Below are 132,863 nucleotides of genomic sequence, written 5' to 3' on the forward strand. Positions count from 1 at the left end.
ACAAAAAGAGAATAATAGTAATTCACATTTATCCAGCTCTTACTCTATGTCAAGCCGTTTCGTAACAACTCCTAGGCAGGAATTATAATCCTCACGGGAAACAGAGAGGGGGAGCCATTTGGCCAAAGTCACAGAGCTGGGAAGCGCTGCGCCTCGGGGTCAAGGTCCCGGGACAGAGGCCGGGGACAAAGGACAGGGACGCCGCCAGCCCGCGCGCATCCCGCCAGGCCCCGCCCACAAAGCCAGCGCGCGCGGGGGGCGGGCCTGCGGGGAAGGTTTGGACCCGAGAGCCGATTGGCTGGCTGAGGACCAGACTCTGCAACTGATTGGATGCGCGAGGTTCAGGGGTCCCTGATGATTGGCTCCTCTAGGGGGACGGGTCCAGTTTACCCGGAAGTAGCATTTTAACGCTGATTGGCTGGAGGGATTCCGGCGGCTGCTGCCTATTGGCTGGAGGTGAAACAGCCCTCGTATAATTGGTTGGCGGGCTCTGCTCTGCGCCAATCCTGGAATCGGCCGAGAGGGTGAAATTTAACCCTTTAGAGACCGCGCCCGGCTCGGGTGCTTTAGACCCGCGGGCGGGGGCTGCTTCCCCATCCGGGTCCCCGGGCGCTGTGGCTCGTTCTCCCAGGCCTCAGTTTCTCCCCTGGTCCCAACGGCCGAGGCCTCTGGGTCCCTCAAGAGCGGTGGCCGCGGACCTCAGTATCCCCGCCTGCCCAAGCCCCCGGCGCCCCGCAGCCCCAGTGGTGGTGGGCTCGGGCGGGGCCACGAGTCCCCGGAAAGCACAAGTCCCGGGCCTCAGTTTCCCCACTTGTGCCCATGCGCTCTCGGTTCCCACCCCCCTCCCCTGGAGGGTGGCCCCAGGCCTCAGTTTCCCGAACGGTCGCGGAGGGCTGAGTGCCCCGACTCCCAGCCCCGAGTGCGCAGGCCCGGAGCCTCAGTTTCCCCGCCCGCCCCAGCGGGCCGAGCCCCCCGCCCGCCCCCCGGCGGCGGCCAATGGCCGGGGCGGCCCGGTCGGGGCGGAGCCGTGTCACGTGCCGGGAAGCGGGAGGCGGCGCGCTCGGGCGCACGGGGCGGCGCGGCCATGGCAGGTACCGGGGCGCCGGGGCCGGGCGGGGGGCGGTGGCGCGCGGGCCGGGGGCGCGGCCCCCCCTGCAGCCTGTCGCTGCCCGCAGCTCCGGAGCCGCTGTCCCCGGCGGGCGGCGCGGGCGAGGAGGCGCCGGAGGAGGACGAGGACGAGGCGGAGGCCGAGGACCCCGAGCGGCCGGCGGGAGCGGGCGGCGCGCGCGGCGGGGGCGGCGGCGGGGCCGGGCCGGGGGGCGGCGGCGGCGGCCCGGGGGGCGCGCTCACCAGGCGCGCGGTGACGCTGCGGGTGCTCCTCAAGGACGCGCTGCTGGAGCCCGGCGCCGGGTTGCTGTCCATCTACTACCTGGTGAGCGCCCCCCGCCCCGCAGCCCGTCCCGGCCGGGGCGCGAAGGGGAAACTGAGGCCCGGAGCTCCTGGGCTGCAGGCCGGGCCCGGGTGTGGGGAGGGGAAACTGAGGCCCGGAGCATCCAGACTCAGCACGAGTTCTTCTGGGCGGGAGGACGTCGTCGTTCACCAAACTCCCCATTCCACAAAGGAGAAACTGAGGCTCGGGGAGGACACCCCGGCTCCCTTGGCCGTGTGACCTCGCTCCCCGTCTCGGGACCCTGGTGTCCTCATCTGTGGAATGGGATTTTCCCCTCCCGTGGGGCCGTGTGGGGATTAAATGAATAAAGCGCTCCGCAGGGGGCCTGGCATACAGTAAGTGCTTTATAAGTGCTCGCTATTATTACTGTTATTGGTACTTTGTTATTGTTTGATGTGTGAATGGGAGCAATTTGTGACTTGAGCACCCGCCGCGTGCCACACTGTGTGTTGGGTGTCACAGACACAGCAGTGATCAAGACAGACGCTGTCCCAGCCCTTTGGGGGCTCCCGGTCCAGAGAGGGGAGAGGGGGACAGACACGTGACTGGGCAGTTTCGATCCAGGCTGATCAGGATGGTGAGGGTGGACATCTGTGAACTGGGAGGCACCCAAGCTGGAGGCTTCTGGGAAGGGGTGCTGTAGTGGGAAGTGGGTGCCAAGCCCTGGGGAGCAGCGTGGGGTCAGGGAGGGCTTCCTGGAGGAGGGGCCTTGCTGGGTAGCAGGTCCTGCGTGCTGTCGTGGCAGGGGAAGAAGTTCCTGGGGGACCTGCAGCCGGACGGGAGGATCGTGTGGCAGGAGACGGGGCAGGTGTTCAACTCACCCAGCGCCTGGGCCACCCACTGCAAGAAGCTGGTGAACCCGGCCAAGAAGTCCGGCTGCGGCTGGGCCTCCGTCAAGTACAAAGGCCAGAAGCTGGACAAGTACAAGGCTGCCTGGCTCCGGCGACACCAGCTCCACGTGCCCACAGCCACTGCCGATGAGGTGCGTCCTTAGTTCCCAGAGAGGGGGGATGTTGGAACTGGGGCTTTGAAGGATGAGTAGGAGTTTTCAGAGCAAGATGAAGGGAGGAGCTTTCCAGAGGGAGGGAATGGCATAGCAAAGCCATGTTGGCAGGAAGCAACACATGCTGCTTAGGGAACCATGATTAGGGGATGCGGCAGGAGGTTCACATGTCTTGGGTAGCTGAGGGGGCTGGAGATCTGTGAGGGTCTCGAATGCCATGACAAGAATAGATCTTCTGTGAAGATTCGGCAGCTGAGTGAACTTCCGGCTGGCAACTCTGATGTCTATAGGGCAGCTGGTGGGCTGGAAACTCAGGTGGGAGTTGCTGCTGCTGTCTTGAGGCTGAATTCCTCGTTTTCCGGGAAACCTCAGTTTTTGTTCTTAAGGCCCTTCAACTGATTCCATGAGGCCCACCCCCATTATCCAGAGTAATCTTTATTGGAAGTCAGTTGATTGTGGATGTGAGCACGTCTACCGGGTGCCTTCACAGCGACACCGAGAGCAGCGTTTGATTCCATAACTGGGCACTGTGGCCTAGCCTAGCTGACATATAAATCTGCCCTTGACCCCACGTCCTAGGGTTGGCCGTTCAGCAAGGAGTTAGTAAGTGCCTACTGTGTGCCAGGCCCTGTTCTCGGCGCTGGAGATAAAGCAGAGAGCAAAAGAGGAAAGTCCCTGCCCTGGTGGAGAGAGAAACAAAGAAACAAAATAAATGAGTCCATCTTAGCGTGTGTTGGAAGAAGCGAGCAGAGGGGAGCCCGGAGGATGGGAAGGGGGCTAGGGCGGTCAGGGAAGGGCTCACTGAGAAGGTGACATTTGAGCGGAGAACTGAAGGCGGGGAGGGAGGGAGCTGGGAGGATATCTGGGAAACAGTTGTGCAAAGGCCCTGGGGCAGGAATGGAACTGGTGATTGGAGGAACAGCGAGGGGGCCCATGTGGCTGGAGCAGAGGGAGGAGGGAGGGCAGGGAGGGGACGGGGTAGGTCGTGCGGGGCCTGGGGGGCCGCGAGGAGGACTGGCTTCTCCCCCGAGGGAGGGGGGAGCCTGGAGGGGCTGTGGGAGGAGGAGGGCGGGACCAACTCAGGGCTCCCGGGCGCCCTCTGGTGGCGGCTGCGGGGAGGACAGACTGTTGCAGGGGCAGGAACCGGAGACCCAGCTGGTCCAGGGGGCGACGCCGGGGGGGCCCAGGTGGGCCATCGGGGGACTCTGGGTACTTCTGGCCGGGTTGCTGCTGGATCCGACGCGGCGTTCCGAGATGCTTTGTTCTGAGCAGGCGGGCGGATGGGGTCGCCCCCTCGGACACGGGGGAATTCGGGAGGAACAGGTCTGGGGGGCCTTCGGGGGCAGCGTGGCCGGGCTGAGCGGGAGCCCCCCGCGTGGGGCCGTCGAGGGGCCGCTGGACCCCGCGTCTGGGGCTCAGGGGAGTCAGGACTGTGGGCGTCGCCGGGTGTAGACGGGGTTCGAGCCCCGAGGGTGGACGGCGCCCGCCCAGGAGGGGTGGGGAGGGAGGAGCCTGAGCCCTGGGCCCGCGAGGGAGATGGGAGGGAAGCTGGACAAGTGCGGGGCCCTGAGGAGTGCCCGGGACCCCCGGGGTCAGACGCTGCCCCGAGGGGGTGGGGACGGAGACTGAGATGGACACAGAGCGGTCCCCTCCGCAGGGGCAGTTTGGGAGAGGGGGAGGAGAGGGTAGTGACAGAAGTGAGTGAAATAATCCGTGCCAAACGCGGGCTTCATTAATGAATGGAGCAACGGGGGCGGCGGGGGGGGGGGTGCTGCTAAATGCTTCGCCCGCATTCTCTCATTTCCCCCTGGCGCCACCCCTATGCGGCTGGAGGTCACGATGCCCTTTTATAGACGAGGCGAATAGAGCTCAGAGAGGTTAGGGCGCTTGCCTGAAGTCACACAGCTTGTAAGAGGCAGAGGCGGGATCCGAACTTTCCACGCTGACCGGCTCTGCTCTCTCTCTCCCTCTAGTGGGCACCTGGGGCAACGGCAGGCCAGCCAGGGGTCTGGGTGGGACTTGGTGGGGAAGGTGGGGGGCACCCGGGTAAGGGTCCTGCCGCTGTCCCCCAACCCACCCCGCCAGAGCCCGGCCAGCGAAGGGGAGGAGGAGGAGCTGCTGATGGAGGAAGACGAGGAGGAGGTCCTGGCAGGGGTCTCAGCGGAGGACAAGAGTCGGAGACCCCCGGCGGCGAAGGGCCCCTCTGAGCCTGCGCACTCCGGTGAGAGGCCCGGGCAAGGGGAGGAGGCAGGGCGGGTGGCGAGTGGGCAGAACTCGAGTTGGGGAGGAGGCTGGGGACACCAGTGGCCTTGCTTTTCTTCAGCGCCCCCAAGATGCCCGGCTGACAACCCGCAGCCTGATTTCCCGGCCCCGTCGCCTGATTTCCTAGTCCCGCCGCCTGATTTTTAAGGCTGCCTCTGGAGTTTTTGCTTTCCTGGGCTGCCAGGTCTTGCTTTTCCCGGGCTGCATCCGTCCCAGGCTGGGGAGGGACTGACACTGCGCTTTTTCCCGGACCCCCCAACCCCGCAGAGGCCGCGCCCCCCGGGAAGCGGGCGGAAAACAAGACCCGGGTACCCGTTCGCTACTGCATGCTGGGCAGCCGCGACTCCGCCAGGTCAGTTACGCCCCATGTGTCCCCCCATTGCCCCCCAGCAGGGTTGGGGCAAGGGGCCTCCGATTCTCAGAGCTGGCTGTGGGGGGCTGGGGAGCCAGCGTGGGGCGTCCTGAAGCTGTGGGACCCCCTGGCTCCTGCAGAAACCCCCACACCCTGGTGGAAGTGACATCCTTCGCGGCCATCAACAAGTTCCAGCCGTTCAACGTGGCCGTCTCCAGCAACGTGCTGTTCCTGTTGGTGTGTGCGCCGCTCCCACCTTGTCCCTTGGGGGCCAGGGCCTCCCAGGCGCGGGCAGGGGGCTGGGGCGCCCCGGACGGTGGGGGTCCCTGGGCTGCTAGCTCCTTGAGAGCGAGGCCTGTACCTGCTTTGTTCCCCGCTGACACTCACTGTTGGGATGAAGAGGAAGCTGTGCGGGCTGGCGTTTGGGGCCGGGCTGCAGGCTGACCGCGTGGCCTCCGCTGTCCCTCCCCTCCCCAGGACTTCCACAGCCACTTGACTCGCAGCGAGGTCGTGGGGTACCTCGGGGGCCGCTGGGACATCAACAGCCAGAGTGGGTATTTGGGGCCTGGTGGGCAGGGGGCTGTTTGGGGCCGGGGTCGATGTCCACGCCTTGTCCCCGCCTCCGTCCGCGCAGTGCTCACGGTGCTGAGAGCCTTCCCCTGTCGCAGCCGCCTGGGGGACGCGGATACGGCGGCCACCATCGAAGAGGAGGTGAGCGGGCGCGCGGGGACGGGCATTCTGGGGAGGCCTGGCACGGACACAGGTGTCCCGGCCTCCGTATCCCGGCGGCTGGCACAGTGTCGACGCTCGGCAAGTGTGCAAATGAGCGTGTGTGAGCCTGTGACCCCACGGTCGCACCTCAAACACGTCCAGCCCCTTCCCTTCTGAGCCTCGGTTTCCCCGCCGGGCCTGGCACCTGGGAAAGGCTCCCTAGATGTTAGCTGCCGTCCTTCCTCATGTTTTCATCGCGGGGCTTAGGTTGCGCCTGGAGCTGCGCTCATGCACCCGCCCCCACCTTCTCGGGCCCCCCCCCCCAGTGACCCTTGGGGACAGGTGTGGAACAGGTGTTCATTCCGCGCAGGTGTCTCCGCCCGCCTCTTCCTTTCTCTTTACGCATGCGCTTTCCTCCGGCATCCGGGAATGCTTTTTGCTGCTCCCTCGCGCGCTCATCCGCTTGTCCCCATAGCTAACTACTGAGTGCCTACTGTGTGCTAGGCGTTGCGCCCTGGTAACCTTGTGCCTTTGCGTTATGACAGGTGCATCTTTTTTATATGTGTATTTGTTGACTGTCCCCTCACTGGACTTGGTGAGGTTGGGGGCAGCGTCTGTCTTGGTCGCTGCGGTGTCCCCCAGCCTGGTACACAGCAGGCGCTCATGACATGTTGGGCGTGCATAGGGCTGGATGGGTGTCAGGAGCGCCGGCGGCAGGGGGTGGCGTGGACGCACAGGGCTGGGAGAGCCCCCCGGGCCCGCCCGTGCCAGCCTCGCCTCTGCCCCCAGATCTACCAGAGCCTGCTCCTGCGGGGCCTGTCCCTGGTGGGCTGGTACCACAGCCACCCGCACAGCCCGGCGCTGCCGTCGCTGCAGGACATCGACGCGCAGATGGACTACCAGCTGCGGCTGCAGGGCTCCAGCAACGGCTTCCAGCCCTGCCTCGCCCTGCTCTGCTGTGAGGCCCGGGCCGGGGGCGGGTGTGCGCGTGCGGCCCCCCTGGGCCCCCGAGCTCCTCGGGCCCAGCCCCCTCTCTCACTCTCGCCCCCCAGCCCCGTACTACTCGGGCAACCCGGGCCCGGAGTCCAAGATCTCGCCCTTCTGGGTGATGCCGCCCCCTGAGGTAGGCGGGGCCGGGCGGTGTGGGCGGGGCCCGGTGATGTGGGCGGGGCCGGTAGTGTGGACGGGGGCGGGGCCGGGCCGGGCTTGTTCGCGATCCAGGGCCGACACTCTGGTTCCGGGCCCATTTCGGGAGCTGGGGCCTCAGGGTCTCCCGTCTGTGAAATGGGCACATGGTCGTTGCCCTGCCTGAGGCTTCGGCGAGGGCCTGGGTGTGAGAGATGTAGAGGTGGGGGGTCCACCTGTGGCATGCTGCTCTTGTTACCAAGATGGCCTCCTCACCGGACCTCGCCTGGTTTCATTCCCTGAGTCCATCTTGGGGTCACAAATCAGCTTTGGAAAGAAATTCCGGGACCCTGGCTCTCTCTTTGCCTCTCCTGTCTGGGAGATGCCACCTGCCTGCCCAGTCGCACTGCCAGGTTCCACTAACGTCCCTCGTGGCTCTGAACCTCTGAACCTCTGATCCCGGTGTGGAGCCGGGCCTGGAGGGTCCATTCTCCCATTCCCGGCCCAGGGCACTTCCCGCTGTCCCCTGCCGTCATGGGCTGGGGGCTGGGGGTGACCGGCTCGTGTCCCCGCCAGCAAAGGCCTAGTGACTACGGCATCCCCATGGACGTGGAGATGGCCTACGTCCAGGACAGCTTCCTGACTAATGACATCCTCCATGAGATGGTGAGCTCATCCCGGGCGGGGTGGCGGGGGCCCCAGGGAGGGGCGGGTGGGGGCTGAAGGCACCCAGCTGCATGGACCTGACTGGGTCAGACTCAGGAGGCCGTGGCTGCAGCAGCCATGGCAGGTCAGGCTCCTCCTCTGCTGCGGAAGACCACCTGTGGCTCTTAGGCTCCGACCCAGCTCCTTGCCATGGCCCCACCCTTGCCCGCCTGCTCCCCTGCCTGGCCTCGCTGCTGGTTCTCGAACATGCCAGGCACGCTGCCCCAGCCCCGGATTCTCCAAGGGGAGACACGTGGGAAGACACACGGTTTTAAATGCCTGCGGTTCAAGAGAGGCTTAAGAAAACGGAACTTGTTCAGCACCCCTGTGATTTCAGCCCCAGACTTGGGATGAGGCCAGCCCGGGGAGGGATGTCGGGCCCGCGTGGCTATGAAGAATCAGAATATGACCTAGGGGGGTTCAGTCGCACCCTCCTCCTAAGCTCCCTGTTTCTCCCGGGTGGCACTTGTTGGTGACGGTAACGTCTACGTGCCGCGTTAGGCTGGAGGGCCCGTCAGGGGTGGCAGTGGTGTCCGGCCCGCTCGCTGCTGCATCCCCGGCGCCTGGCATGCGGTGCGCAGGGAGGGCGGGAGCGAGGGGGTCCCATCCTCCCCTCGTCGCGCAGATGCTGCTGGTGGAGTTTTACAAGGGCGCCCCCGACCTCGTGAGGTTCCAGGAGCCCTGGACCCAGGAGCACACCTACCTCGACAAGCTCAAGGTGAGACCGCCCCCCGCCCCGAGTCCTGTGCAAACCCCTGCTTTAGGAAGACGGTTCTAGGGGGGCTCCCAAGAACACACCCACCGGCAGCCTGAGGGACTGTGGCTCCCGAACTCGTGCACAAAAGGGTTTCAGCCGGAAATTCACTCTGCCAGAGAAAAGTCTTATCACAGGGGGGATGGTGGCGAAAATCACCATCAGAAACGCAGATGAGAACGTGAAGGCCCCAGGGACATCCCGGCTGGCCAGGCTGCTCCGGCCCCGTTTCCCCACGGCCGCCCGCGGGGAGCGCACAGAGGGTTGTGAGTGGCTTCGGAAGCAACGCTGAGCAAAACAGAGAGCAGCTGGTGTCGTGGCAGCTTTCTCCAGCTCATGGGCCCCACGGTCGGGGACATTTACATCAGGCTTGGCCTCTGGAGTGTGTCTGATTTATTTCCTGCTTCAGAGTCATTCTCAGAAGACGCTCGCAACCCCCTTCGCGGACTCACTCAGTTTCACACATTCGCTCGTTTTCAAATTTTTTAAAAAACAGTGGCCGGGGCTTCAGGCTGCCAGCACTTCGGAGGCTCTGGAGCTGGGTGGTCCGGGCCGTGAGACCCGGGCAGGGAGGCAGCTGGGGTGACAGGAGGCGCTGGAATGCAGCGGACAGGACACGTTCCACGTTCCCCGCTGGGCAGCCGGGCCGGGTTATGCAACGCTCCTCGGTGAAAAGCGAGCCTGCCTCTAGGGACGCGGCCGCACCTTGGTTAGAGAGCTCCTGGGCCCAGCTGTAGCACTGAAGGCCTTGAGGGACAGGAATGGTGGGGGGGCCGGGCCGGGACCACCGGGCGCAGCCCTGAGGCGCCAGCCCTGCTTGTTTCAGATGTCCCTGGCCAGCAGGACGCCCAAGGACCAGGGCCTGTGCCACGTGCTGGAGCAGGTCTGCAGCGTCCTCAAGCAAGGGAGCTGAGGGCACCGGCCTCCCACGACCCGGGGGCCAGACTCTGGGCCTCCCGCCCCCTCCTGGCACCCGGTGGCTCTGGGCAAGGGGATCGGGTCTGGGGGCTTTGTGTGGCTCTAAGCTGCCCTCCCGCGTGCCTGTGTGATGGCAGGGGCTCGGACAATAAAGGCAAGAAGCAAACAGCCCAGGCGTGTGTCTCCCCCGGGGGGGCGTCCCAGCCGCTGTCTGAGTGGCGGAACACCCCGGCCACACGGGGTGCAGGAGAGGGTGCAGTTGGTGCAGCCCTGTGTGGGGACATACTGGCACGCTGGCGCAGAGGACAGATGACGGCCCCCTCCCACCCTGGGCTCCCTGAGGGGCGGATGCCCACACCGGGGGCAGGCTGGGGTCAGGCCTGCCCTGACCAGAGACCCTCGGGAGGGCCTGCCCTGTACCACAACCAGGCAAGCGGCTGTAGAAAGAGACATTTAATACATTTTTTAAAAAATCGGGATTACATTTCAATCCGCCCTAGACTGTGACGGAGGCCACGTTGCTCGTCTCAGCCAGGACATCCATGCTTCCCCACGTAATAGCCACGAGGGGGCCCTGGGGACAAGCACAGCCTGATGTCCTGGGGGCTCTGCTGGGTCCCCCGAGGGGAATGTGAACCAGGCCTGAGGGCCCCGTTTAGCCAATTTTTGGATTAGGCAAGAGGGAAAGCGGGTGTGGGCCAGGCCCTGCTGGTCTGGAGGAGACGGCCAGGGCCGCTGCTGACGGGGGTGGGCACCCAGGTCCCTCCCCCAGCGCGGCCCCAGCAGCCGGGGGTGTGGGGACGTTGGCTCCTCAGAGCCTTTGTGCTTGGCCTTCGCAGAGCAGAGGCTGGGGCCCCGTGGTCCCGTGTGGGGCGTCGGTGTGGGGGCAGCTCGTGCCCGAGAGAAACGCTCCGTGTGCTTGGGAGGGGGGGGCACCCTGTGGGCGGGGCACCCTGTGGGCGGGAGCCGGGGGGCGGTGGCTCTGGTGTGGGGTTGAGGGAAGGGGTGAGGCCTCCCAGAGGCGGCCTGGGAGGGGGTGTGGTGGGGAATGAGAGACAGGGTGCCCGCCCCAGGCAGACATCCGATCCCGGGCGGGCCGGGAAGAGAGGACGGCGGATGGGTGAGGGAAGGGCCCAGCCGAGTGCCCAGGCCCTGGAGGGGCGGGGGGAGGTTAGTGTTTCTGAGAGCACCGTAGTGTCAGCCCCTCCCGGGGCGGCTGGCGGGGTAGCGGGAGGACGAACGCTGCCCAGCCGGCCCCCACCCCTGTGGGAGGGCGCTAGTGTAAACAGGGCGCCCGCCTCCCGGCGGCCCTCCGGCCCTGCTACCCCGCGGCCGGCCGGGCGCCCCTCGGGGCGAGAGGAAGGCAGACGGCGGGGCGGCGCGTCACTGCGGCAGGGGCACCAGCACCTCCACGTAGCTGAGCGGGAAGAAGCCCGACTGGCCGTGCAGCAGCCCCTCGTACCAGTTCTCGTCGATCTGGTTGGTCAGCGTGATGATGTCGCCCTCGCGGAAGCCCAGCTCCCCGTCGTTCTCGGGCTCGAAGTCGTACAGGGCCTTACAGCTCGGCTGGTCCAGGGGCGCTGGGGGCGGGCGGAGGGTCCGGGCTTCCACCTGCCCTGCGGCTGGCGGGGCGCTGGCCGCCCCCCAACCCTGCTCCCCGCTCCCTCCAAGGAGAGCTGCTCCTTCCGCCATGCTCCCTAGGGTTGTCAGCAAGAGGAGGCAGGTGACAAGAGGGATGTGGTCACCCAAACGCTCCTAGGAGGAGCTGGGGATGCCCCGGTGCAGCAGGATGACAGAATGACCAGAAGCCCACAGCCCTCGGGGGGCCACTCAGAGCCTAGAGCCGGCTGGGCGCCCCTGGTTCAGGGAGGCCGAGGCCCAGGCCGAGAGAGGCGCTGCCCCCTGGAGAGCCCAGCACAGCGAGGGTTCACTGTGACCAGAAAAGGGGAGAAGGAAGACCCTTCTGGAACAGACTAGAAGGGGAGATTATAGACTGAGGCCAGGAGCGGGCAGGGGACACTGAGAGGACACTCACGCATGCTCCTGCTGGGGGTCCGGATGGGCTTGTCGGAAGATCGGAACGACGATGAGCCTGCTCGCAGAGAAAGCAGAGGTGGGCAGGGGGCTCAGGGCTGGGGATGCGAGGTGGGGGACTCGGGACAGGGGGCCGTGGGGCCCCTCTCGCAGAGGGTGCGGCTCCCAGGCCCGGGACAGTCAGCCTGCCCGCCGGCCCGTACCTGTGACCTTGGGGGCCGTGGCGCAGGGGAAGCCGCCGTTGGGCTGCTCCGGCTCCCCGAGCTCGAAGGCCTCCCGCGGCTTGGGCTTGTACTCCCGCCTGGGGCGCGAGGAGCCTTCTCGCATCCTGCACGAGGAAGGGACAGCCCTGGGCATCCTGACCCTCAAGAGTCAAGGTCAGGGAATGCCCCCCACGCCCCCGGCTGTTTATGCTGCTGCCCCAGGACTCGGGGGGCCCGTGGGAGGAGGGCCTGGGAGGGCCCTGGGGAAGCATGGAGGCCCGACAGCTCCACCCTGGCCAGCCTCCCAACCCAGCGCTTCTCAGAGGCTGCCGACCAGAGCCCTGCAGCCCCCTCGGTGGCACGACCACCCCACCCCGGGCCCCCGCCACCTGAGGCTTCCCGTCCCAGGCCCTGGGCGCCGACTGCTTGCCAGGCGGCTCAGGGAGAGGAGCCCCGGGTGCCCCTGCGGGAGATGGGCAGTGAAAGGAGGGGACCGCAGGGTCAGCCCTGGGTAGCCCCCAACTCAGGCTCGGTGGCAGCTCTGAAACGCCTTGTCTGTCCCACCTCTGGTCCCTTAGGCCCCCAACCCTCTCCCTTGGGTACCAGGACGAGCGCCCTGAGGCCCTGCTCCGTCCCGGGACCCCGCCCCCAGGTGCAGCCCAGGGCCTGTGAGCAGCAGCCAGCGCACGGCTCTGGAAGGTGGGGCCCCGAGGAGCAGGCCCAGGAGCGCAGGGGGGTGACCAGGCTTCGGGGCAGCCTGGCGCCTGGGCCTTTCCGAGCCGGCAGAGAGCGGGATGGGGCTCCCATGGGGAGGGCCAGGGGGCCGGGCTCACCTTCGCTTGAGCTTGTCGGCCAGCTCGTCCAGGATCTGCACGGCCTGCCGGTGGTAGTCCAGCTGGGCGTCCACCAGCGCAGAGAGCTGGCTCACCTGCTCGATCTGCAAGGCACCAGCCAGGGCTGAGAGGGCTGCCCTCGCTCTGACCCTCATTTCGGGGCCGCCTCCTGCAGGGAGCCTTCCGGGACTGCTCTAGCCCCAGGGGCCGGCCCCTCCCGTGCACCGGACCCTCAAGCTGCCGCTGGAGGAGTTCAGGTGAAGGGCCTCAGCGGCTGCCACCCACTCTGCTCCTGCAGGTCCCCCTCCATGGCCTTCACTCCCTGAGCAGGCCCTGAGCCCACCACGCCTCCGGCCCCCTCGTGCACCGGCTCCCCGGGGCACGGGGACGTACGTCGGTCTCCAGGAGGTTGTGCATGCTGGTCTCGGCCACCTCCTTGGACTCCTCGAACTTCTCCATGGCCTGGCGCAGCTCCTCGTCGGGGATCCTGCCCTGCCGCTTCTTCTTGTAGTCGAAGTCCAGGCGGCGGCCCTCCAGCTTCTTCAGATGGTGCTGGGGGACAGGCGGGGGCGAGGGTCACACTGGCAGCGCCCGGGACCTCTGGGAAGCTGTGCCAATGCCCTGCAGCCCCTCCCGCGGGAAGCCCGGCCCAGGCTCGGCTGTGAGTGCACAGAGGGGGCTGAGGGGTCCAGCAGGAGGGGGCGCGCCGTCTGAGAGAGGGGGCCCAGGGCTGTTCTGGGCTGGGCGTGAGGGTCAGGCCCCTGCCCGTCCTGCAAGGGGTCTGAAGCACGGCCCACGCACCTGGATCTCCTTCAGGTCCTTGTCGCACAGGTTCTGCAGGGGGTCAATGAAGTTCTGCTTGACCTCTATGTCCAGGGAGTCCTTCACCTCCGCCAGGCGCTTCATGGACTCGCCCGCGTCCAGCAGGGCGTCGCCTGCGCCAGAGGAGGGGGTGGGGAGGAGGCCGTCACACGAGGCCGGGGCTGAGGGGGCCAGACCCCCCCAACTGCTAAACGGCCCCCACACCCCATGCCCAGGGACCTGGAGGCCAGAATTCAGAACAAAACAAGGGCCCCAAAGTCTGAATCTGAGCCCCACGGGCAGCAGCTGGCGAGGATGGGGTCAAACCAGCCGCTCCCTGCCACGCTCGGAGAAGGGGCCCGGTCCGCCCTGACCCGCAGGGGTGAGGGCAGCCTTCCGGGGACTCGGTGCCGCTCGGATCCTCCCTTGCCCGGGCCACTAGCCGGCCCTGGGGAAGCTTCTGCAGCGGCAGGAGGGCAGTGCCGTCCTGCCCGCCTGTGCTGGAACGCCCCGGCCCGCCCGCCGCCACCCTGCCCGGCCTCCCGCGGCCTCACCGAAGTTGGACTCGCCGCCCAGCTCCTTCCCGTGGCGGATCATGCACTCGCCCAGCAGCCCCTCTGACTGTGGGTAGCCGGGGTTCTTGACCTGCCCGCGGATCTTGGACACTGTGTTGAGCATTGTCAGCTTGGCCCGCGAGGCTGGAACAGGACAGGCCGGGTGGGTGCGTGGTGGCCTCTTGGGGAGCCGCCAGGCCTGTGTGTGGCCAGTGCTGCCAGCTGCCCCCTCTGCCCCGGGCACCCCCTTTCCCCTGACACTCATTTACTTCTAAAGCGCTCCCTGGGATAAGGAACCTTGCTAGGGTCTGGTGCCCGCTGATGGCCATGCTACAAGGAGACCCTCCCGAGCAGACTTACCCTCTGCTCTCAGGGGCCGCGAAGGAGCCCAGGCAGCGGGCAGGAGAAGTGACCGGCTCCCCAGGATCCCCAGGGCCTCCTCGTCTGGGGCAGGGCTCTGACCGGGACCCTCCCCTCCCTGGCCTGGGAGGAGCGCCTCAGAGAAGCAGTGGCGGGCAGGGACAGGTACCCCAGCATGAGCTCTGCCCTGGCACAGGCCTCGAGTGGACACAGCTGGTTCTGCTGCCTGTCCTGCGGTCACTGCCTCCCGCTATGGGAACCAGCATTTGGATTTTCCCCAGGGAGAGGTCCTGGCTCCCTCTCAGCCGAGGAGACCCCACCTCATGATCCAAAGGTGGGCGAGTGGCCAGGGCCTGGCAAACCGAGGATGGACACCCAGTTTAAAGTGGTCCAATGGGTCAGGTGGGGGAAAGATGCTCTTTCTCACTGGGATTATTAGCTATAAGGGTGATTTAAGGCTAAGATTGCCACGAGAACCAAAAACAGCCAGATGAAGCAGAAAGGAAACGCACCACCCTGAGGACATCCTTTGGACCCCTGGATCCAGCTATGCCTGAAACCCACCTACCCCTGGACATTTCAGTTCTGTGAGCCCATACATTCCCTCTTCATGCTCTGGTAACCAGAAGATTCCTGACTGGCACAGCAATCTGAGAGGTTAGGGGCAGACCCCTCACAGCTGGTTGCTCCCCTACCTGGGTTGGGCTGCAGGTACTCAATGGTTCTGGCCAGCACTTCCACCACAGCTTTGCTGGTGACATCCACTTTCTGTAAAAGAGGCAGCGTGTAGGGTTTCCAAACCCTGGGGCGCCCAAGGCCAAACCAGAGCTGGGCATGGGGGCTCAGGACGCAGTGCCAGGCGACAGGCGGGGCACCACCTCTCCCGTTACCTTCTCCATCTCTTTGAAGTCATCATCAAGCTTGGTCCCTTCAGCCCCTCCGACCTTCTCACTGACCAGCTGGGGGACAGAAGGAGGGAGAGTGTGAGGCTCAGAGGAGAGGTGGCCCCGCACATCCTGCTGGCTCCAGGATGCTGACCGGGGCAGCCAGCGGCCCGACGGCTGGCCGAGTGAGGACCCGGCTCCAGACCCACACACTCCTGCAAACCCAGGACAGGGTGTCGTGCACACCTCAGGGACCTGCTGGGCCAGCCGCGCCCAGATGGAGGCACCACGGTCCAGCGCCGGGCGAGGTGCTAAGGTGCCCCGAAGCCCCTTCCCCACTGACTTCCTGCCTCTCCAGACGGGATCTGAGAGACCCTGGGCCTTCACTCTCCCAAAACACATCCTCCAGGGCGCCTCTGAGAGGCGAGGCAGCCCTGCAGCGGCATGAACAGGGACCTGGCCCGTGCCGCCTGGAGTTGCTCCTCAGCCCTTGTGGTGCCGGCACACGCATCGGAGCAGCCGTCTGCACACACAATTTCTCACGTTCAGTCACGTGGACACGCGTGCGCCCCGGCGCAGCACGTGGCACGTGTAATTTCTCATGCACAACCACAGGCACACGCTCCATTTCCCGAGGGCCAGCGGCCACTTCTGCCCACCCGCCAGGACGCCTCCTGGGTTCCGAGTGGCTGCCAGCCTGCAGGAGCGGTCAGACCACCACCTTCTCCCCGTGCAGTCTTGGGCCGTTGGCTTCCCTGGGCCTCAGTTTACCTGTCTGTATGATGGAGTGGCAGGCGTGGACTCACAGGGCTGCTGCGTGTGAGCGCGTGCTCAGGGGTGTGCCTGGCACACAGTAATCACTGGCTACCCACGCCTCCGACCACTGTCCCTTTCTCCGCGCATCCTAAACCTCCATGGGGACTGCACAGACTCCAGGGTTGGCCTCGCCTGCCTGCCTCTATCCTCTGTCCCCAGCAGGGGTCAAGAGGGGACGGGGTTGCGTGCCCCTGAAAGTCAGTGGTTCTCAACTTGGCTGCACCCGGGGCATCCAGGGGGGGACTGGGGCACAGGTGAAAGGCCCGCCGCAGTGGGGGGACAGGAAGGAAGCAGCGCTGGTGCGAGGCGCGGTGACTGTCACCACCCAGAGCTGCTTGGGCTGCAGCTGGCCCGGCGCCATCCTCTGGGGCCCTGGCGGGAGAGGCAGGGGCTGCCCTCCGGTTCTGCCAGTGACTCGGGAGGCAAGCCCCGGTCTCTCCCGAGGTGGCCTTGGGCGTTCCACTTTATTTCACGGGACGGTTTCACTTCTTTTGATTCTGGCAAAACAGGACGTTCTCAAATTTGGCGGTCGCCAGAGAGCTAAATGAGTGAGCTACCTGACTCGAGCGGGGACTTCCGGGGAACTGGGACGGGAGCTAAAGTGCCGATGCTCAAAACCACACCTTCCGGGCCGAGGCCCTGGGCTGGATGGCCTGCTCCGGGCACGAGGACACGGCACCCAGCGAGAGGGAGCAGCGCCCGGGGAGGAGGCCCTGCTGGCGGGGCCCACAGCCGCTCCTTCCTCTGAGGAAGGGGGCACGGGCGGACCCTGCAGCCTCTCCCAGGCCCCGTGGGAAGCTGGGACTCAGTCTTCCTGAGCCCTCTGGACGGCTCCTCGGGCCCCCACACGAGGCCCGATGTCCCTGGCCATCCTTGTGTCTTGGCACTGAGAGGCTGCACTGGAAACACCCGGGTCCCCACGAGTCCCCCTGTTCCACTCCCGCCTGGGAGCTCTGAGCTCAAGTCCTCTATGTCCCTTCTCTCCAAGGCTCATAGGCTTGCAACCGGCACAAGTGCAAGAAAGGGCGATGAGGCCAAATGGAAAAAGGGGGGCAAAGAAGCCGCCCGTCAGCCACAGTAACAGAAGGGCCGTGGCACTGAACTCGGGGTCCCCAGGGGGCGTGGACGCTGCTCCAGCCGAGGGGACCCCAGTGGCCCACGAGTAGCCCGTCCAGTGGGGAGGCCACGACCCTGACCTGCCGTCCTGCTCAGGGAAGCTGCACAGGTGTTTGTGGGCCCGACAAGAGCAGCATATGCCGCCATGGAAATAGTACCTCCACGCGTCGAGTCTGCACCCCAAGTTAACAGAGCCCGCCTCCTGCACTCCCTTAACCGGTGCTCACTACAACCTCATTGTTCTCACGCTGCATGAGGGGAAACTGAGGCACAGCGCCCTCCGGGGCCCAGCCGACTGAGGACTGAAGCCCGCTCTTCCCCTCAGCATCTAAGGGGTAGCCGGGGCCCCACATGGACTCACGGTGTGGCCACAGCCCCCAAGGGCCAGCAGGGCGGTGGGTGACCGCCAGCCACTCTCCCGCAGGGCCACGACCGTGATGGCGGGCCTCTGGAGAGCACAGCTTCCTGGGCTCCCCTGGCTGGGCGGGAGCCTGAGTCACGGGCAGCAGGCCCGATGGTGGCTGTCATGCGGCCCCGCTGGGTGAGACCTGGCTGGGGAGTCCCTGCGGGAGACTCAGTGGGACCCAGCAGCGGCCTCTGGAGATGACGCGCTGTTGCCCACGGGATGCTCCTCTGGTCTTTGTGAGACTGGCTCCCGACATCTCAGATGCCAGCCCTGGCTCTCGCTCCCCTGTGCCCACAGGCCCGGCGCTGCCCGCACCCCTCACTGTGCCTTCCTGCTGGCAGTGTCACTTCTTCCCGTTTGTCCAGCACCCAGGTATAAGCCCAGGAGGAGAGGCCGCGCCTGGCTGCTGGCTGTACTCCTCCCGCGCTGGCACAGCATGGGCCTCGGGCAAGCGCTCAGTGACCGTGCGCCCCACGAAGGGCCTAGCGTGGGCCCCTCCTGGGGGAGGCCGGGCAGCTACATGTTAAGGAAGGTCCCGGCGGGGGTCCTGAGACAGGCCATGGGTGAGGGCACCGGCCCAGGCCCCCAGGTGACACAGCTGAGCACTCGCCTGCCTGTGTCTGACTGTCTGTCTGTTGTAACGGCTGTATGGAGGTATCACTGGCCTTTCACACACCCCACGTGCTGTGAGTGGACACCCGGACGCGTTTTGGCGACCGCACCTGGACCCAGCTTCAGAGCCCCTGCAGCCCCGTGGCCTGCTGTGCCGGCTCGCTCTGGTGGTACTCTCCTGGCACCTGCACAGACGGACTCACACCTGTGTCTGGCCTGACTGCTACTTCCTCCGTATTATCTTCAACCTTTGGGAGAGCATGCCCTGCCCCGACCGCAGGCTGCAGGTGCCTCCAGGGCGGATGGGGCCCAGGGCCCTGGGGCCCCAAGGCCAAACTGCAGCTCAGACCACAGAGATGGTTCTCACCAGCGAGAGGGTCCGAGAGGCCCCAGTCCCGGTCACTTCCCTCATACCTGACCCCCGGGCCCTATCCCACTGGGACGCTGAACGGCCATATTTACGATGACACGCCTGCAAGCAACTGCGGGGTCCAGGCGGGGGCCTGTTCGGGCTCCCGCATTTATTAGTGGTGGAGCCGTGTGGCCTGACGATGCCACTGTGACCGGGCGCCTGGGAAGGGAGCGAGCCTGGAACGGAGAGGGGTCTCCATGCCAGAGCTCCTCCACGACTTCAGCCGCACATGTGGGCCGCGGGTGCTGCCGGCGAAGACCCACCGGGGAAGGGGCTGTCCTTCCAAAGACACGCTCTGCAGCCTTCGCGACCTCCGGCTATCCATGGAGAGGAGCACGGAACGCGCTATGCGGGAGAGAGCGCGTCGTGGGACAGTCCACGAAAGGAGCCGAGGGGACGCTGTGCGCCCAGAGCCGGCCAAGCAGCAGCGAGGGCGGGAGCAGCGCTTGTTCTGGGGGTGCTGGGCAGGCACCTCTGTGGCAGCCGCGGGGCAGCGGAGCAGCACGAGGCCCCGAGCCGGGCGGCACCCACAGCAGGCCTGGTAATTGAGTCGTCCCAGCAGGGAAACCTGATCGATCCACCAGAAAGTCAATGGGCGATCTGTGGCTCGCTGGCGGGCACACAGTTCGCTTTGATGAATGGAGACATTAAGGAGCAGGGGGAAGAGCAGAGGGAGGAGCAGGGGGAGGGGGGAGGAGCATGGGAGGAGCGGGGGAGGGAGGGAGGAGGAGGGGGAGGAGCAGGGGAGGGGGGAGGAGCAGGGGAGGAGCAGGGGGAGGGAGGGAGGAGCAGGGGGAGGAGCAGGGCTGCTCGGGGCCTTGCTGGCCGGGATGGGTGCTCCGTGTGCTCCTGCTCCAGCCCCGTCCAGCCATCACGCTTGGGCGGCCACCGCAGCGCTGCAGGAGCACCTCCCAGGCTACCAGCGGAGGCCTCCCCTCCCAGGCCGGCGAGGGTCTGGGGGCAGGCCTCCCTTCTCCCTGGCTGTCTGTTAGTCCCAGGATGACAGGTCCCATGTCCCCACAGAGCAGCCCCTCTCTCCTCAGCTGTGAGGGCTGAGCCCAGGGCCAGGCAGAGGAGAGAAGCCGCCCGAGGGCACCAGCCAGAGAGCTGGAGAGATTGGCATGGAAAAGGGCGATGGATGATGGCCAAGGGTCCAAGCCCTGCCGTGACCGTGTGGCCCTGGACAGGCCGTGCTTGGGGTCTGGCCGGGGAACGGCCCTCCCGGCTGAGGCGCTGTGACCCGAGACTCTGCTGTGAGCACCTGTGGCTCCCCTTGGCGACGTCAGGAGGGCTCCACAGGCCGGCGCTGGCTGACGCATGTTATGCGATGAGCCGGGTCTGAAGCAGGAGGGGTGTGGAAGGGGCGTGAGCCTGCCCTGTGGGAGGGAGCCACCCAGAGAGGAACGTGACGGCAGTGCGAACTCCCCGAAATGGCAGCGGTTATGGCTCCTGGCGGGCGAGCCGCAGAGCCCAGCTGTCTGAGCTGGACCTCGAAGGAAGGGCCAGGTCCCCAAAGGCAGAGCCAGGCCAGACGCAGAGGTTGTTCTGGGGGAGGCGCAGGTTTGGGGCACAAGGGCCGCTGTTCCTGGCCCACCGCGTACCAGGTACCGCACCGGTGTCACGTTATGGAGGTGTCATGTCGCTGACTGTCACATGCTCCCAACAAGGCGAAGACTGGGCACCCATTTTACAGAAAAGGAAACCACGGGGTGGGAGGCGGGGAACTTAAAGGCCGTGGAGCTGTAAGGAGGGGCTGGGAGCCGCCCACCCATGCCGCGCCCCGTGCTGGAGGACTCGTCAGTGATGGAACGGGGTGAGGCTGGGGCATGGCAGGGCCCAGCCGGAAGGGCATGGGTCCTCTGAGGGCCACGGGGAGGCGTCGGCTTGACCCATGTGCAGAATGCTGGACACGGGAGGCCCCGAAAGGCCACTGGTGATCCCAGGGAGGGCTGGGCAATTCCCAAACGAGGATGATGGCTGCGGGTGCAGAGGGAGGGAGGGAAGAACACAAGGATGGACATGTTCGCCTCTAGGTCCCTTCCAACTGCCACTCTGCTCCTGCTGCCTCCTAAGGTCTGGAGCGCCGAGCGCCCCACACCTAGAGCAACCCCCTCTATAGTTTCCCTTCCGGTCGGTCTCTGTCCTGTGACTCAGAGTCCACAACACGGGCAGAGCCCAGGCCAGTCTGTGACCCGGCTGAGACGGGAAGCCGCTGGCCATCTTGGGGCTTCTTTCTCCGCCCGGGCCCCTGGGGAGGCAGCGTGCCGGGTGCCCCAGCCACCCTGACGCCTCCTGCTCTCCCTGTGTCTGTTCTGGGCTGGAAACCTTCAGCGGCCCGTGTCACCAGGATACCTGGGACGACGTCCAAAGCCTGGGCCCCCCTGAGCCGCTCGGTCATGAAACGCTGGCTGGCGGGGCTGGGGCTCCGGTTCCAGGCTGCTCCAAGCGCCCACGCGGCTCTGAGAGGAAAGGCCAGGGTCGTGGGGCTGGGCTGCCACCTGAGGGGCTCGGGAGAGGGGCCGCCGGAACAGCAGCTGTGCCCCATGACCCTTCGTCCCCGACGTAGAGGAATCAGAGGGCAGAAATCCACTCCTCGCCCGAGGGGATGGGTCAGCGGGCACGGGGACAGAAGGCTCTGGCAGCCAGGGGACAGACCAGACCCCTCACAGCTCTTTACACCCAGTTGTGAGCTGACTGGGAATCCGTCAAGGAAGGAAGTGTCCTGACAAGTCAGGCCTGCCTTGGGCAGCCGGGGAATTCCGAGATTTCCCTGGATTTGCTGGCACATGCCTCTGGGCACACATTTGCTCTCCTCGCAGCAATCAAGGCTGCACGCTCCTTAAGGGGCAGTCTGTGAGCGTGGCGGCAGAAGGGCCAATCAGGGAAAGGCCGCGGAAGCGACTTCTCATGTGCGCCGTGTGTCAGGGGTTTACGGGGCACTGAGTGCTGGCAGCAAAAGGAGGGCGGCCTTGGATGGCCAGGGATCTCTCAGTGGGAGGGAGGCCTGGGGCTGGTGGCTGGGATACCGGCTCGGGAGCAGAACCTCTCAGGTCCCCAGGCTGTGGGGACAAGCCAGCTACGGGGTTTCCCAGCCAGAGGAGAGGAGCCTGGTGAGAGGCCTTGGTCAGACCTGGCCTCTCGCAGTCTACACCCCGTGGTTTTATGCCTCCTGCATGGCTGGCCGTTTCCGTCCCCTCGCAGGCTGGCACAGCCACCCGCGTCCCGGCACCGGTGCCTCTCAGGACTGCCTGGTGCCTCGAGCTTGGGAATGGGCTCCCGGGCTGGCGCGGGGAGACAAATGCTACCTGGAAAGGCGCGAGCTGAAGGCCCCGGGCAGCCCCGGCCGCCCCTCCACTGCCTGGCCACGCCGTCCAAACGAGGGGGCCATCCTCTCGAAGCACGTGGCTTCACCCGAGAGTTGGAGCTGGATGCCGCACGGGTGCTGGGACAAAGTGGGAACGGGCCATCAGAAGGAAGGGACTGGAGAGGAAGTGGCACCGGCAGAGGGAAGACAATCACTCATGAGCCTGATGACGAAGCTCCCCGAGATGTACCGGGGTCCTAAGGCCTGACCCCGCTCCGCAGGCGGTGAGGCCCCAGCGCCAGCACCTGAGCCTCCTCCAGGGCTGACATGAGAGTGGCTCCTTCGGCACCAGGAGGGGAAGACTTTTTCTTTGGGGACAGTGACACTGCCAGACCCCTGAAAGTGCCTGGCCCACCCTCCCGCCGCTGCCACACCTCAGACTGTGCTGTGGGCTCTACGCACCCTGGAGCCCTTCACAAGGGCCCCTGTGCCCCCCGGAAGCCCCTCCACCCTGCTGGCCCAGGCTTGTCCCCGCCCCGGCTCTGACTCTCCTCGTTTCTCCCCAGGACCCCTGGGCGGCCTCCCATCCAGAACCCTCCACGAGCGGGGCCTGCACCCTCTCCAGGCCCCCAGGCTGCTGCCCACCACCCGCCATCAGTCCTGCTCACGCCTGACTCCTACGTGGACGTGCGAGGCCGCAGCCTCGGCGTGACCTCCTGTTAGAGTCCCCATGCCTCTGGAGCGCTTGTGCCCTCTAATGCCGTGTGCCGTGCGACCACGGTGTCCCCGGAGCCATGGGAAGCTCCCAGGGTGCACGGAGCCCGCAGGTCTTGCTTTTGGCCCCTGCCCAGCGCATTGCGGGGGTTTGGTGGGCACCATCTGACCCATGGCCCCACCCGGAGTCACCCTGAAGGGCCCCGCCCACAAAGGGCATGCTCCTGGAAGGGTCGGAGCGGAGTGCTGGCAGTGCCCGGCCCCTTCCTCACCTCCCAGGGGAGCGGCTAACAAAACGCAGGCACGGCAAGGCTGCAGAGGCTGGGGGAGCTGTGACCACAGGGCCTCGGAGGGCAATCGAGGGGCAGGGCAGTCATGGTGCTTGCGGGGTGCCTTCGCCTGCTGCTCTGGGCCCAGCTACGACGAAATAGGAGCACGGCCCCACCTTTCTGCTTGAGCCAAGTGCCTTCCCCCAGCTGCCCGCCAGGTGACTCAGCAGCCCTGGGGACAGGGTGACAGGGAACTCACACCCTGCCTCACCCCAGCTGCACGCGGCCCGTGCGGAGGGTGGGGGACAGGGCAGGCCGAGTGTCAGCCCATGTGGTGCCCAGACTGGCCAGCACTGGCCATGGGTGGGGGTTCCCCTTGCAGCCCGTCCAGCCAGAAGCCACAGACCTGAGCCCCTTCCTGACACCCCGTGGGGGGGGCGGTGGCCTGGGGTCAGGGTGCCACCGCTCCTGGTCCAGGCTCCTCTGGGGACTTTCCCGGTTTCCTTGCATATGACAACAGAGCGCTGGCCCAGGTTCAACCCCAAGAATCCATCGGTGGTCCTGGGGTTTCCATCAAGACATTGGGTTTCCCCAAAAGGGAGCAGAAACACTTAACGAAAAGTGCGCCCTGCTGTCACTCATGGTTAACCAGTTCCCATTAACCGGCAGAGTCTGGGGAGGAAGTGGGCCCCGCTGGGTGCCGAGGACGGCTGGCTCCTGGCTGTGGCACCGACGGGCAGGCAAGTCTGCTGGAGCTGAGAAGGGGTCAGCGAATTCCCACCTTTCGTGTTCTGTGAGACGCAGCAGAGACCACACTGTTCTGTGGACCTGCCGGCCCTCTGTCACCCTTGAAAAGCCAAGAGGAATGGACGGAGGCAGCCAGGACCTCCCGCACCACCTGGCCCAAGGGCAGCCTCTGGGCAGGCGCCTCCACCTTATAAACGGGACAACTAAGGCCCCAGGAGGGGCCATGCTTTGCCCAAGGCGAGGCAGCGTACCGTGTGTGCCACCAAGCCAGACAGGAGGGGTAACCGGGTCCCCAGTGCCTCCGATCGCCCCGCTCCACAGGCTGCCCCTGCACGGTGCTGGTGAGCTTCCTCAATCCAGGACCGGCCAGGCCTGCAGGGGGCTGGGGAGCCGGGGGAGCTGCCTAAGAGCAGGCCGGGGCTGCGGGAGCCCGAGGGCGGCGCTCAGGACTTGGCCGCAACCTGCTCTCTGCCCAGGGTGGGGCCACACCCCAGGCCCCTGGGAGCAGGCCTGAGCCTGGCCGGCTGTGCCAAGGGTCTTTACCAATGACTGGGAACAAATCGCCATCGGGAACTCTGGCCAGAGTGAAAATGCCTCGGTGTAAATGAGCCTTGTGTGTTTTAATGTCTCATCTTGGGGACCAGGCAGGAGGAGTGCGTGCCACACAACCGGGAAAATCAATTTCAGATGAAAACATAAAAAGAAACGCCCAACCCACAAACAAATAAGGCGATAAATCCCCCAAGGCCTCTGTGCCGGGTGCATGGTGGGGGAGGCGCCCGGCCTACAGTCAGCGTGTCACACATGTGTGCAGAAATGATAAGGCCTTTCTGCACACTCATCTTCTCAGTGGTAGGGCTGACGCAAGAGCGGCCCTTCAGGAAGAGCTGGGGAAATGGGGCTTGGCAATCCCTTGAGGCACAGAGCTGCTCAGCCTGCAGGAGGCACCAGGACCACCTCTGCTTCAGAAACGAAGAGGCTGTGGGCACCTGGGCACAAGTCTCATCAACGAGGGGCCACAGGTACCCCAGCTGAGGTGACCGACCAGTCTAAAGGCCTGGAGCCCCCGCCTCTCGGAAGACAGCTGCGTCTCCCCCGTCTCCAGACCCCCCTTCCGTTTGTAAAGGCCTAATGAGGGAGAAGCCACCTCTGCCAGGAAGCCCTCCTGGTTCTCCATCGCCCGCCTCCCTCGCCAGGCGACAGTGACTGGGCTGCCTCTGCCATCACACTACGGGCACCTCCTCTCTCATGCCCCTGTCCCTCTAGGACCTCACCCGGGACCAGGCTCTCCCGGGCTGTGTCTTCTGTTCCACATGGCACTCGCCTCCGTCCCACCTCAGAGCCCCTGCCCCACTCGCCCCTCTCACAGCCTCCCACCCATGGCCCCTGCAAGGCTTTCGGATTGTTTGTCCGTCTGCTTACGGCCCTCCTGCCACCAGACTGTGAACGCCAGGGGAGCACCCCGTCCCTGCCGGACCCACACTCGGAACAGCAGCTCAGGCGCAGGAAGCGCCCATGGAAGGAACCACCTCACGGGGCTCTGACCTCCTCCCACCCCTCCACGGGGGCTAATCTGGGAGGGCAGCAGACTGGGGAGCCGGCTGGACGACAGCGGCCCCGTAGCCCCGTCTTTGCCTTCTGTCACTATGGGCAGTTCAGGTCAGGCCGGCACTGGCTGGAGGCTGTAGTCCAGCCCTCTGCTCTCGGCCCGGCCTGCCCGCAGCTCCCTCCCCAGAGAGCAGAGCATCAGGGCCTCAAATCTGACAAATCTGACAAATTTGCACAAGACAACAAATCTGACAAATCTGAGCCGGCCAGGCCGGGGCTGGCTCGCAGCCAGAGGACCCTGCTCCCGGGCGGGCCGTTTCTTATCGACAGGAACTCCATAAAAGCGACGGGTCTGCGGTTTGGAGGACAGGACACAAGAAAGGAAGGCTGACGGGCAAACAGGCTTTGAAGACCAAACGGAAGTGACCAGAAAACAGGCTGGGCTGGAGCTGGGGAGGGGGAGGGGCGGGCGCCCGGGTCCTCCAGGATGGCCAGCTGGGGCAGACACGGCTGGGGCAGGAGCTCCGAGCCCGCACACAGGAATGCACCTCGCCGGGCTCCCCTGCTCGCCTGCCATACCAGGGCGGCAACGACAGGCTGCAGTGACAGCTGACTCAGGCCACCGAGACCAGTTCCTTCAGGTGTGGCTACCAGAAGCCCCTGAGCAGGTCACAATCCTGGGACGGTACGCGGCAAGTCAGGGAGAGGTGATGTTGACACTGTCACCCTGCACAGCCGCCCTTAGTCTGCGCCCCGCCCCGTCCAGGGTGCCTGCCCTTCTGAACGGCCAGGTGGGTCTTGGAGCCCCGGGCTGGAAGGATCTCAGCTCAGATGAGGAAATCGACGGGCCTACGAGGAGGGAGCTGCTGGGGTCAGGGCGGCAGTTCTGGAGGGTCAGCGGCGCTAGCCGCTCCTGTCCCTCAGCTGCCATCACCCTGCAGCCAATGGAGCAGTGGGCCTTTCCCTCCTCAGGATGTGCACACACACTCACCGATGTCACCACTTGTGACCCAGGGATGGGCGAGCCCCGGGGCCTGGCAGGCTCCCTGGGACCGAGCTCAGGCCACCGACCAGGAAGAGCCGTCCTCAGGGGCCCTTTCTCCTCCCCGGTGGCTCCTCTTCATTCCAGCAATGCCACTCGGGATGGCCGCGCCTCCCCACCCCAAACATGCCCCATCCGCAGACACCACCTCCCCGGCGGTGGGGCCGGGCGAGCAGAGCAGTGCAGGGCCCGGCCCAGGGGGCGCGGCGGGCAGTATCGGCTGAGATACGAAACAGTCCGTGTGGGTGGGCACAGGCCCCGCCGGGAGCCAGGGGAGAGCACTGGTCCTTCAGGAACAAGCCAGGACAGCGCCCCATGGACGGAGTGAGGCTGGGTGGGCCAGGCAGGCAGCTTGAGGCAGGGTCTGGGCCCGGCCAGGGTCAGAAGCAGGGGCCTGCGGTGGCCGGGACAACAGGGCAGGATGGCAGCGGTGTTTCTGGAGTGGAGGCGTCGTGGAGACCCCTCTTGAAGAGGGAACAGAACTCTACTGGGGGGAGGGGAGGAACAAGGTGGCAAGAGGTAAAAGGACTCGGTTTGAAGGCAGGTGGGGAGGAGCCCCTGTGCCCATCGAGAACAGCACCCGGTGGACAGCTGCCACCCTGTCACCACCTGGGCCACCAAGATGGTGCCCCGGCTGCCCCTCGTCCTCCTGCTTCTATCCAGACAACCGACCGGCCCCCAGCCGTCCCTGAACACCCACAGCTTTCTGCGCTCCAGCCCGGCTAACTCGAGTCCGCCCCGCCATACCCCCTCTCCGCCTCGAGTACTCACCCCCCACCCTTCCAGATGGTGCCAGGGTGCACACCTCCTCCAGGAAGCCACGCTCACGCTCTGTGCGTGAGGGACTTACGGGGGGTCTTGCTGCATCTGTGTTTCAGTGACTGCACCGAATAGGTCAGCCCCGCTCTCCCGGGTCTGCGCCACATCAGCTGCCATCAGGACAGGATGCGCTAAGCGTTTCATTACACTCCAAAGGCCCTCCAGGTCTGACGACGGTTCCCCACTCCTTTCAAGGCAGGTGACGAAGACCCCGCGGGCCTCAGAGTGGCTTTGATGGCCACAGACAGCTGCGCACTGCTGAGTCAAGGCACTCTCAGCAAGGCCTTTTAGTATTTATTCTTATTTTTGCAGGAGGCAAGCAGCCCCGCTCCCTGGCCTGGCCGCCCTCCTCCCAGGTCTCGTTTCTCTGTTGTCACCGTGTGATACACGTCTGGTGTGGCCACTTTCGGAGCCAGGAGCCCTAAGAATATCCAAATCCCTCTCCAGCCGAGGATGGCAGTCTAGGAGCCAGGGCGGCTCCCGGGCCCCTGGAAGGACTGACCCCAGACAGACGGTGTCTGGGCCCCTGGACGGGGGTTGGGAACACAGCAGGGCGGGCCGGCAACCCGGAGGCCTCGCCACGGCTGCCTGCCTAGGAAACCCTGCGTCGTCTTTTCCTTTCTCCTTCCTCCGTCCAAATTCACGGCCAACGTCCAGGTCACCTCCTTGTGAATCATCCCGGGGTTCTCCCTACAGGGCGAACCTCATGGGACCCTGCGTTGGCACATGGGCCCCATTTCGATCACTCGGCCACTGTGCGTGTTTGGGACGTTCTCCTGCCCTGAGCCGATCCGCTCTCTCGGGATGGGGCCAAACGTTTGGGGTGAAAGTCAGATGGCCAGATCCCCCCTTTCAAGATCATTGCCCTTATTCATTCAACAAATATTTATTATTCCTGTGCGCCAAGTACAGCAGAGGGAAAAAAGCATGAATAATATAAGCCCACAAAGAAATGATACAAGGTCCTATGACAAGGGACCAATGGGGAGAAGCTACTGTCTCCACAAGCAGACGACCCTGGACATGGCTCTGAAGGATGGGCTGAATCTAGACGCAGGAAGGAGACAGGGACACGACATGAGGACAGGCAGAGCAAGGGGACACAGGGGTCTGCACAACGCAGAGCACAGAGGAACCGAAGGCCGGCTTGGAAACAGATGCCCGGGACGGGGTGGTGACGTGTCTGTGAGAAGACATGGGGCCGCCAGCAGAGGGCAGGATGGAAGGAACAGCTGCCAGACCAGAGAGCTGCCCACCTTCCCACCCAGTGGGTGAGACCAACGCCGGTCGGGGCCCGGCTGTGGGCTTCCCGAGGCTCAGACGGGCAACGCTGTTTTCTCTGCGTAAAACCCGAACCCAGAGCCGGTTTCCAAATTCACGGTCAACAGCGGCAGTGGAGTATCAGTCACCAGCTCTGAGGTCACCAAGGTGGGGTCCAGGAAGCAGGGGACGGCTCCCTCGGAGTTCCCGATTGCTCCACAGGGCACGGTGACTGAAGGGGACGGGCGGGAGGCCTGCTCCCAGCACAGCGACCTACAGGCCAACTTGGCACCGCGCGCCGGCCCTATTCTCCCGTTGACGTCCCTGTTAACGCGAGTCGAGAGCTAATGGAGGGTGAGGCGCACGTGTGCGTGAGCACCCGCCCCACAGCCTGAGCCGAAAACCTGCATCCGATGGGAGAGGCTTTAAGGGGCGGACCCCACACGTTGCCTACAACTGTTGTAACAAATTACCACAAACCCAGTGACTTAGAACAACGCAAATTTCCTAACACAAAACAGCAGACAGCACGACTTTAGAACAACACGAAGGTCTCGAAGGGGTCAGGAGTCCGACTCGGTCTCGCCGGGCTAAGGGCAAGGTGCTGGCAGGGCCGCGTTCCTTTCTGGGAGTTCCAAAGGCCTTCAGGGGCTTTCCTGCCTTTTCCGGCTTCCAGAGGCCGCCCACATTCCTGGGCTCGTGGCCCCTCCCTCCGTCTTCAAAGCCAGCAAAGTCAGGCCCAGCCTGCTGCCTTCTCTCCGGGTCCCTCCACAGTGCCATCTCCCACTGACCACAGCAGGGAGAGGATCGCACCTGGACGGGCCCTTCTGATTAGACTGGGCCCACCCGGATCATCCGGGATGGTCTCTCCATCTCCAGTCCCTGTTCTTTTATTTCTTTGAGGAGGATTAGCCCTGAGCTAACTGCCGCCAATCCTCCTCTTTTTGCCGACGAAGACTGGCCCTGAGCTAACATCCATGCCCATCTTCCTCTACTTTATACATGGGACGCCTACCACAGCATGGCTTGACAAGCAGTGCCATGTCCGCACCCGGGATCCGAACCAGCGAACCCCGGGCCACCGAAGCGGAACGTGTGCACCTAACCGCTGCGCCCCCAGGCCGGCCCCTCCAGTCCATGCTCTTAATCCCTTTTGCCAAGTAAGGTAACACGGTCACAGGTTCCACCAGATCTGCGTCCAGGACTTCGGGTCTCGCATATCAAACAGGCTGTTTTTTCCAGGCTGGCACCACTGCAAACCTATACGGTTACATCAAACAAGGGATGGCTCTAGAGAAACTCCCAGACACGCCCCCGGGGACATCGACAGGACGGCGCACTGCCACACTGTTTGAAAGAGCGAGAACTTGGAAACCTCCCGAATGTCCACCAGCGGGGGACGGAAATGCACCGTCCGCGGTATAATTGCTCAAAAGGCGGCTACAGAGCTGTGCAAAGCAGCTAGGGCCACACGTGTGAGCGTGAACTAACGCACAGCGCTGCGCAAAGCAGCAGGTGACACACACAAACACCATGTGATCCCGTTCACGTGAGCGGGCACCTTGCACAACCCTGCTGTCGTTTCTCAGTGACAAACTCGCGTGTGGGGAGGGGTACGGGAGGCGGCCCCCACTCCAACCGCGCTGCCCGCCTTTAAGTTCTTGTGGGCCCCTGGCTACCAGCTGGCCATTCTTGAAGTCTCTTTCTATGTCTGAGACACTAACACAAACTTCAGAGGCCTGAAAAGGGACGTGCCCCTTCATGACCAACTGGCGGGCAGGCCCAGCGAGCGCGTGGTGCCCAGCTAAGGGGAGACTCCTCCTGGAGAAAGGCCGCCCCTCCTGCAGGCCTGGCCACGCCGCGTGGGCTCCTGGACACAGAGGGGCAGGAGGGCCTTCTCCCCGAGCTGCTCAACTAGCGGACTTCTCATCCATGAGGTCCACGGGCCCGCGCCGGGGGAGGCCACCCATCACCCACTGGCCACCAGCGGGGAGCTGTGGCTCAAAGACTCCTCGAGGGCAAAACTGACTCACGGGGCAGCAAGAAACAAGACTGCCACATAGCAAGGATTCTCGGCCTCTGGCCCCGGGAGAGAGATAAAGGCAGGGTCAGGGGATGGAGGAATCCTGGCGCTCCCTCGCTGCCCCTCTGAACCACAAAGGCCGGCCTTGATGGGCCGCAGCCGCCCGCCGCCTTCAGACAATCACAGCTCTGATGGGCTGAGGCTGCCGGGCGGATGGACGCCTGCCCGTCTGCCCGAGGCAGCCATGGGGCCTCAGGCTGCAAGGCGGGTGGCAGGGGGTGACGGGATGCCTTGGGGGCCAAAAGGGCCGGAAGGTGCCAGTTTCCTTTCTGGGGGCTTCCTAAGGATGCGAGCCTCCGCTCCCTCCGGGGCTGAGGCCCAGGTCCTTGGTCAGCTGTCCGCTTCAGCCAGGGTGGGGCTGGCCGGGGGTGCCGGCAGCAGAGCTCGGAACTACGGGCCAAGGCGCTGTCTGGGGACTAAGAAATCGGCTCAGCGGTGCCTGTCCCTGTCCTGCCTCTCCCCAGACACCCAGGAAACCCACCCACCACCAAGGCTCTGTCTTCCGTGCCTTAATGCACGTCCACAGGACTTCCCGCTTCTGTGTGGCAGCGGGGAGGGGCATGGCAGGGGGCGCCGCGTCCCCCAGCGCAGGGAGGTGACACAGCGCAGGGCAGGACATGACTCCTGCTGCGATGCTCTTTCGACGCTCCTTATCGGGGCTGGAGAAGCTTCCGGGGGGGGGCACTGTGACAGTCGCCACAACTCTTTAAGGAGAAGGAACAGGGGCGAGGTTTCCAGTGAGAACCAATTACACTGCTTCGCTCCTGCCGCATCTGGCGGTCCAGTGACTACACTCCAGAGCAAAGAGCGGCATCCAGATCCCTTTAAATAAACCTTAAAAGCCAATTTAAAAGGGAAAAAGGCAAGTTAATTCACTGATTCCAGCCAAAGGACAGGAGGAGCCTGGTCGCGGTATTCATACACGGTGGGGAAGGTGGGGGAGGGAGCCGGGCCCGGTGCGGAGCTCCCCGGGCCTGCAGGGAGGACGGGAAGGTGGTTGGCAGGTGAGCAGGAGCTTGCTGCATTTCAATACCAGCGGGGCACCTGGGGACCACCATCTAGGGGGGCTGGGAGGGGCATGTCCCGGTGCCGTGACCGGGATCAGGGATGCAGGTCTGGAGGACAGGGGCACAAGGGGGGTAGGGGCTGGGGAGGTAAGTGAGGTCCTGGAGGGAGAAGGCCCAGAGGCAGAATGGGAGGCCCAGAACCGGGACAAGCAGGAGGAGGAGGGGGAGAGAGAGCTGGCAGGCCGTGGAGGGAAGGAGAGAGGAGGGAAAGGGGTAGCCAGGCACGCAGGCAGCCGGGGCAGGGAGCAGGGCCACCACTGCTCACGTCTCAGAAGTCCCCCGGGCCTGGGGAGGCCGGGGAGGGGGCCGGCTTGGGGAGGCGGAGTCGAGGGCAGGCCGGGCACCTCTGGGTCAGTTTCAGCCTGGCCGCAGCGTCCAGGTGACCTCTGACACGGGTCAGGCCCCTCTGGCCCAGCCAAGTGCAGGTCCGTCTGGGACACAGCCCCTGGAGTTCTCGAGGCAGAGCCGAAGGCGGAGGGTACAAGCTCTGAGCTCTGAGTTACTGTTTCAACCAGTTGGGCCTGTTCCGACCGATCCCTCCGAGGCCTTGTCAGCCGCCCCATTTCCCTGGTTCCGCCAGGGCCTGAGCAGAAGCCAGGCAGGGGCTGGTGCCAAGCCAACCCGAGGGACACTGCAGGACGCCCTGTCCCCGGACAGCCCACTCCCACTCTGAGAAAGAGCCCACCATTTCTGATGCCACAGTCAGCAAGCCCTGACCCAGGGGGCCCCGGGCCTGTCACCCCCTCAGGAGCTTGCATCTGAAGAGAAGAAAAGCACGTTCCATGAGAAGACGAGCTTGGCATGCGGCCCGTGGGCGGGAAGCCGCTGGGCCAGATGCTCCAAGGGTGGAGACGTCCTTCAGTGGGTGGTCAGGGGAGATGGCCAGGATAAAGGGAGGTACACACGGGGCATCAGAGGACCAGCAGGAAGGGGACGGAGGGACCGGGCTGGGCGGGGAGGAGATCGGAGGAGGCAGGAAGGTACCCGGCCAGGCGGGCCGAGCAGACCGGTCAGACTCGAGCGTGCTGCCCGCGAAGGGGGAAGCTGGGTATTAAAGCCAGGCCCAGGGCGGGGGCCCCAGAAGGTGCTGGACGCCAGGGTGGGGCTCCAACGGCACCCCAGGTCAGCCAGGGCCGGTCACAGCGCGTGTCCCGGGCCCTGCTCCCTGTGGGCGTGCTTACGAAACTGCTCCACTCTTACACTCACAGCCCACGACGCCGAGATTTGCTCACTCGCGTGCAGGGGCACACGTCCCTCCGTCCGTCCAATATGTACTGAGTTCCTGGGCCAGGCCTGGGCGAGGCTCCACACTGGGCACATAGCACTGGGCAGAAAACACGGGCCCTGCCCGCAAGGAGCTTCTAATCCAGCAACAAAGACAACACCATTGTCACCCAGGTCCATCTCAGTCCTCCCCGGGGAAGGCGCCTCCTCTGTGAACGTGGGGACTGAGGGACGGGGGCCAGAAGACCATGTGGAAGGGCAGAAGGGACACGGGGAGGGGGACACGTGCTCACCGAGCCAAGGGCAGAAAGGGGTGCCCAGCACGGGGAGAGCGACCCGCCTGCCCCTCCCCCACCAGGTGGGCATCTCAGATGGTTTGGCTACGACAGCATCTCCTGCCTGGCGAGGGCCACGGAGCTCGCTGGAGGCCTCGGCGCCCAGGTGTGGAAGCCGGGCAGCCAGGCAGGCTTCCCGACGCGGGCTGGGCTGCGGGCGGATGCTGAGTCAGGCCCTTCGGAGGAAATCGCGCATCTGTCTTCCTGCTGTGGCCGGAGCTCCGCGTGACCCCGCTCCCGAGGCCCAGTCAGCAGGTTTTTCTAGGAGCTGAGTGGAAAAGGGGGACGAGGCCCCTGGGAGCCTTCGTCCCCAGAGCCCTGGTTACTGCCTAACAGGAAACGGGCAGAAAGGCCCCAAACTGCAGTGCTCAGAAGAGCCTGCGAAATCCAGCCCTGGGAAGGGGGGGAGGGCAGGGAGGGGCAGGAGGGGGGGAAGAGAGCAACCAGCTGGGGCTACAGCCTGACACATCCTTCCACCCAGCTTTCCAAGGACAGCTTTGAAAAAGAACCGGAAAAGCCGCCCCCAACACTTCACCAGGCACGTAGACGCCATCAGGGTTTGAGCGCGGGGTGAAGCCCCCTCAAGGCGCGTTCCTAACCCCCTCGGGCAAAAGAGCCCTGTGGTCTGGAAGCTTCCACGTCAAGCCCTCCCGAAGGCTCAGAAAGCTCACCTGCCTGGGAAATCAGACAGCGAAGACAATTTGCCTCTCCTCCCCCCACTCCCCAGCCGGCCCCCCATAGCACCCAAAACGCAGTGGCCTCCAAAATCCTATGGAGAAGTTGGCTGCACCCCCCAAATTAAAAAACCAGGTTTCCCCAGATTGGATCACTTCAAACTATTGGTAACAATTGAGGAGAAGGGCTGTGACAGGGGCCAGGGCAGGACCAACCAGCCTATGTCCCAGGGTCAAAGGGCATGGGCACCTGTGCCAGAGGCAACCGGCCGCAAGCGGGAAGTCCTTCCTCCAGGGAAGAAAGCGAGCAGATGAAGCGAGCAGATGCGCGTACAGACAACTGAAGGACAAACCAGCTCGGGCCCCCAAGGGTAGCAGTGCCCAGATGCGGCTCCCCGAAGGGAAGGCTGGGTGGGTGGGGGGTGGGTGGCGGCACCCTCTCTCTGTTCATTTGCTAAGTCTTCGAGAGTCCTGGGCCTCCCAAGTAGGACAGGCCCCAATTTCTGAAACTGAGCAGGGAGCCAAGGGGAAACTCCTAACCTCACGAGCTGTTATTAAGTGGCCCACGGAATATAATTAAGTATCCTACGGCTTTGCATTAGGACACACCCAGATGAACAGGACGATTAGCTCGCACGGCTCGACTGGTCTTCAATAAACACAGGACTCTGAGTCAGAGGTGAACTTTCGGCTTAATTTACGGCTGTCACGGGGTGGCACAATCAGAACACGGTGACCCCTTAGTCCTGGTTTGTTAATAACAAGAAGACGCAGGATGCTGCTTGGCGACGGAGCGCCCTGGGCATGGCACACAGGGGGTCCTTCATGGGAGGTGGGGTTAGCCTGGTTCCCAGACAGCCCTGGGAGCGGCGGGGTTTAAGGAGGCCCCCGGTTCCTTGGGGAAGGGCAGGCTCAAGGCTTCTTGTAGCTCCAGAGTCCAGACGGGTTACCCCACCCAACAAGCTGGTGAGGGAAAGCTAAGGCAGGAGAGCGACCCAGCCTGTCCACTGACGGAGCGGGATGGGAACACCTCTGCCCGGGGGCCCGCAGGGACGCTGCTAGTTCAAGGATCTTCTAGAACGAGACAGCAGAGTGGCTTCCTGTAAGTGGAGATTTAACCCGGTTCCCATCATGCATGGACATCACGACGGCCCCTCCACTGCCCCAAGGCAGATGGTCTTCTGGAGGTCAGGCTGCAGCTGCCGAGCTCAAGGGCCTGGGGCCGGCAACCCTCTCTCCACACCTCACCCGTCGCCTATCCTTCCCAGCGCACGGGTTCCACACTTGTTTTCATGCTGAGGCAGAGGGCTTACGGATTTTTGTATCTTAAGATCATTCTGTGTTTATTACTTAACAGGCACTTTGCTAGGCGATCAAAGGCACAATTCCACAGAACGAGGTTTAAAAAATAGGTCAGAGCAAGCAGAATCTGGGGACGTTCCAGAACGCGAGCCACCGCCCCCAGTTACTGCTTACTCTAACAGGTCGGGGTCCTGGGTCCCCCCCCTCCCCACCCCACCCTCCGCCTCTCACAGGAAGTTTGAGCCTGCCTCCTCGGCACACACCCAGGGCCTAGCGAGCATCCAGCCAACTTCAAAGCTATGGGATATGGCGGGCGTGAATTCCCCTCCTAGCTCAGAGGGAATCAATCTTTCAGTGCAAACTCTCTCCCTCCTTTCAGGCAAAAAAAAAAAAAAAAAAAAGGTCAGGCGAGCATTCCAGGCGGCTGCCAGCTCCATCCTTAGTTACACTCTCCAATCTCCACCGGGCGGCTGCAAGAATTATCAGGAAATCATCTAGCAGTTCAGGTCTAGAAATTAAAGTCACCCAAACACACACCACAATGGGAAGTGAACTTTGCAGCCTGGGTCTCACCAGCGGGTTCCTTCTACCCTCCTCAGTTCCCCAGAAATACTCTCAAAAGCCCCCTCCCCCAAATTCTAGACATGCCTAAATACCAGATGGCTACTGAGGGTGTGGGCGCCACACCGGCAGGACGGAGGGGACGGAACGATGGGCCCGAGACAGACGCCCATTTCTTTTACTGTTTTCCTCTATAGATTCTTCCACTTTCCTCAGCCCAGGCCCTCAGCCAGTCACTGGCCAGTTCAGAATAGGAAATAAAACGTCACCAACCTCCCACTCACACCCAAACTGATTTTAAACAAGACCTGAAAGTTTCCTCGAGACGAAGGGGGGTAGAATTTGCCAGCACACGCCGGATACTGGTACTTGGCTGGTTACTCGCATCATGGGGGAGACGAGAACCGTTCTGTTAATAGGTTAATATCGCGGGCTCACCTGCTAGAAACCAGGCATCTCTATTCCCGGTTCGCTCTCGCCCCTCCACCTGGCCTCGATTTCTCAATTTAGAAACGACACTGATAGAAGTCTTTGAAATCAAGAAACTGATTCAAAGCCGGGTGTCTCGGCCTGGGTGCTCCTGCTATTTGGGACCGGGTAATTGTTCGTTGTGGGGAAGCTGCTCTGTGTGCTGTGGGATGTTTAGCAACCGCCCCTGGCCTCTAACCACCTGAAGCCAGTAGCATCCTCTCCCCAAGTTATGACAACCCAAAACCGTCTCAGACATTGCCAAATGTCCTGGGGCGGGGCGGGGCGCGGGGGTGCGGTGGAGAGAGGAGAGGGAAGGGTTAGTAACCCCTGACTGAGAAGCCCTGGTAAAAGATTACACCTTCTTAAAAATACCAGATGCTACAAGACACTCTGGGGATCTCCCAAAGGCCTGGGAGGGGTCTTGGGGTGTGGATGCTGAGTTTCACGTATGTGGCCCTCTGTGTATCTCTGGTTATGTGTGTTTTGAAAACTAGCAGAAGCAGGCAGCTACCACAAGAATGGCCCAGGAGGGATTTTTGTTCTGTTTTGTTTCGGTATAATTGTCTTCACTTTCCTCAAACCTTAAAGCAGCGTTTCCCAACCTCGGTGCTACCGGCCTTCGGGGCCAGGTAATTTGCGGTTGTGGGGGGCTGCCTGGCATGCTCCAGGATGCTGAGCTGCCCCTGGCCTCCACCAGCAACATCCTAGTCGCAATCCACCAAGCTGTGACAAGCAGAAATGTCTCCAGATATTGCCAACGTCCCCTGGAGAGGTGGAACCGGCCTTGAGAATCACTGTTTTATAGGAAGATAAATGCCCCCCAACCGTTTTGTGTAAAAAGGGGAGTGCGTTTACGCTTAGGCCAGAGAAGAGGCCAGTTGAGACCGACCGGTGTCAGGCACACTGCCTGTTCACATGGTGGAAACTGAGTAAATACTAATTATTAGTACACAAGACACAGTTCTCTTGAACAGATGACCATGCTCCGAGGGCACAGCAGAGGATGTAAGCGGTCTTCCTATGGACGAGAAGAGAAACGCACACAGAGATGGACACGTCCAGATAAACAAGGGAGCTGCTGGAGGCCTGTGGAAACTAGTGCAGAAGAGAAGGGAGCACAGCCAGGGCGACTCCTGAGAGCACAACTCAACACAGAGCTGAGACGGCGGCCAAGACGCCCGCTCTCCGATAGGATGTGGCCACCGCAGCAATGCTTTGGGGCTAGGCCTCGGAACGTGCTGATAAGAAATTAAGCTGAACCACCAGCTCACGCTGCACGGCGCTTTCCAGGTTTCCAGGCGCTTTTCATGGATCTGAACGCAGGCCATTCTGCTTCCCAGAGAGAAAATGCCCCGGTGGCCCACCCAAGGGTGCCAGCTGCTTCCTTCAGCGGGGCGTGTCCGCTGGGGATGGTACGAGCCACCAGCATGGGCCCTCATAGGTGGGGTGTGGAGGGGAGGGCTTCCAGAGATCTGTCTAGGTGAGGGTACAAAGTGGCTCAGGAGCCTGGTGGCAGAGCAGTTAAGTTCACACGCTCCGCTTTCGAGGCCCTGGGTTTGCCGGTTCAGATCCCAGGCGCAGACCTATGCACCACTTATCAAGCTATGCTCTGGCAGGCGTCCCACATATAAAAAATAGAGATGGGCATAGATGTTAGCTCAGGGCCTATCTTCTTCAGCAAAAAAATAAATAAATAAAAAGGAGGATTGGCAGCAGACGTTAGCTCATGGTTAATCTTCCTCAAAAAAAAAAAAAAAAAAGTGGCCCAGGAATTCTTCCAAGACCTACAGAGACATCGTTCCTGCAGGCCGGACCACACAGGGTCCAAGTTACTGGGCAGCACTTCAAGGTGCTCCGTCAAGCACGTGGGGGTCCGGGCCTGCTGGGCAGGGTCTAACCCAGGGCCAGGTCACTCAAGTGCATCCTCCTGAGGCAAAGAGCTGTAGTGTCAGCAATGATCCTAAGTCCCTCTGGATTACGTCTCTCTTCCTCCAGGGTTTAACCATCGTCTGGAGTCTAGACATAGACCCCAAATATCTTTAGCACCAGACAACCAGGAAGGTCATTACTTTTTCCCTTAAAGCGTAAAAGGTCCCAGCTGTGTGCTACCGGGGACTTACCTCTCTTCCCTCCCACTGGCCCTCTCCAAACTGTGGGGACAGCTTGGCTGGCCAGCACGGCCCAAACAACTTCTAGGATCACCGCTCATTCCTCCGTGAATCTATCCACACAAACTCCACACCCATGGTTCTTAACCTGGGATGCGGGGACCGACAGGATTCAAGAAATCTGGGGCTTCTCGGATCTAAAATTATAAACCGAATTCTGCACCTGCCCAGTTTTCTGCAGGGTGGACCCACAGCTTTCACCAGATTCATGAGGAACAGGGCCTGAGCTGTCGGAAACACAGGGAAAATGCAGATATTCTTAGATTCAGCGTTCCGCTTCTGAGAATTTATCCTGTAAAACCAATCCCACTGGTGAGCAAAGATACTCACTGGCTATCTGTGGTAGTGGTGTTTGCAGCAGGAAACTGCTGGAAACCAACATCCATCATGAGACGGACTGGTTAAATAAATCTGGGGACACTTCGTGAAATCTAAGACCACATACTCATAAAAACATCTAAGAAGCTCTGGGAGCATGCTCTAGTGCAGGAGCCCTGGGGGTAGGGGAAGGGAGAGGGTTCCCCCCAGGGACATTTGGCAGCCACCGGACATCTGTGGTTGTCACGACCGCGACAGGGGGGGGGGGCCTTCCGGAATGCAGCAGGTGGGGGCCAAGGATGCCACTCAACAGGCGCCCCCCCCCACCCCCGAGAATGACCCGAGGGGTCGAATTCCAGCTCCAGTGTGATCTCCGAGACACGTTTAACAACAAACACAAAGCACCCAGGACCGTGTGGGCTATGTCACCACTAGGAGTGTTTTTAAAGGAAAGGTGTACCGGATCTTTGCAGAGAGACCCAAGTCGTCGGTGACCGTCCTTGTCTGTGGGGAGACGGACTGGATGCTTGCGGGACTGGAGTGGGACACTTGAGTTTTCACGCTAACCTTTCAACTTTGTACTGGGTCCATCGACAGCTTTCTTTTTCGCTTTAAAGAACTGCTCCGGACACGAATGCTCCCTTCCTCTAAGCTCTCAGGCAAGAGTCCTGTGTCGACAGCCTCGGGACTGTTTCTTCCCCTTCTCTCCCTCCGCTCCCCCCCCCCCCCGCGGCCCTGTTAGAGGGGAGCAAAGGCGGAGAGGGGTCCCCGTCCCGGGTCCCCCCCCAGGGGCATCTCTGCCCCTCCCAGGGGTCTGCCCACCCTTCCCGAGGAGACTGGAGCCCACAGGGCGGGCAGGGCCCGGGCCACCTCGCACGCAGCCCCCGTCCCTCCTGGGCTCTCCCCACTCCGCGGGGGACACGTGCCAACGCCGCCCCCTCGGCGCCCTCGGCCCCCTCCGGAGCCAGAGCCGGGTCGGGCCTGGCCCCCAGCTGCGGGCCGCCCGGGGTCCCCGCCTCGGCCTCCGCTCACCTGGCTCGCCTTGTAGAACTGCTTCTTCAGCCCCGCCACCGACATGCTGCCTGCCGCCGTCGGGCCTCCCGCCCGGACCCCGCGAAGCGGAGCGACCGCGCAAGCGCCGCCGACCCCCCGCGCGCCGCCTCGGCCGCCCTGTCGCTCGCTCCGCGCCCGCCCCGGCGCCGCCTCTGCCCCTCGCGCGCCCGCGCGGCCAGGATATTACATGGCAACTGCACACTTCCGGGGCCGGCCCGCGCGCGCGCCCCCTGGCCCCGTCTGCGCACGCGCGCCCCCTGCCGGCCGGAGCGCGCACGCGCACTTCCCCTGCCGGCGGGGGGCGGTGCCTCCGCCAGCGAGTGGACCGGGCGAGCCTAGAGAGGCCGTGGCGGCCGCAGCGACCCCTGGAGTCCCGGAGGTGGTCCTAACGTCTTACGAAGGGCGCTTAAACGTTTCTGGACAGGTGGGAGGCTGGGTTGACAAGTCTGCAGACACCTGTCTGCTGATCTCAGCTATGCCCAATTCCTCGGTGCGTTTAGTCCCTCCCACCGCCCCGCAACCCTGTCCCGTGTTCATCTATTCAGTTGCCCAAGTCACAAATCAAGGTGTGGCTTCTACCTCCTTTCACCCGCTGTCCTCCCTGCCCCGCGCAGATCATTCCAGCAGCCTCCTCGCTGGTGTGCCCACCTTCAGGTTCTCCCCTCCAATCCCCCCGCTACAAGGCAGCCAGAGAGATGCTTCTATAACACAGTTCAGATCACATTAGTCTCCTGTTTTTAAAGTCCACCTGCTGCCCTCAGAAACACTCCCAACTTCCTAACATGGCCTACAAAGCTTGCATCTGTCAACCCTTCTGACTTCGGCTCTCTTCCTCTTCTGTAATCTGTGATCCCTGAGCCTATGGGCCTGTGCTCACGTTGTTCCTCTCTTGCACATCCTTCCCCAATCCTTGCCCCCCTCCCATCCTTTGCACATAAAAGAGGACGCTGCTTGGCATGTCACTTCTTCCAGGAAGCTTTCCCGGATTAACATTGATGTTTCTTGATCTTGATTTTTTTAATCAGTTGCTATTATATTGGGATGAATTGGAAATTAATAATGAATCGGAATGAGTAAACGAACCCCAAAAGAGGAACAAGAAAGTGACTAGAGCTAAAAGGCTTGCAACTTCAGTGCTGAAATCTCTGACAGATTTGGGTGATTGTCTGAAGCGGAAGTTTGCTGGAACTTTCCAAATGCCTCAACAGAAGGTACTAGACTAGATCAGAGGATTGTTTCAGAATACGCATGCCCCATCCTCCCTCCCAAACATCCTGATGGGGCTACTACTAACAGTTTGGAAAAACTCTCCGAGTGATTCTGATGGGCACTGGTCTAAACCATTGCAGAATGCCAGAATGTCAGAGAAGGGAGACAACACATCCTCACGGTTCATACATGACTCACCCAGTGTCCCCAAATTCCCTATTTCTTCACATTGCTTCCAACCAATTCTCATTTAGTTATCTGCCCTATAGAATCAATAGAATTTCAAACCTGGGCTAAATTTCAGCCTTCTCTCCTCACTTCTGCTCTGCTTGAGAGATTAAATTGGCGCTGGAGAAAACTTACTCTGAAGGTCTCTGTTCCGTGTCAGCCTTTTAAGCTACGTGATCACAAAGTCCAGTCAAATGATACTTATGCAATCACTCAAATATTTATGGAGCATCTACTAATGTATCAGTCACGAATAGGTCCTAGACATATACTGATGAATGACTCCTCCCTTCATGGAGCTAATGGCAAAAACAGTAATTAATTCATGAATCAAATAATACGGTAGTAAATAAACCTAAGTTGTAACTGCTTCAAGAAAAAGAACAGCGTTGTAGGAACTTCATTTTGTTGGGGGTAGGGGAGGAAAGGCTTCTCTGAGATGTCGATCTAAGATCTGAAAGTTAGGTAGAAATTAGCCAGGAAAAGAGCTGCGGAGAGTTTTCCAGGCACGGAAACAGCGTGTGCAAAAATCCTAAGGACTAGATCAGAAACATCCATTTCATTCATTCCCCCTGATTCTATTTACTGTGTATGTAACGCTTCTGAAGCGCTGCCCAGAGTTTATTTGTATTGCCATATAAAAAGCAATTTGTAATTTTAATTGCTGTTGCTGTATTCAGCCGATGTCCAATTCGGATAAACTCACAACTTCAGGCTTCCTCGAAATCGCAGCTTCAGGTTGTCACCCGTCGCCCTACGTAAAACGCCTCATTGTGACGTAAGAGCCTGGTCCTCCCTCCTCCTACCGACCTATCCCACGCGCTCAGCCAATCACAGTGTCGAGCTCTCAGCTTGACACCTCCCACCCCCAATCGCAGGGCGCCTCCTCTCGGCCAATGACAGGCCGCCGAGAGGAAGCCCCCTCCCTCCGCGGGAATATCAATAGGGGAGCCATGGGAGGAATGGAAGCCTCGGCTCTCGCGAGGATGCTCCCGGCGCTGGCCTGTTCCCGAGGCGGGCCGTCACGTGACGCGGCCTCGCCCAATCAGCGCACGGGCTGCGGGGGTCGCCGCGGTTCCCGCCAAATACGAGCGCGGCGGCCGCGGCAGCAGCGGCGCGGGCGGGAGGGCGAGCAGCAGCGGCCGCCGGAGCGGAGCCCGCGCCTCCGCCGCCTGAGGGGAGCTCGAGCCGCCGCCGGAGCGATGCTGGAGGAGCCGGAGTGCGCGGCGCCGGGCGCCAGGGCAGCGGCGGCAGGTCGGTTCGGGCCCGCGGCCGGGGGAATGGGGCGCGCGGCCTGTGCGGGCCGAGGCGGAGGTCGGGGGCGGACGGGCCTCCGGGCCCCGGGCCCGCTCCTCGGCGCCGGGCGTTCGGTCCGTGGGGCCGTCCAATCCCGAGGAAGGGCCTTGCGGCGCGGAGGGCGCGCTCCTTGACGTTATTGTTGCGGCCGCGACCATTTCTTTCCGGCGCTTTTGCGTCAGTTCGTCCTTCCAGGGCCCTGTGCCGTGACGGGTCGGAGCGGCCGGGAGGGGAAACTGAGGCCCGTGGAGGCGAAGGGGCCGGCTCGACAGGTTACTGGGTGCGTTTGGGGCTCCTGAGCGAGTTGGACCCTGCAGCGGCCCTTTGGCCGAGTGGGGAAACTGAGGCCCGGGGTCACACGGGCTTGGGAACTCGAGCGGCTGCATCTGCGGGTCCGGGCAGGCCCAAGGAAGAGGCCGGACGGGGGGATGGTCAGGGAGCCGGGTCTCCCGGGGTCTTGGTCCTGCCGGGTATGCAGGGTGACCTGTCCTCTCCCTGTGGCTTGGTGGGGGGGGGCTTGCTAGCACCCCGCCGGTCCCCGAAACGTGGGAGGCAAATCAAGGAAGACCCGATTGCCCCCCTCCCCTGCCCGACTCCCATTTTCTCCCCGCCCTTGCACGGTGCTTGGCACATAGTAGGTGGCCGAGAAATAAGTGTTGGTTGAATGAATAAGGGTTGGCCGGGACATCCGTTAGTCTAGTACAGGGTTTCTCAACCTTAGCACTATTGGCATTTGGGGCCGTCCTGTGCCCTGGCCTCTACCCCTTGGAGCCCCATAGCACCCCCTCTTCCCCAGTTGTGACAGCCCCAATATCCAGGCATTGCCAAGGGACCCCTGGGGGCCAGAATCTCCCCCCCCGCCCCCCAGTTGAGAGCCGCTGCTCTAATTGTTTCCAGACTTTGGGATTTCACAGAGGCATAAAACTCATATAAATGAAGTTGGGACTGATGGTCAGGGACAGTCCTTTGGCCCAATAAAGATGTTTGAAAAGCACCTCTTGCTGCGACGGTGCTGTCATAAAAGGAACGAATGTTTTCATGCCAAATAACACGGGGAGGGGTGTATCTCAGCACTCAGAGCATGGCGAGTTTATACACGATGCGTGTCCGTTGTGTGTGCGCCTTCCAACCGTCGGGATCCCTGCATGGAGCCCCTTTTTATGTCCACCTGAGGTTGCTTCCCGGCCTAGGTCACTTCTGTCCCACTTGCATCAAAGCTGGTGACTCAGGGCCATGCCAATGGATCCTTGTGGTTGTCCTAAAAATAAATTTAAGTGGCTAAAGATTATGTATCCTTCAGTTAAGGTGGGGCAGGAAATCCATGTTTTTGATAACTGAAAACTTGAGACCTATATTCTTTTGAAATGGGTAGAAAGGAAATGCGAGTCTTCTGGGTACCTTTCTTATATTCCAAGCTGGGAAGCGGGGGAGGGCAGTTTCATTTATGCACAATTGAATTTTGGGGTGGTTTTTTTTTTTTTTTAAGATTTTATTTTTTCCTTTTTCTCCCCAAAGCCCCCCGGTACATAGTTGTATATTCTCCATTGTGGGTCCTTCTAGTTGTGGCATGTGGGATGCTGCCTCAGTGTGGTTTGATGAGCACCCAGGATTCGAACCAATGAAACACTGGGCCGCCTGCAGCAGAGCGCACAAACTTAACCACTCTGCCACGGGGCCAGCCCCTGGCGTGGGTTTTTGTTTTGTTTTGTTTTATTTGGCGAGGAAGATTGGCCCTGAGCTAACATGTGTTGCCAATCTTCCTCTTTTTGCTTGAGGAAGATTGGCACTGACCTAACATCTGTGTCGGTCTTTCTCTATTTTGTGTGTGGGATGCTGCCACATCGTGGCTTGATGAGTAGTGTTTAGGTCCGTGCCCAGGATCCGAACCTGTGAACCCCCAGCTGCTGCCGAAGCAGAGCATGAAAACTTAACCACTACGCCACTGGGCCAGCCCCCAGTTTTTTAGAAAGCCTCGATCTGCTTTTAAAAAATACTTGTGTGTATCTTTTTAAAAAAATACGCAGATTGCCCAAAATAACTAAACTAGATTTTCTTCAAGCCAGAAGTAGCAGGTGTGAGCTTCTAAATTTATTCTAGCCGTTTAAAAATATTTATCCAAAGGCTCGGTTCTATTTATGGTCATTTCTGCATCGGCTTTGATGTTATTAGATGCTTTTCTTGAGATTTGTTCGTGCAGGAAAAACATTCTCCCTGCTCATTTCCTTTTTTTTTTTTTTTTTTTTGAGGAAGATTAGCCCTGAGCTAACTAACTACTGCCAATCCTCCTCCTTTTGCTGAGGAAGACTGGCCCTGAGCTCACATCTGTGCCCATCTTCCTCTACTTTATATGTGGGACGCCTACCACAGCATGGCTTGCCAAGCGGTGCCATGTCCGCACCCGGGATCCAAACCGGCAAAGCCCGGGCCGCCAAGAAGCGGAACGTGCACACTTAACCGCTGCACCACCGGGCCGGCCCCCCGTTCTCATTTCTTGACGACAACACTTCAGCTCCAGCCTGGCAAGCTCAAAATGCTACCTTCATAAACTCTATTTTAAAAGAAAATAAACCCTATTGGAATTGTACGGATTTGGTGGCGGGAGGGGTTGCATTGGAGGAGGAAGCGTTGGGGTCGTGGTCATGGTGAAGTCGGTAAGACGCGGCTTTCTCTCGCCTCTAGCTTTGCTCATTCCTCTTTTCGTTGCTCCCGTTCTTGTGGTCACTCACTTCCCGCGATGTGCCAGCCCCGGGCGAGGTGCTCCGGGACAGCGTGGAGCCAGTCTCCCTGCTGTCACAGAGCTGGCGTTCTGTTGGAGAGGAGACGTAATAAACAGCATGAGTCTCAGAGTGATCAGTGCTCGAGGAAAATAAGATGAGAAGAAGTGACAGTGTCCAGGGCAGAATTTCTCAACCTCTTAACGTTTGGGGCCAGAGGCTTCTCTGTCGTGGGGGCCGTCCTGTGCCTCGCAGGATGTGTAGCAGTAACCCTGTCCTCTACCCACTAGATGCCAGCAGCACCCTCCCCCCAGTCGTCACAACCCAGAAAGTCCCTAGACATTGCCAAATGTGCCTCGGGGAGGCGGGGGGGGGGGTGGGGGCGGCGGCAGGTGAAAGAATCCCCCCCGCTGGACAACCGCTTTGTACAGGATCGGGGCTGCGTATGTATTTGCCGCTTCGTTATTGCCAATATTGAGTAACTTATCCTCGACTCCTGTTCACAGCCATGGATTCCAAAGACAGACCAGCTTTTCCAGTGAAGAAGTTAATACAAGGTAACTTTCTGGGAATGAGTTCAATATTGGTTCCTAAGTTATATCCTTCATCGTGCCCTCAATTATATATATATATATATATATATGTATATATATATATTTTCTTTTTTGAGGAAGATTAGCCCTGAGCTAACATCTGCCGCCAATCCTCCTCTTTTTGCTGAGGAAGACTGGCCCTGAGCTCACATCCATGCCCATCTTCCTCTACTTTATATGTGGGACGCCTACCACAGCATGGCGTGCCAAGCGGTGCCATGTCTGCACCCGGGATCCGAACCAGCGAACCCCGGGCCACCGAAGCAGAATGTGCGAACTTAACCACTGTGCCACTGGGCCAGCCCCTCAATTATATTTTTAATTCCCCTTGAGCAGAGGCCATCTGTCGGGGTCCTCAGCAGAAGCGTCCGGGGGCTGGAGGGGAGCGAGACAGTTGCACCTCCCAGTCGGAAGCTGGGAAGCCCGTTTCATTACACTCCTGTTCCCAGGAGCAAATCCAGAGGGGGCTGCCTTTGCATAGAGTTTCTCTACGTCAGCACTGCTGACACTCGGTAATTTTTCATCCGGGGGCGCTGTCCTGTATGTTGCAGAGAGTTTAACAGCACCCCCAGCCTCCCCTCCCAAGTTATGACAGTAATGTCTCCAGACGTTGCTGGATGTCCCCTGACGGGCACCGGGTTGAGCCACTGTTGTACAGGAAGATAAGTGGCCCCCAATCTTTTTGTGTAAAACGGGGACTGCATTTACCCTTAGGCCAGGTTAGTGGCTGGATTGTATAAAAGACAGTGGCTTCCGGTTTGTAAAACTTGGTCCTCTGTCCCCTGTAGCAGTTTGCCTTCTCCTGTGACAACTCATAGCAGGCTTGGTGTTGGTGGGAAACATGTCAAGGACAGGAATCTTCTGAGGTTAAAGGGCTCGGGCAAACTGTAGAACCAAGGGCATGATTGGTTTATAAACTGATTCAGGCCGGGTTTATTTGTTTGGTCTATTACATCGTGAAAAGTTCACCCGATGTTTTGGCTTTTAAGTAAAAATGGGCTCCTTAGCAAGTTCCCCATCTGACTTGGCTCACTCTCCTGAGGGCTTACCATGTGTCTCCTAGCCGGCGGCAGCCCAGCCAGCAAGGGGGGGACGCTTGTTTGATTGACAAGAAAAGCTAACAGCCTGGGATGCTGGGGGCAGAGAGAGGATCTTTCCACAAGTGGGCCTGTGTCTCTTGCTCTTGAGAACCTGTTGCAGTATCTTCAAACAGGATTTCCACCCATTGTAAATAAATAGGGAATTTGAACTGGATCCTGAACAGATCAGAAAACGTCTTTTTCAGAATTCTGGCTATGAAATATCTCCCTGCTATGAAAGCTTGTCAGTTTGTTTTTAATTAGCATGTTGAAAAGGTACAGATTGAAAAGATAACCCGTCTTTAGGCCTTAAAATCGCCCCCTCCAAGCCCTCAGGGTCGATCATTTTCAAGTGTATGGAGTATTAAAGCATCGATTGTCGCTCGTCACACTTTCACTAAAGAGACGGCCTCCTTCTCTCTTCCTTTCAGCTCGCCTGCCATTCAAGCGCCTGAATCTTGTCCCAAAGGAGAAAACCGATGAGGGCTCAGATGACGCGAGAAGCTGTCGGACTGCGCCTGCGCCAGGTCGTGTCCCCGAGTTAGAAACCTCTTTGGACATCTTGGAGAGTGACTGTCACATGGGTTCTGATGCAGATTTTAGGCCAAAACTTGTCAATGGGAAGGGTCCCTTAGATTACTTTTTAAGTAGAGACAAAGCCAGTATTGAGCAGACCACGGTCATCATTGATTTGACGGAGGACTCGAATGACCAAACAGACAGTACTGTGGCCCACAGTGAACTAAGTGCTGCCGCCTCTCCCTCTGGGGCGCCTGTCGATGCGGTCAGAGAAGAAGCCGGACAGGCGAGGGGGCTGGCCAAGGCCCGTCCGAAGGATGAGCTGGCGTTTCCCGAGACTCTGGCAGACACTCCGTGCGAAACAGAGGAGGAGCATGCTGGCTCAGGGGGCGCAGAGAGCAGGGTGGACGCGCAGAAAGGCTCACCCCAAAGCTGCCCCAAGCTGCCAGGCGGCCCGAGAACGTGCCCCAAGAAGGACCAGGACGGTTGGAGCGAAGCCGGGGGCATCCTGTTCAGAGGGAAGGTGCCCGTGGTGGTCTTGCAGGATATCCTGGCTGCGAAAGCGCCTGGTGCCCAGTCTCCTCCTCGCACACCCCCCAGCCAGGCCGCGCCCTCCGAGGGCGAGGTGCTGGAGTCCAGCCCCGAAGAAGACTCCGTCCTCAGCCATTCCTCTCTGAGCTCTTGCTCTGCCACCAGCTCCCCCGAGGGGCAGTCCGCTCCCGAAAAGCAGCGCGGCCGTGCCAGCCCCTTCCCCGCCTCCACGCCGATCCACAGAGTGAGTATGTCCAATTCAGAGCCCTTCTAGTTCCGTCCCCTCACTCTTCACCCGGGGACCCGTGTCAACCACAGGGCTGGTGGCCGACGGGGTGGGGCCACAAACGAGGTCTTGTGACTTCCGATGCAGGATTCTCTCCCAAATCAAACACCACCGGGGGGTGTTCAGTGGGTGTCACTGCGACGTGCCAGGGGCCCGGGCACTCACCAGCGTCTGGACGCCATTCTGGGAGCCTGAGGCGTTTGAGTGAACGACGAGTGTGAGCAGGCAGCCGTAACCCCTCGTGTCGGGCTGTAGCTTCAGGCCCCTGCCTGCCTTCTGCCTGTTCCAACACAGACTAGGGGTGTTGGTGGTAAAAAGGCAGTAAGCGTCGGCGGAGAGACCCCGAGACAACAGGAAGAATAAAATGGGAAATTCTGTAGCGTCAGCTCTGGTCAGCGTGGCCACCCATCTTAAAAAGCTCACCCAGAGCGACAAGAACGAAAGGAGAAAGCTGGCACCATTTTTAGGGATCCCAGAAGGTTGACTTTGGAGATGTGTGTTTCTGTTGCTGGTTTCCGATCAGCAGTGACGAACGTCTCTGTTCTCACCCATCCTTAAGCCCTTGTGGGTACCACTGAGAGACATCAGTCAAGAATCCCGCCGCATATTTAATGGTGTTCTTTAGTTTGGATCCTGGGGTGGCTCCTCCAGTCTGCTGTACCTGCTTAATTTGACCATAAACCACCAACCTTGATCGCTTTCTGAAATTCCATCACTAAGCAACCAGTTACTTTTCTAGATGATTCCATGTCTTTTACCTCCCGAGATTAGACAACAGAAAAAATGGCTTTCTCTTTAGGTTCACAAAGTGCCAATCAAGAGGAGAGTTACCTTTTTTAAGTTAGTGTTTTATGCCCGTCGGCCCCCCTGAGAAGTGGGGAGCCCCATAGTTGGGCGTTGTCATGAGAAGTTGTACTTCTGTCCACTGGCCCGGGGGGCCGGAAAACCGCCGAGCACGGAACCAAATGCTGCATCTGAGAAGCCAGGTCTTACTCTGAACACGGGCTCCGAGTTTTGAAATGCTCTCGAAGGCAGTGTTGTCACACAGCTTTGCAAAGAATTCATGCTGCAAGGGGCGAGGGCTTCAGACCAGCCCAGAGCGTGCGGCAGAAATTTGCCCCCGTCACCCACCGCGGGGAACGAGAGCCGCCTGCAGTCGGGCGACCCCACAGGCCTGGGTGAAATGATCCTCCGAGGGCCTGGCTGGACACAGGCCACCTCCGGCCACATGCGCACGGCCTTCTAGTTTATGTCCTCGCCCCTCGGGAGCCTGGACTCCCTGGCTTGTTCTTGGCCTGTTAGTTTCACGGTTGGTACCTAGTGCCTCTCCCTGCCGTGGGCCCAGTTTCTCCTGACCCTGTGCCTGGGGGCGGTGCCTTTGTGTCTCCATTTTCCCTCTCCACCTCTTCCTCTCCAGAGTCTAGGCAGGAGCTCGTCGCAAGCTTACAGGTGGTTTCATGTTACCATGTAATGTGCGGTTTCTGTTGGGTTCTGTTGGTACCATGCACTCGCTGCATTTGGAACCCCTAGGCGCTCACTCGGCCTCTGTTTTGTGTGTTTGTTTTTTTGGGGGGGGGGTTTTCCTTCCAGGGAGCTTGTTAAAGCGCAGCTCTTGCTGTCCCGTCCCAAGGAGTCCGATGTAGTCCCCTGAGAGAGCTTTGTTTCTGTTGTTTTTTGTTTTTTGGTGAGGAAGATTGATATGGATGTTAGCTCAGAGCCAATCTTCCTCTGTTCCATGTGGGATGCCGCTGAGCGGGGCTTGACAAGCGGTGCTAGGTCCACGCCTAGGATCCAAACCTGCCAACCCCGGGCCGCCAAAGCGGAGAGCGTGAGTTTAACCACTGCGCCCCCGGGCTGGCCCCTGTTTGTTTGTTTTCAAGTGTTCCCAGGGATAATTTAGGAACACCTCTTTTAGATGATCCAGGGTCTTTTCACTGGCCAAGGAGTTGCTATTCAGCATTAGAGCTTTCTCCCATTTGGGCTGGAACCGTTTCTCCCGTTTGTTCGCACTTAGATGAGTCATTTCCCCTGCTTTATCGATGATTCCAAATTATCATTCCATAGATGATACTTTTTTTTTTTTTTGAGGAAGATTGGCCCTGAGCTAACATCCACTGCCAATGCTCCTCTTTTTGCTGAGGAAGATTGTCCCTGAGCTAACATGGGTGCCCAGCTTCCTCTATTTGATATGTGGGACACCGCCTCAGCATGGCTCAATGAGCAATGTGTATGTCCACACCGGGATCCAAACTGGCATACCCCGGGCCTCAAAGCAGACCGCACAAACTTAACTGCTGCGCCACTGGGCTGGCCCCAGTAGATGATAACGTTGATACAGCTGTGTCCCTGGCATCTTTGTCCTGCCTCTGTACAAACGAGCCCAGGTTGCTGGAACTTTTTCCCGTACAATCTAATTTATACAAATCTTAAATGCTCCGTGTTTTAAAAAAAAAAAAAGCATTGCAACATTGCAGCCCCCTTTGGCTCTTTTCTCTCCCCCAGATTGTCATTACTGTCATCTTAGATTTCCCCGTGTGGCATGGATGTGAGAGAGCCCTTAGGAACACCGTCTCGTTTTCTGTACAGCCATACGCTGTGAATACGTTTCTTTTCCTTGGCCGGGTGTCAGATATTTTGTACTTTGGCGTGGGAAGGTGGGTGTCTTTAACTTCTGTGTACACGCCTGTGCTGTGGGTCTGTGCAGTGTTTCTGTTGTCTCTGATTCTCGGCCTTGACCCACGATAGTTGTAACGAGCGTCCCCCTGCCGTGTCCAGGCCGTGGTCTCGCAGACTCGAGGGCCCATGGGAAGGCGCGTTGAGCTGTGCCCGCTGGCGCTGCAGTGTGGCCCGGCCGCTGGATTTCTGTCTCTTCCCTCTGCCTTCTCCCCTCTGCTGTCGGGTCTTGGGCTGCTGCCGGCCTGCGCATAGCCTCGTCTCCTCACCTTTCACTGCTGCTTCTCTGCGTCGTGCTTGCAAATCACGTGCCTTGTGGAGGAAATCAGATAAGCGGGCTCCGGGATTCCCGAACAGCGTGCGGGAGTTTCAGTGCCGGGCGTCCTTCCATCCGCCTTGACGGCGGGGCGGTTGGTGGCACGCTTCCGCTGCCTTCTGGGATCCCGGGTCTGCTTTTCGGCAGCTGAGTTCCAGATAGGTAACAGGTATGGCCTGTATTTTGCGAGAGAGTTCCATAAGAACTTGGGCCAAATGTCAAGAGTTACAATTATTGGAGACCAGTAAGGTCCACCTGAATCTCCAGTGAAGGAATCGAGAAACTGGTTTGAAATTGTCACAATTGCTCTTGTCGTTGGATGCCATTAAGCTGGCTCCTGGTAGTTGTGTCACCCCCTTTATTCCTGGACTCGCAGCAAAGGGCAGGCGTTGTAAAAGGCACTGATTCTGCAGCTGAGTTTCCACAAGTGCAGGAGAGACTAAGTAAATGCGTTTGCCGCAGTCTGGGGTCACGTTCAGCACTAGGATCTTTGAACACAAAGGACAGTGACAGTGAGGCGCCTTATGAATTCTGTGAGATCCTCTCCTGTGGGGGTGGAGCCGCTGGCGTGGCAGGGGGAGCGGACCCTGGAGAGCCACGTGCTCTTGCTTACGCGCTTGGGGAGACTGCCCTCGGAGCTGGCAGCGCTGTTGGCGCTGCTCCGTGGAGACGGGGAGCCCCAGCGTGCTCTCGGGGGCCTTTGAGCTCCTCCCAGCACGTGGCTTCTTATGCCTGTGCTCGGCCCTCTCCTTTCCTACAGGAAGGCTTAGTCCAGAAAGGCGTGCCAAGCAGGATTGCTGTCCTGAGTTCTTTCATCTGTCGCTTTTATTCGTGAGAAGTCTTAGGGCCGAGGTTTCCCCGGGTGGAGAAATAGCTGCTACAGTTTTGTCGAGACAGCAGACCGTTCCAAGAGCAATGGGCCTTCGCGTCTTCAGCTCGACTTCAGTCTCAGCTTTGGCTGCCTCTCCTGGCGCTTCTTTCTTCGGGCCCGAACTCTCTCCGTGGTTCTCCAGTCTTCTGGTGGTGGGCTATGAGGACTCCCTGCTCCGGAGAGAGCTCAGGCCCGCCGTCTGCGCTCCTGGCTCGTAGTCCTGCCTGGGACCATCAGCCAGTGTGGGAGCGAGTCCAGCCATGTGTCTGGTGGGCCCTGCGAGCCCACGCTCCGTGTGAAGCAGGGCGCTGGAGCGTGCTGTGCTCTAGAATCTAGGGCTGTGGACCAGACCGCTCCGCTAGTCTGGTTGACCTCTGCGTCGTGGAAAGCAGAGCTGTGCCAGGCAGAGAGTGCAAATTGTGGCCCCCGGAATCCAGTCTGTAGACGTGTCTTATTTGATCCACATGGTGTTGCCTTTTAAACGTTACCTACAAAATTCATGTAAAAATCCCTCTAGCGGGTTCTTGGGAAAATCGGCCGTGCTGGGCTGCATGCCTGCAAGAGTTCCGTCCCCTTTGGCAGGGCGGGTCCTCTCTAGTTGGCCACCGATCCCACCACGCAGTGTCGTCTGCCTCCCCCGTCTGCCCGCTATCCCCAGATGCTCGCCTGCCCTCGTTCACTGGGGTTGCGGGACTGCGACATTTTGGTTCTGTGGGTGGAAACTGGTGTCCTGGACAGCTTTCCATTCTCATTGTGCAAAACGGTTTTTGAAGTGTGGGTCCCTGTTCCCTCCTCCCTTTTCCCCTGGACTGTGCGGGACAGTAAACGGGTTAAAGTGGTTAAAAACCGCGCATGTTTAAAGATGACGTCTTTCATTTCAGGTAACTAAGAAATTGGTCAAAGTTTCTGCCGAGAAGAACAGGATGAGACTGCAAAGAGTAAGAGATTTCCCCTGAAACAGACACTCACCCACTGTGCCCTGTGCACTGAATAGTGAGCAGAGCCCCTCGCATGCGCTCTGGCCGGGGCACACCTCTCCCCTCTGGTTCTCACCACTGTTGGCTTCGTTTTACATAACTGGGCTTTGCGGATTGCATCGCTTTAGCTTTGCTCAGTCCTAAGGTTTGGCACGTAGCCTTTCTAAGCCATTGTTATTATTATTATCTTAATAGTTGGCCACCTGTTGTGGCTTAAAATTGCCCTCGCCCTGGTCCCGGTCTCCTGGCGGGGGTGGAAGCCCCTCCCCCGCGCTGTAACCTGCTGGCGGCCCTCACACCCCATGGCTGACGATTGCTCAGTGCTTCTCTGCTAAGCCTTTGACTCTGTTTTCTAGAGTTTCTCTCTTTCTTCGTTGGAACTTCAGAGCTGGGCACAGGCCGGTGAGGGTGGGGAGGGGACTGAGAAGGAAGAGGTGTGGTTTCCCATGGTTCCCAGCCCCCACGGGCAGAGAGACTCCCCTCCCACCCCACGTTTCGCTGCTGCTGGGCTCGGCGCTCGCCCAGACCAGGCACCTCTGTAAGTGTCCTGGTGTCAGAGGCGGGTGCGGAGGACACTTGGCAAGACGCGAATGTTAGACCTGTCTGAGGGCATGCCACCGGGGCTTTTGTGCCATCGACCAAGGGTTCCTGAGGGCGAGGGGGGAGTATTCTCTGGGGACGGGGGCACAGTCACACGCCCTCAGAAAGCTGAGCTGTCGGGCTCTTGACAGGTGGGAAGCCCATCCTTGGTGGGAACAGCCCTTGACAATGACCCTGAGCCGTGTCAGAAGCTGGCCAGCCCTTCCGTTGGGCAGGTGAACTGTTTAACATGAACTCACCGTGACAGAATGACTCAGGGTCCCAGGCCGCGTGCCACTGCTCTGGAATGAGGAACCGATGTAATAAAGGGATGTTCCCTCCTCAAAGACTAGAAAAGGAGCTAGCTGTTTCTTCCTGCGGTAACGACAAGATGCTCCCATCGGAATAGAGCCTCTGTGTCCTTTCTGACTGTCGCACCTTCTTTTCCCATCCTGAGAAATGGCTTAAAGATGTTTTTCTTTTTGCTCTTTCTTATGTGTTCTCATCTGTCCCCTCCTGCTTTAAGCCTCGCTCATCAGGGTCCCTGTCCTTGCCTCATCCCAGGCTTCTATTTCAAAAGAAATAAAGTAAAGCCTGTCATCGGGTTTGGTCCTGGGGGGCCGGAAGAGAAGTGCCTCTGGTCTAAAGGTAGCGAGGGAAAACCTGCAGGGGCTTCTGTCTTTATTTTGCCACGGCTTTCTGAGTAGATAAATGCAGCTCAGACGCCACTGCGGGCCCCCTGCCTAGGCAGCCTAGAGGGACTTATGTAATCGTTTTTTATTCAGTAAAAAATAAACTTCACCCCACGTCGAAAGGCGGTATTTTAAATGAACCTTATTTTGAATTGCCCACGAGGCCCAGAGAAGGAGCTGATTGTCCTTTGCACACGACAGAAGGCAGTGTGATGGCTGGGAGGATGCGGACGGGCGCGCAGGCCGCCCTCCCCGCAGCTCCGCGGCCGCAGCTGTGCGCTGTCTCGGTGCAGGATCAGGAGCGGCTGGGCAAGCAGCTGAAGCTGCGGGCCGAGAGAGAGAAGAAGGAGAAGCTGAGAGAGGAGGCCAAGCGGGCCAAGGAAGAAGCCAGGAAGAGGAGAGAGGAGGAGAGGGAGCTGAAGGAGAAGGAGCGGCGCGAGAGGAGGGAGAAGGACGAGAAGCAGAAGGCGGAGAAGCAGCGGCTCAAGGAGGAGCGGCGCAAGGAGCGGCAGGAGGCGCTGGAGTGAGTGCCCCACCCTCCTCCTGCGTCCCCTGCGTGGGGCAGCCGGCTCCCCTTCCACGCCTCCTGTGTCCTCCGCGAGGGGCGTACACTGAGCCCCTGCTGGAAGGGAGGAGAGGAAGCCTCTGTTCTGTTGTGCTCCCCACTCCCCGCCCCCACCCTCCCGGCCCGTGTGTCTCCGGGGACACTTCTTCAGCCCCCAGCGTGCGGGTCTCACCAGGAACGCAGGCTTGGTCCTTGCGCATCGAGGGCTGGTCGGCTGACATGGAGTTGTGTGTCTCGCAGGGCGAAGCTGGAGGAGAAGAGGAAAAAGGAAGAGGAGAAACGGTTGAGAGAAGAAGAGAAGGTAGAGCGCTGTCCCCGAGCCTCCACGTTCCGGCCTGTTCGACAGCGGCCCTAGAGACGGCGGAAAGGGGATTTTTGCTTAATTGCTGCCCGGTGTTCCCCAGGTCGTGGGAAGCCGTGTGGCCCCACAGGGACTGGCGTGCGTGTGTAAATAGGTTCTTGTCCTTGTTCTTGTGCTGGCCTGTCACGTGCCTTTTGGTTCTTCTGCCCACAAGAGCATCTGGCACTTTGCAATTGGCTGGTGCCCGGTTGCAGGTCGATGGGTTTTGAGAGCTAAGATCAAAATAATGCTTTCCCCTGAAAAATTTTTGGGCTTCACTTGGGGGCCTTTGCACGCTTTAAACCCACGTGGTCTCTCTCCATTCCTGCGTCCTCCTCATCTTCTCTTCACTTGCAGCGCATTAAAGCAGAGAAGGCCGAAATCACGAGGTTCTTCCAGAAACCAAAGACTCCACAGGCCCCCAAGGTGAGCGGCTGGCTTCCCCTGGCTTCACTTCTGCTGCTGGTTGGCCCTTCCTTCTGAGGAGCAGAGGGCTGGCTTCCAACCAGCTGGCTGCCCGTTCGTCAAGGGGCCTCCGCCTGCACAGCAGCTTCTGTTTCCGGAGGCTCCATATTTTGTCATTGTCGCTGTCCCTGAAGAAGCGGAAAGTGGCACATTTGCTAAAACTGCCAGGTGTTGAGAGGTGGCCTCACGAGCAGTTCTGTGTTAGGAGGTGTGTGGGAAAGGGAGGGACGGAGACTGGGGCCTTCCCCCCAGGGAGCCTCCGCTCCGGGTGGCAGCCTCCCTGAGTCAGAAAGCCACGGGGTGGCACTCTGCAGAATTCCCTTCCCCGCCGGCCTCCGTCACCCGCTGAACCAGCCTCTGCTCCTCGAGACCCCACACCTCCTTCCCCTCCCTCCCGGCTCCAGAGGTCACCTGTCTCCTCCGACGCAGGGTGTCCTTCCAGATCTTTCTCTGTGTGCTTACAGCCCCGTGTATATTTATGTATTGGTACACATATGAATCAGGAGTGTTCTGGATCGACGTTACTGCTCGGTGTACTTGCTGTATCTTGGATTCTTGCCATGTCGTTCCACTTCGATCTCCCTCATTGTTTTCCATTGCTGCGGGACATTTTGTGACGGGGATGGTGTCACTTCATACATCCATTCCCTGTTGACCCCCTCAGCAGGGCGCACGCCCTTCCTCCAGGGGGCCACCTGCCAGGGGGCTTGCTGCTGGTCAAGGACACGCACATCCTCAAAATCGTAGCGGTTACTGTCCCGGGGCCCTCCCAGGGGAAACTCGGGGGCACCGTCCCCGCCACTCGTGCAGATGTGCTCTCCCGCCAGCTGCCAGCTCTGCGTGTGACGAGTTCTCTTTCCGATTTGCCAACCTGATGGGTAAAAAAAGTGATGTCCTTGTCCTACTGAACGTCTGTCCTTGGCCTCTGGTACAGTTCACCAGCTTTCCAAGTGTGTTTGCCATCTTCTTTCTCCTTCCGTGACTTGCCAATTCCTGTTTTTCACCCAGTTTTCCACAGGATTGGCTCTCCCCTCCCCCCAGATCTCTAGGACTTCTTTATGTCGCCTGGACTTGCATTCTTGGTGATAGACACTACAAATATTTCTTCTCAGCCTGTTCCCCACCTTTTAACTTTGTTTATGGGGTCTTTTGTTGCCCAGAAATTTTTTGTTTTAACGTCAACCTTTTTATTCTTTCACGGCAATTGGCTTTTGGTTGGAAAGCCTTGCATATCCTATGGTTGTAGATACATTCTGATTTTTTTCCAGTTTTTGTGGGGTGTTTTTTAGCTTAAGTCTTATTTTTCATGTTGTGTTCCTTTGCTGGGACGCTTTGGGCTCATGGTATGGGGCATGCCCTCACTTTTTCCTCCTGTGGATCCCAATGTCCCCAGCACCCCTTTCTTAGGCAGGAGAACTCTGCTGCTTCTTGGCCTTGGCTCCATGTTGGAATCACCCGGGAGCTTTAAAGAACACTGGAGCCTCGATCTTATCCCCAGAAATCCCACAGGCCTGGTCTGGGCATCGGGATTTCCAGCAGTTCCGCGGACGACCTCGTACAGCCAGTGATGAGGCCAGTGACGTTGGCTTTCACATGCAGATTTCATAGATGTGGCTTCTCCCCCTGCCTCCCATGTCGCGCTCACGTGCTCCAGGTTTCGGACCCCTAGACACAGACGTTAAAGCTGGTGGAGGAGCTCCGGGAAGAGAAATCCCATCCATTCTGTAAACCAGAATTTGCAGTGGGTGGTTCTTAGGAAATAGACAGTGATGTTCCGGGTTCCTGTCTGGCTTCGGTGTTGGAGTCGGCCGTGTCGTAATGTTGCATTGTCATGGGGTGGCTCCGGGTAAGCAGGTCACTCTCCTGGGTCTCTGTTTCCTTCCCTGGATCTCAGGCCTTATCGTCTTTTTATCTAGGAAAAAAAAAAAGCCAGGTTTATGGAGGTATAATTTTACAGTAAAATTCACTATTTTCAGGAATACCATTCAATGAGTTTTGACAATACACAGGGCCCCACGACCGCCATTGTGATCAGATCTAGAGTCTTTTCATCATCCCAGTGGGCTCTCTTGTAGTTGTCCCCTCCTTCCACGCCCAGCCTCTGGCAGCTGCTGTTGTCATCTCTGGCCCCCTAGCTTTGCCTTTTCCTGAAACCTGGGTAAATGGCATCATACAGCTGTTTGTGTGTCTCCTCTGACGCACCAACCCAGACGAATCTGAAAGCGGCTGCCACGTCCCTCGGCCTCCCCGCCCCGCTGGCTGGCGTGCCATCTCTCTCCTCCGTTCCAGACCCTGGCCGGCTCCTGCGGCAAGTTTGCCCCTTTTGAAATTAAAGAGCACATGGTCCTCGCCCCTCGGTGTCGGACCGCCTTTGACCAAGACCTCTGTGAGCAGCTGGACCAGCTCCTCCAGCGGCAGAGCAGCGAGTTCTCCTTCCTGAAAGATCTGAAAGGCCGGCGGCCCCTCAGGTCGGGGCCCACTGTGGTTTCCACCCGCAGCACGGGCATCGTTAACAGGTGAGTGCCGTGGGGGAGGCCAGGGCAGCTCGAGCCCTGGGGGCTCGCTCCTTGGGGCCTTGGGCCAGCGCCTCCTTCCCTGGGCCCGGACTCCAGTGCTCCACTGGAACTCTGCTGGCTTCCCGGGGCCTCCGGAGTGTCTCGGCGCGGCCTTGCCGAAGGGCGCTGCTCTGGAGGGCAGCCCGGCCAGCGGCCTCCTGCTCTCTCCCTGCGGGGATCTTCCTGCTGGCCCCTCCTGGAAGGGCATCTCCCGGTTCTTGCTGCTGTGCTCGCTCCCCTCATGCCCTGGGGCACCTGTCTCCCTCCTCCTCGCTCCATCCCGGGAGTAAAGGCTCCTTAGCTTCTTCCGGAGCAGGTGCTGCTGAATGTCGCCCGTCTTTGTCACACGCTGTGGCCGGGTCCTCGGGAAGGCTGGGCGTGGGGGAGCGCGTCGCGGGCGCGTTCGGACTGTGCATCCTCCCCTCTCAGTGACGTGGTGATCGTGGAGAGCGGCAAAGTGGACGGCGTGCCTGACAGGAAGCAGTTCGGCAGGATGAAGCTCCTGCAGTTCTCCGAGAACCACCGGCCAGCGTACTGGGGGACGTGGAACAAGAAGACGGCGGTCATCCATCCAAGGGACCCCTGGGCCCAGGACAGGGTGAGCGTGTGGGCAGACGCGCCGATGGGCCCGGCGCCTGCCCTTCCGGGTTCCCTTCTCGTTTGCCTTCTTTTACGCTGGTCTCGGACTCCGTAAGTATTCCAGCTCCTCTGCCCCGCCTTTTCTTGCCAACGCTGGGAAGCGACCATGACGCCCCGCACGTGTATTTCCCCAGAAGCTCCTGGACTACGAGGTGGACAGCGATGACGAGTGGGAGGAGGAGGAGCCGGGCGAATCCCTCTCCCACAGTGAAGGGGTGAGCACGGGCGGGGACCACTCCGGTGTCGGCCAAAGGCCCCAGCGTGCCCTGGGCGGGGCTCAGCACGGGCAGCCTGGGTCTGACCTGCGGTGCTGTCCGGACGCTGCAGCCCGCGTTTACCATCTGGGTTTCCTGTTGCTCTTGGAGAACCTCATCTGGTGTCACTGGCAGTGGTGGGTGATCCTTTTAGATGGGGCGCCCACGCCTGGTTCTCCTCAGTCCCCACCGCTCCCTCTTGCCTTCCACCTGGGCGGCTTCACTTCCTCGTTTTCTGTCTGCCCTCCACCCCCAACTGTAATCTAGTGGGGTTAACGAATGGGGATTCTCCTGGTCCTCACGGTGTCCACAGGAACCACACTCAAAGCTGTAGATGGCTTTTTCTCCCTTAGATGACCACAGATGAAAATTTTAAATGAAGCGTATATTGTTTCCACATATTATGAACATCCTTCTTTTCCCCTTTCTGAGGATGATGATGATGAAGTGGGAGAGGATGAAGATGAAGACGATGGTTTTTTTGTGCCCCATGGGTACCTGTCCGAGGACGAAGGAGTAACCGAGGTGAGGGGTGGGCGAGGGGGTGACCGGGTCAGAAAAGAGCTCAGTTGGGGGCCGGACGCGGTGGCTGCTGACCTGGGACAGTGATGGTGGGTCCTCTGCCCGCAGCCGATGCCACACGTGCCTTGCTCCTCATGCAGTCATCGTCATTGGTGGGGCTGCTTGAACCTGGGCTGGAATTTTGCCTGTGCGGGAAGGGGGTACGAGAAAATTCCAAGTGAGGGGAGAGGGGGAGAAGAAACCCTGCTCAGAGGGTGGCTGTGGTTTGTGGGTCAGGACACGAACTTTCTTTTCACATCTTTTAGCTCAAGTATAATTAACATACAACGAAACACACAGATCTTAATTACCGAGTGTGATGACTTTGGACAATTGACTACATTTGCAAAACTGCCACTCAAAATGCAGTCTAGAACTTTACCACCTCTCCGGCAGGTTCCCCTACGCCCCTCTGAGTTAACCCCCCGCCGCCAGCTTTCTAAATTCTTCTAGATGGGGGAACTTTGGGATGAGCCGTTTCTGGGGTCCCGGAGGCCTGTCGGGTTGCAGTGTTTGGGTGGCAGAGGAACAGAGAAAAACACGCCACGCCCGGGGAACGGGCGTGTCTCAGCCAGAGCTGCGGGGCGTGGGTGCCTTGCACGTTTCCCACCAACGGGGCAGGCATGTCTCGTCGCACCGCAGCAGCCCTGTCACTGAGCGGGATCGGGTTCAGTGTGGAGGCGGCCCGGCCCTGTGCGAAACTGGGCGTGCAATTGGGGGCTGGTGACTTGACAGCCCGTGACGAGAGGCGGGATGGCCTGGACGTGGCGGGGACCCTGCAGGCGTGGTTTCCACACTGGCCCCACTGGAATAGTTCGGTCCCTTCCTCACCGTCCTGGGGTGGGGACCGGGGCACCCGGGCAGAGGGGAGCGGGGACCCCGAGTAAGCGTCTGCTCCCTGTCCTGCAAGGAGTGTGCCGACCCTGAGAACCACAAGGTCCGGCAGAAGCTGAAGGCCAAGGAGTGGGACGAGTTCCTGGCCAAGGGGAAGCGCTTCCGCGTGCTCCAGCCCGTGAAGGTCGGCTGCGTCTGGGCCAGCGAGCAGGACGGCGGCGCCGACCTGAAGCTGCTGCGGCAGTTCACGGCGTGCCTGCTGGAGGCCGCGCCCTCCGAGGAGGAGCAGGCGCCCAAGGCCTCCAGGAGGGAGAAGAGAGACCAGCAGAGTGAGTGCGGACGGGCAGGGCTGGAGGGGCGCCGGGGCCCGGGGAGCAGGGTAGGCGACCGGCTCGAAAATTTAGTTCTTTCGACAAAGAGCAAAAGCCAACGCTTGCCAAGCACATCTGTTCGCTCTCTGATGCTCACGAGAGCCGTGCGAGGCAGCTGCTTCACTCTACCTGTCTCCCCGCGGGGACCCGAGTCACACGCCGTGACTGCTGTGCCGCCCTGCTCTCCAAGCCCGGGAGGACCCGTGACTCTGCGCGAGCACCATGCCCGTTACTCAGGAAAAGTAGGCCCATAGAGTGAGGCGCGGCAGTTAATCCACACGAATCCCGCCATGTGAGGCTTGGGCTTCTCAGAATCTTCTGGAGCTGGTTCTTGTGTCTTAAATCTGCCCTGTAAAGGCCACCCCAGGGGCCAGCCTGGTGGCATAGTGGTTAAGTTCATGTGCTCCTCTTCAGTGGCCCGGGTTCCCCAGTTTGGATCCTGGGTGTGGACCTGCACACCGCTTGTCAAGCCATGCTGTGGCAGCGTCCCACATGTAAAATAGAGGAAGATGGGCACGGATGTGAGCTCAGGGCCAGTCTTCCTCAGCAAGAAAAAAAAAGGTCACCCCAAAGCCAGCTGTGTCTGTCAACCTTGGAGACAGACTGGGAGACCATGTGCCATGTTTGCTCCGTGTCTCACACGCGCCCTGTCCCCTTCTCCCCAGTCTTGGCGCAGCTGCTGCCGTTGCTGCATGGGAACGTGAACGGGAGCAAAGTGATCATCCGAGAGTTCCAGGAGTGTTGCCGCCGCGGGCTGCTCAGCAAGGACGCTGGCAGCCCCGAGAGCAGCTCCGCCAGCCCCCCGAGCCCCGGCTCCTCCCGCCCGCAGACCCCCACCGCCGGCGAGGATGCCACCGTCCCCTCCAAGGCCAGGCTCAAGCGGCTTATTTCTGAGAACTCGGTGTACGAGAAGAGGCCTGATTTCAGGATGTGCTGGTACGTCCACCCGCAGGTCCTCAAGAGCTTTGACCAGGAGCACCTGCCCGTCCCGTGCCAGTGGAGTTACGTCACCATGGTGCCCTCGGCCACCAGGGAGGACAGTGGCAGCGTCCCGCCCACGGGGCCCGTGCAGGGGACGTCCGTGTCGCTGAAGCGGAAGTCGGCGGGCAGCATGTGCATCACCCAGTTCATGAAGAAGCGCAGGCACGACGGGCAGGTGAGCGGCGCGGCCGGGAGCACCCGCGGCGGCCTCCCGGTGCTCCACGGAGCGCGTGCTCTAGAGCAGTGTTAGATTCACAGCGGAACCGGGGCCAGAAACTGGTCCAAAGTTGAGGGGGCGATGCGGAGATTTCCCAGGTGCCCCGTCGTCCCAACACACACAGCCTCCCTACTCCCAGCATCCCCAGCAGAGGGCGCATCTGGCACAGCCAAGGAACCTACACGGACCCGTCGCGCTCCCCTCAAGGCTGGGTAGGGGTCCCTCGGTGTGGTACCTTCTGTGGGTTCGGATAGAGGTAGAGCGACATCGGCCGTCAATGTCACAGGCTAGTTCCACTGCCCTCAACGTGCTCTGGGCTCCGCCCTCCGCCCGCCTTCCCCGTCACCCCTGGCAGCCACCATCTATTTACTGTCTCCATAGCTTCGCCTTTTCCAGAACGTCCTGTGGTGGGAATCACACAGATCGGCTTCTTTCACGGAGCAACATGCATTTAAGGTTCCCCATGTCTTTCCATGGCCTCCTGGCGGCTCGTTTCTTTTTAGCACCGAATGACGTTCCAGGCACTGAGTTTTTACTTCTTATTTATTTGTTTGTTTCTGCATTCATTCAACACAGCCATTAAGCACGTATTCTACCCCAGGGACCCTGCTAGGCCTTGTGACGCGGTCACGAGCAGAACTCTACCTAATGGGAGACACGGGCAGGAGTGCGTCAGGCCGAGTGCTGCGTGATTGCAAACCAACCGGAGCGGAGGGGAGCGGGCGGGAGCTGAGGGCGTGTGCACGGGTGAGCAGGCTCCTGGGGCCACTGTGCTCCGTGGGCCCCAGCGCGGTGTCGTGCTCGGGGCGGCCCAGCCGCAGGGGCGTCTGCCAGTGCGTGAGCCATGCGGTTCACCGTGCTGGAGTGTGAACGTCGGGGGGCTGCTGTTCCTGCGCCGCCTCTTACTGCAAACGTGCGGGCTGGGTGAGCACGCGGCCCCGCTTTGAGCGGGCCCCCCACGGAGCTACAGACTTTGAGAGACTCGGTTTGCGAGGAGGATGAGCTGAAGCGGAGGATGAGCTGAAGCGTCGGAAGAGCTGGGCCTCCCGCTCACGTCCGGTGGCTCTTCAGGAGGGCGCTGTGGCTAGGGGGATGGAGATGGTGACAGAGGGAGGGAGAGCAGGCGTTCGGCCCCCAGCCCCCAGCCCCTGCCCACCGCTTCTGACATCCGTCCTGTGCAGCTGAGAAACGAAGTGGCCGTCAGGGTGGGGGCCCTCAGTTGCTCCTGGAGGGGTGCCTGGTCTCCCTGCCTCCCTCAGGCGGATGAGGCCTTGGCTGCGTTGCAGACTTCCTTCTCACACTGCCACGGCAGAGGAGACAGCAGAGTGGCCCAGTGTTGTCACATCGACTGTCCCCAGTCCCTTGCAGAGCCTGTGTCTGCGCCAGGCTGTGTGGCCAGCTCCGCCTGGCCTGGGGTGACAACCTGGCACGGAGGGGAGCCCATGGGGTTGGGAGTCAGGGCCCCAAACCCACCGACACCCCCTCCCTGGGCCTCGGCGAGCATGAGGGGCTCCGCTAGCTGTGTGTGCTCAAGCAGCAGAGCCCTTTCGTGGCCGACAGCGTTACCGAATGGGGTGGGGCGCCCCGGGTCAGGCTGCTCCGGTGGAGACCAGTGTGAGGCCCAGTTTGAAAATGGCTCAGGCCGGAAGACACCCCGATTTGTTTCCTTGTCCAGGCAGCGTTCGCGGCCTCTCCCCCCTCAGCCCCCCGGGGCCCCTCTCACCCTCTGAGCCCGGGGGGCTTTCGTTGGGGTGAATGTGGGGTCCTACACAGTCTCGTGGGAGGGGCGCAGCTGTGTCCCTGAGCTCTGCGGTGCTCTTGCCCTCAGGGTGGCCGTCTTCGTTCGTGTTCACAGCCGTGTCCGTCCACGGGTTCTAGCCCAGTGCAGGTGTCCTCACATGCGAGGCCCTGTGCTGGGCGCTTCACGGGGCTCCCTATGCTTCCGTGGTGGTAAGATGCTTCCTCATCTTCCGAGCCACCAGGAAAGTGAGGGCTCCCGGGAGAAGGTGTGTGCCCGGGGCTCAGTGAACAGGCTTCCCCATGACACACGCATGGACAGCCCGAGTGGCCTCTGCTCCCCGTCCACAGGCGGGCGCCTTATAGAGGCTCAGTGTGTGGGGGACTCAGCGATGGCCACCCTATGAGCGAGCTGCACCCTGGGCCCAGCTCACGACTTAGCCACTGTATCTGCAAGTCTAAAACTGCTCTGGGCAGAAGCATCACCCCGGGGGCGGGACAGACCGTCCAGGTTGTGGGCGTGCTGGACCTCGTCTGCATTTTAAAAGTCCCTCTCAGGATCCCAGGTGAGGGGCCGGGACACAGCCTGGGCCACGTCACAGGAAGGGAAGCCTGAGCACCTGGTTCTGGGGCAGCTCAGTGGGCTTCGGCCTTGCTGCTGCTCCTGCGAGGGCTCGTGGGGGCACCTGCTTGACCGCACTTGGTGCCCTAGGATTGTGTTGGGCCACAGGTCACAGCCCCAGTCACAGGGTAAACCACAGGCTTTGTCTCCAGCAATAAGTAGTCCTGAGCCCCTGTAATGACACCGTCGTCCAAGGGCCAGGCTCCTCCCATCTCCCACTCCCTCCTTCCTTAGTGTGTGGCCTTTGTCTTCATGGTCGCAAAACGGCTGCTGCCCCTCCAGCCAGCAGGACCAGCAGCTGAAGCTGCCCATTTGGCTGGAAAGGGAAGCCCTGCCCAGCAGACCCCGTCTGTTTCTTTCCAGCTGGAATGCTTGGGCGCAAAGCTGCAAGAGAGGCTGCGGAAATGAGTCCTTGGCCAGCACCCCTGCCCCACAAAATTGCGGTTCTGTTTTGGGAGGGAGGTGGGAGAGTCGCTTTGGGGTGTGCATCGAGCGGGCCTGCTGCTGCACAGCACCTGCACGGAGTGGGGGACCCGGGACGGCTTTCTGGAAGGGAGGCCAGAGGCCGGGGAGCAGTGGCGTGCTTCCCTGCGTCTTGGCAAGGCCGCAGGCTGAGCCCCCGACCCCGGGATGCTTGTGGCCAACGCCACGGGTGGACCCGTGTCTTCAATTGGGTTGGGCTGCCTTACTTTGTGAGAAGTTTACAGTCTTTTCAAGTTCGAACCAGTCATAATACTCGTGGGTTTACAAGGTGTCAGGAGCTCATGGGACGAACAGGCTGAGTTCAGGTGCCACTTCTGCCACCACGTATCTGTGTGGCCCAGGGCAACTCAACTGTGGGCCTCGGGGTAATTTTAAAGCGGGGAGGGGCTCCATTTGCACTCAGTCCAGGGTATCCTGTGATGGAGACAAGGGTCACAGAAGCACGATGTGACAGCCTCCCCCCCACGTCATTGCCGAGTGTCCTCCCGCTCTGCGTCCACCCCCTGCGGAGGAACAGCAGGGTGACGAGCTTGAGCTTGCCCGTTAGGATGCGCTGCCGGCTCAGCTTGCACCTGGGAGGCATCAAGGCCTGTGCGAGCCTGGAGGGCTGTGGATGGTGACCCCTGAGCGCTGGCGGCTCCAGAGGGGACCTCGTTTGTCTGCACTTGCCTCTCCTGTCTTGGGGCGCGGGACTTGGAGGGGCTCTAAAGGTCCTTCCGCTTAACAGACCACACCACCCCGAATCAGGGTGACTCAGAGCTGGGCTGTTCTGCCGGCCAGTTGGGGGTTGCCCTCCGCGTCCCCTCCACCCCGTGGTAGTGGCGCGCCTGGGCGTGGAGCCCGGGCACCAGGAACTGCTGGGCTGTGCTGGGGACCCGGCTGCCAGGCCAGGAGCCAGCGTGCACGGCCGCCTTGTCACGCTGCTGCCCTCTTGCAGGCGGCAGAGGAATTCCGGAAGCCTTTGGGGAAATGGCCTCCCTGTGGAAACGAGCTGGCTCCGCCGCCTCCGCTGCCTCTGTGGCTGCGGACAGGGCGCCTGCGCGCTCGCGGGGGTGGCGATGGGTACAGCCAGTCCTACCTCCCGCCTTCCGTCTTCCCCTCCGGGGAGACCAATGAAGACGGCCCGGGAAGCTCGCTGGAAGCTGTCCTCGGTCTGGACCTTCCAGCCCCACCAGCCTGGCCTCTGCGGCCGCGGCGACACCCCCGCGGGCAGAGGGTCTGAGCCGCTGGGCCCCATCCTCAGCCACTGCTGTCGAACAGTGAGCAGGGGCAGGGCGTGCTCTGTCAGTTCCCCTTCACACCCAGAGCGAACCCGGAATCTTTCTAGTGCACGAACAGTACACCAACTATTTTTGGAATAAGGTGAGTAACCGTGGAGGCAGGTTTCAGAGATCAAAATTTAATTCGTTCACTGGAGAGAAGCCCCAAGCTTTCCTTTGGTCACAGGCTGTCAAAGGCCTCAGATTTGTTGTGCGAACAGGTAGAGGGGCCGCCCCAGGGCCGAGTGGCTAAGCTCCGCTTCGGCGGCCCAGGGCTCGGCCGGTTTGGATCCTGGGTGTGGACATGGCACCGCTCATCAGGCCACGCTGAGGCAGAGTGCCACATGCCACAGCTAGGAGGACTACGACTAGAATATACAACTGTGTACTGGGGCTTCTGGGGAGAAAGAACAAAAAAGATGTTAGTTCAGGACCAATCTTTAAAAAAACGAAAAGCAACAGGTAGAGGCGGTCAGCAGGAGGAGTGGTGGCAGCGGGGTCACACTGTCCCGTGTCCCCATCTGCTGCCGCTCACGCCGGCCATGCTCCCTTGTCTGTTCAGGTCGGAGCTGGGGACCTGGACGGCTTCCAGGCGGACACGGAGGAGGAGGAGGAAGAGGACGGCGACTGTGTGATGATGGACATCTCGGCCATTGGGGGTGAGAAGGGCCCCAGCCCCCCCCTTTTCGTTCCACTGGCAGAAGGGACGAGCACCCCCCTCCCCCGCTCGCCTGCTCTGTAAAGAACGGGGGTCGAGGCGGAAGCCCGGAAGGGCGCTGGGCAGCCTGGCCTCAGGGGTGGCAGGGCGCAGTCCGGGCCCTGGACGGCCTGGCTCGGTCTGAAGGCTACGTTTAGGAAACCAGAGAACAGGCACTGGTGGCGGCCGCCGAGGTGGAGGGTGGACGGGCTGTGTCAGAGAGGGAGGTCCCAGGTTGGGGGGACTCAGGCACTGGTGAGGGGCAGCCTGAGGCCCGGCAGTCCTCGACGGCATGTGCCCTGGCCAGCCCCTGGGCCTCGGTGCCCCAAATTCTCTTGTTTGCTGTGGGGCCCCTCCCTCCCTGGGGGCTCAAGGGTCAGTCTCACTGAGAAGTGTCACTGAAAGCACACAGGTGCGAGAAGGACACAGCCCACACGTGAGCAAGCATCAGGGCTGCCCCTCCAGGTTCCCGGGTGTGGCCAGCGCCCTCTGTGGCGGCACGCATGCTCGCCCCGGGGCAGCCACGGCGAGGGCTGGCGGCGGGCGGGCTGAAGGTTCTGCCGTGTGGATGTCAGCACCAGACCTGCGGTAGCCCTCGCAGTAACAGTTACAAGAGACTGGCCGTGGGGGGCTGACCACGTCCTGGCACTGTTCCAGAAGCTTCCTACAAAAGCTGCACCCCAGGGGCGCGGACCCGGGGCGGGAGGGGGCTCGGGGAAGCCCTCACTGCGGGGCAGGGGCCTGAAGGAGGAGAAAGGGGCGCCCAGGGGATTCCAGGGGTCAGAAGGACGGGCTCAGGCAGTGAGGCCCTGTGCAAGGCATGTGTGTCAAGCAGGGACCAAGGGAGGTGAGGGAAGCCGGGGCTTGACGCTCGCTCCGCATCAGGCTCTGAGGGCGACCGGGGGTGGGGAGCGCGCCCGCCTGGGCCGGGGCTGCAGCCGGCTAAGTGCCCCCCCTTGCCTTGCAGAGGTCCAGGCCCCGTGCGGAACCACTTCGGGAGCCGGGGGCCCCGTGGGGCTGGACGGCAGCCCGAGCCCTGTGCCCGCCAGCGCGCTCAGCCCCTCCTGAGCAGCCGCCTGGCCGTGCGCAGGCTGGTTAGGGTTCCTCCGACGCCCCTCCGATACTTGAAAGCCCTGGTTCCCGTGTAAAGAGCACTTTGTCCCGCGTCACAGACCTCCGCGGAGGTTTGGAAAGTTTTATATAGGATGCTTGATTAGTTCTCTATCTCTGTAAAAATCCCCCAGAGCTACATATCAACCCGCCCTCTAATAAAGCATTATTGCCCCGCGGGGACCTGCTCGGGGACGGCCAGCCTGGCCTGCGGACCAGAGCGGATGCCGGACGAGATGCTTGTGGATGAATTGTCCCGCGTGCTTCGGTGTGGCGCCGGGCCGGACGTGGATGTGTATAAACCTGCTGTCTCCCCCAATCCGCGTGTCTGTCGTCCTTCACACGCGTCGCTTCTGCGAGTGCGCTCCAGCCGCACTCGGTGCTGCGCTGTCGCTGTCCGGGGTCCGCTCCCCCGCCCCCTGGGGCGCCCTGGCGTCCGTATGAAGGGTTACACTGTGGTGCTCTCCCCTCTCTTTGCTGTGGAGTCCTTGGCCTCCCGCCCACCCGGTTCAAGATGCGGGTGGTGACGCTGGGCAGCGCCCCCTGCCCCTTGGGGAGGCGAGGACCTGAGTCCTGGCTTCCAGAGCCAACTGGCCCAGCCCACACCTGAGGAGGAGCGGAACCCGCCAAGGATGCTGGAGCAGCCCTGCACTGGGGCTGGGAGCCCCCCGAGGCGTCTGAGCGCGTGCTAACACCCAGGGGAGCCGAGACTCGGGGAGAGTTCAGACGCCATTCCACCTGGACCCCGGTCCTCGTTTCGTCCCCGCTGCCCCCGGGAGATGAGCCAGCTGACGCGTCAGCACACAGAGCACTTCAGCGGTGAGCCAGACCCCGCCAGGCCTGTGTCCTGCCAACCCTGATCCTTCAGGGGCCCCCAGCCCCCAGGCCCCATCTGGGCGGGGCTGACAAAGGCCCCCTGCAGGCTGAGGGCCCGGCCCGGGGCCCTGCCCCACCAAGCATGCCGCTGGCGGTGGCTACAGCTGTGTCTAAGGGCAGGCCCGTGGACCACACCTGGGGCCGCGACCGCCGAACCAGGCAAGGCCCCTTAACCCGCTGCAGGTGGCCACCTGACAACCTGCAGGTGGGGACAGGGGGGCGATGTGGGCGCTGAGCACCAGGCCCAGGTCCTGCTCCCGTAGGAGAACCCAGCTGTGAAGCACAGCCACGTGTGGAGGCTGCTCACCGGCGGGGGGTTGGCAAGACTGTTGGTTTTGGAGTCACATTTGGGGCCTTGCAGCATCGAGTCTGTCCATCACCCAGCTGGCGGTGGCCACAGGACCAGCCACCTCAGGTCTCCGTGCAGCAAAGGGTGGAGAAGGGCCCAGAGCCGGGGGCCAGCGGGGGGAGGAGGAGGGGACAGTCTGGGCGAGTGCCTGTGGCGCTCCAGGCCTTGGCTCCCCGTTTGTGGGCTTCCTGTGGCCGCTAGAACAAGTCACCGCAGACTCGGTGACTTCACATGAGCGTGTTCTTTCAGTCCTGGAGATGAGAAAGAAGTCTGATATGGGCCCCACTGGGTTAAACTCCAGGTGTGGGCAGGGCTGGGGCCTTCTGGAACCTCCGGCGGGAAGTCCGTCTCCACCCCTTGGCCAGCTTTCGGAGGCGCCCGCTCTCCTTGGCTCGAGGCCCCTGCCTCCTTTGAAACCTGCAGTGCAGCGTCTTCCATCACTTCCTCCTCCTTCCACGTGTGACGACCCGTGATGGCATGGCCCTCCGGGACAGCCACCCGGGACGGCCTCCCTGTCTCAAGGTCCTGCATCACATGCAAAGTCCCTTCTGTCACAGGCTCCAGGGCTGAGGACACGGACAACCGAGGGGAACCCGCTCTGCTGAGCCTGGAGGCCCCGGGACGCCCACCCTCAGCTGGGCGGTGGGGACAAGGTCGTGGGTTCCCCTCAGGAAAGCAGCGAAGTGGAGGGCTCGCCCGGGCTGTGCGGGGCCCTGGGCGCCCAGCCACCCACCACTGGCCCAACTCACTACCCAGAAGCTGGTCGACGTTCTGTTTATTCGGGTTCATAATTTAGTGCTTACAGAACTGCGTCCTGGCAGCCCCGCATGTCATGCCCTGGGGCTGGCGAAGCTGAGACCAGCACTACGAGCAGGACGGCACGGCGGGCCCCCGAGAGCCCTCCCCGGGCAGCGGCCACAGGCACGTGGCCCCGACCAGCCAGCACCCTCCGTGTGCCTGCGGGCTCTGCGGGCCCAGCCTCCGGAGCGGGGGACACAGGGGAGCATGAGACAGAGCCCGGCTGGAGCCAACCCTGCTTTTATTTCACGAGAGCTTCTCGATGGCCGCCAGGAGCTCGGGCTTCAGGATGGATGAGTCCAGCTCGGCGCCCGCGGCCCGGATGTCCTCCAGCACAGCCGCGTCCCACGAGAAGGTCAGGAGGGCTGAGGGCACCTGCGGCGGGGCGAGAAGCTGCAGCCTGGCCCTGGCCTTCCCGCGACAGCTCACATCTCCACGGGCGGTGGCCCCTGTCCCGGCCAGGCTGCGCCCCGCCCGGCCGGCACAGTGGCACAGTGAGCCCATTGTCGCAGGGGGCCCCTCTGACAACGACCGGGGCTTGGGGACGCCCCCCGGCCCGGCTGCAGCCGTGCCAGCGTCCAGACCTCCTTCCTGCCCGGTCTCCCGGTGTCAGGGTCTGCCCGCCCCCCGCCCCATCTTGCTTCTGCTCCTCAAAGGACTCCAACTAACACTCGCCACGTGCCCGTTCGCCAAGTGGGAAACAGGCACAGAGAAGTTACTCACTGGCTCAAGGTCACCCTGTGAGCAAGTGGAAGGGCAGGACTTCAACCCGGGGGGCCTGGCCGCAGGCACCCGCTCCTAGCACGCCGGCACCAGAGAGCGCCGCCCTGGTGGGGAGCTTGTGCCCCGTCACCCACTCACCAGCCCGCACTCGTTGAAGGCCAGGTTCTCGTCCTCCGACAGCTTCTGCCCGCCTGAGGCCAGCAGCTCGAACGGCAGCCAGTCGCTCTGCAAGGCCTCCCGGACGAACCCGTACAGCGCCGCCACCCGCTCACGGGCGTAGAAGGTCCCTGCAGGCCGGACAGGCAGAGCGGGCTGGAGCTCGTGGCGGCCCCGGGCCCGCCAGCGCCGAGCCATCAGCGTCTAAACATGGAGCTGAGGGCCTCCTCCTAGGACGAGCTCAGAACAGAGAGGCCTCGGGCCCCTGCCAGGGGGCACAGCAACAGGCAGCAGGAGCTAGCACCCCGCCCAGCGCAGCTCCGTCAGCACAGATGTGGCTCCTGGGCCTCAGCTCGCACCCTTCCACACAGCCCTGCCCTGCCGGCGCCCGCCCTGGAGGGGACACCGCCCTGGAGGGGACACCCACCCTGGAGGAGGCAGCCGTCGGGGAAGCGCACGCGCAGCAGCGTGTAGGTGTATCTGCGCATCTCCCTCTGCTCCTCCTTCTCCCGCATGGCCTTGGTCCGCAGCACGCTCAGCCGCTCCACGGCCTCGGCCCGCAGCCTCTGCTCCCGCCGCAGCTCGTCGGCCGTGAGGTTGAAGAAGTCCCCGGGCAGGTCGAACTGCGAGGCCATGGGCGAGGGCCGGAAGACCCGGCGCTGGCGGGCCAGCGTGGCGCGCACCGGCTCGGCGCGCAGCAGCTGCTCCTTGTGGCGCTCCAGGCTCTGCGGCTGGGCCAGGGCGGCCACGCTCAGCACGTAGAACTCTTCCGGGCCCTCTGGGGCAGCAGGACGTCACTGCGGCGCAGGCAGACCCTGGAGCCGGCCCTCCCACCCCACTCTCCACTCCGCTTACCCTGATCAGGAACCGGGAGCAGCGCCTTCTGGAAGCCGATGGCCTCGAAAAACTCGTGGGTCCCTTCCAGGCAGTTAATGCGCTCCTGGGAGTGGAGTCAGGGGTCAGGGGGGCCCTGGGGCCCCCTCAAGCCCCACCCATCTGGTCCAGTCCCCGCTCTCGGAGCGCCCGCTGACCCCTGGATGGACTGGACCCCAGGAGCGGGCCACAGAGCTGAGCAGTAACACACTTGTCTAAGCAGAGGCTGCAGGGTCCCAAAGGCGGGGGGCTGTGTGTGATGGCGGGCACGGGGGCACCCGCAGGCGCCCTGCCGGCTGCACGGGTAACATGGGCCATGATGGCAGGACCCTATGATTTCTCCACAGAAACCAGAAATCTGGGTTTGTGTGAAAAATTTCCCCAATGCTGATACGTTCCCAACTAATTCAAATTAAAGTCAAAACACGCCAGAGGAGGCAGCCCTGATGGCCTAGTGGTTAAAGTCGGGCGCACTCCGCTTCGGCCGCCTGGGTCTGGTTCCCGGGTGGGGAACCACACCACCCGTCCGTCCACAGCCATGCTGTGACAGGGGCTCACAGACAAGAACCAGAAGAACCTACAACCACACACGACTCTGGACTGGGGCTTTGAGGGGAGGAAAAAAGAGGGAGGAAGATTGGCAGCAAATGTTAACTTAGGGCGAATCTTCCCCTGCAAAAAGGAAAAGGCACCAGGGGCGGGCGAGCAGACAACACACACATGTTGTGCACGACCTGTGTTCACAAAGCCGCCCCTCACCACCTGCCAGCACTCTCTGCTGCCTCAGCCCACACCCGTGCAGGAGGCCTCCTGCTGCCTGCAGCCCAGCTACCCCACCGCCCTCGGGTCCCGTGTGACTGCGCAGCTGCGGTGGCCGTGCCAGGCAGAGGTCCCGCGGCCGCAGCCTCACCTGGAACACCTTGTTCTGCAGCTTGATCTTCCGGTACTTCTCCTCCTCAGGGTGCAGGTGGATGTTGTCCAGGTACCTGGGGCAGAGTCGGGGGCAGAGGACAGGCCCGGGTTGGCTGCCTGACTCCTCTGTACCTCCCGCCCCCGGGGAACAGCGGCTCAGAGCCACACCCGGCCCTGGGGTAGAGGGGAGAAGAGGCGTGGTGATGACGGGGCTGCCACCACACCCCCGATGCCCCACAGAGCCCGAGCCCTGGTGACAACAGCCTGGGCCAGCGCAGGGCGCCACTGCCCACCAGGGGCCCGTCACGGTGCCGCCTCCTTGGTCCTGCCTCCCTTTGAGGCACCAACGAACCACAGAGGGGGTGGAATGGACGGAGCCAGAACAACGGGCCGCCAGAGCCAATGCTGGCTCGGGCTCACGAGCAACACGGATTTCTGGGGCCTCCTGGACGTGCCGGACCAGGAGCGTGATCCCAGGGACCCTGCCTCCTTCACGTGTCCCTGATCGTCCCCAACGGAAGCCAGGGTGGGGAACCCCTGATCCAGGAAACCCCTTCATTTTACAGACAGGTAAACTGAGGCACAGGGAGGCCAAGCCCCTTCCCCGCAGGCTCGGGGGGAATGAAGGTGGGGCCCGGCCTCATGCCCAGTGCCCTGCTCGTTCCGGCCCCTCAGCAGGTCCTGATGGAGGCCCTCGGGGCTGGGCCCCCATGCGAGAGGGGCGCCCACTCACTTGGCGATGGTGTCCACGCCCAGCTTCACCTTGTCGCGGTCCTTGTTGAACGTGTGGATCTTCATGATGGAGGCAGCCACGGGGTCGGTGGAGAAGTGCTGGGAGGAGGGAGGAAAGCAGGTCGAACAGGCGCCCCTGGGGCCTGGGGGCCACACCAGCGCGGACGGCCTGGCCCAGCTCCCAGGCGGCAGCAGTGGTAACAGGGGCGACCGTCCAGGGCAGGCCGGCAGCGTTTGGCCGGAGCAAACGCGACTGTGTGCCCGTCAGCCGACAGGCCTCTGCCGCCCCAGGTGCAGGTGGGTGCTGCGCTGGCCCGGGAAGGGCATGCACACGGAAGGGCAGGGTGCACAGGTCTGCAGAGGAGCAGCAGCGGGATGGGCCATCCTCAGGACACGGCCGAGCCATGCTGGCCTGGACCACGCCAGGCTCCTCGGGACCGCAACCACCCCCCGGGAAGAGCGGCTGCTCACAGATGCTCCCAGGCGACCCACGGCCACGTTCACATCAGGCCCAGGGCGCAGGAGCAGACGAGGGACCAGGGGACAGAATGTCCGGAAAGGAGCCAAGTCCCCACAGGGATTTACTCTCTCCGACGGGGAGATGCCACAGCTGGGGCCAAAAGTCAGGTGTTCTCAATAAAAGGCAATAAAAGGGAAAAAGTGAGTAACAATCTTGAAACAAAAAAATACCAATCCATGTCTCATACTCTAGACAGCAATAATTTCTATTTGGATCAAAGCTTTTCACGTTAAAACAAATGACAAAGGACAAAAAAGAAAAGCGCTGGAAAAACTGTGGCAGAATCTTTTTTTTTTTTACTTGAGAAAGATTAGTCCTGAGCTAACTGCCACCAATCCTTCTCTTTTTGCTGAGGAAGCCTGGCCCTGAGCTGGAAAAATCATTTTAAGACCAACATGGGGAAGGCCTTTCTAAGTATGACACAAAACCCACAAGCCAGAAAACAAGACCAACACATTTAATTATACAGAGATGAGAAATTTCTACATGGCACAGTACCCACGAGCAGAGTCAAAAAACAAACAACTACGGGAGAAATATTTGCAACTCTTATCATTGGCAAACGCTAATTTCCCTAATATGTAAAGAGTGCTGACAAATCAATAAGAAAAAGACCAACTACCAGGTAGAAAAATGGGAAAAGGATGTATTCTATAAAAACATGGCCAACCTAACCCAAAATAATAAAAGTGGAAATTAAAGCTATCCTGAGATGTGATTTTCACCTTCAGTTTGGGTAAAGTTCGTTAACCCGCAGCAATGGTGAAGGAACGGCAAAAGGGGGGCTGTCCCACACACAGCCAGTAGGAGTGTGACCGAGACGACCCTGTGGAGGTTCACCTGGTGACAACTATCCAAAGCCCTATGCACACGGCCTCCGTCCCACAACTCCACTTCTGGGTCCGAGCCCACAGCGTGCAGTGATGCACAGATGAGGTTCCTCATCACGAGACTATTCTCCCCAGCAGAGGACTGGAACTGCCCGCGTGCTCGTCACAAGGGGCTGGCTAAGCAGTCACGGAACAATTTATGGCGGAGCATTACGCAGTCGCCCACGAAAAAGCAGAACTTTCAAATGGTTCAGAAGAAAACGGGTGACAGAGCAAATGGGGCAAAAGCGTTAACAGCCGACAAACTTTGGGTCAGGTGTTAGAGTAACAAAGACAGCTGCGTCCCAACCCCGGAGGCTGCGCAGGCGCTGAGAGGGAGGAAGTGGCAGCGGGCAGGCAGGCTGCGCGCCAGCAGCCATAACACGGGAGGGGGCCCAGAGGATCCCCGAGGCCAGGGTCGCACGAGGGCCCTTACAAGGGACAGGCCCAGAGAGACTGCAGCCTGAGAACCACACGGCCGGGCCGTGAAGGGGGAGGCAGGGGCCACGGGCTCACCGAGAGAATGGCTTCTCTGATGCGGGCGTCGCGCTGGTCCTTGCGCAGGGTGGCCCCCGTAAGCGGGCAGGTGAAGTACACCCCAGGCACCGCCAGGTGCGCCGAGCCTTCCTCTCTGGGCTCTGGCGCCTGCGGGATGGGGTGAAGGGTCTGAGCTGGGGCTGTGCACACAGGCCACCAAAGGCCACAGCCCTGAGCGCGTGGCCCTGGCAGCCCGACGTCCCCGGTCCCAGCGCTGTCCCCTCGACCTGTCTGCTTGTCCACCCAGCCCCTCGCGCCTGGTTTCCGCCTGCAGAACCACGCGGAAGTCAGTAAGGCACGGAGGGGGCGCCCAGTCAGCGGCCGGCGGGGCTGAGGAAGGACAGTCCCGGCTCCCTCGGGGCCGCAGTCCTAGGCAACATCTAGCGTCTCGTCTGTCCAAAGACTCGGTGAGACCTAGACAATGGAGCTGCTCGGAACACCCTTTTGCCCAGCCCTCCTGTGAGGCCCGCCTCCTCCAGGAAGGCCTCCCTGATGACCTCAGTCTCCCAGGAGCCCTCCTGCGTCCCAGGAAGGCAGCAGAGGGCAGTGCTAAGGGCACGGGGTTTCGAGGTAGACAGACTGGGGATCCCGTCCTGCCCCTGCCGGATCCCAGGTGAGGGACCGAGAACAGCTGGCTTCACCTCTCTGAACCTCAGTCTCCTCTTCTGACAAGTGGGAACTATGCCAGCACCCACCCACTCAGGGTGACCGAGCAGACGGGACCCAGCCCCACCCTCAGCGCCCAGGCCTGGCATCATTAGGTGCCGAGTGTGGAGGTCCCAGTCAGCACCACACTCACCCACAACCCGCCCCCAGTCAAGGCGGGGTTCCCCAACCTGCCTGTGTGCCCCAAGGCCAGAGGGAACCTCTGTCCACCCTGACGTCTCTTGTGTGTCCCCAGCGCCCCCCACACCGGGTGCTTACAGCCCAGGGCTGGCACTCAGCTGGTGATCAACACAGGTGAGAACCTGGGAGGCCGTGCGGGTTCCCAGCCCCCCACCCCAGGCCGCCCCAGGGGATCAGGGTGTCACGCAAGGATGCTTTACCACGTTGGTCCCCGGGGCCTCCGTGCTCCCGCTGACGGTGGCTTCGGCTCGAAGCTCCTTTCTCACTGGAGGGAAGGCAGGAGGGGGTCAGCGCGTGGGCCCCGCCCTGTCCCTGGGGCTGACCCCGGGGCCCCTCGTCCCCCACGCCGCCTGAGGGCGACACGCGCCGCCCCGGACCCTCGCATGGGTCTCGTCCTGCGTCCAGCTCGGCCCCTCTGCGTGAACCACCTCTCCAAGCCCCCCGCTTCCTCCCCCTGGTCCCAGCGTCCCCTTCTCTCCCTCCCTGCTCTGCCTGCATCCCCACTCTCGCCACTGAGATCCCGAAGCCGTGGGCCATCGTGATTTTCACCCCAGGCCTCGATCAGGGTCTGGGCCCGGGCACAGTGTGACCACCTCGAGGAAACAGGGCGTGAAGGCGGCGGGCAGGCGCCTCGTCCCCCTCCCCCACGGGTGGGACGGCCGCGGCTCACCCTGGTTCCGGATGGAGTCCTGCGACGTGGGGCCCCGGGCCCGGGGCTGCTTCTGCTCGAGCCGGGCCAGGGCCGCAGCGGCCGCCATCTGCGCCTCATCCGTGGGGCCCTGGCGGGGCTGCCGGAGCGCCGGCGGGTTGGGTCTTTCCTTGGGGGCCTTCTCCCTGGGGAGAGACGGAGGAAAAGGGAGGTGACGTGGGGTCAGCAAGGCGCTGCTGTCCCTCTCCCGCTCCTGGTCCCGCCCGTCAGTCAGACACGTCCCTGTCTCCAGGGGCCACCCACGGCCACCAGACGGTTCTAACAGACGGCAGAGCCCCCGGAGGCAGAGGTGGGTTCTGCTCCCAGCTCTGCTCCTCCGGGCAAGTCCTGCCCGGGCCTGCGCCTCTGGCTCATCATCTGTTCAGTGGGGGCAACGGGGGCCGGCCCCCAAGGGGGCCAGCACAGAGGAGCAGTGTGAAGTCACCCTGCACATGTGCAGGAAGCCATGAGACTCAAAGGCGTCCCCCATCTCCTCGTGCCCTGCCCTGGAGCCTGCGCCCTCGCCGTCCACACAGCCGGCCGGCGCGGCTTCCTCACTGAGCGCCTACTGTGTGCCGGCAGTGTGCTCCCCTCCAAGCCCCAGAGGGTGGCAGAGGCCCAGGCAGCGTGCCAGGTCACAGGCAGGCCCTGGGTTACGCACATGACCCGGATCCACTTTACTCCCACCTCCACGCGGGAAACCGGCGCCAGGATGAGCCACACAAGGGTGGATGGGCGTCTCCCCAAGCTACTCGGGCCGAACCCACCCAGCCTGGACCGTCCGTGCAGAGAAGGCCTTCCTCCCACCCCGTCCGACTCATCTGCCTCGCCCCCCTCCCTCAGGACCCTCTCCCGACCCCAGGAGTTGGAATCCTCTGTGCTTCGTCTCTAGAACCTTCTCTGGAGCCAAGGCTCCCAGTTCACAGCCCTCCTGCCGCCCGCTCTGCTCAGATACACAGGCAGATGTCTTTTCTTGTCCCAAGGCCCCGGGGCCTGCTTCCTGCTGACCCTGCCCCGCCCCCACACGCTGAGAACCTCAGGTGGAAGACAAGACGGTCTCGGAGCCCTGACCCAGATCTTCCTAAGAAAATGCCACCTATCCCCTTCCTGGCTCTGCTGGGCGCCGGAGGGATCTTCCTAAAAGCTAAGCGAGCGCCTGTCACCCCTTGGCACCACGCCCTCCCAGCACACGCACACCAGGACCCTGGAGGCTCCCTGGAACCCTCACACACCTGGGGCACTGGGAGCTGCTGCAGCCACGATAGAAACGGTAGGAAGAGTCCCCAGAGAATTAAGAAGAGATCTACCGTATGACCCAGCTATCCCACTGCTAGGTATTTACCCAAAGAACTTGAAATCACGAATGCAGAAAGATACACGCACCCCTGTGTTCACTGCAGCCTTATTCACAATAGCCAAGACACGGAAGCAACCCGGGTGCCCATCAAGGGACGGATGGATAAAGATGATGTGGTGTGTATACACAATGGAATACTACTCAGCCATGAAAAAGGATGACATCCTGCCATTTGTGACAACGTGGATGGACCCTGAGTGCATTACAACGAAGTAAGTCAGAGGGAGAAAATCAGATACCATATGATGTTACTCGTAAGGAGAGGATGAAAACGACAAGCAAACACACAGAGACAGAGCTTGGCTTGGTGGTCACCAGAAGGGAGGGGGGAGGACAAAAGGGGGTTTAGGCCCATGTGTGGCAATGGGTGGACAGTAATCAGTCTTTGGGTGGTGAACACAATGGAATCAGAAATCAAAATATAACGACGTACACCTGAAATTCAATTGGTAAAACCAATTTTACCACAATAAAAGGGTAAATAAATACAAAGTAGAAACAAAATTCACGCCTCCCTCGGCCTGCGGGCCCTTCACCCCCTGCCGTTTCCCACGTTCCCTCCGCTCTTCCCACGCTGGTCCCTGCTCTGCTGGCACGGGCCCCGCTGGCTCCCACCACAGGGCCCTGCACCTTCTGTGCCTTGTGCCCAGAATGTTCCGCCTGGGGGGACGAGGAAAGGAGGTCTGGGCGGGGCTGGGGCTTGTGGGCGGAAGGGGTGTGAAAGCAGTTGCTTTCCACAGAGCTGAGTCTCGCCTGTCCAGCTCTCGATCAAATGTCACCTTCTCGCAGCCCACCCAGGGTCCCACCGCCACTCGCACCCCCTGACTCTACTCATTGCCCCCGTGGCCCCGAGCCCCACTGGAGCCTTGTCGCCCATGTGCTGGTTTATCGGCCCCCCGCCCCCCACCCAGAAGGTGAGCCCTGGGAGAGCAGGGATGTCCTCTGGTTCCGCTCTGAAGGTGCCGCCCCCTCCCCTCCCCGCCTCCAGTCTGAAACACCATCGCCCCCATGGCCCAAGCTCTTCAGGTCACTCCCGTGCACAGCTGCCCCAGCACCCGCCCCCAACACCACTCACTCAACAAACCACAGGACCCCCTTGTCTGGCCCCCGCCCCCCACCCTCTCCCTGACCCCCCTTAAGCGGCCATCCTCTCCCCCTCAGGCTGTTGGGACTATTCTCCCTACTCACGGACCTGGCCTCATGGACCTCCTGCAGCCCACTCAGCGCTCCCCGCTCAAGCAGCCCGGGAACCCCCAGTCCGCATCACGGATGCGCCGATGCCCCTGCCCCGCACCCACTCTCCCTCGCCCGCCCCACGCTTCACCAGTCCCTCCCCACCCTCTCCAGCCCGCCTCCCCGCCTCTCCTCCCCACACAGCCCCCCGCTCTTCACAATCCCCTCCATTGTTGCTCAGAGCCCCCGCCCCTGCTGACCTCTCCCTCAGTCATCAGTCCCCATCCCAGACCCCCAGCGCCCACAGCCCCCTCTGCAGCTCCCGGCAGCAGCCCCGCCAGCCCAGCCTGAATCCGGCACTCTCCTCTTCTCAAGTCCTCCCCAAGTCCCCCTCCCTCCCAGGGCTCCCTCAGGGCCTCCAGTCCCACCCACCCCTCACTCTCCAGGCCCCTGTCTCTTCCTTTCACAGACCCCCCAGCTCCCACCTCCACCCACCGCCTCCTCCCCTTCTAGAAAGAGCTTCCTGAGCACCCCGAGGCCCCCCTTCACCCAGCCCTTCCCAGTCCCCGACGCCCCTTCCGACGGCGCAGCAGGCTCCCCGGCCTTCCAGCCTCTCACCCACTCCTCCGTCCGGCTCCAGCGCCAGGGCCCAGACCCCTGTCGCCCTGGACCCTAAGCCTCGGGACTCTGCGATCTCAGCCGCACCTGCTTCTCCAGGCTCAACGTCCAATCTCTGGTCACCTAGATTCCCCCAAATCTGAGTGATGCCTCTCCAGGGTCCCTACTCACCCCCATGCCTCTCCCTGACCGCCCCGCCCCCAAGGTCTCTTCACTCACCCCTCACTCATAGTAGCCCCGCGCCCCACCCCTCGTACCCTCGCTGCACCTCCGCCCTTCCTCCGAGCCCTCCCCTCTTCCTTACTCCCTCCCCCACCGTGCCCCGCCGCCAGGCCTGTCCACTCCCCCTCCTTGGCCCGCCCCTCAAGTTTCTCCCCTTCTATTCCCTGTCCCACCCCCAGGCCTCGCCCCTCCCTCACCATGCCCCGCCCCCTACCTTGCCCCGCCCCCTACCTTGCCCCGCCCCCGAGGTCCCCCCATGCCCCGCCCCCAGGCCGCTCCCTGCCCCGCCCCCGAGGTCTCCCCCCTCCCTGCCCCGCCCCAGGACTCACCCCTCCCCTAACTCTCCCCCGCCCCTCCCCCTCTCCGGCCTCCCCCGCCCGTGCCCGCCCCAGCGCGCGTCACGCACCCCGCCGACTCCGTGAGCTTCTGACCGGGCCCCGCGCTCTTGAACTTGATGTCGGCCTTGATCTCCTGGAAGAATTTCTTCATGATGGCAGCGGGCCCGGCGGCGGGGGGCCGCGGGGGGCGGCGGGCGCAGGGCCCAGGCGGGGAGGAGCCGGCAGGCACCAACAACCGGAAAGAAAATACCGCACTGCCGGAAGTCCCGCCTTGGCGCGGCTGCCCACGTGACAATCGGCCGGGCGCGCCTCTCTAGCTCTCCGCGCCTCGCTGGCCCGCGGCGACCGCTCTGCATTCTCGGGCTGCGACTCGGTGGTTCTTCCGGACTCCGTTGCCAGGGGCGACGAGCGCGCTTCTCGCTGGAGGCTGTGCCCGCGCGCTTTCCGCCGGGTTCCCCAGGGCGAGAGGGCGAGGGAGGGCGCGGCGACTAAGCTCAGGGAAGAAGCGCTGGCCCTGTCCTTTTCCCAGCTCAAGAACCTTCCCTGGCTCCCCAGGGCTTACGTGATCAGGTGCCAATTCAATGTGGAATCATTCAAGCCCCGCACAACCCAGCCCCGTGGTCAGCCCCAGTGGGAGAGGATGCACCCAGCTAGGGCTTGGGGACCCACGATGGCGGATCCCCAAGGGGCTTAAATTAAGGAGATCGAAGATTGTCCTGAGGGCGCTGACGGGATTTAAGGAAGAATCCGGTGCAACCCAAACTTTAACCTTCCTGAGCTTCAGTTTCCCATCCGTGAAACGGGGATGAGAATAGCACCCGCCTCAAAGGATGGTAGGGATGATGGTGCAGTTGGAAAGCTCTCGATCAATGGCAGGCGTTATCATGATTTACTCCTTTAATATTTCAGGATAGTCCGCTCTGTACCAGCAGTGAAGAAAGCAGAGGAAATTCCCTAACCTTGCAAACCTCCTGATTTTTTTGTTTTTAGGTGGATGGGGAGGAAAGACAGACAATATGATAAATAAAATCTATGATAGGTGTTAAGCGCTATGGAGACAAAGTGGAAAACAGGAATAGGGGAGCACAGGGTGGGGGCAGTTTGCAGCATCAAATAAGGGGGTCAGGCACAGGAAAAGGACGTTTTTGAGAACACCAGGGAAATCTGAGTGCGTCTGGGCATTAGATGACACGAAGGAGTTCTTGTTCAATTTGTTAGGCTTGATAACGGCAGGGAAGTTATGTTTAAATTTGTTTTTATCAGTTAGAGATGCATTCTGACGTGTTTATGGGTGAGATGTGTTGTGAAATTCTCCAACAAAAAATACACACACGCGCACACACGCACTTAGGTAGGAATTGTCATGGCTGCATTTTCTCCCTGCAATAGAGTGCCGAGTCTATGAGCATCTGTATGTGTCGGGCCATCTGGATGTGTAGACTCATGGCAGACGCTCAAAGTCAGATAGGGACTATGGAAATTAATAAAAGAGACCTTAAAAAAATTAAATTTGCTGTACCGAAAAAAAAAAAAAAAAGAAACCACTAAATTGAAGTCCCGAGGGCCTGTATGGGGAGCTCTCAGCCACTAGCATACATCGTCAATTACACCAAACAGGAAGTGACGTCATCTCCCAGCTAAGTGAAACTACTTTCCCACCAAAGGGAGCTTTCTCTCCGCCCCAGCAACAGCCCAGCCAATGAGACGCCACAGCTCAGCCAATGAGAAGGAGCCACTGCCCTGAACTGTTATTTTCTCCCAGTCGATTTTCCTTTAGAACCGCCTCTCCCCACGCCCCCTTTCCTCTGTAAAGGCAGCTCCCCTTCTTCCTTTGCGAGATTTTCCTGTGGTTTGCCATAGCACGCACATCCCAAATTGCAATTCTTTTGGTTATTCCCAAATAAACTCATTTGGACATAAAATAACAGGCAGATTTGCTTTTTAAGTTGACAGGACGTAGCTATTAAACAAATGCTTAATGGCAGGTGGCGAGAACTACCGTGAAGAAAAAATAAAGTTGGAGGAGGGAATCCTGCTTTACTAGGATTGATGGGAATTCTCTCTTAGACAGGCTAGTCGTGTCTCACATTTGAATAGAGACTTTTGAAGAAGATGAGGGACCGATCCACGGGGGTATGTGGGACAACAGCATTGCAGGCAGAGGGAACAGCATAGGCAAAGGCCCTGAGGTAGTAGCTGACCCACAGAACAATGTGCCTGGAGCAGGGTGAGTGAAGGGGAGACTAGACAGACTCTGCACTAAGAGCCAGTGACGTGTGATCTGATCATCCCCTGTAGGGAATATTCTGTAGCCACAAGGCAGTGTGGTCACGGGAACTAAATAGGAGCAAGGGGAAAAAATCCTTGAGGAGGTGTATTAGTTGGTAATTACTGCATAACAAATTATCTCCAAATTGGGCAGCTTAAAGTTACAAACAGCATCTCATCACTTCTGGGCATGAGGCATCAGGAGGGGCTGAGCTGGGTGGTTCTGGCTCCCGGCTCTCATGATGTTGCAGTCAAGCTGTTGGCTGGGGCCACGGTCTCATCTGGAGGCTCGACTGAGGAAGGTCTGCTTCTGAGCTCACTGAAATGGTTGTTCACTGGCCTCGATTTCTTTCTGGCTGTTGCCAGAGGCCTCACGTCCTCCCTATAGGGACCCTTCTCTAGACTGCTTGAGTGTCCTCACAATGTGGCAGTCAGATTCCTCCAAACTGAGGGATGTGTGGGTGTCTATGGGTGAGAGACAGAGAGAGAGAGAGGACAAGAAGAAAGCCGCAGCCTTTTTATAACCTAATGTCAGACTTGCCGTGCCATCATTTCTGCCATTTGCTTTGGGTCCCACAGACCAACTCTGCTACAGGGCGGGAGGGAACTCCACAGCGATGTGAATACCAGGAGGGGAGACCACCGGGGTCCATTTTGGAGGTGGTGTGCCATGCTAGAGCATTGAGTAAAAATGCCATGGACCATGCTGTCTGCCCGCTGGTTTACAGTGTGTAGAAAGCCTGCGATGGAAAAACAAGGCGGGGAAGAAGAACAGAGTTCTAACGTTGGTTATTTGGGTTGGGGGATTATAGAGGATTTTTCTCCCTTAGTTCCTAGCTTCCCAATTTTCCGTACTGGGGCTTTATGACTTTCACAATATAAAATAATATTTAAAAATACAAGACAATTGAATTAACCATCTAGGCCTAACTAGAAAAACTGCAAAGGATGGAGAAACAAATGAAACAGCATCGTGAGGAAACAGATGAATCCTGAATGTGAGACATTTTCTAAGCCAGCTGGGCTGGTTGCTTCCGGAAGTTAAAATTGTGAAAAATAAACAAGATTCTAATTAAAAGGAATTAGAGAAATACAACTTTTATAGGCAGTGCATGAACTTTCATTCGATCCTGATTCCAAAAAAAAGCTGCAAAAAAATCTCTTAAAACAGTTTTTGTTAATTTTTAAAAATTTTAAATTAAAAACATTTCTTAAAAAAGAAAATTGAAAATGGACAGGATATTAAATACTATCATGGGATAAGTATGAATTTGGGGGGTGATAAAGATATCATACTTATATAATAAAACGTCCTTATTCTTAGGAAATGCTGAAGTATTTAGGAGTGAAGTGTCAAGATTTATGAAACTTACTTTTAAGTATTTATAAACAAATACCTACAAATATTCACACACATATATAAATAAAGTACATATGGAAAAATGTTAATAATTGTCAAATATAGGTGTAGGGTTGTGGTGGTTTAAAAATTTGTCCATAAATTCTTTGACACTCTTCCCTTCTGAAGGTGGAGTTGAATTCCCCTCCCTGTGAGTGTGGTCTGCTCTTAGGGACTCACTTTTTTTTTTTTTTTGAGGAAGATTAGCCCTGAGCTAATATCTGCTGCCAATCCTACTCTTTTTGCTGAGGAAGACTGGCCCTGAGCTAACATCCATGCCCATCTTCCTCTACTTTCTACGTGGGATGCCTACCACAGCATGGCGTGCCAAGCGGTGCCATCTCTGCACCCGGGATCCGAACCGGTGAACCCCGGGCCACTGAAGTGGAACGTGCAAACTTAACCACTGTGCCACCGGGCCAGCCCCAGGGACTCACTTTTAACAAATAGAATAAGGCAGAAGCAATAGTATGTGATTTTGATTCAGATCATGAAAGGCACTGCATCTTCCTCCTTCTCTTTCTCTTGGATCCCTTGCTCTGGGGGGAAGCCAGCTGCCACATTGTGAGGATGCTGAAGCAGTCCTGTGGAGAGGCCCACAGCTGGTGGTGACAAGCTGGTGGTGACGAGCTGAGGCCTCCACCAACATCCATGTGAGGGAGCCACCCCTGCTGGAGCTTTCAGAGGATGGAGCCCTGGCTGATGTCTTGGCTGCAGCCTCATGAGAGACCCTGGGCCACAACCATCCAGATCCCTGACCCTCAGAATCTGCATGGGATAACTGTGGAAACTCATAAGAGAAACCTGAACTAAATCAGAGTGGGGAAGGCCTGTAGGGGGAGCTCTCATGCCCTATCACACATCGTCCATTGCACCAAACAGGAAGAGACAAAAGCTTGCATCTTGGACAGGAAGTGAAAGACTTTCTCACTGAAGGGAGATTTCTCTCTCCACCCGGCAACAGCCCGGCCAATGAGAAATGCCACAGCTCAGCCAATGAGAAGCCTCCACAGCTCAGCCAATGAGAAGCCTCCACAGCTCAGCCAATGAGAAATGCTGCAGCTCAGCCAATGAGAAGCTGTTGCCACCCTGAACCATTACTTTCCTCCAATGGACTTGCTTTAGGATAGCCCCTCCCACTTCCCTTTTTTCTCTATAAAAGCAGCTCCCTCCTTTGTTGTATTTGCCTATGGTTTACCATAGCCAGAACGTCCCAAATTGCAATTTTTTTTTTGGCTATTCCTGAATAAACACATTTGGAGGCTTTTCAAGTTAACATAACAAATATTTGTTGTTTTAAGTGACTAAGTTTTGGGGGGATTTGTTATGCAGCAGTAGCTAAATAATAGAACATACCGTGTTCCTTGTGCTGCCCTTTTTATCTTTTCTAAAAATTGGAAATATTGAAAATTACAGTTTAGCGCTGTGAAATAAAGGATCATATTCCTTATAACCTCAAATAAACGTGAAGAGATGGCCCAACGTCGCAAAGCCAGGCAATGGCAGAGACCCACCTCCCTTCCCTGAGAGGCAAGTCCTAAAAGGATGCTGAGCCTGGCGTTCAAGATCCTGACGTTCATGGGGGTCTCAGAAACCTCATCTCTTGTCACCACACATTTTTCCTTCTCTGCCTCAGGTACCTGGAGCTACTCACAGCTCACCTCCAGGACTTTGCCAAGGCAGTCTCCTCGGCTGGAAGAGATCTCTCCTTGATCTGTCTAACTCAATCCTCTTCCTCCAGGAAGCCCTCCCTGACTACCTTCCTTACACTGCATGGAGTCTACTCTGAGGTCCTGAAGCCCCTCCCTCTTATAATAATCATTGGTAATATTTACTGACCACTGACTAGATGGGAGGCACTTTGCTGAGGGCTTGGTCCGTATTCTATATGTAATCTTCACGGCGGCTCTGTTCATAAATCAAGCGCTGTTGTCACTCCCATCTTACAGATGAGCAAACTGAGGCCCAAAGAAATAAAGTCACTTGCCTAAGGTCACCTAGCTTATAAGAAGCAGACCTATGACTTCAACCTAATGGGGCCCATCCTCTTAATCCCTGTGGCCAGCAGAATAGTGCCCCCTGAAGATGAACACGTCCTGACCCTGAGACCCTGTGAAGGTGGCAACATTTGTGACAAATGAAACTTTGAAGGTGGGATTAAATTAAGGATCTTGAGATGGGGAGATGACCCCAGATTATAGAGCCAAGCAATGCGGGTGGCTTCTAGAAGCTGGAGAAGGCAAGGAAATGAATTCTCCCCTGCAGCCTCCTGGGGTGCAATTCTGCCCACACCTGGATTTTAGCCCAATGAGACCCATTTCAGGCTTCTGACCTCCTGAACGGTAAGAATAAATTTGCATAAGTTATCCTTCTGGCTCAGGTTGGGGGAAGCTCTGGGGCAAACGGACTCTGACACTTCGGGGTTCCAACGCCCGGTGCTGAACCTCTGCCTCAGTTTCCCCATCCCCAAAGCAAGGATGAAAAATAACAACTGACATGGGAATGGAATTATCCATGTTAAACGCCTATTGTGTAACGTGCCCTGGTCGATAAATGTTCATTATCCCAGCCCGGTAAGTGCACAGATTCTCTCGGAGAACCCTGCCCCCAGCTTCCTTCACAGCCTGATCTGTTTCCAGTTGCATGACATAGCTCAGCCAGGTCTGGGCAGGAAGTCGGTGGCAGGCTGGATTTCTGCACGGGCTCAGGGTCTGGGGGAGAAGTGTGCACTGAATAACTCTGGAGGGGCACATCCAGCGGCATAGTGGTTAAGTGCATGGGCTCCACCTCGGCGGCTGGGGTTTGCAGGTTGCATCCCCAATGCAGACCTACACACTGCTCAGCAAGCCATGCTGCAGTGGCATCCTACATACAAAATGGAGGAAGATTGGTACAGGTGTTAGCTCAGGGCCAATCTTCCTCACCAAAAAAAAAAAAAAAAAAAAAGAGTCGGGGGCATGCTTTGGAGGTAGGGGCCTACACAAGCAGCATGCTAACTCCTGGACTCAGTGTATGACCACAGGTAAGGCATGCCCCTCTCCGGGCCTCAGTCTCCCCATCTGTACCCTGGCCTAGTTTGGGTCCCTCTGCACCATCTTCCTCATTCACTGTGTGACTTCCGCCCCTATGCGAGGGTGACCAGATGTACCAAATAAAAATACAGGATGCACAGTTAGGCTTGAATTTCAGATAAATAACAAATACTTTAATGTTATGTGTATAACATTAAATTTACAATTTTAATCATTTTTAAAGAAATATGTCAGCTATTTTTTACTGATGATTTCTGTTATTAATTTTTTTAACTGTGGTAAAATATCTATAACATAAAATTCACCATTTTAATCATTTTTAAGTGTACAGTTTAGTGGGATTAAGTATATTCACCTTTTGGTGGAACCATCTCCAGAAACTTCCATGTGCCCAGACTGAAACTCTGTCCCCATGAAACACTAACTCTTCAAGAAATAACAACGTGTTGGAGAGGTTGTGGAGAAAAGGGAACCCTCATCCACTGCTGGTGGGAGTGCAAACTGGTGCAGCCACTGTGGAAAACAGTATGGTGATTTGCCAGAAAAACTAAAAATGGAACTATCACATGACCCAGCTATCCCACTACTGGGTATTCATCCAAAGAACATGAAAGCAACAATTCAAAAAGATTTATGCGCCCCTACGCTCATTGCAGCCAAGACGTGGAAGCACCCCAAGTGCCCATCGACTGGTGATTGGATAAAGATGTGGTGTATATATCACAATGGAATACTACTCAGCCATAAAAAAGACAAAAGCGTTTCATTTGCAACATGGATGGACCTGAAGTTATTAACGTTAAGCGAAATAAGCCAGACAGAGAAAGACAAACGCTGTATCATTTCACTCACACGCGGTTACCAGAGGGGACGGGGGTGGGGATTGGGCACAGGAGACGTGTATGGTGACAGATGGGAGCTGGACTGTCGGTGGTGGGCACGCTGTAGGCTATGCAGAAAATGACGTGTAATGACGTACACCTGAAATTTCACCATGTTGTAAACCAGTATGGTCTCAATAAAAAACAACCCAAAAGGGGCCAGCCTGGTGGCGCAGTGGTTAAGTTCACATGTTCCACTTCTCGGCGGCCCGGGGTTCGCGGGTTCGGATCCGGGGAGTGGATATGGCACCGCTTGGCAAGCCATGCTGTGGAGGCATGCCACATATAAAGTAGAGGAAGAAGGGCACGGATGTGAGCTCAGGGCCAGTCTTCCTCAGCAAAAAGAGGAGGATTGGTGGCAGATGTTAGCTCAGGGCTAATCTTCCTCAAAAAGAAAAAACAAAACCCACTGACTCCCCACCCCTCCCCCAGCCCCTGGCCCCCATCATCTACTTTCTGTCTCTGTGGATGTGACTCCCCTAGGGACCTCCTGTGAGTGGAATCAGACAGTATTTGTCCTCTGTGTCTGGCTTATTTCACTGAGCACAATGTCTTCAAGGTTCATCCATGTTGTAGGATGCGTAACAAATAATTTTTCAGTATAGTATATTACAAATATTGCATGGGACATGCTTATATTAAAAAAGTATTTGCTGTGTTTCTGCAATTCAGATTTAACTGGGCATCCTGAATTTTATCTGACAGCTCTACCTAAAGCCCTTATCCCCATAGCAGCCTAAGGAAGGTTTTTTAAAAACAGCTGTTTAAAAAATTATTTTTTTTGAAAGATTGGCATCTGAGCTAACATCTGTTGCCAATCTTCTTTTTTTCTTCTTCTCCCCAAAGCCCCCCAGTACATAGTTGTATATTCTGGCTCTAAGTCCTTCTGGTTGTGGCATGTGGGACGCCGCCTCAGCGTGGCCCAATGAGCGGCGCCAGGTCCGCACCCAGGATCCGAACCCGCGAAACCCTGGGCCACCGAAAGGGAGCGCGTGCACTTGACCACTCGGCCACAGGGCTGGCCCCTAAAAACAGCTTTATTGATATATAATTTACACACCCTAAAATTCACCTGTTTTGTGCGCAATTCAAGGCATTTTACTGTATATTTACAGAGTCCTACATCCATCCCCACGATCCAATTTTAGAATATTTCCATCACCCTAAAAAGAAACCTCACATTCCTTCACACTTACTCTGGACCCCTAGCCCCAGCTCAAGGCAAATACTGATCCAGTCTGTCTTGAAAGATCTGCCTTTTTTGGACTTTCCATGAAATGTCATATGATGCTGGAATCATAAGCTATGTGACCTTTAGTCTGGCTTTTTGCACTGAGTATAATGTTTTTGTGGTTAATTAATCCCTGTCGTCACGTGTATCAGCGCTTTGTCTCTTTTTATTGCCGAATAGTATTCAGAATTAGGACAGACCACATTCGGGTAAGCCATCTTCCTGTTGATGGACACTTAGGTTATGTCCCCTTTTTGACTGTTACCAATAATGCTGCTGCGACTATTGGTGTCCAGGTTCTCGTGCGGATGTTTGACTTCCTTTCTCTCGGGTTGATACCTAAGGACGGAATTGCTGGGTCATGTGGCATGTCTAGGTTTAATTTTGGAGAAGAAAGTCTTTTTGGAGATATATTGCACATACATAAGGATGTTTCTTGAGACCAAAGTATTATCTTTGCACCCTGGGATGAAATCTCGCCAAGAAAGCTTTCCCAAGAAGTTGAAATAAAACCCAGACGTCTCCCTGAGGTTCGCAAGGCACCATGATGGACCCTCAGCAGACCCCTCCCTCCTTTCCTCCCTCCCTGCCTCCTCCCAGTGACTCAGTCATCCCAAACTCTGACTTCTGTTTTTGCTAATCCCTCTGCCTCAAATGCCCTTCCAGCGCCCATCTCACTATATCGGCCGATTTCCATTCATCTTTCAAGTCTCTGGCTAAGCCGCCTCCTCCAGGAAGCCCTCCCGGTCCCCCAGGATGGACGAAGGCTCCCCCATCACTCAGCCTTTTTCTTAAGCCCTCTAGCTCCTTCACTCTGAGTTCCCAACGCGGGTCCTAATTTACAAAAAAATTAACATTTCTTTGCCCAGCTAGACATTGAGTTCTTCAAGAGCCTGGGAACAGCATGCAGCGCTCCCGGTATTTCCTATTGGCGGCCACAGGTTCGACCGGTAGGAAAGTCGTTTAATCCCCACGCGCCTCTAAGATCCGAGCCATCACGAGTCCCATTTTACAGGAAGGGAGACTGAGGCACAGAGGCATTAAGTGACTTGGCCACGCAGTGCTCAATACATTTTCCTTGACTAAATTAACATGTATATTGGATACGTCTTGGCTCTGGCACATGGTACTCAATGCACTTTCCGTGAGAGAAGAAACAGGACTCCTTTGTATTTTGGGGCTGTTTGTTCTAAGACCCACCCCTCTTGCCCCGCCCCTTTGCCTAAGCCCCGCCCCCTTGGGCAGGCAATGGCGCATCCTATTTTGAGTTCAACCTCTCCTCTTGCGATAGCCAATGGCGGACAGTTGCTTAAGCCCCGCCTCCTGTGGTAGCCAATGCCCGCTCGCTATCTTGAGGAACGCCTCGTGGTATCCAATGGCCTGCAGCTCTATACAAGTCCCTCCTCTGGGGAGCGGTCTATCAATACCCGCCCCCTACATTGATTGGGCCTTCTTTCCTGTGGTATCCAATGGCCTGCCTCCTACCTAAAGCCCCTCCTCCTGTGGCGGCCCATGGGCCGCCCCCTACCTAAGCCCCGCCCCCGAGGAGCCTGGCTACCCTCCTCTTCACTCCCTGAGAGGAGTTTCCCTCCTCCCACTTTTCCCTTTCACCTCCCATAACCTCCGCCCCCTCCCATTAGGCCCCTGGGTCACGCCCCTTGGCTGTATCCGTTATCCAATCCCGTTAACTTGCTCTGCTCCAACCCCTCTTCTCATTGGTCCCCGCGCTCCTCTATCCCCGCACGTGGCCCTGAGCGACGGCGTCGCCCGCCCATGACGGCTGGAGGGCGGGACTTCCGGTGGCGCCCAGCCCAATAAGCGCGCTCCGGCCCGCTACCCGAGCCACCGCCCCCGCCCCCTCGGCGCCCCGCTCCCGCCCCCGGCTTCGCCTCCCGCTGCCGCCGTTGCTGCCGCCGCAGCTTCCCGCGGCCTGGGCCTCCCGCCGCCAGCATGCCGCACGCCTTCAAACCCGGGGACTTGGTGTTCGCCAAGATGAAGGGCTACCCGCACTGGCCGGCCCGGGTGAGGCCGCGCGGGAGATGGGCCAGGCCGTGGGGGGGTGGGACAGTGCGGGCCTCGGGCCTGAGGGGCCCGCACCCCGGGGGTCTGGGGGGACCAGGGCCTGAGGGGCCCGAGCTCCCGGGGTCTCGGGGGACCAGGGCCTGAGGGGCCCGCTCTCCGGGGGTCTGCGGGGACTAGGGCCTGAGGGGCCCGCTCTCCGGGGGTCTGGGGGGACCAGGGTCTGAGGGGCCCGCGCTCTGGGGGTCTGCGGGGATCAGGGCCTGAGGGGCCCGCGCTCCGAGGGTCTTGGGGGACCAGGGCCTGAGAGACCCGCCTTCCAGGACTCTGGGGGGACCAGGGCCTCGGGGACCCGCCCTCCGGGGGTCAGGGAGAACCAGGACCTGGGGGACTCGCCCTCTGGGGGTCAGGGGGGACCAGGGCCTGGGGGACTCGCCCTTCGGGGGTCTGGGGGGACCAGGGCCTGGGGGACCCGCCCTTCTGGGTCTGGGGAGTCCAGGACCTGGGGGACCCGCATGCCTGGAGGTCTGAGGGTCCTGGGACTGGGGTACCCGCACGGGGGTTCAAGGGCCGAGAGATGGGGTTCGCGGGACCTGCGGCCTGAGAGACCAGGGTTCAAGTTGGAGAGAGGTCGGTGGGTTTGAGGGGAGCTGAGGGGCGGGATTTGAGGGGACCGTGAAACTAATGGGAGGGGGGTGCTCCAACCTGAAGGGCTTTACTGGGGGGCCAGGAGAAGCCACATTCTGAGGGGCTGGGGGCAGAGAGTCACGTGTGAAGGGGGGCTAGGAGTGAGGGGTGCAGTAAGGGAGGGGGGTTGAGGGTCAAGGCTGAGGGGGCTGGGAGAGGCCAGGGCTGGAAATGGGGCTGGGGGCTTTGTTCACGAGGTCTCTGGAGCTGAACATGCGGGGCTTCAGGGACCAGGGGTTGGCATAAGACTTGTTTGGGGGACCCTGGGGACTGGAGCCCTGTGAAGACCCCCACCGCAACCCCCCCCAGACCCTGGTGGAGGGAGGCTTGGGGTGGGGTACTGTTCTGTCCAGCTTGAATCCGAGATCAGCGCCACACCGCAGGGGCTCACGCCCCACGGAGAGAGCATCTAAGGGAGGGGGCTGGGTAAGGCGACTTTGGGGTTCCCCTTTGGAGGAAGCTGGGATCCAGAGGACCCAGATGGTCCGAGGGGTCCGGGTCTGGAGGGCATCGTGAGCCTGGGAGTCCCAGGTCTGCAGAGAGCGGAGATCCAGGCAGTGTCCAGGGCAGGGCAGTGTGGAGGAGGGACCCGGAGGTTATTGTCCTCCCAGGTCTTAGGGCTGAAGTCACCCAGGGCTGAGGTTGGTGGAATATGCATGGTGGGACTGAAGGAATTTAGGGGGGTGGGGGCGGGAGGCCGAGGCAGCAGGAGGGGACAGTGGAAGATGGGGCTTCAATAGAACGAAGGGCATCACAGAGCTGGGGGTTTGGTGGGAGAGGCTCCCACCGGATGCCAGGCTGGGGCTCGGGGACCACCCACTGGGCAGGCCAGGGCTGCTCCCGGAGCGGAATGGCTAGGATGTCTGGGCCTCATGCTCCGAGGCAGGTCCTGGGTGAGGCTGGAGCAGAAGCGGTGCCTGGAACGCTGGCGGGGCTGGTCCACAGAGTGATGGAGTTGGGGATGCTTCTGGCGGGAGCAGGATGCTTAGGCTGGATGCCTGAGGCCCACAGCGCGGCCCGAGGACTTTGGGAGAACCAAGGAAGGAAGCTGGTGGGGGGCGGCGGGAGGATGCCAGGAGCCCTCCAGGCGTTGAAGAGAATAGAAAGGAATTAATGGGGTCCAGGGAACCCGCTCTAACCTGATTGGCTCGTGCTAATTTCTTGGGGGACACGGGAGCGAGGAAACTTTACGGGCACTTCCTTTCTTCCCGGAGTCCCAGCTTCACCCTCTCCTCCGCCCCCCCTCCAGCCAGCTCTCCCAGCCCGGAACATTTCCAAGCACCTGATTGGAAGTGGAGGGGCTGCTGGCCTCCTGTGGGGAGGTGACTGACAGCTGCCGGAGCCCATGGGCCTGTCGGGAGAGGGTGGGACTTCCTGGATGCTCAGGGCCTGGCTCCTGCAGCCCACCCGCCACCCTCTGCATCCTTGGAGCTGCCAGCTGCGGGCTCTGCGAGACCCGCCAGCCATCGCCTCTTTGCGGGAGGGGGTCCGTGGGAGGGTCCTGGGAGTTCCTAGAAGCTGAGCTCGGCCCCGCCCCCCTGGCTGCCCAGAGGACCATATTTGGCTTTGCTCAGGTGAAGCCCCTCCTTTGGCGACAGAGCAGTGTGGGGGAGGGGACAGGTGTGCAAGAGGGGTGGGGTGCAGAGAAGAATGCAGGTGCTTGACTGGCAAGTGATGCATCTCCCTAGGTTGAGGGCTCCCCTCTTCCCCACGTGCTTCCCCGCAAGTAACCTGGCTGATTTCTGCGTCAGTGGGTGAAGCCCCCCGCCCCCCCTCCCCCCGCCCCCCCCCCCGACCCGCCTCTCCCTGCAGATCGATGACATCGCCGACGGAGCCGTGAAGCCCCCGCCCAACAAGTACCCCATCTTCTTCTTCGGTACACACGAAACGTAAGTCTCCCCAGCGGGGGCGCGGTTTCCCCCCAACCCGGTGCCTCCCGGGCTGGCCCGGCTCACCTGGGACCGGCCCCGTGGTTCCTTTCTCCAGAGCCTTCCTGGGCCCCAAGGACCTGTTTCCCTACGACAAATGTAAAGACAAATACGGCAAGCCCAACAAGAGGAAAGGCTTCAATGAAGGACTGTGGGAGATCCAGAACAATCCCCACGCCAGCTACAGCGCTCCTCTGGTGAGTTCCAGGGCGCAGAGCCCGCGTCAGGCCGGGCCTCGGCGCTCTGGGGCCCAGTGGGGGCCGCGTCACTCTCTGGGGGGCCATCCTGGGTGCTTTGGGGGGTCGAGCAGCATCCCTGGCCCCACCCACTCGATGCCAGGAGACCCCCAGGTGTGACACCCACACATACCCGCAGACATGCCCCCGTGTCCTCTGGGCAGGGCAGAGGGGTGTAGGACCCCCTCGGTGAGACCCCCGCTTTAGGGTTAGCCTGCATTTAGAAGTGTTGTTATAGCTCTTACAGAAACTTTCGCTTTCTTAAGGAAAAACATTTTTTTCGTCCGTTAACACCCTCTGCCTCCCCCCAGGTTTCAGACTCAAAAAAAAGCCACAGTTCGTAGATGTGAGAGTTCTTGCTCAGGTGGAAAAAAATGCAAGGGGGACAGAGATGACACCTCAGTGGCAAGTCGGTGTCTAGAAAGCTTCAGGGAAAGGAAGGCGTGGAGAAAAGTGGAAGCTGAATTCGTGAAGAATCCAGCCGTGGAGGGCCGCTGGAGGGTGGCAGAGGGGTTCCTCAATCGGGTATTTTGGGGTGCAGGGCAGATGTGGGGAGGCGGGTCGGGCTCTCCGCGCTGCTTGTGCCCACCGCTTTGGGGGTTCCTGTGGGAGCCGTGCGGGGCGGGCTAGCCTGCCCTCAGGAGGGGCGGGGTGGGCTCGAGGGCGGCTGGGGGCCAATGGGGCTGACTGCGGGGACAGAGCTTGACTGTTAGGGACAGAAAGGACCCTGCACGGTCTGGGCAGGGGGCAGGCATCGGAGAGGGTCTGGTTCTCGTGCATCGGACAGGGTCTCGTTCTCGTGAGCAAAGGATTGAGCAGCTCCGTGGTATGGGCACCGCCTGAGAACGCGGGGTCTCCTGAGGGTCTGGGTGTGCCTCTCCTGCAGCTGAGGCCACCGTGGGTCCGGCACACACTCCTGTGTCGCCACCTGCCACATGCTTGTACTAGGGACCAGGAATCCGAAAGGACTCAGACACAGTCCTTCCCCCTCCCGGGAGCTCGAAGTCCAGAATCCGGGGTTTGCTCTGCAGATGGCTCTGGAGCACCAGGCGTTTGGTGGGCCCGCTGGAGGGGCCGGGCCCCGGTGAGCGCATGTCGGTGCCGGTCGCCCTCCGTGATGGGTCCCCCTGGTGTGCCTGCCGCCTCTCCGCGGGCTTGCGTGGCCGCGACTTGGGTAAACAGATCGGAAAGTCTCTAAGGTGGCTGAGTTTCCGAGATCCTTTTCTGGCCCCAGCTCCAGCTCTGTTTGGTTACGTCCTAAGCATGTGCCCTCCCGGTGAGTCATGGCGACGTTTAATATTTGCCATACACCCCCAGCTTGCCAAGTAGCACACAGGTGCCTGCCCTGGAGGAACGGAACTTGGAAACGGTGCGGCCTTGACCCTATACCCGCCCCTGACAGCCCCCCAAGGTGAGGATGGCTATTAGCTAGAGCTGCTTGCTGCCCTTCGGTTCTCTAACCTGGCCGCCCCTCCAAACGGCAGGCGGTTGGGAACGCAGCTCCCTGGGCCCCTCGACGGGGGGTTTCCCAGTGGAGGCCGGAGGCCTGCGCCCTCGAGGTGTGTCTTCCCGCTCGCGGTCCTCGATGCCTCCGAGGGAGCCGGCCGCAGGCGGCTGTTGCAGGCGCCGCCCCGGGGGACCTCAGCCATCTCTTGGTCCTTCAAGTTTGTCCTTTATTTTGACTTCTCGAGTGGAAATAGAGTCATGGTCCAAAACTGAAAAGGCCCCAGGCACACGCGGTGCGGTCAGTCCTGCGTCCCGGACACTGTTTCGATTTCCTTCCCAGACGGCCACCACTGCCGTTTCCTTCTGTGTCCTTCCAGAATTCCTTGTTCCTGTGAAATCCCGGGTAGCTTTCTTTTTTAAAGCATGGGAGTCCCTCCTTTGCTTTATTCCTCCAACCACATATCTTGATGACGGGTCCACGTCAGCACGCCGAGAACGGCCTCATTCCTTGCGACAGCCTTAACTCAGCAGGTGCTCTCCCCAAGGGTGTACAGCCAGCCCTGTCCCCACGTCCCCTTGCCACTCCAGGAGGTGGGAGGTGGTTCCAGCTGTACACACTAAGCCTGAGAGTGGGCTGGGCAGGTGGCGTCTCTTCCATTTTACAGGGGAGCACGCTGAGGCCTCTTTGACCTAGACTGGGGCTTTTCAACATTCGAGGCCGGATCATTCTCTGGGGGGGCCGTCCTGTGGGGTGTTAAGCAGCATCCTTGATCCCCACCCCACGAAGTCAGGAGCATCTCCCCCATATTGATAACTAGCATGTCTCTGGACATTGCCAAGTGTGCCCCGGGGGACACGTCCCCCCTGGTTGAGAACCATAGACCTGGAAGGATCCACCTAATGCGCCTCGTCACGTGACAGAGGAAGAGGCACCTGTCCAAGGTGCTCAGGCTGGTTGGGGCTGAGCCAGGGCTGAACCCAGGCCTCCCACCTCCCGCGCCGAAAATCTCTTCCTTCTGGTCAGTGCCTGGAGGAGGGGTCTGGGCTTAGGAGCCCTGCTGTGTGGATGCACGGCCCTGGGTTCGAGTCCCGGCTCTCCCCCTTGCTCACCGTGCGCCTGGGGAGTTGAGGTCACCTCTCTGAGCCTCGGTCTCCCCTGCAACAGAGGATCGTGGCAGGACCGGCTTCTCACAGGCTTTTCGGGCGAATCCAGAAGCGGATGGGCATCCGGCACGTGGCACGGTGACACGCAGTCTGTGCTCGGTGGGAGATGGCGGGGGTAATGGGGAAGCAGAGGCCGGCTGGCTTTGCCCTTCGCTTCCCTGCAGGCCCTTCCCGATCCGTCACCGCAGTGGGAGGAAGGTGTGCTGGAGTGTCACTCAGCCGGCCTCGGGAAGGCTGGAGGGGGCCGGCTCTCTGCCTTTGTCCCCGGCTCCTCTCCGTGCGGCTGGCATTCCCGCCCCCCAGACGTCCCCATGTGGCCCAGGGGCCCACAGCCCTTGCTGGCAGGCACGTGGATCCCCTGGGCTGGCCCCAGGAGACTCAGAGTCCTGGCTTCATCCACAAGCTCGGTGTGGGGCAGTCACTGACCTCCCCGGAGACTCAGTTTCCCCCATTGTGGAACCTGCCCATTCATCCCGGTCGCCTGACCTGGCTGTTGAGGCACAAATCGGATCACAGCCGGTCAAGAGCTGGCCAGGAGCACAGAGGGGTTTTGATAGGCGGTAGCTGTGTCCAGTGGCCCAGGCAGAGGCCGGGGCAGACACGCTGGCGTCCGGCTTTGTGGCTTAGTCGCTGTGTGGTCCTGAGCTGTCACGCTGCCTCCTCTTATCTGCACGTGGGGATGGCAGCCCCCACCCGGCACATAGACGATAAGCTCGCTGTCTGGCGCGTCGCCCTTAACCAGCGCCGGCTCTCGCCGCTGGGCTGCCACCCACCAGCCGTCCCGTCGCTTCCCCTCCGCGCCACTGTGCCCCCGAGGGGAGGGGGGATGGCATCTCGCTTCTCCTCAGCAGGGACGCTCCCAAGAGAAACAGCGCCCTGGAGGAGAGGGGGCCCGACCCCACTGTCATAGCCTGACTTTTCTCTCCCGCCTTTAGGCTTGGGGCTTGACCTCCTCAGTCTTAACGTTTTAATCTTGTCACACATTACACAGACGCGGCCCTGTCACTGTGCCTCAGGGCCCCTGGTCACAGTGACTCAAGGGAGACGAAGGTGTTCGTGCTGAGTGGGGAGTCCTGTCGACACCTGGTCGCCCTTTCTCTCGCCTGTTCATTAGGGCTTGTGCATGAAGGCTGGGGGGCTCCCACCTGCTCGGGGGGTAGGGCGGGAAGCACACAAGTGCGATGGAGCCAGAGGAACGGCTGGACCCAGTTCCCTCCCGTCCGCTCCCTCCACGGGGCTCCCGGCTCCTGTGTCGCCATCCGGGCCCAGCTCTGGCGCCCGCATGCTCCTGCCGCACTGCCATGCTCTTCCACACCCTTCCACGTGGTGTGCTCGCCTCTGCCTCCGGCCGGCCGTCTGGGGCCCTGTTCCCTCCTGTGGTCACGCGGCTGCACAGACTTCGCCTCTCGTAGCTTCTCGTTCCCATCTCACTCCGTGTGCCCGTCTGGGTGCCCCGGGAGACTCCTCTCATGGGATCTCGTACACTTCGGGTCCTCCTCGCTTTCTTCTTGGCTGCCGCGCATGCCCCATTCCCATCCATTGCCCTAACTATAATCGCACCAAGAGAAGGGGCTTTTTTTCTTGGTAGTAGTATTCTTTTTATTTTAGTTGGGGTAAAAGTCACATAACAAAATTCACCATTTTAACCACTTTAAAGATACACTACAGTGGCTTTTAGTACATTCACAATATTGTGCAGCTATCACCACTCTAATTCCAGAACATTCTGTCACCACACAAAGAAACCTGTTTCCATCAGCAGTCACTCCCATCCTCCCCTCCCCAGCCCCTGGCGCCCACGAGCCCGCTCTCTGTCTGTGGATCAGCCTGTTCTGGACGTTTCTCGTCAATGGGATCACACGCCGTGTGTCCTTCTGTGTCTGCTTCTCTCCCTGAGCGTCGTGTGTGCAGGTCTGTCCACGTGCAGCTGTGTCAGGGCCTCGCTCCTCTTCACGGCTGAATAGTATTCCATTCTGCACTTTCCCACGTTTTGTTTGTCCATCAGTAGACGGACATTTGGGTTGTCTCCAGAGAATGTGGCTCTTAAAACTCTCAGTCTCTTTCTTTCTTTTAAAAAAAAAAATCAGTTATTTAGAGAAGAAGTTCATGAAATAATGAGGTCAGGTTTCTCCCCGGACTCGGGTGGGCTGACTGCCTTGGGAGCCATAGTGGCACCCCGTCTCGTGCCTGGTTGTAACTGTGTGTACTTGTCTGTCTCCCCATTAGACTGTGAGCCCCCCGTGGGCAGAGACCCTCTCTCACCCGTCTGTAGTCCCCAGCACGGGGCCGAGCGCATAGTAGGTATTCCATCGTGTTAGTTGGATGAGTGAGTGAGGGCTGGATACGACCGGGGTGTGTCCATTTTCCTCCCACAAACATACAGCATCCAGAACAAGTTCCCAAAGGGACCCAAGAAAGCCCAGTGGCCTGACTGTCATTGTGCCATCTGCCTGATGCCCCAGGTCCTCGATAACTCTGCATGATCCGGCCCTGGCCATGCCCCATCCTTTCCTCTGCCGTTTTCTTCTCCTTCACTCTGCTCCGGCCACACCGACCTCTCCTGCATCCAGGGACCTTCCCTCATGCCCTTCCTGCTTTCTGGAATGTGTCTGGCCCCCACTTTGCCACATGCTTGGGATGGCTCCTCAGCTAAGACGTCACGCCCTCCAAGGGTCCCCCCCAGCCGACCACCCACCGCGAAATACTCCCACACTTCGCAGCCACATACCAGTGGTTTCCTTTCTGCCGTCACCACGCTGGGATGTTGATCTGTTTACATGGCTGTGTTCGGTCTCTCCCGCTGGACTGCGAGCTCCGCGGGGCCAGGGACCACACCCCCTACATCTGTGCCCGCCACCTGCCTCGCACACCGCCCAGCAGCCAGCCGCTGCTCACAGACGAGCCAGCACGTGCCTGGCACGGAGGAGGCGCCGGAGAAGTGGGGGCTGTCCTTGTGGCCATTTCTGCGGAGCGGGCATTTTGGGCAAAACAGAAGCAGCCCTGCTGAAAGCTGACGCTCTTCCGGAGGCCCAGTCCTGGGTCAGCGGCCCCCGCATAATAATCACAACAATAGTTACAGAAGCGAACACTGGCGGACTTCTTGCCATGCTCTGGGCCCGTCCTGAGTATGTCACGTACCACTTCTGTCTCATCCTTACCTCAGCCCTTTGAGGCCAAAATGGTGCCATCCCCATGGCTCAGATGTGGAAACTGAGGCACAGAGAGGCTTCAGTCACTTGCCCAAGATTTGACCTTAAATCTGGCAGCCCTTGAATCCTGGCGCCCTCCACACGTGTCCGTCACACCCTCCTGCCTCAGCTCTCAGGGCTTTCTGTGCCTCAGTTCCCCCATTTGGGAAGCGAGGAGGCTGGACCCTGACATTTGAGACCCTGCCAGTGGGTGCTGTCCTCTGGGTCGCCATCCTGGTTGGGAAAGCCCCCCCCAAGCCTAGTGGTGACATGCTGTTTCTGCCCCTCCGCCCCCAGCCGGTGAGTTCCTCCGACAGTGAGGCCCCCGAAGCTGACCCAGCCGGTGGGAGCGAGGACGACGAGGACCGGGGGGTCATGGCCGTTACAGCCGTGACCGCCACAGCCGCCAGCGACAGGATGGAGAGCGACTCGGACTCAGACAAGAGCAGTGACAACAGCGGCCTCAAGCGGAAGGCGCCGGCCTTGAAGGTAGGGGCAGGGTGGGCGCATCTAGCCTGTAGGGGGACAGCGATGCCCTGGCCCTTCCCCCTCCCACCCTGAGGTCGCATCCCACAGCCTACTCTCCCGCCCTGCCGCTCTTTCTTATCATGCTTTCTTTTAGAAATTAAAATACCATTCACATGCCGTAAAATTCACCCCTTCAAAGTATGTAATTCAGTGAAGTTTAGTACAGTCACAGAGTTGTGCAGTCATTACCACTAGTTCTAGAACATTCCATCACCCCAACAGAAACCCCCTTCCCATTAGCAGTTACCTCCCCCAGCCCCTGGCACCCATGGGCCTGCTCTCTGTCTGTGGATCTGCCTGTTCTGGACGTTTCACGTCAATGGGATCACACGCCATGTGTCCTTCTGTGTCTGCTTCTCTCCCTGAGCGTCGTGTGTTCAGGTCCATCCACGTGCAGCTCTGTCAGGGCGTCACTCCTTTTCACAGCTGTGTAATATTCCAGAGTGTGGGGGGACGTGTGTGTGTGTGCATTTGTTGATGGCCCCTGGGCTGGCTTCCTCTTTGGGCCGTCATAAATCATGCTGCTGTGAACAGGCGGGCACAGGTTTCTGTGTGCACAGATGTCTTCGGTTCTTATGTATAGATTCTCTTTCCTGCCTCTTTTTTCCTCCTCTGCCCTTTGACTACCAAATATTTGGGTGCAGAATGAAAGGACCAGGTTCTAGGAGCATTTTTTTGTGACTAGAGTAAGGCATTCTTACTATTTTTAAAAATAATATTTGTGGCTCCAATTATAATGGTAAGCCATTCTCGTTGTAGATAAGTTAGAAGATGCAAAAAGCGTAAAGAAGCTAGTCAGAAAATACCCATATTATCCGAGGGGTCCTCTGCACCAAGGACTTGACCTCTTGATGTATTTCTCTGTCATCTCGTATGTGCCTCACCCGGGGGTGTGTGTAAAGTACAGAATTGGCCATCACACATCCAGTGTGTGTCTTGCTGTTTTTCCACCTAATATGAGCATTTCCTTGTCATTAAAGACTATTTTTTAAGATGGAATTTTCAGTGTTTGAGAAGTAGTCTGTGATGTGGATATTATTAAGATTGTTGAGCATTTAGTTTTTTCCCCTCAACTTTTTTTTTTTTTTTGGTGAGGAAGATTCGCTCTGAGCTAACATCCATTGCCAGTCTTCCTCTGTTTTCACTTGAGGAAAATTTGCCCTGAGCTAACATCTGTGCCAATCTTCTATTTTTTGTATGTGGGTCGCCACCACAGCATGTCTGACGAGTGGTGTAGGTCTGCGCCCGGGATCCAAACCCACGAACCCAGGCTGCTGAAACGGAGCACGCTGGACTTAACCACACACCACGGGGCTGGCCCCATTTCCCCCAACTTTTAATGACATAGTTGGCATTGTTTTTTAAAAGCCCGTGTAATTTCTGTGTATAGTTGTTGGAGAAGTTCAGTAGAAACCTGTAGAAAACAACCCCCGCCATCCCACCCCCGAGACAGAAACCACTGTTTATGGGTCCGTATGCCAACTTGGCATTAAATAGAGGTTGTCATCACACTTTTTAACCACACTAGGGAAAAACTTTCAAAACCTTTTCACTTGGCGCCCCACCACCCAGCACGTCCTCGCTGTTCCTTTCCCAGTCTGTAGGGGGCTGTGGTTTTCCTGTGGGGCCCACTTTATGCTCTCTCCAGTGAACACTGTTTTGTTGGTGTTTTTCTGTGGACCCACGGACCTGGTCTTTGTAGTTATTCTTCTTAACGGCTCCACAGAAGACCTCTCATCAGGGTTTTCTGACACACCTCGGCCACCAGATCTTGTGGTCGGAGGTCCAGCCAGGCACTGCCCACCCACCACCCAGGTCGCTCCTGGTCCTGGGGTCACAGGATCTCGCCCTCAGGGTCCCTCCTGACGCCTCTCCTTCGACCCCGGCGTGTGGACGTCAGGAGGGAGGGTCCTGCGTGGGGTCATCTTAGTCCTCGCGATTCCGGCCCTTTTGTCTGGGGCCCAGGCCACATCCCAGCTGGAAATGCTTAACCTGGAACTGCTTCGAGTCGGAACTCAAGTGTGCATGGGAGGCAGAAATGTCCAGCAATTCTGGAGGGTTCCCCGAGCACCTGGCTTAGGAGTCCCTTGCTCATGGGGATGAGAGGAACACACAGGATCCCCAACTCACATACTACTCTCCCTGCCGCCGGGCTGGGGTCCTGCCCGCCCCTGTGATGAGGGTGGCGGGGTGCAGGGTCCCTGACCACTCGCCAGCCACTCTGGCCTCCTTTCACGTCTTTGAAAACGCCAAGCTGCCTGCCACCCCAGAGCCTTTGTACTCGCCGACTCCTCAGCCGGGAAGCTCCTCCGCCATCTGTCCCGCCGTCGTCCTGCAGGCTTTTCGGCGGCTCCCTCTGACGCCCCTCAAGCATCCTGTCTCCCCCACGGGGCCCCCTTACTTTCACAGGACTCCCTCTGCTCTCGGGGTTCAGTGAGCGCTGTGGGCTCTCCTGCCTAGACGGGAAGTCGCAGGACAGTGGGAGCCTCCTCTCCCATTGGCTTGTCACTCAGCGAAGTCGCTCACTCGGGCAGCCGGAACAGAGGACCACAGGCTGGGGGCTTCACAACAGACCTGTATATTCTCCCGGGGCTGGAGGCTGGAGGCCACGACCCAGGTGTCGGCAGGGCTGGACCCTGCGAGGCCGCTCAGCGTGGCATGTGGATGCCGGCTCCTCCCTGTGTCCCCACGTGGTTGTCCCTCTGTGCGTGTCTGCGTCCTTATCTCCTCTTCTTACAAGGACGCAGTCCTGTTGGATCAGGACCCACCCCAATGACCTCATTTTCCCCTAATCACCTCTGCAAAGACCCCTCTCCAAATGCAGCCACATCCTGCGCGCCTAGGGTTTGGCGACACAGTTCAGCCCATCACACCTTGGCCTTGGACGGGGCACGGGGTGGGGAGCTGCTCAGTTAACTGTTGTGAAGAGAACCTCCAAGTCTCAGTGGTGACAGAATGGAGGTAGACGGGCTTTGTCACTGAGCAGACGCCCCAGCAAGAAGTAGCTGGTTGTCCCCGGGAAGGGGTCTGTTTCCAGAGCTCATTCTCCATGCTTTCTCTGTTCTTCCTTTGTGAAAATTCCTAAGTCGGCTTCTTTGGGTGGGCGTCACGGACTCCATGAAGCCCTGAAACTGAATTCACGTTGTGGACACGTGTATGGACGTATGTTTTTAAATTTCGTATTGAGGTGAAATTCACATACAACTAACCACTCTGAAAGGTACGCACAACGATGGTCCGTCGCACATTTACAGTGTTTTGCAGCCACCAAAAGGTGTCCACGTGTCTTTCTGGGGAAAAGATCCCTGGTTTGGCTTTTTCTTTTTTTTTTTCCTTTATTGCAGTAAAATATACATAACATGAAATTTATCATTTTAACCATTTTTAAGTGCACAGATCATTGGCACTAGGTACCTTCTCATTGTTGTGCAACCCTCCCACCATTCGTCTCCAGAACTTTCCATCTTCCCAAACTGAAGCTGTGTCCCCATGAAACACTGACTCCCACCCCTCCCCCAGCCCCTGGCCCCCCATCCACTTTCTGTCTCTGTGGCTGTGGCTCCTCTGGGGACCTCCTGTGAGTGGACCACACAGTGTGTGTCCTTCTGTGTCTGGCTGATGTCACTGAGCATCATGTCTCCAAGCTTCCAGATCCCTGGGTTTTATCAGATTCTCAAAGGGGTGGCCCCCTGCCACCCCCCCCCCAAAGGTTCCAGAACCACAGCTCGTCCCCCAGCCGGGAGCGCTCAGGCGGGAGACGGCCCTGCCGAGTACGCGGGCTTTCCTGGTGGCTGATCGCTCGCTCCGGCTCCTCCCCTTCCAGATGTCCGTCTCAAAACGAGCTCGAAAGGCCTCCAGCGACCTGGACCAAGGCAGCGTGTCCCCGTCCGACGAGGAGAACTCGGAAAGCTCGTCTGAGTCAGAGAAGACCAGCGACCAGGTGGGCAGGTGGGGGGATGCGCAGGTGGGAGCCGAGGTGGCCAGCCCGTGCAGCCTGCGCTCAGCTCCCTTCTCTCCGCGCAGGACTTCACCCCAGAGAAGAAAGCCGTGGTCCGGGCGCCACGGCGGGGCCCCCTCGCAGGACGGAAGAAACAGGTACAGGGGCTCTGGGTCCCCGTGCCAGCCTCGGGAGCCTCCCTTCTCAGTCACCTGCCGGCGGCCACAACTGGAGTCGGGTCCTTTTGGACGCGGGTCAGGCAGGGGCCGCCAGCTTCCGCCTGTGCCTTCACGATGGCTCACCGTGTTGCCCTGAGTGCTGTGTGTGCAGAGCGCCTCCCTGAGGGGGCTTAGGGCCAGCCCGGAGCCCGGGCTGCTGGCAGAGGCCCGAGGGAGGCCCTCCGGGCGCGTGGGGGGCGGGGGAGCGCGGGCTCACGTCCAGCTGTGTTGCGTGTGTGTTACGTGTCTGTGTGGGTGTATCAGCGTGTGTGGATGCAGGAGCGTGCGTGTGGGGTGTGTGTAGGAGGCTGTGTTATGCACAGGTGTGTACAGTGTATGTGGTGTGTGTGCACATGTACATGGGTGGCGTAGTGTGTGGCGTGCACACGCGTGTGTGTGTTCTCACGTGTACACGTGTGTACAGATGCATGTGCATGGTCGGGCATGTGTTCGGATGAGTGTGTTGTGCGTGTGTGGTGCGAGTGCACGTGTGAGTGGTGTGTGCACGTACATGTGTGCTGCATATACGTGTGTATGAGTGTGCGCATGACCGTGGGCTGTGGCGTTCCGATCAGTGTGTGTTGTGCGTGTGTGGGGGTGTGTACGCATGTGCATGTGTGAGTGTGTGCCGTGGGCGCAGGGGAGCGGGCGCAGAGCCGGGGTGGGGGGCCCCTGGGTGGCGCAGGTGGGGTTCCCGTCCGGAGCTTGGGTGCCCGGGAGGCCTGGGGGAGGCGGCCTGGCGGTGGGTGGGGGCGCCCGGCCCCCCTTCTCTCACCCTCGCCGCCCCCCAGAAGGCGCCGTCGGCCTCGGATTCGGACTCCAAAGCCGACTCGGACGCGCCGCAGGGGGAGCCGCCGGCCGTGCCCGCGTCTGCGTCGTCCTCCGCGTCGTCCTCCGCCTCGGACTCGGACTCGGACGTGTCGGTGAAGAAGCCGCCGCGGGGCCGCAAGCCAGGTAGGGGGGCGGGGCGGGGCCGGCGGGGGCCCCCGGGCGGCGGGCGCGGGACGAGGCCACCCTGCTCTCCCGCAGCCGAGAAGCCGCCCCTGAAGCCGCGCGGGCGCAAGCCGAAGCCGGAGCGGCCGCCGAGCAGCTCGAGCAGCGACAGGTGGGTGCCGGGCCGGGGTGGCCGCGGGCGCGCGCGGGCCCCTCTGACCGGCCCCTCCCGCAGCGACAGCGACGAGGTGGACCGCATCAGCGAGTGGAAGCGGCGGGACGAGGCGCGGCGGCGCGAGCTGGAGGCGCGGCGGCGGCGCGCGCAGGAGGAGGAGCTGCGGCGGCTGCGCGAGCAGGAGCAGGAGGAGAAGGCGCGGCGGCGCGCGCGGCCCGAGCGCGAGCGCGGGGAGGCCCCGGCCGCGGGCAGCGGCGGCAGCAGCGGTGACGCGCCCGGCGACGAGGACGAGCCCGTGCGGAAGCGCGGCCGCCAGGGCCGGGGGCCTCAGTCCTCCTCCGACTCGGAGCCCGAGGCCGAGCTGGACAGAGAGGTGCGGCCCCGGGGCCCGGGCCGGGAGGGTCACTCCGGGTGGGGGGCGACGCCGCGCGGGGGAGGCTCGGGCCCAGGGCCGCCGCTCGGTGCAGCCGTGGACGGGGCACCTGCTGGCTGCCCGCTGAGAGCGCCAAGCCGGGGCTGGAGCAGACACTCTGAGGGGCTGCCCCCGAGGAAGGGAGACAGGTAGTGGACGACAGGAGGACTGGTCACGGGGCGTTCTGTGCTCAGGAGGAGAGCAAAGCAAAGGAGACTGAAGCGTTAGGGGACAGGCTTCCATTGTAAGTAGGGTGGCCCTGAAGGCTTCAGAGGAGAAGGTGCCATTGAAGTAGGGATCTGAATGAAGTGAGAAGTGATCTGGAGAAAAGACGTCCCAGGCAGCAGGCACAGCCCATGCAAAGGCCCTGGGGCAGGACCAGGCCTGGTGTGTGACAGGAACAGCAAGGAGGACAGTGTGGCTGGAGCAGAGGGAGCGAGGGGGACAGAGGGAGGAGGGAGGGCGGGGAGGGGACAGGGCAGGTCGTGTGGGGCCTGGTGGCCGCAGGGAGGACTCAGGCTTCTTCCCTGAGGGAGGGGGATCCTGGAGGGCTGCAGGTGGAGACTCAGGTGTCCGCAGGTGTCCTCTGGCCACTATGGCAGAGCAGCTTGTAGGGTGAGTGAGGGGGCAGTTAGGAGGCTGGCAGAGGCGGTGGTGACCATCAGCTACCGTGTGGTCCCCTGAGCCCATCAGCTGCCCGGCCCCCTGACGTTCACAGTCCGGCCTGAACCAGAGTCTGCCTCCCAGGCCCGTCACCTTCTAGCCCAAGCCCAGGACCCCATGTGGGGCGGGAGGGGGGATGGGGAGGCAGGACGACCCCTGTTTTCTCCCCGTCGCACTCCCTTTGGTCACAAAGAGGGGACTGAGTTCCCTGCCCCAGGAGGCATTGTGGCCACGGCTTCGAGCCCCTTGGCGGGGGGATGGGGCGGGGCTGCCCCTCGGCTGGATGGCGGCTTGGACTCCAGCACCCCCAGCTCCTTTCAGGGCCTGAGAAGCTGCTGCCTGGGTATGGACTGGACGCGGGTCCTTCCCGTCCGTCCTGCCCGGTCCGCCAGCCCCCAGCAGCGCGGAGGTGGTGGCAGGAGGGGCCGCGTCTCTGATGGCAGGGCTGGGGTCTGGGGCCAGCCCCTGCTGCCACCGCTCCAGCCCTGCTTTCTCTGGCCGCCGCAGGCGAAGAAGTCGGCTAAGAAGTTGCAGAGCGCGGAGCCCGTGAGGAGAGCCAGCCAGAAGGAGAAGCGAGGGCGGCCCGACGACAAGCCCCGGGCCAGGTCCCCCACTCTGCCCCGCCTCCCCTACCTCCCTGGGCCCTACCCGTCCTGGTGCCCGGCTTCCGAATTCAGTCAGATCCAGTTGAAGTGTCTGTTTCTCGGGGCCCCATCAGGTTGTGTAGGAGCCTCTGACCCAGGGCTGGTCCTTTCCCTAGGCCAGGGCTCTCGCCCAGGCGGGGCTGCCCCCAGACGACACCGGGCCACATCTGTGGCTGTCACACTGGGGGAGCTCCTGGCATCGGGCAGGTGGGGGCCAGGGATGCTGTTCAACCCTCCGCAGTGCCCAGGACGGCCCTGATGTCCACAGGGCCAAGAGGGAGACCGTCCCCCAGACCAGATGTTTTAAGTCCGAGGCCCGCCGAGGTGGGGGACAGCCCATATCCCTGCCCACGGGGAGCTGGGCAGCTGGACTGCTGGCCAGGATGTGGGCTTCTGTCATTGATCCGTGTCAGTTCGGAGCGCCTTTGAATAACTCATTTGCTAAGTTTCCCATAACTAGATACTAACTCTCAGCCAGGTGTGAAAACAAAGAATTCTGGGATGTCACGTTGTTTGCTCGCAGGAACCAGAGGCAGGGCTGGCGTCTTTGTTCCCCTCGGGTGCCTGCCCTTGGCCAGGTCCCGGCGGCCTTGACCCCGCCTCCAGGGCCTCCTAGAGGTTTGCTTACGCAGCAGACGTGGGTCCCCTGGCGGGCCCCGGCCCTCAGCGGAGAGGATGTGGTGGCTGCGGCAGGGTGGTCTCGAGGATGATGGGGAGGCGCCCGTTTGAGAGGCATGACTCTCCGCAGGCCTGTGAAGGTAGAGCGAACTCGGAAGCGGTCGGAAGGGTTCCCGCCGGACCGGAAGGTCGAGAAGAAGAAAGGTAAGGCCCGGCTGCCCTGGTCACGGTCTGAGGACCCCGAGGTGGTGGGGAGGGAGGGCCCCGAGCAGCTGGCTCCTGTCCCTGGGGTGGTGCTCGGGCAGGTCCTCGGCAGGGGTGGGGGCAAGGCCAGCCAGTCCCCACAGCCTGGGCCTCTGTGGCCCTGCTCAGACCCGGGCGGGCTGTTCTCTCCTGGCCCAGAACCTTCTGTGGAGGAGAAGCTTCAGAAGCTGCACAGTGAGATCAAGTTCGCCCTGAAGGTCGACAATCCGGTGAGACGCTTCTCAGGGCCCTGGGGTCACCTCGCAGCCGCCTCCCCTGAGCTACCAGTCCATCTTTGCAGACCCAGGACCCTCAGGGTGTGCAGGGTGGGGTCCCTGTTCCTACGTGTGTCCCCCAGCTTGGGGCCAGGCTGGTGTCCTGAGTTGCAGTGCTCGGCGTCCCCACCAGGGGGCGCCACAGGCAGACGCTAAGAGCCCTCCATGCCATAGGTCCCTCTGCTTGTCCCCGGGTTCCCCATCGCTCCGCCCTCCCCTGCAGGGAGAGCCCAAGGGTCCTTCCCCGCCCCACTGGGCCCCCAGGACCCCATCAGCCTGCTGCTGCCCTCCTGACTCCCCTTCTACCCCACAGGACGTGAAGAGGTGTCTGAACGCCCTCGCCGAGCTGGGGACCCTGCAGGTGACCTCGCAGATCCTTCAGAAGAACACAGATGTGGTGGCCACATTGAAGAAGGTATGGCACGAGCCCGAGGGGGAAGGGCGAGGAGGAAGCCAGCAGCGGGGCGGGTGCGGGGGTGAGCGGGGAATGGCAGTCTCCAGGGGAGGTGCCCCCGCTGGGGGTGGCAGCGATGGGGGAGGGTCGTGGGGCGGGGTGAGACCAGCTCCCCGGCCTGAGCCAGGCCTCTTGGCGCGCCAGATTCGCCGTTACAAGGCCAACAAGGAGGTGATGGAGAAGGCCGCGGAGGTCTACACCCGGCTCAAGTCGCGGGTCCTGGGACCAAAAATCGAGGCCGTCCAGAAGGCGAGCAGACCTGGGACAGAGAAGGAGAGAGCCGAGGCGGAGAAGGCCGAGGAGCCGCTGGCTGGAGAGGAGGCCCCCACGGAGCGAGCGGAGGATGAGGCGAGCACTGGTGAGGAGCCGGCCGTCTGAGCCCGGAGCACAGCGTGGCGCTCTGTCCCAGACGGCCGCAGTGGCCTGTTCCTGCTGGCGCTCTGCGCGGGCCGGGCTCTGTCCCCAAGGCAGCGGAACGCACGCCTTCCTGCACAGGCGGTCAGGGGAGGCGAGGCCTCTGCTGGGCCTGAAGGGCCTCCCGAATAGAAAGGGCAGCTCTGGCAGGGGCAGTGGCCGTGGGGGACGGGAGAGCGTTCCTGCCTGCTGGGGTCACATGGTCCGAGTGACAGCTGATCAGGGCAGCTCTTAAGCCTGGCGTAAAGATGGCTCAGGGCTCGGGGCACGCCTCGGCCACCGAGGGACCGCAGGCTCTGCTTCTCATTTCTGTCCCAGGCTGAGAGGTGCTTTTCTCCACTGTCACCCACGGCCACTCCTTTCCCACCCCTCCCTGCTTCAGGTTCGTGGGGTCGGGGCCCAGCCGGCTGGAGAAGGGAGCCAGCCTCAGCCGGGCCTGGCCTGCTGGGAGCTGACGGTGCCCGTGCGGCCGGGGAGGCGCGGAGGTGGACGCTCACGCGGGCGCCTGGGGCCAGGGCCCTCGAGCGGGGTCCAGGGTGCTTCAGGACCCCTGTCCCAAGGCCGGCTCACTCGCTCTCAGCGGGAAGGGGTAAGGGGTCCCGGACAATAGCCCGGCGGTGTCCCACCCGCCCTGTCTCCCACCCAGACCTCTCGGCCCCGGTGAACGGTGAGGCCACGTCCCAGAAGGGGGACAGCACCGAGGACAAGGAGCAGGAGGAAGGACAGAACTCAGAGGGGGGGCCGGGGGGCGGCTCCTCCGAAGACCTGCTGCACAATGAGTAAGTGTCGCGGGGGCCGCGGCCGTGGGGGCGACTTCCCGAGGGGGCGGTGTGAAGGGCTCCCAGCGTCTGTGCTGCTCCCAGTGGGCTGCTCGTCTGCTGAGGTCGCAGACACTTCGCCCCGCACTGCGCTGGGCCTGCCCCATCTTGGCAGCTGACCCCAGGCCCCTGGCGAGGGATCTCTGGGCTCTGGGCCACCCCGGGCTGGCCCTTGGGCGGGTGGCTCCCTCCTGGCACTCTGGGAGGGGGCACGCAGGCTCTTGCGCCAGCACCCGTCCATTCCGCCAGGCGGTGACCCTCTGTCTCCCTGTGGCCCCGCGTGGTGCACTGGGGGCGCGCGGGGCGGGTGGGCGCTGTCGGGTGCAGGTGACAGACGGCAGGCGGCCCGCTCACGCCCCGCGCCGCGCTCCCAGCAGCACGCGGGAGGGCCCCGGCCTGGCCGCGCCCGGGAAGGAGCACGAGAGGGCGCGCGCGGACTCCGAGTCCGCGGACGACGAGGACAGCTGAGCCCCGGCGCTGCCTGCCACCCGCCGCCCGCCGCCCAGGGAGCAGAGAACTGTTGGGGAAACGCCGTGCTGTTGTTTGTATTTGTCCCCCTGGGTTTTTTTCTGCCTAATTTCTGTGATTTCTGACCGACATGAAATGACTATAAAGGGTTTTTTTAATGAAAAAAAAATCACTTTTATTGGCTTGGCTTTCTAGCGTTACTGGTGTGGCCAGGCTGGAGCTGGGGAGCGGTTCGCCGCTGTCGGGCCCGTTTGGGACAAAGGGTTTTAAGCCATAGGGTTACCATGAACAGCGAATGTGAACTTGGTTCTGACGGTGTGCCCGGCCGGGCCCCGCGGGGCTGACGTGAAGGGGCTGGGGGGTGAGACCTTGCCAGAAGTAAAGGGGACATCAGACACACCGTTTGCTCTTCCTGCCCAGGCTGCAGGTGGCTCTGGGACCCCCAGGGAAGGACCCAGAGTCCCCAGCAGTGCCAGATCAGGGCATTCAAGCCATCTAGGCTGGGACGGGTGCTGGCGGCTGTTGGTTGCCCTTAATGTTCAGAGGGCTTGAGCGTTAAGAGTCGGCTTTGCTGTGTGACCTTGGACAAGTGGCACTCTCACTCTGGGCTTCTCTTTTCTCACCTGGATGTGGGATGACCCCGGCCTCACAGAGCTGACTCAGCACGTGTGCGCAGCTCCCAGCCCCTGCTCATGACAGTTACTGGTTGAATAGCGGCCTCTGCTGTGTCCCCTGCCCTGCCGGGGGCCGAGTCCCTCCGTCCCAGCTGAGAGAGGCCCGTGGTGTGCGTGGGACTTCCTGAGCCTGGCGCCCTGTGTGATTTGGCTGGACTGAGGTCAAGTCGCTGTGCTCAGTTTCTGTGAGTGGCTGTGTTTCCCGTGTCACCGCCTCTGACGGCTGTGCGTGACAGAGACTGAGGGCGGCAGGGCTCCTGGGGCTTCCTGACTCCTGTGGCTCCCAACGGCTGGCGCCCCATGCAGAGCCCCTGGTGGCTCCTGGGAGCCGAGGGGAGAGCCAGCCGATCCGTCCAGGCACTCAGGCCCTGGCTCCATAAGGGACCCGGCCAGACGGGGGGCTTGCCTGGGCTCGGGCCGCTGGCGCTCTGATGCAGCGGCGGGAGCATCTCGTGTCCAGGCATCCTGTTTCCACAGGGCCGGTGCGGGGGGCGCAGGAGTGGGGGCCTGGACCTCTGCGGCCCGCCTCTCTGCGCTCAGCCCACCTCACAGGGCTGCCCTGAGCATCTGGGGCAGCGCGGCCCGCTGGTGCTGTCCCGGCCCCGTCTCCAGCCCAGGGCAAGGGATGAGGCCTGAACTCGAGTCGAGTCTGTTTGCCACATGCCCCCTAGGGAAGCCCTTTAGTTCCTTCATCAGCAGCCTCTGGCCAGGCACCTCGGGACCACCGGTCATCAGGTCTGGGAGTCTGGGTCTGATTGGCCATGCGGGGCGGGCCAGGTGGGCGAGGGGCCAAGGCAGGAAGGCGCTGGTTTTGTCACCCCGCCCCAACACTCCAGTCCTCCAGCCTGGCCAGTGCCAAGCCCGGGCGACGGCTGCTGTGGCTTTGTCCTCAAGAGGCCCCTGGGCTACACGGGGGTCAGCGGACGCAGTGGGCCTGCTTCGGGATGACGGTGGCATGCTGGTCCACTCCGGTCAAGGGAGCACGGCCTGCCGAGGGCTGGAGCATGGGCCTTCCGAGGGGGCTGGGGATGGAGGGCGGGACCGCCTGCTCGGGGCCACTGCAGGACCCAGACTGGAGCGGTGACCCCGTCAAGATAAAGGGGCTCCTAGTCGGGAGCTTGCCGAATGAGCACCTTCCAGACTTCGGCACGGTTCCACCTGCGTCCTGACTGGAGCGCTCGCTTGACGTCCTCAGGCGAAGGCCCTCCGTCCGTCCGCGGCCCCCGCAGCCCGGCCCCGGGCCTGGAGAAGGGCCTGCCGTGCCCGTGCTCAGGAAGGAAGGGCCACCGGCTCAGGCAGACCCGGAGCCGTGCAAGGTCGGCTCAGAGGGTCCTCAGGCCCCCACAGGCACGCTCCTGCACCAGCCCGAGGGTCCGACGCTTCGGTGGTGGGTGGGGGACCTACAGAGGCTCCCCGCCAGGGTGCAGGGCGAAGGGCCCCACGAGCCAGCCGAGGGGGGGGCTGTGCTGCATGCGCTCCAGCAGCTGCTCCAGCCCCTGCCACGCCCGCCCGACGCCCTCGCGGCTCTGCGCCAGGCGCTCGGCCGGCAGCTCGGCGACGGAGCCGGCGGAGGACACGACGCCGTAGAGCGCGCACAGGCTGCGCCGCGCCTCCCCCACCGGGCGCTGGAGCTCGGCCGGGAGGCCCTGGAGGCCGGCGGCCAGGGCGCTGTAGGCCACGTGCAGCTGCTGCAGGAGCCCGCGGGCCCGCGACAGCGCCCCGGCGGCCAGCGCCTGCGGGAGGAAGGAGTGGGGTGAGCTGCCGTCGGGGGGCAGGAGAGCCCGCCCCCGCCCCAAGTACGCACCTCTCGGGCACTGGCATCCGCCACGTGGCTGCTCGGACCCCGCTCTGGCCCCGGCTGCGCTTCTGGAACCTGCTTAGCCGTTTCAATCTGGAAAGAGAGCCCAGCAGAGGAACGATGGCTTGTTGGCAGGGACCTTTCACATACTCCCTGGGGCGCCACGAGGGCCTGGGTGGGCATCCTGGCCGGGCCCGAGCCTCGTGTCAAGACCTTTCCTGTGGTGCGGTGGAAAGGCCACCAGGTTAGAGCCGGCCACACAGGACGCACTGTCTCACGTAAAGAGGCAGGGTCCACGTTCCCCGCGAGGTCATCTGGGAGATGGACTGTCAGTTGGATGGGTCCTGTCGCTGCCCAGCTCCAGACCCTCCCATGGCTCCCCAGTGCCCTTTGGCTCAAACCCAGCTCCTCACATGGCCTACGTGGTCTGGCGCCCAGGACGTCTCAGACCTCATTTCCCGCGGATACCCCAGCGTGCTCTCTGCTCTGGCCACACTGACCCTCTTTGTCCCCTGACCACTTGCGGCCGTGGCTGCCTGCTCAGGCTGGAGCGTGCTTCCTCCACCCCTTCCCCTGGGCCCTTCACCCTCAGCTCCAGGTTCGCTCCAGGCAAAGCTTTTCCTGGCCACCCAGTGCGGTGGCCCCAGCCGCTCCTCAGTGTCCCCTGCTAAAATTCTCCGAGGCCTCCTGGGTCTTCTCCCTCTCACGTCCCGTGTCTGGCCCGACGGCAGACCCCGGCCGCTCTGCTTTGGAAACACATCTGGAACGCAGCTGCCTCCTGCCCCGACTGGTGCGATTCCCAAGGCCCCGTCGTCCCTTGCCGGGAGTTCTGCAGAATCCTCCTTGCTCAGCTGCCGGCTCCGGGCCGCCACCCCCCTGGCCCGTCCTCCCACAGCAGCCAGAACGATCCCCTTAAACAAAACCTACTTTGGACCAGGCCACTCCTCGGCTCGTGGTCCTGGGCACCGCGGCCTGAGCAGCATCCTTGGCCCCACCCACTCGATGCCAGGAGCTCCCCCAGTGTGACAGCCACAGATGTCCCCAGACATGGCCCGGAGTCCCCTGGGGGTAGGATTGTCCCTGTTGAGACCCTCTGGATTGGAACAGTGGTCCTCAGGCTGCGGTTCATCACAGACCTCTGGGGCGCACCTCGCGGATCCTGATTCGGGGAGCACGCCCGGCTCTCCACCACCCACGTAGGCGGGACTATCATACAGCTAAGCCCTGGGACCTTGGGAACTCGGAGGTCCTCAGAGCCGGTGGCCATAGCCATCTGCATCAGGGGTTCTGCTCGCCTTCCTGCCGTGCGTGTCAGCCCCCACCCCCACCCTGAGAACGAGGGGGCGCGAGTGTCGGGGGAGAGCAGGCCCGCTTGCCAGGCGCCCGACCCGCGGGCATCCAGGTCACCTCCACTTGGGTCCTTTCTCACATCACTGAACCCCCGACCATGTCCCCACTGTCGCCCCGTCACCCTGGCCCCCGCTCTGCTCCTGGGACACATCCAGCTTGTTCTCAGGGCGCTGTCCGGCCTTGGGCCCCCTCGGCATTCCCGACATAGCTCAGAGGAACGCCCGCTGCCCGGGCAGACCCTCGTGTGCTTTATTTGCATCCCCCTGCTGTCTCCCTCCCTGGGACGTGGGCCCCTGAGAGCAGGTCCGTGGCCGTCGTGGTGGCCACCGGGCATGCTCTGTCCGTGTCAGTGGAGGGGACGGGACGGGAGGGCCTGAGATGTCCTGAGGAAGGCGCCCGCCGGAGGGGTGGGGGAGGCTCTTACCAGCCTGAAGGAGTCCTCCAGCTGGGCCAGCGCCGCCCTGGCCTGGAACTGGCCGTGCTGCAGTTGGCTCAGCGCATGCTCGAAAGCCCGCTGGCGGAAGCCGGGGGCCAGGTCACCCAGACGCACGAAGTAGCTGCCCTGGTTGGCGGCGGGCACCCTCGGCCCGGGCTGGGAGGCAGCCAGCTGAGCTGGAAGGGAAGACGGCCTGACTCGATCTGCCAGGCCCCTCGGGCATTGGGGGCGTGGGTCACACAGACGACAAGCCCCCACTAGGAGCGGGGACCCGGGCCCCAGCCTCTCCTGTTCTCACCTTGCTCCTCGGCGTCCATGGGCTGGAAGATGTCCCCCAGGTCCTCCAGCTCGTCCCGGAGCACCGCGAAGCCTGTGGCTCCTTCACGACTGCCCGTGGGGGCCACGTGCCCTGCAGCCTCCCTGCCTAGGGTGGCCCCTTCGGGGAATGTCGCCACAGTGGACACAGGGCCCTTGGTGCCGGCAGTGGCTTGCCCGGCAAGGTCCAGGCCTGAGCACAGAGGGTCCGGGGGGCTGGAGACCCCGCAGGAGACAGCCGGTTGGGGGCTGAGAACAGTTTGTTCCCCTCCTTTGTCTGGGGCCCTGGAACTGGTCAGTCCACCACAGGCGGGGTCCTGGGCACCAGGTAACCAATTCTGGATGGCGCCAAGGCCGGTCTCCATGGCCCCCTTGGCCGCGCTGCCTGCCCTGGGGAGCCCAGCGGACATGGCATCTTTGGTGCCAATCAGGGCATCCTTTGAAGTGTCCAGGCCCCCCTGGACGGCCCCTCTGGCCACATTCACGGTACTGGTCACTCCACTGCAGAAGGCATCCTTGGTGCCAGGCTTAGTGGTGTCCATGCCGGTCTGGACGGCCCCCTTGGCCACACCCATGGCCCCAGTGAGCCCAGTGGACACAGTGTCCTTGGCGCCGGTGAGGACAGTCTTGGTGGTGTCCATGCCGGTCTGGACGGCCCCCTTGGCCACACCCATGGCCCCAGTGAGCCCAGTGGACACTGTGTCCTTGGCGCCTGTCAGGACGGTCTTGGTGGTGTCAACTCCAGTCTGGACAGCGCCCTTGGCCACACCCATGGCCCCAGTGAGCCCAGTGGACACTGTGTCCTTGGCGCCGGTGAGGACAGTCTTGGTGGTGTCCATGCCGGTCTGGACAGTGCCCTTGGCCATGTTCACTGCCCCTGTGAGCCCAGTGGACACGACATCCTTGGTGCCCGTGAGGACAGTCTTAGTGGTGTCCATGCCAGTCTGGACGGCCCCCTTGGCCACACCCATGGCCCCAGTGAGCCCAGTGGACACTGTGTCCTTGGCGCCGGTGAGGACAGTCTTGGTGGTGTCCATGCCAGTCTGGACGGCCCCCTTGGCCACACCCATGGCCCCAGTGAGCCCAGTGGACACTGTGTCCTTGGTGCCGGTGAGGACAGTCTTGGTGGTGTCCATGCCGGTCTGGACAGTGCTCTTGGCCATGTTCACTGCCCCTGTGAGCCCTGTGGACACGACATCCTTGGTGCCTGTGAGGACAGTCTTGGTGGTGTCCACGCCAGTCTGGACAGCGCCCTTGGCCACACCCATGGCCCCAGTGAGCCCAGTGGACACTGTGTCCTTGGCACCGGTGAGGACAGTCTTGGTGGTGTCCATGCCGGTCTGGACAGTGCCCTTGGCCATGTTCACTGCCCCTGTGAGCCCAGTGGACACGACATCCTTGGTGCCCGTGAGGACAGTCTTGGTGGTGTCCATGCCAGTCTGGACGGCCCCCTTGGCCACACCCATGGCCCCAGTGAGCCCAGTGGACACTGTGTCCTTGGCGCCGGTGAGGACAGTCTTGGTGGTGTCCATGCCGGTCTGGACAGTGCTCTTGGCCATGTTCACTGCCCCTGTGAGCCCAGTGGACACGACATCCTTGGTGCCTGTGAGGACAGTCTTGGTGGTGTCCACGCCAGTCTGGACAGCGCCCTTGGCCACACCCATGGCCCCAGTGAGCCCAGTGGACACTGTGTCCTTGGCACCGGTGAGGACAGTCTTGGTGGTGTCCATGCCGGTCTGGACAGTGCCCTTGGCCATGTTCACTGCCCCTGTGAGCCCAGTGGACACTGTGTCCTTGGCGCCGGTGAGGACAGTCTTGGTGGTGTCCATGCCAGTCTGGACGGCCCCCTTGGCCACACCCATGGCCCCAGTGAGCCCAGTTGACATGGCGTCTTTGGTGCCTGTGAGGACGGTCTTGGTGGTGTCCACGCCGGTCTGGACAGTGCCTTTGGCCACACCCACTGCTCCTGTGACCCCGCTGGCCACAGCCTCCTTGGTGCCCGTCAGTGCGGATCGGGTCATGCCCACACCTCCCTGGACCACGCCTTTAGCCGAGTCCACCACAGTGGCCACCCCGGACGAGATGGCATCCTTGGTCTTGGTCATCTTGGAGCACACCAGGTCCTTTGCCCCAGACATCATCTGGTGAGAAAGGACACCTGTGGTCAAGAACCGAGCTGGGCGGCACCCTGCCCCCCACCCCTCCGCCGCGCTGATCCCTGAGGTGACTTGGGGAGAGGGACCTGTCACCAGAGGCCCCGCCCCTCACCTGCCGCCCTGACATCCATCCCTCACCAGTTTTATCCAGCCATGATGGGGACCCAGCCTTAGCAGGCCCTGTCACAGTGCCAGTCCTGCCCTGATTCACTAGCTCCCCGTCGCTGACAGCGGGGTCCTGCCACCTCTGGGACCCTTGCCGAGGTCCCTCGGCCTTGGGCTCAGCAAGCCATCGAATTGCATCGAATTGCTCCTCTCGCCTAATCTGTCTGTGGCCTGTTTTGAGGCTGCTTTCCCCGTTACAGCGGGAAGAATTGCTCCTTAAAGTGAACGTGGTCGCGACAGAGGAGGGGAGCGGCGTTCCGTTCAGAAACCGACAGCCGGCCCAGCGCGGGGCCGAGGGCGGGTGTGGGCCACAGGAGGCTGTCCACGTCGGCCATCCGCTTTGACCTATCCGAGTGCTCCCCACCTGCCCCTCTCCCAGCCCTGACTCGAGCCGAGCGGGCACCTCGGGCTCCGTGCCTGCAGAGACCCGCGTTCGAATCCCGGGCTCTCCCCCCGCTCGCTGTGTGACCTCAGGCAAGCCATCTCCCCTCTCTGAGCCTGGGACGGAAACAGCACCTCCTTCAAGGGTTGTGGCGGAAATGAGTCCAGGGGCCTGACGCCCTTTGCAGGCGGCAGGTGCTCAAGGAAAGCGAGCGCAGAGGAGCCGCGGAGGAGGGGCACAGGGTGGCCTTGGCTGCTGGGGTCCCTTTTAATTTGGGCCAGAAATTCCTGCTGGCGGTGAGCCTGGCGGTTCTCCACCCTCTGAGATGCTCCACCCTCATCTGGCCAGCTGAGGCCAGAGGCGAGTCAAGGAAGACTCTAGAGGGGGGCACGTGCTGGGCGGAAGAGCCGTGTCGGGTCTCTGCCAGCCTGCCGTGGCCCTCAGCTGCCTTACGTCGGGGACACCATAATGCGGACAGTCCCCGTTTATCCAGGACCGAGTGTCAGTGATTATTCACCCTCTGACCGCCCAAGGTTCGAATCTCACGCTCCCATGAAGGTCCTGCTGTGTGACCTTCGGCAGGTGGCTCGCCTTCTCTGTGCTTCAGCTACTGTGTGGGGCCTTATTGCTCCCTTCGCCGCGGGGCGGCTGGGAGGGTTAAAGCATGTAGCCCGCACCCTGACCCATGACGGGGTGTCCGTCCCCTCCTTGGACAGGAACTGAGACGTCCCGGGAGGGCCCCCAGGGAGGCGGAGACCATCAGCCCAGCCCCGCTCACCTTGTCTGCAGGCGGCAGCAGCTTCGCCCCGCTGGCCGTCTGCTCTGGCTCGGTGGCCGCTGTGGGGACAGGAACCGGTCAGGCACCCCAGGGAGGGCGCGGGACGCGGGCTGGCACCAGCTGCCTGTTGCACAATCTACGGGCACAGCCCGAAAGGTCAGGCGTGTCCCAGCCAGCCCGCCAGGGACAGCAAGAGGTGACATCGCTGGCCGGGGACCGGGCTCCCCCGACCCCCCGGGGCCTCATGGCCTGGAGTAGGGGCTCCCTGGGGTTTCGTGGGTGCTGGGTGCCCATGCAGGGGCCCCGGGGAGGGGAGTCGGGACGCCCGCTCTGCCCCTTGCAGCTGGCGGCCTGGAGTATGTGGAACAGGCGTCAGCTGCCTGCGGCTCGGGGCCCGGAGTGAGGCCCAGTGGGCAGCGCCCCAGCCCCGGGCCTCCGTGCGCCAGCCCCTCCGCGGGCCCCAGGGCCACCCGGGCACCCCCGCCCAGCAGCTGGAGGGTGGGAGGCCCCCCGGGCTGTGTGACCCCAGGGAAGCCTTCACCCCTCTCTGGGCATCCTCGATGAGCCCCTGGTCCACGGAGCTGGGAGCTCGGAAGCAGGGGACGGGGTGGAGAGCCCGGGGTGTGGCAGGCTGTGCTCATGCCCCCACTCTCGCTGGTGAGGCCACCTTGGGCCGCTCCCCTGCCGTATTTCTGCCTCAGTTTCCCCATCTGGCACTCAATGAGCATGCCAGCTTTGTAGCGTCTGTTGAGACGGTGCGGGCACATAGGAAGCGCCCCCCCCCAGATGGCCAGAAGTCCCTGCTCGGGGACTCCTGTTCCCGGGATCTGCTCCAGAGCCCCCCCAAGGAGCTGTCCGCTCACCCTGAGCCGGAGGCTGGGCCGCCTCGGGGGTGGGTGCGCCGGCGGCATCCGGGACTGGCTGGGCCTCTTTCGCTGCGCCGTGGGCGTTGGCCACCAGGTTCCGGGCAGAGCTGAAGCCAGGCAGGGACCCGAAGAAGCTGCTCAGCGTCTACACGGGGCAGGGACAGCGTGAGCAGGGCCAGCCCGTGGCGGGGGAAGCATCGGGCAGCGCCTTGGGCCCTCGCTGCTGGGTGACCTCAGGAAATTGTCTTAGCCACTCTGAGCCGCAGTTTCCTCGCCTAGGCAGTGGGCAGATTCCGCCCACCTCCCACGTCCTCTGGGACGTCCTCCTTTCTTCCACAGCCCCCGTTTCACAGATGGGGATACTGAGGCTCAGAGAGGGGCCGTGGCTGGTCCAAGGTCACACAGTGGGGAAGGAGCTGAGGTCTGCGTGAGCCGCCCACCCCCGCCGTCCAGCTGGGGGCAGCAGGGAAGACTCGGCCCTCCCCCACCCCAGGAAGCCCCTCCGGCCCCCAGGACAGAGGGGTCACCCTCCCCGGGTGCTGGGGGTCCCCAGGCCGCCACCCCGCCCCTCACCTTGCCCTTGGGTTTGGGGGGATCGCGGCCTCCTCCTTGAGCAGACATGGTGAGCCTCACGCTGCTGGAAGGGGGCAGAGAGGTGGCGTGACGGGGGGCTCAGGGCCCTGTCCCCAACCCCCGGGACCCTCGTGGCCCAGCGGCCCGACCACCCCCCCAGGCCTGGCCTCCCCCGGTGCGGCTCACCGGGGCTGCGCGCCCTGGCCCTCAGAGCGACGGGTGGCGCAGCGGCTGCCTCTGCTCTCGGCTCCCAGGCCTTATAGGGTCTGGGCGGCAGGGCAGGCGGCCAGCGGCGGGGCGGGCCCGGCGGTCATGTGTCGCCCTCCCTCAGGCCCAGCGTGGGCCCAGGCCCAGCACCTTTTCCCTGCTCCCCGCGCCAGGCGGCCTCTGCCCACGGGGCCTCCCCCGCCCCGTTCCCATCCATGACACGGGTGCAGTCCAGGTCACGCCTCGGCCAGGTCACCGTCCTTGTGCCTCAGTTTCCCCCTCCAGACTCTTCATCAGGGCCCACAAGGTCCTGCTCCCTCGCTGCCCTCGCTCCTCCCTCTGTCCCAGCCACATGGGCCTCCTCGCTGCTCCTCCCACACGCCAGGCCCGGGCCTGCCCCAGGGCCTTTGTACCTGCTGTGCCCTCTGCCTGGAGCTCTGTTCCCCAGACACCCATGCAGCTCCCTCCCTCACCTCCGTCAGGCCTATTTGGTTCTCTGCTGCGGCCCCCACCATAGAACAGTACCTGGCATACAGTTGGCGCTTAATAAATGTTTCGCCAAATGGGCCAACTCCTAGGGTGGTTGCGAGCTGAAGCGAGATCACGCTGTCTGCCCCGGCGCTGGGGCCCCGGCAGGCGCTCCGCCAGTGCTGGTTTCGCATCGTGGGGGCTGAAAGGGGGCCGTGGGGAGTGGGGCTGTCCCCAGCCAGGCGGGGGGCGGGGGGGGCGTCACCCTCCAGAAGGGACTTCGCTTGAGAGAGAGGCGGGTGCAGCCCACGGTGGGCACGGCAGAGCGGGGGGCGCCCTGGGAGGGAGACGCGCCCCTGGGGGGCTTGGGCCGACTCAGGCGGCTTCCTGGAGGAGGCGTCCCAGGCCTGGTGTGAACCCGGGCGCAGGCGGCAGGGGAGGGATGCACACGCTCCCCGGGCTCAGTTTCCCCCTGTGCGCCCTGGGCCCGGCGCCCAGCCCCGTGCTGGTGGCTCTGGGCCCTGCACTGGGAGCGGGGAGAGTCCACCTCGGGGTGGTGACCCCCCAGGCCGTCTCCCTGGAGCCGTGGCTTTGTTTGCCAAACAGTCGGGGAGCAGAAGCTCAGGGCCGGGCCCTCTCCTCCCCGCCAACGCTTCCCAAAGGTGGCGGGAGGGGGGACCCTGGCGTGCCCGCCCCCCCCCTCCACAGGGCTGCCACAGCACAGAGCGGAAAGCAGCCAAAATAACCCAAATCCGCATAAACACTGAGTCAGGGCTGCCCTCCTCCACCCGCAGCCCTCCAGGCTCCCCTCCCTCGGGGAGAAGCCGAGTCCTCCCCACGGCCTCCCAGGCCCCGCACGACCGCCCGTCCCCTCCCCGCCCTCCCTCCTCCCTCTCTCCCCCTCCTCCCTCTGCTCCAGCCACATGATCCTCCTCACTCTTCCTCCCACGCGCCTGCCCCAGGCCCTTTGCACAGGCTGTGCCCTCTGCCTGGAATGCTCTTCAGTCTTTGCTGATATGTCGCCTCCTCAGAGAGGGCTCCCTGGCTCCCCTCCTCCTGTTTAAAATGCACGCCCCTCCTCGTCCCCCCGCACACTCTCCATCTCTCTCTTTCTCATCCTCTGCTGACGCCAAGACAAGTAATCCCCTTCTTTTTCTTGTCTTCACTCTGTCGCTCCTGCGGCGTCGTCGTAAGGGCCTGGAGGGCCGGATTCTGTCGGTTTTGCCCACCGCCCCGTGTCCCCAGGGCAAGGAGCTGCCCGGCACACAGCAGGCGCTCAATTAGTGTGGAATGAACAGACAGTGAATGAATGACGTGTTTACTGGGATCGGGGCCCCTGCCACCCTCGGACCCTGTCAGGGAGGAGGGAACGGGGGCAGCGTGCCCGCCCGGCTGGAGGCGAGGCCCCCCGCTTCCAGTTGTCCCCCCTCGCCTCTGTCTGGTCTAACCGATCCCCCCACTGCCTCAGCCTGAGCCGCTCCCTCTGCCCAAATGCCCTTCTGCCTGGCCCGCCAGGAGCCCAGCTGCGGGGGCTCTAAGGCCGGGAGAAAGGACTTGGCGCCCCAAGAACGGGGCGCTCCCGCTGGGGTGGAATCAGGGGGGCTTCCTGGAGGAGGCAGCGTAGGGGCTGGGACTGGGTCAGATGTGTTTGAGAGATGGGTGGGGGAGTGGGAAGGGCATTTCCGGCGCAGCCTGAGCAAAGGCCCTGGGGTCAGGGAATGTGCCCCGTTCAGTGGGAACGCAGCAGGGTCTGTGCAGGGCCCATGGATGAAGCTGGAAGTCCTGGGTGGGGACTTGGACGTTTGGTCTGAGGGCCACAGGGAGCCATGGAGGGTCCTGAGCAGGGGCAGGGAGGTGAATCAGCCGGCGGGAAGTGCTCCGGGCTCCCAGGGCCGCCCCTGGGCCGGGTCCCAGGGAAGCCAGGGGCCACCCTGACCTCATTGCCGCAGACCGTGGTTTCCCAACACCCCGCCCAGCCGCGGGGGAGCCTGGGGGACAGCCGAGAATGTGGTCAGAGGACAGGAGGGCCCCTGCGAGACGGGCCTGTGGCTCTTGGCCTGCTTCTGTCTGCCCCATCGCGACGGGCGCAGCTGGAGAAACACAGCGGGTCCAGGAAGGTGGGCACAGGAGGGGTCACCCCGTCTGACTTCTTCCTCCTCCTGATCCCGCAGTTGCCAAGGAGTTCATTTACACTAAAGTGTGAACAGCTGCCAGTCCGGGAAGCTGCAGCTGAGTGCTTGACCCAGGTGGGCTGGGTGCTCCTGGCGGAACGGCAGACAGGGCGACAGGCTGGTCAGGGAGGCCTCGCTCCGTCCAGATCTCGAACCCCGGCTCGTGCCATGCAGACACGCACCCCTGGGGCCCCCAGCGCCTTGCCACCGAGTCCCACCCGGGTCGGAACAGAGGCCACAGCACAGGCCTTTGGACGACATGCAGCCCGTTTATTCTGGAGAGCCACCCCCGAACGGCCAGGCGAGCGGGTCTGGCAGGCCCAGCCGGTGTGGCGGGCGTCCGTGGGGACCCGTCAGGCCAGAGGGACGAGCTGGGGGCGGGGGGCGCTCACTTCTCAAAGCTGGACACACTGTGTGCTTCTCTGGGGGGGGTTGATCCGCTTCTTGGGGTGGGGGGTGGGGGCCACAGACAGATGCACCCAGCTTGGGGACCTGACTTGGGGGTTCAGGTCCCCACGTGTCCAAGGGGGAGGCCGGGGAGGGCGGGCGTGCTATCCATGACCCGGTCCAGGGTTCCGAATTCGGCCACACCGCGAGTCCCCGCCGGGGCCGTGGGCCAGGCGCCGGTGTTGGCGCCCGGGTGTGGCCACCAGGGGGCCGCAGGGACCTCGAGGCCAGGAGGGTGGCCGGTGCGCTCAGAAGTCCAGCTCGGGCATCAGGGTGTGCTCCGGACGGCGCGGCTCCGCCTCCTCCTCCGGGATGTCCCCCGGGAGGTCGCCATGCTGCGCGCGCCAGGCCCTCTGCTGCGCCGGCCAGTCTAGGTGCGCCCAGCGCGGGTCGGGGCCCCCCACGACCTCGTCCACCAGCGCCTCCAGGTCGGGCGGGGGCGCGGGCCGCTCCACGAGGACGGGCGCGAAGGGCCCCACGAGCCAGGGCAGCGGCACGGCGCGCAGCGCCAGCTCCAGCAGCTCGTCCACGCAGGCGTGCGCGCGCGCCACCCGGCCCCGGCCCTCGGCCAGCGCGGCGGCCGGCACGTCCCCGAAGCGGCGCGCGTCGGCGAAGGCGGCCTGCAGGGCGTGGGCGCTGCGCCGCACCTCCGCCACCCGCTCCTGCGCCCCGGCGGGCAGGCCGCGCACGCTGCTCTCCAGGGCGTCCACCGCGCCCTGCAGCTCCCGCATCAGGCTCCGCGACAGCGCCAGCGTCTCCAGCTCCGCCTGCGGGGGGCGGGACGGGGCTCAGCGTCCCCGGTAGACGCGCGCCGGGACCGCGCCCTTGCCTCGGTTTCCCCGGGGAGACACAGCGGGACTGTGGCTCTGCCTCAGTTTCCCCCCTGGACCCACAACAGAACTGATGCCCTCCCTGTCTGTTTCCCCAGTGGACACCCAATAGAACTGCATCACCCTGCCTCAGTTTCCCCTTGGACGCCCAATGGGACCATTGACCTGCTTCGGTTTCCCCGTGGACGCCCAGTGTGATAGTCTCCCTGCCTCAGTTTGCCCAGGGACACATGACAGAGCCATCAACCTGCCTCAGTTTCCCCAGGGACACACAAGGGGACCCGCGCCCTGCCTCAGTTTCCCCAGGGACACACAGCAGGACCCGGGCCCTGCCTCGGTTTCCCCGGGGACACACAGCGGGACCCGTGCCCTGCCTCGGTTTCCCTGGGGACACACAATGGGACCGTGGCTCTGCCTCAGTTTCCCATGGACACACAACAGAACTATTGTCTTCTCTGTTTCCCCAGTGGACACCCAATAGGATTGCATCACCCTGCCTCAGTTTCCCCTTGGACACCCAATGGGAACGTTGACTTGCTTTGGTTTCCTCATCGACACCAAGTGTGATAGTCTCCCTGACTCAGTTTCCCCATGGACACACAACAGAGCCATCAACCTGCCTCAGTTTCCCCAGGGACACACAGCAGGACTGTGGCTCTGCCTCAGTTTCCCCATGGACACATGACAGAACAATCGCCCTGCCTCAGTTTCCCTGGGGACAGATAATGGGACCTAAGCCCTGCCTCAGTTTCCCTGGGGACACAGAGCAGGACCCGCGCCCTGCCTCATTTTCCCCAGGGGCACACAACGGGACTGTGGCCTGCCCTCAGTTTCCCCATGGACACATGACGGGACAATCGCCCTGCCTCAGTTTCCCCCATGGATACCAAATGGGACCATCAACCTGCCTCAGTTTCCCCATGGACACCCATTGGGATAGTCTTCCTGCCTCAGTTTCCATCAGGGACACAGGACAGAGCCATCAAACTGCCTCAGTTTCCCCCGTAGACACCCAATAGGACTGTTGACTTGCCTCAGTTTCCCCGTGGCCACCCCAGCCAGCTGACCTCAGCCCTTGGTTCGCGACAGCTCGAGCCCAGCCCCTGGCAACCCTGGGCCGATCCAGAACCTTCTCCACCCCCCCGCCCTCCCCCATCCCACCTGGCTTTGGCGGCGGAGGCGGCCGTTCTCGGGGGGGCGCTGGCTCCAGTCCTCCCACAGCTCGTGCACCTTCCCGGGCCGGGCGGGGGCGGCGGGGGTGGCCCCGCACTGCACGCAGTCGATCTGCGGGGCGGCGGGCGGGGGTCGTCAGAGCGGGAGGGTTTGGGGGCGGGGTCCGCTGTGCCAGCTTCTGCGGCTCCTGGCCCGGCCGGGTCGCCCGCCCGCTGTGTCCTCTGTCCTCAGAGTCACCGCCCGCCCTTCGCCCACGCTGGGGCCTCCGCCAGGTGCGTTGTTCCCTCCACCCATCCTCCAGGGCGAGCCTGGTGGGGACATCACCTCCTCCAGGAAGCCTTCCCTCCCCTTCCGGCTGGGCAGGTCCCTCCTCGGGGTCCCGCCACACCCGGTGCGTCCCCCGTCACAACCCTGATCCCCCTACTGGGCTGTGAGTGTCCCGAGGGGGCCACTGTGCCCTCAGCGCCAGGACAGGGCAGGTATCAGACGATGAACAGAAATAAGCCATCGTCCATCACCCCCTGGAATATTATGCATCCGTGAAAAGGAAGGAAACTGACGCCTGCTCCCACGTGGAGGGACCTGGAGGGCGTGATGCTCAGGGACGTGAGCCAGACACAGAAGGACACACACTGTGTGGTCCACTCACAGGAGGTCCCCAGAGGAGCCACAGCCACAGAGACAGAAAGTGGATGGGGGGCCAGGGGCTGGGGGAGGGGTGGGAGTCAGTGTTTCACGGGGACAGAGCTGCAGTTTGGGGAGATGGAAAGTTCTGGAGACGGATGCGGGGATGGTGGCACAACCATGTGGATGTGCTTCATGCCGCTGAGCTGTGCGCTTAAAGTGGTTACGATGGTAAACTGCGTGTTGTGTGTTCACCTTGCACACAAACAGCGGGTGTTAGCACAGCGTTGGTGTGAGATCCTCGTACAGCGTTGTGTGGAAAGCATGCGGCATAGTGCCGGGCGCTCAGTTGAGTCACCGAACAAGCATTTATTGAGCTTTTGCTGCGTGGTAGGTGACAGGAGTAGAGCGGTGAACGGGCCAGCCATGCAGTAAGCACTCAATAAATGTCTGTTCAATGATGGAGCAGGTAGGTCCCTGCCCTCATGGAGCCATCAGTCTGGGGGGACGCGATCAACGAGTAAGTGAAGAAGCAGATCACATGCGTTCTAGGAGCAAGATGCACCAAGAAGGAAAATAAAGTGTGACAGGCAGAGGGCACAGCGTGTGCAAAGGCCCTGGGGCAGGATCATGCCTGGCATGTTGGAGGAGCAGCGAGGAGGCCCGTGTGGCTGGAGCAGAGGGAGGAGGGGGACAGAGGGAGGAGGGAGGGCAGGGAGGGGACGGGGCAGGTCGTGCGGGGCCTGGGGGCTGGGGGGAGGACTCGGCTTCTCCCCGAGGGAGGGGAGCCTGGAGGGCTGCGGGCGGAGGAGGCGGTCCTGACTCGGGGCTCCCGGGCGCCCTCTGGCGGGGGTTGCGGGGAGCACAGGCTGCAGGGTCCAGGGCAGGAGCCGGGCAGCAGGTCCCCAGCCCGCGCTCTCACCAGCTCCAGAGTCTCCTGCAGCTGGGCCAGCGTGTCCTGGGTGTGGTGCTTCCGCTGCCTCAGTTTCCCCAGAGAGTGTTCATAGGCCAGCTGGCGGAGCCGCGCCGACAGGGAGCCCAGGCGCACGAAATAGCCCTGGTGTCTTCTCTGCTCTTCCACCGAGCCCACTTCAGGGCCCTCGGCCTCAGCCGCGAGCGCCGCTGGAGGGTGGGACCCGGGAGCCGGGGGTCAGTGTGGCCACGCCCTCCTTGTCGGCGCCCCCTCCCTCCGGGTCACCCAGCCTCCCCCAGATTCAGTTTCCCTTTAGACGGACCGGCTCAGTTAAGCTTCCCCAAACCCTACTGTCATCAGCCCGTTTTACTGATGGGGTAAACTGAGGCAGGGAGCGGCATAGGCACACAGTAGGCGCTCCATAAATGCCTCGCAGCACCCCCGGCCAAGGAGAGAGCACGCCGACATGTTCGGCTCGTGCCATAAAGCGGGGCCAGGAAGTCAGACTGTGTCCGGGTCAGCAGATAAGACGCGAAACGTTGGAGAACATGGGGTATCGGGGAAGATAGGGCAGAATCTGATTGTCACACACGTGCGACAAATTCAAGCATCTCATAGGGTGCGGGCCGGGGGGCCTCGGAAGCAGACCGGAGCTCTGTGTGTCCCACAGGTCTGCTGTGTGGCTTTGGGTGGGTCCCCGCCCTCTCTGGTCTGTACCCTCCGGGCATGGGGACGGGGCGGGAGGATCCGGGGCCGGGAGGGGAGGACACTGGCCTCACCCAGCTCGTCCTCGGTCATGGGCAGGAAGTGGGCCACCAGCTCCTCCGACTTGCCCAGCACGACATCCACCGCGTGGCTCACGGAGCGCTTCAGCTCCACACTCCAGCGGCGGCCCTGCCGGGCCAGGCCCGCCACGCCCGTCACGCCGCTGGCCACCGCGTCCTTGGCCGAGGTCACCACCTGGTGGGAGGGCCGTGGGTCTCTGGGGCTGAGGGTCAAGGACCCATCGTGGCCCCTTGCTGGCTCTGTGCCTCAGTTTCTCCTCTCAGGTAAAACGGAGGGAAATCAAACCTCGCCCTCCCCTGGGGGCGCATCGTGAGCTCTCGACAATGTGGGTGCCGATGCTTTCAACCTGGCTGGCGGCTTTTGAGGGCGGGTCAGGGACCAGGGACCTCTTCCCTCCCGCTCCACCCCCACAGGTCCCCGCGGGCCGGTCGTGCCGGGTACCGTCTCCGAGGGCTCATGGAGAAAAGGCAGCTTTTCCTCCAGTTTGTCGAGGCCCCTGCAGGCGAGGTCATTCACGGTGGCCACTGGAGAGAGAGAGAGGGGCCGGGGCTGAGAGTCCGGGGGACGTCGAGGGAAGAAGGGACACAGCGAGGGTCATACAGGGAGGGGGTGCTGGAGGGAGAGGCAGAGAAAAAAGAGGGGGGCAGAGAGACAGGGAAAGGGACAGAGTTACAGACAGTGAGGACGGCTTGGGGCCACAAGGGGGACCTGGCTGGCCCCCGGGGAGGGGCTGGGGACCCTGAGAGCGAGCGCATGGGCCACCAGGCTGGGCCCCTCCTCGCCTCCGCCCTGCCACCGGCTGCCGCCAGCACCAAGGTGACTCCTCACCCACGCCCGGCTCAGATGGCCGGGCGAGCAGGCTCAAGGTCACGCCAGCCGGCCGAGAAGGTGTGGGGGCACCCCGGGGACCCCCTTCCTCGGTCGGACGTGAGGTCCCCGCAGCAGGTTGGACCCCTGAGCTGGTCACGGGCTCGGGGCAGACGGCAGTGGCGGGCAGGCTGGACAGTGAAGGGACCACGGTGCTCCAGGCCATCCAACAGAGAGGGGGCGCAGGTGGCACAGGCAGGCCTGAGCGAGGCTGACACCCCGGTGGCCGGGAGACAGGCGGCCCCAAGGCACGCGCGGTGGCCGAGGGGCGGGACTCACGCTGGGGCTGCAGGTGGCTGAGCAGCGGCTGCGCGCGGTCCAGGGCGCGGGCGGTCAGGCTGCACACACAGCGCTCGGCCAGGCGGCACGCGGAGCCCAGCAGCGGGTGGCTGTCCTTGGCGGCCCCGTAGGCGTCGGAGATGGCAGCGCACGTGGCCCTGACCAGCGGCAGGGCTGCCATGCGCTGCACCGCGCTCTGCGGGAAGGGGCGGCGTCAGAGGGGGGCCCCCCCCGGGGAGAGGTGGGGGGCTCGGCCGCACCTCCGCCCGCTTCCCCGCCCGCCCCAGGTGTTGCCTCGGTCTCCCCATCGGTGCCGTGGGTGCTAGGGCTGTGATGGGGGCTCTGGGGCCCTGTCTGATGCGGAGTATCTGCTGTGACTGCTGCTATTATTACTGCCGTCGTTGTTGTTGAAGGGCGCCATGATGGTGGACACAGGCCCAGACGTGGGACAGGGGCGTTGGGCAGAGGCCAGGTAAGCCGCTGGTGCTCGGAGAGACCCCCCCCCCCCAGCCCGGGCCTCGCTGTGTCCCTCGGGGAAATGGGTGGGAGGCCCCACCCCATCCTGGGCCAGTGTCCTTCAAGAAGGTGCTGGAAGCAAGGATGGAGGTCGGGGGTGCCCGGTCTGAAAGCATTCCAGGAGGGCCTCTCCCCACCCCTCCCGGTGCCCCTGCTCCATGGTGGGGGCGGCCCCTCACCTGCTGGTCCTGCTCCCACACGCTGGGTCTGGGGGCCTCGGCCGCCTTGTCCTCTGACATGCCTGCTGCAAAGTGGGGTCACCGTGGGGGGCAGGGCAGAGCGAGGGAGGGGGCCCTGCACGCAGCCCTCCCAGCTCCCACCCAGGCCTTGGGTTCTCTCCGGGTGGGCTCTGTGACCCAGGCAAGGCTCTTTTCCTCGTGCGGCCTCAGTTGCCTCATCCGCAAAATGGGGTAATAATAAGACCTACCTCAGAGCGTCATGAGGGGCCCGGACAATGCGTGCACGGGGCTCTGCACACAGTAGGTGCACACCAGAGAGCGTCTGGCCTGGGGGGCGCTGTAGTGACTCAAAGCCTGGGCTCTGGGGAGAGAAAGGCCTGGGTTCGAATCCTGCCGTGACCTGCTGTGTGACTTTGGGCAAGTGTCTTCACCTCTCTGGACTGTTTTCTCTTCTGCAAAGTGCGGGAGGTCCCAGCCGCCCGTCCCCCAGACAGAACTGCACAAGCAGCCCCTGCAGGGGTGCAGGTGGCAGCTGTGGAATCCCAATACACCCACAGTCCGTTTGACAGGAGGGGAAACTGAGGCACGCAGCGGGTTCAGGCTGGGCCCAAGGTCACTCCGCTAAGCAGGGTCAGAGCGGGGAGGTCGACCTCAGACTCCCCGGCTGCAGTCCTAACCCTGTCCCCACCCCGCGCGCCCTCAGAACCCTGATCCCCGACCAACTGGGTCCTGAGCCTCCGCCAACTGGGCCAAGGGTCTCGGCCACCTGCTCTGGCCCGGCAGCCCCTCCCCTCCCCACGCCCCTGGACCCTGTCCCCCGAACCGATCGGGGGGCCCCCGGGCCTGCGTGTGGCACTCACCCGGGCGCGCGCGGCCTCAGCGCCCAAGTGTCCCCGCGGACCCCAGATTCCCACTTGCGTCCCCGCCCCGCGCCGGCTCCCCTGCCTTATAGCGGCTCGGGGGGCGGGGCATCCTGGGCCTGGCCAATGGGGAGAGGCCTGCGGGGGGCGTGTCCCTGGGGGCGTGGCTCCAGGCTCCTCCCCCTCCCCGGGGCTCTCGGGGCGCTCAGCGGTTGCCACGGCAACCCGGGGACGCCGGATGCTCTAGGATTGCGCTACTTTCGCTGGCCGGGTTTGGCCCCCTGTCACCCTCGCTGCTGTCACCGCGGCGACAGGGGAGGGCGCCCACAGCCCCCACCGCCTGGCCAAGTGACCTTGGGCCAGGCCTCAAGGTCTTTCTTTTTACTTTTTTTCAAGTTGCCCTTTAACGAAGCCAGGAGCCAGGCTGGCCCATTCCCTGGGACCCCCATTTTGCAGAGAAGCAAACCGAGGCTCAGAAAGCTTTAAACCGCCACCTCCAGGGCCCCCAGCGATGGAGGGTTCCGGTTCAAACCCGGCTCTGCCGGGCTCCAGACCCCCCTGGCTTTTGTCTCCGTGCCTGCAATGACCACGGACGTGGGCACGACCCTCCTTCCAGGGAGCTGGAGAGAACGAGCATGGCCCCAACCAACCCCCCCAGGGGCCCCCAAATCTGACCCTGGCCCCCAGCATGCCCAACACTGTGTCGGCAGGTGACGACTCAGGCCCTTCGGCCTCTGAGCATCTGTCCAGCCCCGTCCAGCCTGCCCACGCTTGCCCTGGGTTGTCACCAGCCAGCATGACAAATTGTTTGGAGACCTGAAGCAATCCGGTTTAATTTCAACCTTCCTCGAGACGAGCGCTGGCAGGAATCCACCCGTAAAATGACACCCGGGCCACTGTCAGGGTTTTCTTTCCACTTAAGCCCCGGGAAGGGGGAGGGGGTGGAGCAGCTGCCGACCATCAGATGACCCCGTGGAAGCTCCTGTCCCCACCCCAGGCTCTGGGTCACACTTCTCCTTCCCTCCTTCATCCCGGAGACCCGGGACGGCGACTTGGGAGATGATGCAAGGAACACAGCGAACGCCAGTCCGTCCCATTCCATTCAGCAGCTGTTTATTAAACCCCTCGGGTGTCACCCTGAATGGGTGACGCTGGGTGACAGACAGGGGCCTCGGTGCCAGGCGCCGGACTCAGAGAGCCCTGCAAACTGGGGGAGGCGGAGCCGGGGAGAGACAACACCTGTGCGTGGGCCAAGGCTGGATCCGAGGGAGCCCCGAGCCCAGGAGCTCTGGGAGACGGAGGAAGGACTTTCTGGAAGAGGGACAACTCGAGCGATGACAAGGAGGCCGGCCGGAGAGCCCGTGGGAAACATGGGCAAAATGGGTCCCAGCAACAGTGGCAAAGCCTGACCCTTAGAAGGTGTGGGCTGCGGTGTCCTGCCAGGCCCCGTCCCCTCGCCCCCAGCCCCAGGCCTCAACGGGACTCGGCCACCTCCAGGAGCGTCTGGCCCTTGAAGGCTTCCGGGCCAGCACAGCGCGTGTCATTCTGGAAGAACATCTTCTCTTTGTTGTCCACGAGCCACCGAAAGAGGTCGTGCAGGTGCCCGTCACAGACCCAGGGGTTGCGGGAGAGGTCGAAGCCGTACTGTAGGTTCTGGGTGGGCCGCCCCAGGCTGGCCCAGAGCCCCTTGGGCACACTGGCCAGAGAGTTGTTAGACAGGTCCAGCATGTCCAGCCGCCGCAGGCCCCGGAAGGCGTCGGGGGCCACCTTGGCCAGCTTGTTGTCACTCAGGAAGAGGTATCGTAGGTCCACCTGGGGCGCCAGGAGGTCCTCTGCAAGCGCGCACAGTCTGTTCCCCTCCAGGTGCAGCCGTTCCAAGCACAGGGGCCCCCTCAGGAAGCCGGAGGGCAGAGCCTCCAGCTGGTTGTCACTAAGGTCAAGGACACGCAGGTCGGGGACGTTGGCCAGCAGCCCGGCGGGCAGCGTCCGGAGCTGATTGCCGGACAGGTCCAGGTGCCGCAGGGCCGTGAGGCCGTGCAGCCCCGAGGCGTCCAGGGCCCGCAGCTGGTTCTCCTTCAGCACCAGGGTGTGCAGGGCGGCGGAGGCCTGGAAGAGCCCGGGCGGCAGGCGGCTCAGGGCGTTTCGGGTGAGGTCCAGCACCTTCAGCCCGGGCACCGGCTGCAGCAGCTCGGCCGACAGGTTGTGCAGCCGGTTGCTGGAGAGGTGCAGCTCCTGGAGCCTCGGGGCGCCCCGGAGGAGGCCGGCGGGCAGCCGGGTGAAGTTGAAGAACTCCACGGCCAGGTGGATGGTGTCGGCCGGGAGGCGGCGGGGGACTTTGGCGGGCGGCTCGCAGGCGATGGAGGTCCCGTTGACCGACTGGAACACCAGGCAGGCGGTGGGGTCTGGGGGGACCCCCTGGGCCGAGGCCACGGAGAGCAGCAGCAGGAACACGGTTCTAGAAAGATGGGGGTTCAGGCCCCCTGGGCTGCAGGCAACGACAGAAGGGGCTCAACAAGTCAAAACGAAGATATCCCCAGATGGGTGGAAATACCCCAAATGCGCCTCCTTCTTTCCGTCTCTGCTTCCATCACCCTGGACCATGCCACCTCGTTGCTCACCTGGACCACCGTCCAGGTGCCGTCACCTCCTCCTCCTCCTCTG

At 61.6% G+C, this 132,863-nt stretch overlaps 8 protein-coding genes across 21 annotated transcripts in view; 3 read left to right on the top strand and 5 right to left on the bottom strand.

Annotated features, from left to right (window-relative positions):
* Positions 1-965: 965 nt before the first annotated feature.
* MPND (MPN domain containing) lies at positions 966-9,449 on the top strand. Of its 2 annotated transcripts, none has more exons than XM_070491731.1 (13): positions 966-1,091; positions 1,176-1,432; positions 2,196-2,432; positions 4,539-4,674; positions 4,983-5,067; positions 5,208-5,304; positions 5,545-5,617; positions 5,702-5,778; positions 6,655-6,736; positions 6,831-6,901; positions 7,480-7,569; positions 8,234-8,326; positions 9,189-9,449. In XM_070491731.1, the coding sequence occupies exons 1-13, from the start codon at positions 1,085-1,087 to the stop codon at positions 9,273-9,275; spliced, it is 1,392 nt and encodes a 463-aa protein (XP_070347832.1). In that variant the 5' UTR covers positions 966-1,084; the 3' UTR covers positions 9,276-9,449. The 2 variants fall into 2 exon arrangements, with proteins under 2 accessions (XP_070347832.1, XP_044608273.2); XM_044752338.2 differs by having other exon boundaries at positions 969-1,091; positions 6,568-6,736.
* Positions 9,450-9,718: 269 nt separating this feature from the next.
* Positions 9,719-39,443, bottom strand: SH3GL1 (SH3 domain containing GRB2 like 1, endophilin A2). Of its 2 annotated transcripts, none has more exons than XM_014843104.2 (10): positions 39,250-39,443; positions 14,956-15,024; positions 14,761-14,833; positions 13,706-13,849; positions 13,152-13,285; positions 12,744-12,902; positions 12,351-12,454; positions 11,518-11,642; positions 11,316-11,372; positions 9,719-10,977 (listed from the first exon to the last, which is right to left on the bottom strand). In XM_014843104.2, exons 1-10 carry the CDS (start codon positions 39,292-39,294, stop codon positions 10,664-10,666), a joined length of 1,224 nt encoding a protein of 407 aa, XP_014698590.2. In that variant the 5' UTR covers positions 39,295-39,443; the 3' UTR covers positions 9,719-10,663. The 2 variants fall into 2 exon arrangements, with proteins under 2 accessions (XP_014698590.2, XP_014698591.1); XM_014843105.3 differs by having other exon boundaries at positions 9,719-10,860; positions 39,250-39,429.
* A 2,299-nt stretch (positions 39,444-41,742) lies between these two features.
* CHAF1A (chromatin assembly factor 1 subunit A) lies at positions 41,743-67,841 on the top strand. 3 transcript variants are annotated; one of them, XM_044752334.2, is made up of 15 exons: positions 41,743-41,961; positions 45,224-45,274; positions 46,821-47,683; positions 52,467-52,523; positions 54,127-54,356; positions 54,639-54,699; positions 55,096-55,164; positions 57,493-57,719; positions 58,188-58,356; positions 58,535-58,612; positions 59,084-59,176; positions 60,123-60,375; positions 61,083-61,573; positions 66,279-66,375; positions 67,381-67,841. In XM_044752334.2, the coding sequence occupies exons 1-15, from the start codon at positions 41,910-41,912 to the stop codon at positions 67,479-67,481; spliced, it is 2,892 nt and encodes a 963-aa protein (XP_044608269.2). In that variant the 5' UTR covers positions 41,743-41,909; the 3' UTR covers positions 67,482-67,841. The 3 variants fall into 3 exon arrangements, with proteins under 3 accessions (XP_044608269.2, XP_014698592.3, XP_014698593.3); XM_014843106.3 differs by having other exon boundaries at positions 41,744-41,961; positions 58,532-58,612; XM_014843107.3 differs by lacking the exon at positions 41,743-41,961 and adding an exon at positions 42,206-42,283 and having other exon boundaries at positions 58,532-58,612.
* A 1,929-nt stretch (positions 67,842-69,770) lies between these two features.
* On the bottom strand, positions 69,771-80,401 carry UBXN6 (UBX domain protein 6). 6 transcript variants are annotated; one of them, XM_014843108.3, is made up of 10 exons: positions 80,179-80,401; positions 76,385-76,548; positions 75,915-75,979; positions 74,848-74,976; positions 72,944-73,041; positions 72,209-72,284; positions 71,281-71,365; positions 70,853-71,203; positions 70,408-70,556; positions 69,771-69,921 (listed from the first exon to the last, which is right to left on the bottom strand). In XM_014843108.3, exons 1-10 carry the CDS (start codon positions 80,259-80,261, stop codon positions 69,793-69,795), a joined length of 1,329 nt encoding a protein of 442 aa, XP_014698594.2. In that variant the 5' UTR covers positions 80,262-80,401; the 3' UTR covers positions 69,771-69,792. The 6 variants fall into 6 exon arrangements, with proteins under 6 accessions (XP_014698594.2, XP_070347854.1, XP_044608271.2 ...); XM_070491753.1 differs by lacking the exon at positions 80,179-80,401 and adding an exon at positions 79,808-79,884; XM_044752336.2 differs by lacking the exon at positions 80,179-80,401 and adding an exon at positions 79,770-79,880.
* A 10,371-nt stretch (positions 80,402-90,772) lies between these two features.
* Positions 90,773-110,575, top strand: HDGFL2 (HDGF like 2). 4 transcript variants are annotated; one of them, XM_070491758.1, is made up of 16 exons: positions 90,773-90,943; positions 93,440-93,516; positions 93,614-93,752; positions 99,887-100,078; positions 103,941-104,057; positions 104,141-104,212; positions 105,064-105,226; positions 105,302-105,377; positions 105,441-105,753; positions 106,963-107,060; positions 107,848-107,921; positions 108,120-108,190; positions 108,549-108,650; positions 108,834-109,047; positions 109,750-109,882; positions 110,296-110,575. In XM_070491758.1, the coding sequence occupies exons 1-16, from the start codon at positions 90,872-90,874 to the stop codon at positions 110,387-110,389; spliced, it is 2,007 nt and encodes a 668-aa protein (XP_070347859.1). In that variant the 5' UTR covers positions 90,773-90,871; the 3' UTR covers positions 110,390-110,575. The 4 variants fall into 4 exon arrangements, with proteins under 4 accessions (XP_070347859.1, XP_070347860.1, XP_070347861.1 ...); XM_070491759.1 differs by having other exon boundaries at positions 105,067-105,226; XM_070491760.1 differs by having other exon boundaries at positions 105,118-105,226.
* On the bottom strand, positions 110,539-120,160 carry PLIN4 (perilipin 4). Its single transcript, XM_044752009.2, has 8 exons — positions 120,069-120,160; positions 119,883-119,946; positions 119,307-119,454; positions 118,444-118,502; positions 114,946-117,103; positions 114,636-114,823; positions 112,868-112,954; positions 110,539-112,796 (listed from the first exon to the last, which is right to left on the bottom strand). The coding sequence occupies exons 2-8, from the start codon at positions 119,928-119,930 to the stop codon at positions 112,464-112,466; spliced, it is 3,021 nt and encodes a 1,006-aa protein (XP_044607944.1). The 5' UTR covers positions 119,931-119,946; positions 120,069-120,160; the 3' UTR covers positions 110,539-112,463.
* Positions 120,161-121,864: 1,704 nt separating this feature from the next.
* PLIN5 (perilipin 5) lies at positions 121,865-130,308 on the bottom strand. 2 transcript variants are annotated; one of them, XM_044752022.2, is made up of 9 exons: positions 130,203-130,308; positions 129,591-129,703; positions 129,343-129,404; positions 128,648-128,843; positions 127,943-128,025; positions 127,495-127,675; positions 126,725-126,924; positions 125,167-125,289; positions 121,865-123,942 (listed from the first exon to the last, which is right to left on the bottom strand). In XM_044752022.2, exons 3-9 carry the CDS (start codon positions 129,400-129,402, stop codon positions 123,424-123,426), a joined length of 1,362 nt encoding a protein of 453 aa, XP_044607957.1. In that variant the 5' UTR covers positions 129,403-129,404; positions 129,591-129,703; positions 130,203-130,308; the 3' UTR covers positions 121,865-123,423. The 2 variants fall into 2 exon arrangements, with proteins under 2 accessions (XP_044607957.1, XP_044607956.1); XM_044752021.2 differs by having other exon boundaries at positions 129,343-129,407.
* Positions 130,309-131,298: 990 nt separating this feature from the next.
* LRG1 (leucine rich alpha-2-glycoprotein 1) overlaps positions 131,299-132,863 on the bottom strand; it is a 2,496-nt gene continuing 931 nt past the window's right edge. Inside the window, exon 2 of the mRNA XM_014843118.3 lies at positions 131,299-132,687. Coding sequence (XP_014698604.1) covers positions 131,676-132,687 — 1,012 coding nt within the window. The 3' untranslated portion in view covers positions 131,299-131,675. The remainder of the gene's footprint in view (positions 132,688-132,863) is intronic.

The sequence above is a fragment of the Equus asinus genome, chromosome 20 (genome assembly GCF_041296235.1).
Source record: "Equus asinus isolate D_3611 breed Donkey chromosome 20, EquAss-T2T_v2, whole genome shotgun sequence".
Classification (NCBI taxonomy): Eukaryota; Metazoa; Chordata; class Mammalia; order Perissodactyla; family Equidae; genus Equus; species Equus asinus.

Excerpts from the sequence above, each read along its gene's own strand:
- MPND (XM_044752338.2), top strand. Across the intron at positions 5,779-6,567 it reads CGGCCACCATCGAAGAGGAG|ATCTACCAGAGCCTGCTCCT; the intron begins GTGAGCGGGCGC and ends CTCTGCCCCCAG. Across the intron at positions 8,327-9,188 it reads CCTACCTCGACAAGCTCAAG|ATGTCCCTGGCCAGCAGGAC; the intron begins GTGAGACCGCCC and ends TGCTTGTTTCAG.
- SH3GL1 (XM_014843104.2), bottom strand. The coding sequence starts at position 39,294 with ATGTCGGTGGCGGGGCTGAAGAAGCAGTTCTACAAGGCGAGCCAG. Across the intron at positions 13,850-14,760 it reads GTACCTGCAGCCCAACCCAG|CCTCGCGGGCCAAGCTGACA; the intron begins GTAGGGGAGCAA and ends GTCCTGTTCCAG. Across the intron at positions 10,978-11,315 it reads GACCCCCAGCAGGAGCATGC|GGAGCATGGCGGAAGGAGCA; the intron begins GTGAGTGTCCTC and ends TGACAACCCTAG.
- CHAF1A (XM_014843106.3), top strand. The coding sequence starts at position 41,910 with ATGCTGGAGGAGCCGGAGTGCGCGGCGCCGGGCGCCAGGGCAGCGGCG. Across the intron at positions 58,357-58,531 it reads ACCCCTGGGCCCAGGACAGG|AAGCTCCTGGACTACGAGGT; the intron begins GTGAGCGTGTGG and ends GTATTTCCCCAG. Across the intron at positions 60,376-61,082 it reads GGAGAAGAGAGACCAGCAGA|TCTTGGCGCAGCTGCTGCCG; the intron begins GTGAGTGCGGAC and ends CCTTCTCCCCAG.
- UBXN6 (XM_014843108.3), bottom strand. The coding sequence starts at position 80,261 with ATGAAGAAATTCTTCCAGGAGATCAAGGCCGACATCAAGTTCAAGAGC. Across the intron at positions 76,549-80,178 it reads AAGCTCACGGAGTCGGCGGG|GGAGAAGGCCCCCAAGGAAA; the intron begins GTGCGTGACGCG and ends GTCTCTCCCCAG. Across the intron at positions 71,204-71,280 it reads GCTCCCGGTTCCTGATCAGG|AGGGCCCGGAAGAGTTCTAC; the intron begins GTAAGCGGAGTG and ends CTGCTGCCCCAG.
- HDGFL2 (XM_070491758.1), top strand. The coding sequence starts at position 90,872 with ATGCCGCACGCCTTCAAACCCGGGGACTTGGTGTTCGCCAAGATGAAG. Across the intron at positions 105,754-106,962 it reads AGGCCGAGCTGGACAGAGAG|GCGAAGAAGTCGGCTAAGAA; the intron begins GTGCGGCCCCGG and ends TGGCCGCCGCAG. Across the intron at positions 108,651-108,833 it reads TGGTGGCCACATTGAAGAAG|ATTCGCCGTTACAAGGCCAA; the intron begins GTATGGCACGAG and ends TTGGCGCGCCAG.
- PLIN4 (XM_044752009.2), bottom strand. The coding sequence starts at position 119,930 with ATGTCTGCTCAAGGAGGAGGCCGCGATCCCCCCAAACCCAAGGGCAAG. Across the intron at positions 118,503-119,306 it reads GGCCCAGCCTCCGGCTCAGG|CGGCCACCGAGCCAGAGCAG; the intron begins GTGAGCGGACAG and ends CTGTCCCCACAG. Across the intron at positions 112,797-112,867 it reads CGGATGCCAGTGCCCGAGAG|GCGCTGGCCGCCGGGGCGCT; the intron begins GTGCGTACTTGG and ends TTCCTCCCGCAG.
- PLIN5 (XM_044752022.2), bottom strand. The coding sequence starts at position 129,402 with ATGTCAGAGGACAAGGCGGCCGAGGCCCCCAGACCCAGCGTGTGGGAG. Across the intron at positions 128,844-129,342 it reads TGTGGGAGCAGGACCAGCAG|AGCGCGGTGCAGCGCATGGC; the intron begins GTGAGGGGCCGC and ends CCCTTCCCGCAG. Across the intron at positions 127,676-127,942 it reads TCCATGAGCCCTCGGAGACG|GTGGTGACCTCGGCCAAGGA; the intron begins GTACCCGGCACG and ends CCCTCCCACCAG.